Source organism: Zootoca vivipara, chromosome 15, assembly GCF_963506605.1.
Source record: "Zootoca vivipara chromosome 15, rZooViv1.1, whole genome shotgun sequence".
Classification (NCBI taxonomy): domain Eukaryota; kingdom Metazoa; phylum Chordata; class Lepidosauria; order Squamata; family Lacertidae; genus Zootoca; species Zootoca vivipara.
The window spans coordinates 11,585,964-11,721,378 of record NC_083290.1 but is presented as its reverse complement, the minus strand read 5'-3'; the positions used below and the strand labels follow the sequence as shown (position 1 = coordinate 11,721,378).

The following is a 135,415-nucleotide window of genomic DNA, read 5'->3' as shown; positions in this document are numbered from 1 at the left end:
AAACGTGTTCTAATTGTTGCAACCAAGAAAGCTTTAAACTACCAAGACTGATTGTTAGTTTATCATTCATTCATTCTCAGTTTTCTTCACAGAACCGTTGACTTCAAACTGAAAGTAATACCAGTATTTCTATGTCACATTTCCTTCCATGGCAAATGAAAGTGGTTAGATTAAGGAGAATGCTGTGAAAATTTTTAAGATGGGGAAGGGAGGTTAAAGTTCTTAAGAAGGAGACTGTGAAGATCTTATGGTGGAGACTGAACCGTTAATAAGACAAAGAACATTCAGTATGGCATACGTTGCTGGGCATTCCATTGACAGTTGACATCTTACAGCAATTATTGGATGAGCAATTTAAAAAGATTAACACTGAGATGGATGCAATGGTGAATGAAAACGAGTCAAAGAAGGATGAAAAGTAAAATGGAATTGAAGAGGACAGACTTCGGAGAACATTTGTAGAGTGCCCCTCTCATTGTTAACATTCTGGAAAAAATATACAACATTCTTGTTTGCTCAGGCACGTGAACTTTCTGACGGTAAGAACTGTTTTACAGTGGAACAGACTCCCTCGGAAGGTGGTAGATTCTCCTTCATTGGAGGCTTTTAAGCAGATTTAATGATCATCTGTAAAGGGATTCTTTAGTTGTGATTCCTGCATTGCAGGGGGTTGGACTAGATGATCCTTGGGGTTAGCTTCCAGCTACCAAATCTGTGTGCTTTCCCACATAGCATTCAGAAAAAGTTGCACTGATAGTAGTAAAACTTAGCAGTTACAGGGGCGAAAGTTCCTAAATTGTTGGCACCACGCCCTGATAAGAGACTAGAAAGAAGAAGAAAAGGTTGCAGTGTGTGTTGGCTGTGCAGCGGTGTGCAGTGTGTGGTGTGTCTGCTTTGCAAATATGCTCATGGGTCTCAGAAGGTGGGCAGCCAAGGCTTATATGGTAAAATCGACCAGCTAGATCAGGGTGAGAGGAGGCAGACAAAGGCAAGTCTTCATATCTATTATATATTTAAAGCACACTCACTAAGGGCATGGGAACTGTAGTTCATCCCTCACAGAACTCCCAGGAGTCGTGTGCTTGAAATGTGTTGGTTCAAGTTGATTGAAAAATGGGATCTGCTGGTTTTGTAGTGGAATAGCACAACACAAGACTTAATAGACCCATATTTGGTAGTATAGACTTCATGCAAAGCTATATATTTCTTTTTTTTAAAAAAAAATGAGATACCTAATAACAGCACATTCAAGTTTATCAGAAACCCTGTGTCATTAATAGTTTATATTTCTTGATACCGCAACATTTCCTTCACTGAAAACCTACATTTATATTTAAGATGATGCTTAAAACTCTCTTAAAGATTCCCCCCCCCCTTCAGAAGCTGTTCTTCGCAAAAGCTTCTGAATCGACAGTAAGAGCTGTTCGGCAGTGGAATTTGCTACCAAGGAGTGGTAGAGTCTCCTTCTTTGGAGGTCTTTAAGCAGAGGCTTGACAGCCATATGTCAATAATGCTTTGATGGTGTTTCCTGCTTGGCAGGGGGTTGGACTGGATGGCCCTCGTGGTCTCTTCCAACTCTATGATTCTATGATCTAAAAGACCCATTCTTACCCAACTTCCACATTTCTGACAAAGACAAAAGTCCCTAAAATACCTATAGACATTTGCACTTGGAAGAGGGCAGGTTTTAGAAATTCCCAGCGGTGAGGAGATTGGATTCTCCTTCCCCCAGGCCCCATCCTAGTTATTTGATTTTCCAATCTTAACATCCCTCCTTTCTGTACCTGCCCTGTGCAGCTCACATAAGCAGCTGAGAGGGAGACCCACCTGGGTGGCTTTAAAAAAGGATGAGGTCAAATCACGGAGGGTATAAATGCAGCCGTAGCTTAATAACCCTGGTGGCTAGGCTCCACCTTCACTTTCAGAGGGACTTTGCGTCTGAAAGCCACTTCTTGGAAACTGCAGGAGGGGTGAAGGCTGTCGTGCTCAGGTCCTGATTGCAGGCTTGCCACTGAAATCTCTCTGAAGGACCACTATGAGAGCAGAACGCTGGACTAGATGGGACACGGGCCTGATCCCGCAGACTTGCCTTTTGTTCTCCGTTGGGAAACTGAGCAGAACCGCTTCATGAGTCTTCCTAAGGCTCATTCGCCAGCTCCTGCCTGCTTAATTCTCCCCCTCCCATCTTTCCACTCTGAAACTTAAATTATCCCCACACTCGCTTTCTCTCGCTCCCCTATCTACAGACTTCCCAGTCTAGAATCTTTAAGAGAATCTTAAAGATAAGATAAAGATAAGGGAATCTTTAAGAGAGTTTTAAGCATAATCTTAAATATAAATGTAGGTTTTCAGTGAAGGAGCTGGGCATGTTTAGCCTGGAGAAGAGAAGGTTAAGGGGTGATATGATAGCCATGTTCAAATATATAAAAGGATGTCATATAGAGGAGGGAGAAAGGTTGTTTTCTGCTGCTCCAGAGAAGCGGACACGGAGCAATGGATTCAAACTACAAGAAAGAAGATTCCACCTAAACATTAGGAAGAACTTCCTGACAGTAAGAGCTGTTCGGCAGTGGAATCTGCTACCAAGGAGTGTGGTGGAGTCTCCTCCTTTGGAGGTCTTTAAGCAGAGGCTTGACAGGCATATGTCAAGAATGCTTTGATGGTGATTCCTGCTTGGCAGGGGGTTGGACTGGATGGCCCTCGTGGTCTCTTCCAACTCTAGGATTCTATGATTCTGTGATTCTAGATAAACTTGGAAGTTCCCGGCAGGTGCATCAAAACACAAAAAGCTTGCATTGTTTCCACTTGCAGAATATCCGGCAAACGTGTGCTTCCTGAATGAGAACCAGCTGCTTTCATTTCTCATGCCGAGGCTGAGAAATAATAGGAAACGAGAAAAGATGTGCTTAAAATATTTTGGATTTCCCATCAAGCAAAGCCAAATCTTTGGTGAGGCTTGGTACACCTTCCTGGATGGGTTTTACAACCAAAAAGTTCTGTGCGGGGTGGAGAAGCTTTTACTTCTTCAAGGCTGGGTTCCACTCAGTTTTTAAGTCTAGCTGGTGTTGAGAGGCTTAACCTGTGTATAGATTACCATTTCCTCTTGCTCCAGTGCACTTCCGTTGCTGGTGTTTGAAGCCATGGACATGTGACATTAATAATAATAATAATAATAATTTATACCCCGCCCATCTGGCTGGGTTTCCCCAGCCACTCTGGGCAGCTCCCAACAGAATAATAACAATAATAATAAAGCGATAAAACGTTAAAAACTTTCCTAAACAGGGCTGCCTTCAGATGTCTTCTAAAAGTCAGGTAGTTGTTTTATTTCCTTGACATCTGATGGGAGGGTGTTCCACAGGGCGGGTGGGTGCCACTACCGAGAAGACACAACTCGCGTCTATTCTGTCGTTCCTTGAGAAATATGGCTGTTTGATGCATTTTCTCTCAGACCGGCTCATTTGGACATATGATCAGACAGATTGCTGACTGGTGTAAGAGCATTTTACACCAATCCTGGTCCAACTGCACCGGTTACCAGTTAATTTCTGGGCCTAATTCAGTGCTGGTTTTGATCTGTAAAGCCTTATGTTGCTCAGGACCCTACTACCTCAAGGACTATCCCTATCTCCACATGAGCCAACCCAGACCCTGCATTCATCATCTGAGGTCCTCTCTCTGTTCGCTCTGAGGGCTACCCAGAAGGTGGCAACACAAGGCAGGACCTTTTCTGTGGTGGCTCCCCGCTTACAGAATGCTCTCCAGGGAGGCATGCCTGGTACCATCACTAGCTACTTTTTGGCACTGGGCCGAAAACGGCCCTTTTCAGCTACGCTTGGGGGATTTAACTTGGAGAGTTTAAAATATTGTGGTGTCTTTTAGTGGGTGGGTATGTGGTTACACCGCTTTTTCCGTATGTGTTAATGCTTTCAGCTCTTATTTTGTTTTAACTTTGCATTGGTTTTACATTTGTATTATAAGTTACATTTTATTTAATAATAATAAAAAGGGTGACCAGTAAGTTCAAATAATAATATTAGTTAATTAATCAAACAATAGTAGAATTGTAGGGTTGGAAGGAACTCTCAGGGTCTTCTAATTCCACCCCCTACAACTCAGGAATTGCAGCTAATGCAACGCCTTTGCACTTGGCATGTTTTCCACCAGAAGCTGCTGCATGATGGCCACATGATTACAGAGAAGAGTTATTTCCAAGTTCACACCGCCCTTAGATCAACATGTGTGACACATGTTCAGAGAGACCGCAGTCGTGAGACTGCTTCTTTGGAAGTAAGTTCCACAATATTCAATTGGACTCATCTTGAGTCTCCGTGCTTCAGATCATGTTCCAGAGTGACTACAGGATTCATTAATCATGGTTTCCCTTCTGTGGTGCAATGGCTCTCTATCTTGGTGGGGCAATAGATCCCCTTGGGCCTGGAACGGAAGAACTTCCTCTCCCCCTCTCTTGCACATATGCAGGTTATTTGCAGGTGAAACTCGGAAAATTAAAATATCGTCGGAAAGTGCATTTATTTCAGTAGTGCAACTTTTTAATTTTTCTTTTTCTTTTAATTTCTACAAATGCTTTCTTTTGGAAATTCCACAGTAATAAAACAAATAGTCACAATACTGCAAAAATAAACATCGCTATTACATTTCATTAATTACATTCCATTTATAATTGACCCACCTAATGACAAATAATTACAACTACAACAAATAAAGGCTTGACATATCCTGCTTTGCACGTCATCCGTCTCATATATTGGTTTCCCCTTTTAAATTGCGTTACTGAAATAAGTGCACTTTTCGACGATACAGTGGTACCTCGCAAGACGAATGCCCTGCAAGATGAATTTTTTACAAGACGAATGCATCTTGTGATCTGATGGTGACTCGCAATACAAATTCGTTTTGTGAAAAATTCGTCTTGCGAATCACGGTTTCCCATAGGAATGCATTGAAATTTAATAAATGTGTTCCTATGGGCAAAAATACTTTGGCCACCTCATGAGAAGAGAAGAATCCTTGGAAAAGACCCTGATGTTGGGAAAGATTGGGGGCACTAGGAGAAGGGGATGACAGAGGATGAGATGATTGGACAGTGTTCTCGAAGCTACGAACTTGAGTTTGACCAAACTGCGGGAGGCAGTGCAAGACAGGAGTGCCTGGCGTGCTATAGTCCATGGGGTCACAAAGAGTCGGACATGACTAAACGACTAAACAACAACATGGGCAAAAAAAGAAATTTCAGTGCATTCCTATGGGAAACTGCGATTCGCAAAATGAATTTTTCGCAAAACGAGTTGACTCGCGGAACGAATTGAATTCGTCTTGCGAGGCACCACTGTATTCTAATTTTCCAAGTTTCACGTGTATTACTGCACCGTTTCTGTGTTCAGCAACACACAACCCACAGGTTCTAATTTCTCACCATTTTGACACTGAAGACGAGAAGTACTAGACAGGACAGTGCTTTTTTCCTAGAAGTTATTTATTACCACACCGGTACAACCATGAAGTTGTTACAGTACGTTTACAGTAACTTTTTAACAACAACAACAGTGCCCTTGAGTACTCCCTGAAAAGAACAATGAGAAGAGCTACAAAATGCTTTTTTAAAAATCATTGTATCTGTTTTTAAATCTGTTTTTATTGATTAAATGCTTCATCAGAACATTCACATACAAGCAACACTAGGAAAGAAAAAGGAACTGAAAAGGAAAGGAAATCAAGAGATGATGCATGCTTGTTGCGCACGACTTCCATGAAAATGAGAAAATATCATTTCCCATCAGTTTGAAGTACTAATGCTTTAAATGCCAGACAACTAAGTATCGTTGTGAATATATAAATGGAAAATAAATCCAGTGCGTAAATCTATTTCCTGGATAAACTAGCAATAAAGCTAGCTGCTTAACAAACACAACTACGGTATATAACAGATCTGTACCATTCGCCCAGTAAGAAATGTATGTGATATCTGTTCTTTTCAGCTTTTGCTCTGAATATATGCATCAAACTAAACTCCACCTGTAAGTATTATTAGTCACAAGCAAAATATAAACTGGGCCAATTCAAAATACATAAACTAAATGAACAAAGTAGGTGAATATTGAGAGATTTGTTGTTGTTGTTTGCCCCATATTAGCCCCATATTCAAAACCATGAGGACTAGAGTCCTTACCGGGTATTTGTAGCAAAGGGACCGCCGTGAGTTTTGGTCGTCAGTGGTTCTTTGTTGTTGTTGTTGTTTAGTTGTTTAGTCGTGTCCGACTCTTCATGACCCCATGGACCAGAGCACGCCAGGCACTCCTGTCTTCCACTGCCTCCCGCAGTTTGGTCAAACTCATGTTGGTGGCTTCGAGAACACTGTCCAACCATCTCATCCTCTGTCGTCCCCTTCTCCTTGTGCCCTCAATCTTTCCCAACATCAGGGTCTTTTCCAGGGAGTCTTCTCTTCTCATGAGGTGGCCAAAGTATTGGAGCCTCAGCTTCAGGATCTGTCCTTCCAGTGAGCACTCAGGGCTGATTTCCTTCAGAATGGATAGGTTTGATCTTCTCTCAGTCCATGGGACTCTCAAGAGTCTCCTCCAGCACCATAATTTAAAAGCATCAATTCTTCGGCAATCAGCCTTCTTTATGCTCCAGCTCTCACTTCCATACATCACTACTGGGAAAACCATAGCTTTAACTATACAGACCTTTGTCGGCAAGGTGATGTCTCTGCTTTTTAAGATGCTGTCTCGGTTTGTCATTGCTTTTCTCCCAAGAAGCAGGCGTCTTTTAATTTCGTGACTGCTGTAACCATCTGCAGTGATCAAGGAGCCCAAGAAAGTAAAATCTCTCACTGCAAGATTTACCCTTCTCCAGATTTACCCATCTCCATAACTGACTTCTCCCACATCACCAAGATTTTAGCTGGGAGCAAACATATCCAAGCAGCAACTGCTTGGAGACATCAGCTTCTGCTCAGAGTATTGTCCTGCAAGCATCATGGTGACCTGATGCGGTATTCCTTTTAAATGTCTGTGCTGCTACAACAGCCCAGAAGTCGTCTTACACAAGCCAATTCTTCAAAATCAAAGGTCCGGTGCCGGGGTGACCTGAGCCGATAATCACACCAGAGTAGATAGATAAGGGAAAGATTCATTCAGATTGCAGGAAGGAGATGCAGAGGAATCAAATCTCAAATCTTGTACGCCTTTTACGGTGCGCTCAAACATGTTACACAATTTACCGTATTTTTTGCTCCATAAGACACACTTTTTTTCTCCTAAAAAATAAGAGGAAATGTCTGTGCGTCTTATGGAGCGAATGCATGGTCCCTGGAGCCGAATTGCCCAGGGGTGAAAAGCAGATCGTGCTTGTTTGTTTGTTTGTTTGTTTGTTTGTTTGTTTGTTTTAGAAAGAGCTAAAGGCTAACGAGGGAAGGAGGGTGTTTAAAGGAACCAGCTCAGCAGCTGATTGCAAGAGATTGGGGAGGGAGATAAGGGAGCTAGCTCTCTTCCCGGCCCCGGCCCCTTGCCCAGGCCTCCACTGTTGTGTTTCCCCAGCTGACATGTGACTGGCTGATTAGATTATCTGTCTGAAAAACTGTAGAAATGGCTCCCTTTCCTTTCCTAAAGAAGCTGCCGAACTGTGAGTTGAACCCATAAAAACAGGATTTTTTTCCCTTTGCAAGGTAAGCTCAACAACCTTGAGCTGATCCTCAAAAATAGAGCTTTCCCCCTTTGCAAAAACAAAACAAAACTGCACAACTGTGAGCTGAGGCTCTAAAGGGGGGGGGGCTTTTCCCATTTGCAAAAGAAGCTGCACAACTTTGAGCTGATCCCCCAAAAAACCCAGGGCTTTCCCCCTTTCCTCCTCTAAAAATGAGGTGCGTCTTTTGGTCAGGTGCGTCTTATGGCGCGAAAAATACGGTAACTCCGTACATTAATGCTTCCTATGATTCCAATTACTACTGGCATTAGCATAAACATAGAACAACCTACTTCTTTTGTCTTATCTTGAAAAGCCAGCTGTTAACAGCGTCATGGTCAACAAGATGGAAGGGGAGATGGGATGTCCAGTAGTTCGGCTTAGTTTGCTAACCAGTACAGGGGTTTTCCCCGGTGTGGGTGGGAAGTAGAAGTGAAAAGAGCAAGAACAACTTCATAATCTTCAGGGCAACCATGGGTCTCTCTCAGATGGTAGGTGGTCCAGCTCACTGGGCATGTCACACTCTTGACGTGATATTTGTACCCAGTGAAATGAGTGGACTGAAGATACAGGAAGGGCTATGCACTTGCTTGCCAGGGTCAGATCATAGGAGCCAACTCCAAGGGGTCGAGGGAGCTTCAGCCACCCCTAAAATATCTGAGGGGGTCAGGACCCCCCAAAGTCAATGAGCATTGCTGTTCAAATGGTGTGCCTGCATAGGATCATGTGATTGGGGGTGGGGCTTGCCTGGATCCCCCCAATATTTTATTCAAGGCGGCACCCCTGGGTCAGACAATCCTCTGGTTATGTATGGACTGACGGTGGGAGTCCCTTCCAGCCCCGGCCCCCATTGTCCTCTATTTGTCCGGTTTAAATACTTTTTAAAAGAAACACAAGAAGGGAGAGCAGGAGGAGCATTGAAGCTGCCCATCAACAATTGGCACGTTATACAAAATGTAGTGTAGGGACACAGGTGGCGCTGTGGGTTAAACCACTGAGCCTAGGGCTTGCCAATTAGAAGGTCGGCGGTTCGAATCCCCGTGACAGGGTGAGCTCTCGTTGCTCGGTCCCTGCTCCTGCCCACCTAGCAGTTCAAAAGCACAAAGTTCAAGTAGATAAATAGGTAGTGCTCTGGCGGGAAGGTAAACGGTGTTTCTGTGCGCTACTCTGGTTTGCCAGAAGCGGCTTAGTCATGCTGGCCACACGACCCGGAACCTGTACGCTGGCTCCCTCGGCCAGTAAAGCGAGATGAGCGCCGCAACCCCAGAGTCGGTCACGACTGGACCTAACGGTCAGGGGTCCCTTTACCTTTACCTTACCTATTAATGTTCACATATGTATTAGGATGATAATATCAAACTTTAAAAAGAATGTATGGGTTAGGGTATTCAAGGGATGCGGGTGGCGCTGTGGTCTAAACCACTGAGCCTCTTGGGCTTGCCAATCAGAAGGCCGGCAGTTCGAATCCCCGCAATGGAGTCAGCGCCCGTTGCTCAGCCCCAGCTCCTGCCAACCTAGCAGTTTGAAAGCACGCCAGTGCAAGTAGATAAATAGGTACCACTGTGGCGGGAAGGTAAACTGTGTCTCCATGCGCTCTGGTTTCCGTCACGGTGCTCCATTGTGAAGTGGTTTAGTCATGCTGCCCACATGACCCGGAAAGCTGTCTGTGGACAAACGCCGGCTCCCTCGGCCTGAAAGTGAGATGAGCGCCACAACCCCATAGTCGCCTTTGACTGGACTTAACAGTCCAGGGGTCCTTTACCCTTTACCTTTACCTATATATTCACACACATATATATATATTTCTCTACACATTTTTGTGTCTTTTTGTTTTTTCTTTGCATCACTTTACAGTGTGGTGTAGTGGTTAAGAGTGGTAGACTCGTAATCTGGGGAACCGGGTTCGCTTCTCCGCTTCTCCACATGCAGCTGCTGGGTGACCTTGGGCTAGTCACACTTCTCTGAAGTCTCTCAGCCCCACTCATCTCACAGAGTGTCTGTTGTGGGGGAGGAAGGGAAAGGAGAATGTTAGCCGCTTTGAGACTCCTTCGGGTAGTGATAAAGCGGGATATCAAATCCAAACTTCTTCTTCTTCTTCTTCTTCTTCTTCTTCTTCTTCTTCTTCTTCTTCTTCTTCTTCTTCTTCTTCTTCTTCTTCTTCTTCTTCTTCTTCTTCTTCTTCTTCTTCTTCTTCTTCTTCTTCTTCTTGCAAACTTTTCAATAGAATATTAATATCAAAAGAAGAAGAAGAAAAGAAATAATAAGAACGAGGATGATAATAACGGCAGCAAATGAAGCAGGCCAACAGGTAACCTGGCTGCCATCCCCCCCCCCAAAGGTGGTGAGATACATTTATATTCCAGCCTTGCACGTATACTTGTAAATTACCACATGCACCTGTTATGCAAATGTAAACTTTCTTTTGTCCTTGTTTCCGGTGATCCATTTCCTCTTTCTTTGCCCCCACCCTGCAATTCTGTCCTTGCAACAATCCTGTGAGTCAGATTAGGCAGAGCAAATTTCAACTGGCAACCCAGGGAGCCTCAGGCGCCCAGGCCATTCTTTGCCAGTGAATTTCAAACCCTGCACCGTGCTGCCTCAGTCTAGCGCATGCCTTCAGGAGCCAGGAGCCCACAGCACAGACATAACACACGGCAGGGCCAGGCAGCTTCCACTGTAGTGTTTGCTGTGCTCTGGAGACACACGGCAGGTGCAGAAAACTGAAACCCAGCACACAACATGCACACAACCCAGCACACAACACCCCCCCCCCCAAAAAAAAAAATCCACAATGTGCAATGTGGGGAAATGAGACTTCCCCTTTTTAACGAGGATAAAAGCTGCAGCCTACCGGCCGAGTCGTTTGACAGCGAGGGGGCACTATCTTAGCAAGAGCCAACAAGCATCAGGGCTGCAGGGATTTAGCAGCCGCCATGGGAGATACCTATATCCGACATATTGAACTGCTGGGCTACGAGAAGAGGTTTTTCCCAAGCCAGCACTATGTAAGTCTCTTTGTTGTTGTTACCTTGTTATCTTACCTTTCCTCCTCAAAGTGGAGCCTACAGTTCTCTTCCGCCTCATTTTCTCCTCACAACAACCCTTTGAGGTAGGTTAGGCAGGCTGAGAGTGAGCGACTGGCCCATGGCCACCCAGTCAGCTTCATGGCATTGTGTGTGGGGAGGGGGGTGGTATTGTTTTGCTGTTTCTGTTTTAACTAATTGTTTAGGGAAGTTTTTAATAACTGATATTTGTTTGTTTGTTTGCTTGTTTGTTTTCCATTATATTACAATACATTACCACACATTATATTTACAAATCTGTCAATTCCACCACCCATTTCCCCTCTCCCACTTCTCTTTCTATATTAGGCATCCCCAAACTTCGGCCCTCCAGATGTTTTGGACTACAATTCCCATCTTCCCCGACCACTGGTCCTGTTAGCTAGGGATCATGGGAGTTGTAGGCCAAAACATCTGGAGGGCCGCAGTTTGGGGATGCCTGTTCTATATCATCCGTCCCTCTTATTTGTTCTTTTCTCTATCCTCTAACTTCCCTCCGCCCCCACTCGATTTCCTTCCAATATATATGTTACATTATTCTTTGCAATCTATAATCTTCTCCATTCCCCCCCCCCTTTACCAAATTCTCTTCCACCGTACACTTCACATTTTAGTCTAGGCGTATTAGAATATCTTTTTCTGAGCAGTGCTTCACCATATATTCTTCAATATACCATATATAACTGATGTTTTAGTAAAAGGTGAAAGATTTATACGATCTGAGGTGAAACCAGAGTATATAACTGGTGTTTTAATGTACTTTTCATCTTCTGCTGGAAGCCGCCCAGAGTGGCTGGGAAAATCCAGCTAGATGGGCGTGGTATAAAAAAAATAATACAGTGGTACCTCGGTTTAAGTACACAATTGGTTCCGGAAGTCTGTACTTAACCTGAAGTGAACTTTCCCATTGAAAGCAATGGAAAGTGGATTGATCTGTTCCAGACGGTCCACGGAGTGCTCAACCTGAAGCGTACTTAACCCGAAGTATGAGTGTAATTGGTTCTGGAAGTCCGTACTTAACCTGAAGCGAACTTAACCTGAAGTGAACTTTCCCACTGAAAGTAATGGAAAGTGGATTAATCCGTTCCGACGGTCCGTGGAGTACTTAGACTGAAGCGTACTTAATCTGAAACAAACTTTCCCGTTGAAAGTAATGGAAAGTGGATTAATCCGTTTCAGACCGGCCCGCAGAGTACTTAAACTGAAAGTACTCAAACCGAAGCGTACTTAAACCAAGATATGACTGTATATTATTATTATTATTATTGCTTTTGTCTTATATATTTCTTCTTGTGAACTGCCCTGAGATATTGATGAAGGGCAGAATAATAATAATAATAATAATAATAATAATAATAATAATAATAATGGCTAATAATAATGGCTGAGTCGGGATTTGAACCCTGGTCTCTCTCAACTCTTCCTGGTCAGACACACTAACCACTGCACCACACTGCAGATGCACCACAGATGGATGTACGATTATTGGGAAGTACCTCATTCAGCCCATCTGGGGCTCCTGAGCAAAGGGGAAGGGAAAATATGCCAGTGAGAGACGTCCTTTCAGCTAAAGAGCTTTTCTATTCATCTCATTTTTGCTCCTCATTATGTGGAAGAGGCATCTCTTTATTTCTGCTTTTGGCCCTTGTGATGTATCGTTTTAGGAACCACCCTATTCTTAGGAGAGTAGTAATTTGTTTTCAATGCCCTGTTTTCAATTGTTGTGACCCACCCTATGGCCTTAGGCTGAAGTCCAGGTAAAATAATAATAATAATAATAATAATAATAATAATAATAATAATAATATGAAAAGTTGCAGTGGTGCCCACCCCAAAACCGCCCAGGCAACGCAGAGGCAAGCAAGCATCGCTCAGCTGGGATTTGTGTATTTTGTTTATTAACTTAAACAATATACAGTCATACCTTGGTTTAAGTACGCCTCGGTTTGAGTACTTTCAGTTAAAGTACTCCACGGACCGTCTGGAACGGATTAATCCACTTTCCATTACTTTCAGTGGGAAAGTTCACTTCAGGTTAAGTTCGCTTCAGGTTAAGTACGGACTTCCAGAACCAATTACACTCATACTTCGGGTTAAGTACGCTTCAGGTTGAGTACTCCGCGGACCTGTCTGGAACAGATTAATCCACTTTCCATTACTTTCAATGGGAAAGTTTGCTTCAGGTTAAGTACAGACTTCCGGAACCAATTGTGTACTTAAACCGAGGTACCACTGTACTATATACTATATACTACTTGTCGTCGTCTTCTTCTTCTTTGGCGATCACTCATAGCCGAGTAAGATTGTCTTCCATAAACACAATTTTAACAATGGGTCCATAAGTGACTGTGGAGGCCAATTCTGGATCCACACGTCCTTCCACAGTGGGGACATTGGTTTCCAGGCGGCAGTTGATCACGGTGTGGATTTGCCAAGCATGCCTTCCTCTTAGCACATTTCTCCCTTGCGTCCTGAGTTTGAGAGCCTTCAAAGCCCATGAAACCTTTGGGTAAAGGCTGTTCTCCAACTGGAGCGCTCGCAGGCCAGTGTTTCCCAGTTGTCTGTGTTTATACTACTTGTATATACTACTTGTATATGTGGAACGCCCTTCCATCAGATGTCAAGGAAATAAGCAGCTATCCTATTTTTAAAAGACATCTGAAGGCAGCCCTGTTTAGGGAAGCTTTTAATATTTAATGCTGTACTGTTTTAATACTCGATTGGGAGTGGCTGGGAAGACTCAGCCAGATGGGCGGGGTGTAAATAAATTATTATTATTATTATTATTATTATTATTATTATTATTATTATTATCTCTAAGTGGTTTACAAAGATCTAATAAAAAATAAAAAATAAGCATCAGTTAAAACTATAAAGTCAATCCTTGATCATTGGATGTTTCCAGTGTTATGGGAGGGGGAGAAAAACATTTTTTCTGTCCACTTTCTCCATGCTGTTCATCGTTTTATATACCTCTCCTGCTGGCCCTTTCTTTAATCTGAAAAGGCAGAGAGTGGAGGAGGGTCATGTGACTGGGAGATCCTGCTTAGATCTAGGGATGGGGGAAGACATAGCTTCAGTTTCCATTTCCTCCTTAGTCTGACAAATCTGTGCTTCGTACACCAGAATGCTTGGAAGTTTGCCCTTCTCTGAGGCTCCTAACATACCGTACATCTACCAACTGAGGAACTGGGACAAAAGATGCGTACATTGTTGCAAACGATATGCAAAGCCATGTGGAAATTAATGTACCAAAACGCATTCTAAATCCTTGCAAAAAAGTGTATTCTAGGCAACAAAAAGGAGCGTATTGTGCTCGTACGCATTTTTGTGTAGTTTTTTTTTTAAATAATTGCAATATTATGCAGAAATGGCAAGAACCAAGCTTAAGGTTGGAAGAATGAGAAACTGAGAGGATCTGAAATTGACAGGTGTGTCTATGGCTGGTTAGGACATGACTCCCTGACCTCCCCACTGTTGCTTGCGATCCATTCTGGACCCTGCTCTCTTTCGTTCCCTTTTTGCCTGTTAACTGCAAACCCTGAGCCACCCACTCAAGCCTCGGCAGGGATTTTCTTGGCCTGCCTTCTTTTAATAACACTCTTGCACCATGATGATCTGGAGGAGGAGGAGGAGGAGGAGATAAGTCATTCTGGATGAAGTACATGTGTGACACCCAGGGAAGAGAGGCAGAGAGAAGCCTGACGGGATGGCTTCAGCATTTAAGGGCTTGGCAATCAGCACTCCTGCAGATTCATAGTGGTGGGGTCTTCTGCAACCAAGAAGAGAGAGAGAGAGAGAGAGGAAGGAAGGAAGGAAGGAAGGAAGGAAGGAAGGAAGGAAGGAAGGAAGGAAGGAAGGAAGGAAGGGTGAAAGGTCTTAGTCAATCATCAACTCACTTTTCCATAGCTTGGCTTCCCCACACTGACCTCATTCCCAAACCGCAGAGGAGGAGGAGGATGCCAGAGGAAGGCTCAAGCCCCCCCCCCAAACCGTCTCACCATCACCCCCACAGCAACATTCCCTGCAACTCAGCTTGAAATTAACCTTTCCCCCCCCCCCAACCCATCCCCACCAGGACAAGAGGAAAAACGCACGGGCACAACCTGCTCTCCACCCCAAGACGCAAAGCATTTAAGGGCTTGGCAATCAGCACTGCTGCAGATTCATAGTGGTGGGGTCTTCTGCAACCAAGAAAAGAGAGAGAGAGAGAGAGGAAGGTCACCAGCCCTCTTTTCTGCTTAGGTTAAATGTGATCAGCCTCTGCTTGGAAGGAAATCCAGTGGTACCTTGGTTCTCAAACTTAATCCGTTCCGGGAGTCCATTTGACCCCCCCAAACCATTCGAAAACTAAAGCGCGGCTTCTGAATGGCTGCAGGAGCTTCCTGCATTCAAGTGGAAGCCGTGTCAAATGTCCAGCTTCCGGGGAAAAACGTCCGCAAACCGGAACACTCACTTCCAGGTTTGCGGCGTTCGGGAGCCGATTTGTTCGGTAACTAAGCCGTTTGAGAGCCAAGGTACGACTGTGGCTTAATTTGCAACCTCGCCGTTCTGAACTCACAGATGCCTGCAAGGAAATCCTCTCTGCTTTTGTCCTACGTTGATTTCCCCTCTCCTGCCATCCTTGTGAACAACCGGGAAAGAGCTAGGTAAGAGGCACTGGGCCTTATGTAGCTCAGGGATGGATGAGGAAACCTGTTGGACTACAATTCCCATCATTCCTGGCCATGCTGACTGGAGCTGATGGGAGCCTGACACCTCAAAAGCTCCAGTTTCTGTGTCCCCAGGATATGGAAAGGCCACAGCAAATATGTGAGTGGCGGCATGTTTTCTGGTGCCCCAGGTGCCAATGCTCATGCCATGATGCCAAATTTGGCCTCTTGGAAAAAGGCAGGCCAGAGCGGTGTTTTTAAAAAGCTGCATTTTCTTCAGCCTGAAAGAACAAAACAAAAAAAAGATGGAAGGAGCATGGTGGGGGGGGGGGCTCCCAGATGACTTGTTTACTGAGCATGCATCTGGATTTGTTTTCAGGGAGATAAGATGACATTGAACTTTCCCATCACTTTGTTCTTTGCACATGTCATCTTTTGAGGAAGCAGGTTTGTTGCACAACAGCTCAACTTCAATTGTGCAATTGGAATTGGGCAGTGCTTGATTGAAAGTCCCGCAGACCGCAACAATCTGGGAGTGCCCCAGGGGTGAAGCAACAACCGCCAGGCTTATGATTCGAGTGCTCTATCATGTGGCTTCCCCGTAGAAAAGGAAAAAAACAACAACAACCATGTGAACAAAGTCGGGAAATTCCACCCCATACACGTTGCTTGGGAGTACCCTCGCTTAGAGGAGACTGCGAGGGAACAGCCACCGTTCTAAAGCACAGCAAATGCTTTGTGTCCCCAAAACCCCAGGTTCATTCCCTGGGATTTCCAATCTATGGGCAGCATGGCAAGAGGAGATAATGGATAGCTCAGTTGGTAGAGCACGAGACTCTTAATATCGGGGTCATGAGTTCGAGCCCCACATTGGGTAACTGATCTGTTGAAAACACAACTTGAAAAAAGAGACAATACACATATTTTTGTAAATTAAGAAATCTTTATTATTGTGCATTGCAGGGGGTTGGACTAGATGACCCCCGAGGTCCCTTCCAACTCTACAATTTTGTGATTCTACGACTGTTTGATTCTTCTGTGCCTGCTGCCCCTCAACGCAAGGCTGTAACACACCCATGTCAACCCTGAATTTCACGACATAAAACACACACACATACACACACACACACACACCAGTCGTACAATGAAAAACCGCAAGTCCATTTCCAGATTCGGATATGACTCCAATAGTGAATATTTATGGATTGTTTTCAGGATGTCTACATTAGTTGCTTATTCTAGAACCGGGCAAACTGGCATTGTTTTGTGCTTAAAGCTTCAGTTTCTGATTAATGTTTCTGCAGGACCAGAAGCACTCTAGTATTCCAGCGTCAAAGCAGATAACACCTATTTTTAATGCATTTTTTAAAAAACATAATGGGTGTAACATTAATCATCTAAATTCAGGGCCCTCTTAAGAGCCTGGGATGAAGAGTAGGGTTGGCGGGGGGAGACCGTTTGAAAGCTTTTACCGATTCTGAACAACGGTCTGTTCTCCTTGTCAGGTCTACATGTTCCTGGTTAAATGGCAAGATCTCACCGAGAAAGTTGTGTATCGGAGGTTCACCGAGATCTACGACTTCCACGTAAGTAAACTGTTGCCTCTCTGGCGCCTTAGTTTCTTTGCCAGGATGGTGCATTCATTATATTGCCAAAGAAGATTTAAAAGGGGGACTTGCATAAAATGTGCATGGGCTAACCAACAACAACAACAACAACAACAACAACAACAATATATATATACCCCGCCCATCTGGCTGGGTTTCCCCAGCCACTCTGGGTGGCTTCCAACAGAAGAATAAAATAATCGATTAAAGATTAAAAGCCTCTCTAAACAGGGCTGCCTTCAGATGTCTTCTAAAAATCTGGTAGCTGTTTTTCTCTTTGACATCTGATGGGAGGGTGTTCCACAGGGCGGCACTACCGAGAAGGCCCTCTGCCTGGTTCCCTACAACTTGGCTTCTCGCAAAGAGGGAACCTCCAGAAGGCCCTCGGCCCTGGAACTCAGTGTCCGGGCAGAACGATGGGGGTGGAGACGCTCCTTCAGGTATACAATGGTACCTCTACTTATGAATTTAATGCGTTCCGAACGCACATTTGTAAGTCGAAAAAAATTGTAAGTCGAATCCCATAGGAATGTATTGGGAGAAAAAAATTGTAAGTAGAAGCAACCCTATCTAAAAATTCGTAAGTAGAAAAAATCCTATCTAAATCGCATCCAAGATGGCGGACGGAGCTCTATTCGTAAGTAGAAACATTCGTAAGTAGAGTTATTTGTAAGTAGAGGTACCACTGTACTATATGTACACCTGCAGATTTAGAAATAATTGCTGTTATTTCAGATAGGCCTCTTTCTCACAAGGAGTTAAATCATAGCAATCATTCCTGAATCCGCATCTACTGTATACATATAATGCCATGCAAACCTGTGGCCTCCTTTTTCTTTTTCTTTTTAGGGTGTGTACACTGCCCTAGGGCAGCTTTCTGTGGTTGCTCCTCTTTCTTAGAAAGACAGGATGTCATTTTGGGTACACTCTGAGTACCCCAGGGACTGTGGGGTAGAAGGCAGTGGGGATCAAGGGTAAGTGGAGCCAGAGCCATCACAGAATACGCACTCGCAAGCATTGTGGGCAAACCTTACAAATCTCACTAAAGCTGGAAGGAAGAGCAGCCGAGTAGGAGGCCAACAAAAGAGGGTGACTCCTGCATTGTTCTCTTTTTATTGCAGCTGGTTGGAATTTCTGAGCTGCCTGGTTTAAATATTATTTCATGAGATAGTCATATGATGAGAATTCAACATTTCAAGTCTTTCCCTTTTTTTTGCAAGCCGCAAAGGGGAAGTCTGTTGCTGCCTTTACCGCCAACCTTGTGCCTTGTTCTTTTGTTTTCTTGTTTTGGGAAGGCTGGGGTGGAAACCCAGGGGAGGGGCAGCCACTGGGTCATTCTGGGGCACTCAGACTTTGTGATTCCAGATGTCCTGCCATTCAGTCCCCATGAGACCAGTGGAGGCTGGCCCACTGCGACAAATCACTTGCTGTTGGGAGTGATCTGAGTCACTGTACATGAGACAACATCTAGATTAATGAAAATAAGGGACAGCAGGAAAACCACAGTAACGATAAAAATGCTTTCAGATATAACATCTCATAGGTAAAGGTAAAGGGACCCCCGACCGTTAGGTCCAGTCGCGGACGACTCTGGGGTTGCGGCGCTCATCTCGCTTTACTGGCCAAGGGAGCCGGCGTACAGCTTCTGGGTCATGTGGCCAGCATGACTAAGCCGCTTCTGGCGAACCAGAGCAGTGCACGGAAACGCCATTTATCTTCCCGCCGGAGCGGTACCTGTTTATCTACTTGCACTTTGACGTGCTTTCGAACTGCTAGGTTGGCAGGAGCTGGGACTGAACAACAGGAGCTCACCCCGTCGTGGGGATTTGAACCGCCGACCTTCTGATCGGCAAGCCCTAGGTCAGGCATAGGCAACCTTGGCTCTCCAGATATTTTGGAACTACAACTCCCATGATCCCTGACCACTGGCCCTGTTAGCTAGGGATCATGGGAGTTGTACAGTGGAACCTCGGTTTATGAACACCTCGGTTTACGAAATTTCGGTTTGCGAACGCCGCAGACCCATCTGGAACGGATTAATTCACTTTCCATTACTTTCAATGGGAAAGTTCGCTTCAGTTCATGGGTGTACCCAGCATGGGGTACAAGCAGGGCAGCTGGAGAGGACAGGCACGGATGCTGCCTGCTGTGCTCTGCCTTGGCCTGCTTGGCTGAAGCAAAACGGCAGCAGCGGCAGTGAAGCTGCCTCCGTTGAAGGAAACCTGGACCCGGACCTGGGCTAACTTCAGCCCACACTCTTTCAAGTCACAATGAGCACAGCACAGAAAGTGCTGCCCCACAATGCTCCACGGCACTTCATTTGACCCTGAAATACATGCAAATTAAGTGCCGTGGAGAATTGTGGGGCAGCACTTTTTGTGCTGTGCTCGCTGTGACTTGAAAGAGTGTGGGCTGAAGTTAGCCCAAGTCCAGGTCCAGGTTTCCTTCAACGGAGGCAGCTTTGCTGCTGCTGCCTCATTTTAGTCACCGCTGCCATTAAAGGAGCGGGTGAGGCAGGAGTGCAAGCGCGGGTGGCTCTGTGTGCTGCCTTGCAAATGGCCCCCTTTCCTCTGGGGGGTGTGGACGTTGACCATGCCTCCTGAGGAGATCCTGGCCATGTCATTGCCAGCTAGCCAATTGGGTGGCTGGGGGGCGTGGCTGGGGGGCGTGGCTGGGGTGTGTGGCTGGTGTGCCCCTCCTAGCTTTGATCCTGGGTAAGCCCATGGGTATGAACGCTTTCAGTTTAAGTACTCTGCGCACCGTCTGGAACAGATTAATCCACTTTCCATTACTTTCAATGGGAAAGTTCGCTTCAGTTTATGAATGCTTCAGTTTATGAACAGACTTCCGGAACCAATTGTGTTCATAAACTGAGGTACCACTGTAGTTCCAAAACATCTGGAGAGCCAAGGTTGCCTATGCCTGCCCTAGGCTCTGTGGTTTAACCCACAGTGCCACCCGCTGTCCGTCGGCCTTCTTACTTTCAACCAATCAGGGGGCAGCTCTGCCTGTCATCTGCTCTGGCGCCACTTATTGCCAGCCTCCTGCCTTCCACCCTACCAGTTACCACTTCGCAGGACAGTCCCTGCTTCTTGTTGCTGGTTCCTGTCAGATGGCTGTCCCACTGCCTCATCATGTCCGGCTCTTTGGCCACAGATTTAAGGCATTGCGACACAATGTAAAGCAGTTATGGCTTCTCTCCAATAATTCTGGGAGCTGTAGTTTGTTAAGGGTGCTGAGAGTTGCGAGGAGACCCCTGTTCCCCTCAGGGAGCTGCAGAGTGGTTTAACAATCAACCTCTCTCTTCAGGGGGCTCTGGGAATTGTAGTTCTGCACGGAGAATGCAGGGGGGGGGGAAAGCCTCCTAAAAACTCTCAGCACCCTTAACAAACTGCAGCTCCCGAAATTCTTTGGGGGGTGGGGAACTGTTTGAAGTGATATCACAGCACTTTAAATGTATGGTGTCAATGCAGCCATTGTTGAATGGGGATTTGCTTTTTAAAAAGTAAATTGTGGACACCCCCCCCCCCCACAATCTGAGTCAGAATCCAGTAGAAAAGGATGAAAGATTAAGGGACTCTTCTCTCCCCGCCCTGCATCAGGGTCCCAGTCCAGACTTCTGCTCCCCTGCCTGCAATTTACTTTTTAAAAGCAGGGGAAGCAATTGCTAATTGCCAAAGTGATGGGAATGGAAGTCCCTTATTAAATTACTGACTGGAAGTGACTAAACGGACCCAGTGAGATTTGTTTTCCGTCCATTCTTTCATCTAGAATTCTAACGCTGCTCTTGCTTTCTCTCCTTTCTCTAGAAAGCTTTAAAGGAGATGTTTCCTATTGAATCTGGGGACATTAGTATTGAGAACAGGATCATTCCTCACTTGCCTGGTAAGTAAGCCGGCACAACTGCTGCCAGTTCTGGGTTTTTGGCATTGCCCTGAGTCTGGAGCTATAAAGCCAGCCCTGATTTATAATCAGCGCTGTATTTTAAATTATCGTTGTGTCTGAAATTTCAAACTGCTGGCCTAAATGACTTTTTAGCTGCACACACCCCGTATGTTTAAATCACATTTCCCACCCACCCCCAAAGAATCATGGGAACTGTAGTTTGTTCATCACCGAGCCGCGATCTCCAGCAGCACCTTTAACAAACTCAAGTTTCTCGTAATTCTTTGCAGGTGTGTTTATGTAGGATTCTTCTTCCCAGCTATTCAGGGCTTTCCTTTGGTGGAGAGTGAAAGCAGTCTTCACATGCTCAAAAGAACACCTCCCCCCTCACCATATTACCATATTCTTCTGTGTATAACATGCCCCCATGTAGAAGACGACCCCTATTTTTTTGGACCGCAACAACAACAACAAAAATTGGGGGAAATAAAAAAATTCCTTCAGTAGCACCTTAAAGACCAACTAATTTTTTATTTTGGTATGAGCTTTCGTGTGCATGCACACTTCTTCAGATACAGTGAAATGGAAGTTTCCAGGCACTTATGTAGAGAAGGGGTGGGGAGGGGTGGGGATGGGGAGGGGGGATCACTCAGAAGGGTGGTGGAAATGGGTGATTGACTGACTGATACCCTGTTTCTCATATTTTAAGACATACCCATAAAATAAGACATAGCAGGATTTTTAAGCATTCAAGGAATATAAGCCATACCCCGAAAATAAGACATAGTGATAGGCGCAGCAGCAATGCTGGCCGCGGCAGGAGGAGGAAAAAAATAAGACATCCCTTGAAAATAAGCCATAGTGTGTTTTTTTGAGGAAAAAATAAATATAAGACATGTCTTATAATATGAGAAACACGGTAGCTGTTGATGACCGGAAACGACTGCAAATGGTTTTGCATGAAAAAGCAAGGGTGGAGATGGCTGAAGATCGCTTATCATGTATAATGAGATAAGAACCCGATATCTCTGTTCAAACCAGGTCCCTCCATGGTTTTGAGCTTGGTGATAAGTTGCAATTCAGCAACTTCTCTTTCCAGTCTATTTCTGAAATTCTTTTGTAGTAAGACAGCTACTTTGAGATCTTGTATAGAATGTCCTGGGAGATTGAAGTGTTCTCCTACTGGTTTTTCTGTCTTCTGGTTCCTGATGTCAGATTTATGTCCATTTATCCTTTGGCGTAGGGTTTGGCCTGTTTGTCCAATATAGAGAGCTGAAGGGCACTGTTGGCATTTGATGGCATACACAATGTTAGAGGATGAGCAATTAAATAGTCCTGAGATGGTATGTTGGATGTTGTTGGGGCCAGTAATGGTATTGTCTGGGTGTATGTGGCAGCAAAGTTGGCATCTGGGTTTATTGCAGGCTCTGGTACCAGTGTCCATGTTAAGTCTGGTGGTTGTATTATTGTGGGTGAGGAGTTGTTTAAGATTGGGTGGCTGTCTGTAGGCAATGAAATGGACATAAATCTGACATCAGGAACCAGAAGACAGAAAAACCAGTAGGAGAACACTTCAATCTCCCAGGACATTCTATACAAGATCTCAAAGTAGCTGTCTTACTACAAAAGAATTTCAGAAATAGACTGGAAAGAGAAGTTGCTGAATTGCAACTTATCACCAAGCTCAAAACCATGGAGGGACCTGGTTTGAACAGAGATATCGGGTTCTTATCTCATTATACATGATAAGCGATCTTCAGCCATCTCCACCCTTGCTTTTTCATGCAAAACCATTTGCAGTCGTTTCCGGTCATCAACAGCTATCAGTCAGTCAATCACCCATTTCCACCACCCTTCTGAGTGATCCCCCCTCCCCCTCCCCACCCCTCCCCACCCCTTCTCTACATAAGTGCCTGGAAACTTCCATTTCACTGTATCTGAAGAAGTGTGCATGCACACGAAAGCTCATACCAAAATAAAAACTTAGTTGGTCTTTAAGGTGCTACTGAAGGAATTTTTTTATTTTACTTCGATCCAGACCAACACGGCTACCTACCTGTAACCAAAAATTGGGGGGAAATTGCCCAAAGTTGTTGAGCTTCTTTTGAGGGTGGGCGGCGGGGGGGGAGTCACCGCCTCCAATCGCTCTACAGCCTGCCCACCAATGCAAATCACATACATCGCCACGGCCAAAAATCGTCTGCATGCTTGCCGCCAAAAGCCCACCTGCACACGCGACGCAACCACAGCCAATTGCACACACCACCTTGCCACTGCTGTAAATAGCACACCCATTTGCCACAGTGACAGCCAATCGTCACCAGGCCTTGCCGCAGCAGCCAATCACACACACAATCACCACTGCCAATCTCCTGCTGGCACCAATCGCCTGTCACCCCTCTGATATCCGTCTGAAACGACCTGCAATTTTCGCCTATTCATTCTAAGGAAAAGTTGTTGTGTATGGCACAGAAAAATGTGGTATATTATTTCACACGGTTTAAGACTGAGCGCCAGTACTTCAACATTTCACTGGCAGCACCCAAATGTGCTCTGGTTTCCAGGCAAACAAGGCAATGTAGAGATTTTGGTGTCTTTAGGATACATGGTTTCCTGACACATGTATACCACCTGAGCTTACGATGGAGGGGCTCACAGCATCAGCATCCCAAGAGGGTCTCATTTCTTTCAAAGGCTTGAATTCAAACAGAAATCAACCACTGTGCTCTGACCTTCTCTCCAACTTGCTGCTTTTCCTAGCCTGAGCCTGCAACCTTTCCCCCCCTCTAGGTCACATCACAGCCAACTCTCAGCTCTGGCTTTGTCTTCTAACTAACTCTGAATTGAGGGCATGGTCCCACCCATTTGCTGTCTGACCCAGATTCCACTCTCCTATTTACTTTCTTAATGGCCTATTCCGTCGTTCTCCTAATGGCCCATCTCCCAGGCAATCACCTGAACACAGGAAGCTTGGGTATAGGAATTAGCAGTTTAACTCCCCAAGGCTTGATTATATTCTAACACCTATTGGATTCAGGAATTTAGTGGTGCCTGGCACCTACAAACTCATAACAATGTCATTGCTCAAACGCTTACGTACTTTGTAGTAACCAGGAACACATTTAGATCTTTGGTTTGTCCAAATCAGTTGTCTTGCAAATGCAGTATTGTGGGTTTTGGGGAACTGAAATAACTGTTCCATTGCAGTTGATTGACCAAGCAGCCACATGTGGTTAAAAGAAAGAAGGTTCCTGTTCCCTTTTGGATTCTGTTTGCATAATGATGAGAAACAACCAAGTCTTGAACCAAGTCACCAACTGAGACACAAAAAACACTGTCTGTTTCAGTTTCTGTCAATATCTCATTTTCCCATGATTTTTTTTTGAAGTTGGCATTTGAATGTGAATTTCTCCCCAAATACAAATTTTTTTCTATGCAATTTTGGCCAGAATATACTTCTTTTTGTCAAGAATTTCTCCCTGAAGTAACACATTTTTGTATGTTGTTCTCACCAATCTTATGCATGTTTGTGCATCTTACTGGGCTGGAGAATTGCACTGGAATATTTGTAGAGGTGCAGCTTTAGAAAGGTAAAGGTAAAGGGACCCCTGACCATTAGGTCCAGTAGTGACCGACTCTGGGGTTGCGCACTTATCTCTCATTATTGGCCGAGGGAGCCGGCGTATAGCTTCCATGTCATGTGGCCAGCATGACAAAGCCGCTTCTGGCAAACCAGAGCAGCACATGGAAACGGCGTTTACCTTCCCGCTGTAGCGGTTCCTATTTATCTACTTGCATTTTGACGTGCTTTCGAACTGCTAGGTTGGCAGGAGCTGTGACCGAGCAACGGGAGCTCACTCTGTCACAGGGATTCGAACCGCCGACCTTCTGATCAGCAAGCCCTAGGCTCAGTGGTTTAACCACAGCGTCACCTGGGTCCCTTGTTTTAGAAAGGTAGCTTTGCCTATTGTTTCAGAATTAGGTAGTGTCACCTGAAATGCAAACTGAATTGACTGGAATAGGCATTGACCGGATGGGATGGGGTAGTCCTCTTGCATGATGAAATCCTGTTTCCCTTCCTACCCATCTATCTAGCGCCAAGGTGGTTTGACAGCCAGCGAATCACCGAAAATCGGCAGGACACGCTCTCCGAGTACACCATGGCCCTCATCAACCTGCCCCGCAAGATCTCCCGGTGTGGGCACGTCTTGACCTTCTTCAAAGTCAGACAGGATGACTTGAACCCACCTCTAGCAAGCCAGTGAGTATTGCCAGGACGCTGGGAGGCATCTATTGGGCTAAGACTGGCGGGAAGGGTCCATAGGGAGGAAGGGAACCGTGTCCATCTTGAACCCAGTGTCAGCGCCTGGTACTTTGGGCAGCTGTAAGAAGTCCAGTGTCACCCTCCCCTGGGGCTCATTGCCACCCCTTCTCACTGCTGCTCCTGGTAAATGGCTCTGAAAAGTGCCATTTACAGTATCTCAGTATAGCCCCTTCCCAGTGGCAGCTGCTCCCCAGCTGTGTCTCTCAAACTTGGGTCCCTGGCTGTTGTTGGACTAAAACTGCCACCACCCGTAACTAGCAGGAGCGGTGATGAGGGATGATGGCAGTTGTAGTCCAAAGACACATGTAAGTGAAACACCACTTGGGCCTGGTAGGGCAGAACACGGGGAGCCGACCAGTAGGGGGCGCCAGAGCTGACGACAGGCAGAGCCAACTCCTCCTAGTTTTGTCCCCATCTGCCTCCTCTCTGCTGAGTTCTACAAGGGCGACCCCAAAACTAAGGAGGAGGAAGCGGACAGTCAGGGCCACTCCTTGGACTGCTTGTGAGATATAAGGCAAGCAAGCTGACTGGAGGCAGGCTGAGACTGGTGGTCCAGCCTCCGTAATAATAATAATAATAATAATCATAATAATATATGTATACCCCGCCCATCTGGCTGGGTTTCCCCAGCCACTCTGGGCGGCTTCCAACCGAATATTATAAACAGTACAGCATCAAACATTAAAAACATCCCTAAACAGGGCTGCCTTCAGTTGTCTTCTAAAAGTGAAATAGTTGTTTATTGCCTTGACATCTGCTGGGAGGGCGTTCCACAGGGCGGGCGCCACTACCGAGAAGGCCCTCTGTCTGTTAGAGACACCTAACTTGACACTGCGTGGCAAGACAAGAGTGGATGGTTGTGGCCCACTCCACAAAAAAAGAGTCAGTGCTGGGCATGCTTAGAATCATAGAATCATAGAGTTGGAAGAGACCACAAGGGCCATCCAGTCCAACCCTCTGCCAAGCAGGAAACACCATCAAAGCATTCTTGACATATGCCTGTCAAGCCTCTGCTTAAAGACCTCCAAAGAAGGAGACTCCACCACACTCCTTATACACTCCTTATACACTCCTGCTTATATTCCATGTTTCAAATGCCCAAAGTGCATTACCTTCGTAATGCTTGCAACAGCCCTGCAAATCAGGCCAGTGTGATTATCCAACATGCTGTGAGTTCATGACTTGCTTGAGGCCGCCAGTTTGAGTCTGTGGCTGGGATGGAAGACTCGACACTTCCAACAGTGTTTGCCTTTGATTCTTTCCCCCTTAGCGTCAAGAAACCAGAAACCTTTTTTATACCAAAGGACTCCAAGAAGATTGCAGCAGGTAATTAAAAAGCAGAAGGGGTGAAATCCTTCCCGCTCGTCTTGCCTACCTCTTTCCCTACGGTGGCCGTATGTTACGGCCAGGATCACAGTCTGCCTTGCCCTCAGCAGCACTAAGGTCTAAGGCAGGCATCCCCAAACTGCGGCCCTCCAGATGTTTTGGCCTACAACTCCCATGATCCCTAGCTAACAGGACCAGTGGTCAGGGATGATGGGAATTGTAGTCCAAAACATCTGGGGGGGGGCGAAGTTTGGGGATGCCTGGTCTAAGGAGAGCTGTGGATGCCCTCATGTCCTGCATGCCGCTTCTCCAGAAACATCTGGCTGGGTAGTTTGTTAAGGGCGTAAGGAATCATAGCTCTGTGAAGCACAAACTGCAATGCTCGGGATTCTCTGGGAGTAGCCATGCGCTTTCATAGGTTCCTAGAGTTGGAAGGGGCCCCCAGGGGTCAACAAGTCCAACCCCCCCTGCAATGCAGGAATCTCAACTAAAGCACCCCAGACAGATGACCACTTAACCTCTATTTAAAAACCTCTAAGGAAGGAGAGTCCACCACCTTTCCTCTGTCAAACATCTCTTGCAGCCAGAAAGTTCTTCCTGCTCTCTTTAGTTGGAATCTCCTTTCTTGTAACTTGAAGCCATTGGTTCAAGTCCTACCGTACTTTAAATTTATAGTACAGTACTGTGTTGATGTGTCCTTCGCTGCCACCTCTGCTTTCTGGACTAAAAAAAAACACGGCAGCGCTCTCTCTTAACTAAAAGCGCTACTGGGAACTGTATGAAAGCAGTTCTGAAGTCTATTTTTCAGATTTCCCCAAACTCTGTGCCTTCTCTATCCCAGAACCATGTGTGCGGAGAGAATTAGCTCACTGTTATTTAGTGGGGAGGGAGATCCTCTGCGTGCCACAAAACGTACTGTATTAAGTTTGCACGTGGCGCTGGTCCCTCGCACTCCAGACAGGTCTGAGGGGCTCGGCTCTGGCCAATCCTGGCTCAAACGGGGCCCTTGAGAGTTCCCCTAATCACAGCCGCTTCTCCTCCAATAGATATCACGGGACCCATCATCTTACAGACGTATCGGGCAATTGGCGACTATGAGAAGAACTCCAGCACTGAGATGGGGGTCAAAATGGGGGACATGGTGGACGTCGTGGAGAAAAGCGAAAGCGGTAAGGGGAGAGAGCTGGTGTTTCTCTCTTGGAGAGGGGCTGGTTTTACAGCGGTGGCAGAGAAAGTAGGGAACATCCTATTCCAGGGGTTAGCAACCTTTTTCAGCCGTGGGGCCAGTCCACCGTCCCTCAGACCATGTGGGGGGCCAGACTATATTTTGAAAAATAATAATAATGAACGAATTCCTATGCCCCACAAATAACCCAGAGATGCATTTTAAATCAAAGCACACATTCTACTAATGTAAAAACACCAGGCAGGCCCCACAAATAACGCAGAGATGCATTTTGAATAAAAGGACACATTCTACTCATGTACAAACACGCTGATTTCCGGACTGTCCTTGGGCTGAATTGAGAAGGCGATTGGGCCGCATCCAGCCCCTGGGCCTTAGGTTGCCTACCCCTGTCCTATTCCATAGCCATAATTCTACTATTTATACCCCTGCCTGTCTAACTGTGTTGCCCCAGCCACTTTGGGCATCTTCCAACACATATAAAAGCATAATAAAACATTAAACATTTTTTAAAAAGAGCTTTCCTATACAGAGCTGCCTTCAGATGGCTCGAGAGTTGCACAACTCCATACCCTGCAACATTTCTGTGATGAGAATGAGGATGTCCTAAGGAAAAGCGAGACATTCCAGGATCAAAACAGAAACTGGGATGACTTCTGTAAATCCAGGATAATAGGGACACTTAGAGGGTCTGTACTTTGGCCGCAGCAGTAGGTAGCGTAGGCTGGCAAGGTGGCATCTCTGGGGCCATGGCGTCCCTTGGGGTCTTCTTCTGGTGCCTTTATGGAGAGCCTCTGATTCCCTCACTGCCTCCTGGGTCATGAGATGAGGGCAGCGGTTACCCTTTCCTCCCTCGAAACGTGCATAGAGTTGAAAGAGGAAGTTTGAAGAGCGGTGGCCTTTCCCCACTTCCTCTTCTGTCTCTGTACAGTATGTGCTTTCCAAGGCTCATATTATTTCTACTGCTTCTGACTTTTGCCCAGGTCCTTTGGAGAACTAAGTGTGTCCACTTTCTTTCTCTCTGTCTTTGATGGGGCAGATGAGCAGACGAGAGAATTGGTCTCCGAGGACAGATGAAACAAAGTCCTTCTTAGCACACAGTTAATGTGTGGAATATTATCTCATAGGAGGCAGCAATGCCCATCAATGGCAATGCTTCTGAATACCAGTTGCTGGAAACTGCAGGAGAGAACAGTGTGTTCTTGTCTTCAGGTCCTGCTTCCAGGTTTCCAGAAGATGCAGGACCAAATGGGTAATTGGTCTGATCCAGCAGGCTCTTTGGAAGACCTGGAGGGGTGGTACCCACACTGCTTCCTCAAAAAAAAAAACCCCGAATGTGCCCATAGGTCTAAAGATGTTGATGATCTGTGCAGGCATTAAGCATAGCCAGCTGCGCTTCTGATGTGTAAACCTTGGCGACAGATAACTTGGTCCAGGAGGACACTGATTTATTTATCTATTTGTCTCGCTCCAGGTTGGTGGTTCTGTCAGCAGAAGAACAAGCGGGGTTGGGTCCCCGCTGCCTACCTCGAACCTATGGATGGTCCAGATGAGTCTGAAGAACAGGATCCCAACTATGCAGGTAAATGATGCCCAGTTCCCAATTAACCCTGAGGTTAAATGGCAGCATTTGAAAGATAGCTATCTTTCAGCCTCTGTTTTCCTATCTGTAAAATGGGGACAATAGCGATCCCCACCACACATGGGTATCACAAAGGGGATTGCAGTTCAGATCGGAAAGTACGTTGCGTGTGATTTAACTGTGCAAACTGAAGGATGAATATCAATGAGATGATTATTGGGCCTTTTTGTTGCCGTGCAAACTCCTGAGTCCTTCTTGATGGCCCTCTGCTCTTTTGTTTTAAGGGGAACTCCACGTTGTCCGGAAAGGCTACACAGCCGCCCAGGAAGACGAGATCACTCTGAAGGAAGGGGAAACCATAGAAGTTATCCATAAACTGCTTGATGGATGGTGGGTTGTCAGGTGAGGAACCCAAGAGGGGCTGGTGGAAATAAACATCACCTAGTGTGTGGCAATTGGAGGTATCCTGCCTTTGAATGTGGAGGCTCCATTTCTGTCTACTGTGGCTAATGGGCATGGACTGTTCTGTCCTAGGGACTTGTTTGGACCTTTCAAAAATCCATTCAGCTAACCTGGGGCCCTCCAGATGTTTGGGGACTACAGCTCGCATCAGCCCCATGGTGGGGGTGATGGAATCAAGGCTGCACTGGTGAGGGCTGATGGGAGTTGTGGTCTAAAGGACTTGGAGGGCACCGGGGTGAAGGAAGAAGGACTCTGTTTAAGGCAGCTTACTGTGTCCCTTATTGGCCATCATTCAAAGTGTACATTTACTGGGTGGAGGGTGAAACAGGATCACACCTCTTGCTCCCATGTGAGGGTGTCTAGTGTGATATTTGAAAGGGGAGCCTGGGTGTGCGCACACATGTCTTTGTGTGCTGTTTTACCCACATAGGCTCTCCACACAACCAGGAAAACCCCCTTCAAATATTGTGCTGAATCTGTGAATGTCAAAAAAAGTGTGTTTATCAAAAGTGGGGGCAGCATTGCTCATGGTGTGGGAGATTGGGGTTACATCCTCCTTCATCCCCCTGGGATTAAGGCTCTCTGTCCGCTTGCCAGCCCCAGCGCTCCTTCCTCTTTTTATCTTGTGGGTAAATTGATGTTGTTTCCGAAATCTCAGGAAGGACGAAACTACAGGCTATTACCCGTCAATGTATCTGCAGAAATCTGGGGAGCTGAATAACCTAGAGAATAATCAGCTGAGGAACAAAGGAGCCCCACCTCGAAGGTAGCGTATTTGTGTGTTGGTGGAAGATGTTTTTGGCATTTTTTGGCATGGGAACAATAATTAAAAGGACTGGTGCAAGACCTTTTTCCACGAGTCAAATCAGACAATTGCAAACACTTCCTATTCCACATACAGAGGCTGATTGCACCACCATAAGCAAATTTATTAAATGATCCACTGGTTTTGACACCTTAAAAATATACTTTGGCAATTTCCTATACATGAACCAGTGTTTATTATTATTATTATTATTATTATTATTATTATTATTATTATACTCAAAGGTACGCAATACCAGCTCCTTTTTTTTCTAGAAGAAAAGCACTGATATGAACAGTTAGGTTAAAAAAAACATTAAAGAAGAAGTTAAAATAATCATAAAGCTTTTGACACAGTCGAATGAAACCTAATTTAAACTAAAGCGAAACTGAACACACTCTTAAATTTCTCAGATGTGATTCTACTAGCTCATTCTGCCTGGCGCTTCCTTGCAGCTGCAGCGCTGTCCCATATGTTACATGTGGGTCAAACATCTTCTTAGAGTGAACAGATGATTTCTTGATAAGAGTACCATAGGTGGTTAAACCAGACAAAGAACTTCTCATAAATCTTCCCCTTGGGTATCCTATAAAAGGATGCGTCACAGCAGATTACATTCTCTAGCCAAACAAACAAACAACATGTCTGTATCTGACTTCCTACATGTTGGAAAGCATAACTCTGAAGGCATTATGCCTATACAACTCTGAAGCATTGTATACGGGAAACATTATCAGTTCTTCTAGATAGCTAGACCTTTGATGAGCCTTTCGGAAAAAGACAATACATTGGGGAAATTTAGTTCATTGTAGCAAACCTATATATTCTCTAGCTTGAGCTTCATACACCTGTCCCTCTGTGTGTGTGTGTGTGTAAGGTGTAAATGAGGCCAAAACAATTACTTTGGTAATGGAATTTGCAGAATGTCACTGTGATTTCCCATATGACGTGAGGGAAGCCATGCTCTTTCTCCTTCTGACTTGGCAGATCCACCATCCGAAATATCAAGAGCATCCACAATCAAGGCCGCAAGCAGATCAGCCAGGAGACGTATCGGCGGAACAGCGTGAAATACTTAGTGAGCCGGAGGAAGATGAAGAACAACCTCCTCTACAAAGGCAGCACTATCAGTAAGTCCAAGGTGGGGCCTCCCCAATACTGTACCTCGTTTGGCTTCGTTTGAAAGCAGCTTTTCCAAAGGCGCCCTGTGGTGAGGAGGTAGCGAGTTGCTGTGGCCACTGTGAGAACAGGTTGCTGAAGCAGATGGGCCTTGGGCCTGATCCGGAATGTTCTTCTCATACTCATATGTTGCAAAGTAGGGCCGTTCTCAGCCACCTCAACCTCTGAGACAGAAATTTGCAGGTGGATTATTTATTTATTTGTGTGTGTTTTAATATAAGGGTGCCATATTGAAAACAACAGCACAAGGACTCTCTCCACAACCTTACAACCTAATGGGGACAATACAAAAGGAAAAGGGGATGAGGAGGGGAGAGGAAGATGGGCAAATTCGGGTACCGGCTCAAAATGATTGCAATGACCCATCCGAGGGAGTAAGTTCTGGAAAGGGTGGACCATTGATTGCCACCTGTGTCCCCCTCTCCATCTCAGAATGTGCCGAAGCAACTACTTTCCAGTTTACACTTCATCTTCACAAAGCAAACTAGTTCAGTTCACAGTTCAAGTTTTTATCCAAATGAGCCTTGGCAAAACAAACAAACAAAGAAACAAACAAATACAAAAACCAAGCCTTCGGGGCATTGCAAACTGCTAGGCTGAATAAAATATGTTTAACAAGACCAAGAAAACATTAAAACACACAACAATTATGCTCTTTAAAGCTTAAAGGCCCAAGAATTCTAAAGCAGGCATGAGGAATTTTGGGCCCTCCCGGTGTTGCTGAGCTACAGTAACTCACAACATCCCTGACTGTTGGCCACGCTTGCTAGGGCTGCTGGGAGCTGTAGTTCAGAGACACCTGGAGAGCTGCAGGTTCCCCATCCCTGGTCCAAATAGTTTTTTTTTTAAGTAAATGAAGACGAACAAGGAATAGTTTTGAGTTCACCCCAAAACAAACATAATTTACATTCATTTCACCCCAAAATGGTAAGAACTGCTTTCAGTTACAGTTCAGATATTTTCGAACCGATCCCGTGAGCTTTGTTAAATCGAACCAGTTCATTCCAAGCACCGCTTGAGATGAAAACAAAGAAATTTATTGTGTGCTTCTTTCATTTTGTAGCGGAGAAAGACGAGACAGAGAATAACCAGTCCAAGGCTCAACCTGCCATCCCTCCAAGACCCAGTAAAGACTTGATTGTGGCCCGCTGCTCGGAGACCACAAAAAGCAAAATCAAGTGAGGAGGAAGCTTGTTTCTGCCCATGGCAGCATCTCCGAGGGACTCGCTGGCCAGACTGGACTCCTGTGAAGTTCTGCTTTCCAGAACTCTGCGCCTGAATTTTTAGCAATGCGTATGCCCGTGTTTGTTGTAAAAATGTCGACAGTGCAATGTTTGATGCTGGTGGACTCTGTTCATTCTTCAGGATGTGCTTTTCCTCCTTCCCTCCCAATATTAAATCTTATGGACTAGTGACTTGTTTGGCTCCAGCAGGTTTAAATGCCTACACAGAGCAATTGAGGCATGAAAGGCTGTGGATGCCTTAAGTGTTGCCTGGTCAGTGGGGTAACTGGTGCTCCTAAGAAATAAAAAAATGCTGGCCATTAGCTTTTGCTAGCTACTAGACTAGAAATATTCCATCAATCATTTTTGTGATAGCAGGAGAAGGAAGAATGATATTAATGCTTGTCACCCATTATCCAACATATAGCACAGGCTCTTTTGTAAATTGTGTTTTTGGTTAATATGACCTTAGTCTATGCCCAAGTATATCTATATATGTATATGTTTAACTACACAAATGTTTGATAAATAAATAAGTGCATGTGAAGCCTGAGTTTCCCGTCATCTTGCGCAGGGAGTTCTGGATAGGAAACTCTTGCAAAAGAAAGGAAATCCTTGGTATATAACTTTCTGTTTTGCAGTCTCCGTTTTTTCGTAAAAAATCCTCTTACCTAAGCCCGGAGAGAGAGGAAGGAAGGAATTCACAATTCTCTACTGTCAGAGGGAGGATTGCAAATTATTTACAAGAAGTGGGATGTGCAACAAATGTTGCAGGGGTGTTCTTAGCAATCCTCCTGCCCAGGAAGTTCTTCAGGACACAAAACACGGAACTGACTGCCTGGCTTTTATTTCCAACTGGGGTCAGATCCGCACCACACATTTAAAACGCTGTGGTACCACTTTAAAAACAGCCGTGGCTTATCCCAAAGCATCCTGGGAACTATAGTTTGTTAAGGGTGCTGAGAGCTGTTAAGAGACACCCCCTATTCCCCTCAGAGAACTACAATTCCCAGAGTTCCCTGGGAAGAGGGATTGATTGTTAAACCACTCCGGGAACTGCAGCACTGGGAAGGGAATCAGGGTTCTCTTATCCCCTCTCATATACAGAGTTACCTCGGTTTAAGTACACAATTGGTTCCGGAAGTCTGTACTTAACCTGAAGCGTACTTAACCTGAAGCGAACTTTCCCATTGAAAGTAATGGAAAGTGGATTAATCCGTTCCAGACAGTCCGTGGAGTACAGTAGTGCCTCGACTTACGAATTTAATCCGTTCCGAAGGCACCTTCGTAGGTCGAAAAATTCGTAAGTTGAAAAACGCCATTGGAAACGCGATTTCCCATAGGAATGCATTGGAAACGGAAAAATCCATAAGTCGAAGCAACCCTATCTAAAAATTCGTAAGTAGAAAAATCCCTATCTAAAACCGCCGTGGTTTCCTTTCGGATGTCGAGACATCCGTAAGCGCGCGGCCATTAGCTCTATTCGTAAGTCGAAAAATCCGGTTGTCGAGTCGTTCATAAGTCGAGGTACCACTGCACTTAACCTGAAGCGTACTTAACCTGAAGCGAACTGTCCCATTGAAAGTAATGGAAAGTGGATTAATCCATTCCAGACGGGTCCGCGGAGTACTTAAACTGAAAGTACTCAAACCGAAGCGTACTTAAACAGTGGTATGACTGCATAGTTACTTATCTGCCTGGGACAGGGAGTCACATAACTCCATACCCTCTAACATTTCTAACATATGAAAATAGGCACATCCTAAGGAAAAGTGGGATGTTATGGGGTCAAATCACAAACCGGGGTGGCTTCTGTTTACTCAGAAGTAGTGGAGACTGGTCCATCAGGGCAAATGGGGCATTGCCCCACCAACACATGTGCAGCTTAAAATGCAACAAGCTCATCCTCTCCGCCTTGTGTTTCAAGTTGCATCTGCTTGCTGTTGAACATATCAAAGAGCGGGTGGGGATGTTTTTGCCCCATGCGCGTGACAGCTGTCTCAAACGTGTGCACCTGACTTCACTATGAAGTGAATGTGTCTGAAGTGTGGATATAAACAGGCTTGCAGAGGAGCCAGAAGCATAAAGATTCTAGTACTGTGCAGTGTGGTATAGTGGTTAGAGTGCCGGAGTCGGACCTGGGAGGCCAGGGTTAGGTCCTGCTTGGCCATGAAGCTCAGTGAGTGATTTGGGGGGTGGGGCAGTCATTGCCTCTCAGACAACCTCACAAGGTTGTCCTGTGAAAGTTATGGGAAGGAGGAGAACTCCACCTTGAGCTCCTTAGAGGAAATGTTGGAATATAAATGTAAATTTGCTCTGTAGTTAGTCCCACTGGGTTCAGTGGAGCTTACACAAGTGCACACAAGATTGCAGCCTTAATGGAATAAGAACTTCTAGTTCTTTTCCATGAATAGTTCAAAAGTATTTTTAATGGTTCTTTTTGGTATTTAATTGCATTAAATTTTTAAATTTTACTTCAATAAAGGGAAGCAACACTTATTGGTGCATTTTATGCTTTAAAAGGGTTGAACTACTGAACATGCTAAGAAAAAAAAACCTACTGTGGTCAGAGGAGCGAGGTGTGGTCATTGGTGGTGATAGAAGACATCTGAAGGCAGCCCTGTTTAGGGAGGCTTTTAATGTTTAATAGATTACTGTATTTTATTTTTATGTTGGAAGCCGCCCAGAGTGGCTGGGGAAACCCAGCCAGATGGGCGGGGTATAAATAATAAATAATAATAATAATTATTATTATTATTTTGGTATAAATTTGTTGTTTAGTCGTTTAGTCATGCCCGACTCTTCGTGACCCCATGGACCCCACGCCAGGCACGCCTGTCTTCCACTGCCTCCCGCAGTTGGTATAATTTATCCTCACATAAAACAGGCATTGCCTGTTTTAATTAGAACATCTGTTTTAAATGTGGATTTTTTTGTTTTTAGGAATGCAATTCTATACTAGTTCCCTCAGCTCCATTGGGCTTACTCCCAGTGCCTTTTTTCTGGGGGGGACGCAGGGGTATGCATACCTAAACATTTTGTGAATCTAAGTTTGGCCTCATACTTCAATATGAAAATGAGAGTACCCCTGAATATTTTTTGGGGGGAAAAAAGCACTGCTTACTCCCATGAGCACACGAAAGCTCATACCAAAATAAAAACTTAGTTGGTCTTTAAGGTGTTGCTGGAATGAATTTTTTAATTTTGTTTCGACTGTGTCAGACCAACACGGCTACCTACCTGTTCCCATAAAAATGAATGGGTAACCAATAAAAAACATCAGGGAAGTATGTGCCTTTAGTGTCATGGCCGCCGCCGCCAACCCAGACACGGGAGATTGGGCCACGTGACATCTCCTTGTGGAAGCTTGACGACAGCCTCTAGCCTATCGTGTCATGGTGTCCCTTAGGAAGTGGTCGTTGTGCACGCGCAGAGCGAAATGAAAGCTGAAAGGCGTGCAGCGCTCTCTAACGAAGGCTGACTAGGGGAGAGGGGGCGGGGGAGAAACCGAACTGCCTCTCCTATCATGGCTACTATTGGGATGAAGCTTCTGCGGCTGCGCAGAGCGTTCTGTCGTTATCGCGTTTTACGGGCGCTACCTCGGCGCTTGCGCGGACCAGGCACCTGCTTCATTGCCTGCCGTGTCGTGGCCGCGCTTCGACGGAGAGGCGCCGCGCATGCGCAAGGCGAGAGCCCGGGTGAAAGGCGAAAGGTGAGCAAGATGGCGCTGCCCATGCTGCAGGTGTTCCTGTCCCTGGACCAGATGCCGTAGACGCGGCCGCGGAGGAAGCGATGGGGCCTCATGGGGGGCTGCTGCAAGTGTGCAAGATTCGTGGCGCCCGTGGGGCTGCGCTGCTGTCCCCAGAGCTCCAGAGGAGGTCCAGGGGGGCGCTGCTGGGGCTCCATCGGGGAATATGGAGCTTTTCCCGGAGAACTTCTCCGGGGCTGCTTCTGAGGCCCTCAAGTGACGCCCTGGGGCCCCCTTGGACGCCCCCTTGGTCTCTGGGCCTCCGCGGAAATGGATTGGTGTCTCCCTGGGGCCTGGCCTTGTTCTGCACGAGGGGTCTTTTTCAAGGGCCTCTAACAAGGACGCAGCTCCCTCCCGGTCTCCCATCTCAAAATCCCCAGCAAGGCTCGCCACGCGGCCCCTGCAGGGCCTTTCTTGACCTCCCCCTGAGGCTTCCTTCTGAGGGGCTCTCCAGAGGCTTGGCAAAAGCAGCCGGGAAGAAGAGCATCAGGGACATCAAAGAAGCTGACGACGCTGCCCCCATTTTCCAGTACGTGGGGAAACAAGCCAAAAGGAAAGACCGGGTGTTTGTTTGTGGTTTCTGTTTCTCGGGGGCGTTGGGAATCCCCACCTTTGTCGTGCCTGACCGTGGGTTCAGGAGACGGAGGATCCAGCCCACTCCTTATCGCCTGGAGGTGGATGACAAGGTGAGTGGGGGGAGGGGAAATGAGGAAGCGGGGCCTCCTTTTTAATTTGGGATGCTCAAGAGGCATCGATGGGCTGATAAAAGCATCTTTCCTCCTTATACCAACTGCTGCCATGCATCAGGCAGAGCCAAGATTGCTTAGAGTGGTGGCTACAATGGTAAACCAGCAGTGAGTGTTGGAAGATTCAGGACAGACAAAAGGAAGTTCTCTTTCTTTCTCTGAATAGCAGTTGCTGGGAATTCCAGGTTGGGAGAGTGCTCTTGTGCTCAGGTCCTGCTTTTGGGCTCCCCATCTGGTTGGCCACTGTAAGAACAGGATGTTGACTAGCTGGGCCACCGGCCTGATCCAGCAGGCCAATTTGTATGTTCTTATGATCAGTTTGGTCTTTGCCAGGAGCAAGAGATCACTTTGGCTTGTGCCCTGTCTTCGTTTATGGAGATCTAGCGATGTTGCTGAGTCCTTTGTTTCTTTTATCAATATCAACATCTACAGGTGAAACTCGAAAAATTAGAATATCGTCGAAAAGTGCATTTATTTCAGCAACACAACTTAAAAGGTGAAACTAATATATGAGATACAGTGGTACCTCGACTTACGAAGACAATCTGTTCCGCGGTCGTCTTCGTAAGTCGAAGTCTTCGGTTCTCGAAGTGCCCGTTTATTTTTCTGAGTTTCACCTGTACTTGTATCTCATTTTGAAAGATTTCCTCTGCTGCCTGTGGCTATGGATTCACCCTCCTATCCTCCAGAACGACCGATGTCACCAAAGTCTGGGGCACGGGCCTCAACAAGGACTCCCAGATTGGGTTTCATCAGAGCAGGAGAGATCGCTGTAAGTCTGTGAATATTTGGCTGGTTTGAAGCTTTGTATGCCCTTGTACCTTTGGTCCTGTCATTTTTATTTGAGGATAAAATATCCAACTTATCTGTTGGGCTCCCTGCATCCTGCCCTTCCAGTCCTGATGGGCATCACCCAACCATTAGCCTCCCAAACCTTATCCCACAATTTTTAAGGTTCCACAACACCTGTTCTTGGTTTTGCCACAACAGAGTTGCATGGCTACCTCTGGGACAAGCAGTCATGTTTGTCTGCAATAATTCCTGTCCTTTCTTTCGTTGTATATTTTATAAAAGCTAAAGGTTACGAATATGTCTTGGAGCCGAGTCCTGTTGCACTGCCCCTGGACAAGCCGCAGCAGACCCGAGTTGTGCAGGTTTCCTGTGGGAGAGCACATTCCTTAGTGCTGACGGACTCTGAAGGAGGTATGGTGGAACTCCAATGAGGTTCTAAGGAGGGATGCTGTTTGTAGTGATCTCCCCCAGGTTTTTGATGGGGGGGGGCTTCAAAAACTTGCCCTACCTACTCCCGCTGCAAAACTATCCTCAATTCTAGAAATGATTCTAGAAATGACCACAGTTTAACCACAGTTAGTGGTTCAGGTGACCAGCCTAAAACAGAATTGGAAGCTTCTGATCTCTGTCTTGTGGCCACACTTGATGAAGGGAGGTAGGAGCCCAGTGTGAAGGCTAGACTCATTCTGTACTGCTACGCCATTGCTTAGCATTGTGTCCGAACTCAGCCTTGAGGGGTGGTACTTGATTATCCGTCTGATGGCATCTCATAACTTTGTTTCAGTCTTCAGCATGGGCAACAATTCCTATGGGCAGTGTGGCCGGAAAGTGGTTGAAGGTGAAATTTACAGGTGAGATGATCTGCTCTGTTCCAAGCATGTCTGCTTCTCCAAATGTATCCCCTAAGGCAGGTCTGTCACAATCTGAATGAGTTTTAGGGTGATTTGGGAAGCTCCGTTCTATCAGATGATTTCTCCATTGGGACCAGTATTGCCTGTTCTGACTGGTAGCAGTCCTCTAGGGTCTTGGGGGTGGGGAGGAATAGATTGTTCTCTCTCTCTTTTTAATTTTTTCTTTAAAGAATTTTCCAACTTTTCCCATGCATACACATTGTTATTACCTTGTTAGATAATAGGGTGTTAGAGGTAAGAGTGTTCTCATACCCTGCTTCCTGAGGTTTTTTTCCAGGGATCGAACCCTTCTGTGTACAGAGCGTGAGCTCTGCCCCTAAGGCCCAGAGTGATTTGACAATGAATCCCTCTTCCCAGGGAACTCTGGGAATTGTAGCTCTGTGAGGAAAATAAGCAGCCTCCTAACAACTCTCAGAACCCCTAATGAACTACAGCTCCCAGGATGCTTTGGGGAAAGTCATGACTTGTTAAAGTGGAACCATAGTACTTTAAATGTATAGTTCAGACGAGGCCTAACAAACTCCCTAACCCAGGAGTTGCTAAGGAGATGTCGCTGGACTCCATTTCCCGTCAGCTCCACTGAGCAAGATGGAGAGAATGGGGTGCCCGAATAACTTGAGGATGCCCTGCAGCCAAAATCATATTTTTCTACCCAACATGTTGGTTATATGAATTCTGCCTGAAATTAGGTCGAGCATCCCTGTCCTTGCTTGATGTTCTTATGCTAAAATCTTCATCCTGCCTTATAGGATGCAGATAGTAAGAGCCACTTAGAAGAACTGTATGGGAGACATCCCAAAACTTGAGATAGATAGGTCCCCCCCATCTAATCAATTAATTGAGTAAATCCTCAAGTAAGATTTATTTAATTTCATGACAGCCCCAATTCCAAGTCATTGTTAAATTGAAAATAACTCTGTGTGTTTGCCAGAAAGGTGGTGAATTTAAATGTGATTCTCTACAAAACACGGTTGAAAATTAGTATGGCATAAACCCTAATGTGGTTTAAAAATGATCCAACTGTGCAACTTCTTGCTGGCTTACTTCACTTTCTTTTGTTATGATCTCTTCCTGGCCACATACAGTGAGAGCCAGCTTATTAACCGCCTGCCGCAACTTGAAGATAGAGTTGTCCAAGTAAGTAGCCTGTTTGAATTTGTATACTATTCTTATCGCCATCATTATCTGCTGCTTTGCATCTACAGGCAACTCCCTATTTACACGGGGGTTACATTCTGGGCCCCTCGCGCATAAGTGAAATTGTCTAAGTGTCAGTTAGCCACCCTCTAAATACCCTTAAATGCCTCCCCTGCCACTCTCTCTGCAATCCAGACCCAAAATCCTGCACTAGAATTGAAGCTCTGGGGCAAGGATGCGTGGGAAAGAGGCATGGCAGCTGTTAGGCAGGGCTGCTGAGCAGTGTAAACAAAGACCCATTGCTCCTTTGGTCTTTTCGAGGCTTCCTCCACCCTCACTAACATCGTCTTTGGGCTCTGGGGAAGGTCTCCTCGTGAGCCACAAGGACTCTCCAGCTCTCCTGTCACTTCCGGGTATGAACTGAATTATTATTTCCTGGCGCTGCACATATGTGGTCACGTGTGAGTAGAACACGCATAAGATGAGGTGGGAGGGGATGACTACTTTTGTGTGCAAGTTAGTCCAAGTCAAACCATTGGTCTATCTAGCTCAGGGCACTGATGGAAGAGTAGTTTAACAGTGAATCCCTCTTCCCAGAGAACTCTGGGAATTGTAGTTCTATGAGAGGAAACAAGCAGCCTCTCGACAAACAGCCGTAACAAACTGCACTTCCCAGAATTCTACGAAATAAGCCATGAAAGGAGCATAAGACTGCTCTAAATGCATAGTGCAGAAGGGACCTGACCATTGAGAGGAGGAACGGAACACACTCTCCCTGGAACACTGAACAGCAGCCCGCGGTGCTGCAACATTTTGTTGCATGATTCCGCTTGCAGTGTTTTAATTCTAAACATTTTTTTTTGTCCAACTCTTCCCCTGCTGTTTTGTGTGTGCCTATAGGTTGCTTGTGGGCAGGACCACAGCCTCTTCAGGACGGAGAAAGGAGATGTCTATGCCTGTGGGTGGGGAGCGGACGGCCAAACAGGTAGGCTGTCCGAAGGGTCCTGCTGGGAAGATGGGGCATGAACCTAGTCTAGAGAGTTTGTTCTGCTCCCCGAGGCTCCCCAACACTTTCTACCTCTCGTGAAAGCAGCACGGTTGAGGCAGAAGGATGCTTGTTCATGGAAAATGGACGGACAATGTACAAAATGGAGGGTCCTGAGAGATCTACATTGGCTCCCAGTATGTTTCCGAGCACAATTCAAAGTGTTGTTGTTGACCTTTAAAGCCCTAAACGGCCTTGGTCCTGTACAGTATACCTGAAGGAGCGTCTTCACCCCCATCATTCAGCCCGGACACAGAGATCCAGCGCTGAGGGCCTTCTGGCGGTTCCCACCCTGCGAGAAGTGAGGTTATAGGGAACCAGACAGAGGGCCTTCTCGGTAGTGGCACCCGCCCTGTGGAACGCCCTCCCACCAGAGGTCAAAGAGAATAAGAATTACCAGACCTTTAGAAGGCATCTTAAGGCAGCCCTGTTTAGGGAAGCTTTTAATGTTTGATGGATTTCTGTATTTTAATATTCTGTTGGAAGCCGCACAGAGTGGCTGGGGGAACCCAGCCAGATGGGCGGGGTATAAATAATAATAATAATAATAATAATAATAATAATAATAATAATAATTCTTATCATTTATACCCCACCCATCTAACAGTCGCCCCAGGCACTCTGGGTGCCTTCCAACATATACTATACAGATGTCAAGGAAATAAGTAGCTATCCTATTTTTAAAAGACATCTGAAGGCAGCCCTGTTTAGGGAAGTTTTTAATATTTAATGCTGTATTGTTTTAATATTCGATTGGAAGCCGCCCAGAGTGGCTGGGGCGACTCAGCCAGATGGGCGGGGTACAAATAATAAATTATTATTAAAATAAGTGCATGGAAATGACTGCCTTAGGGATGCGGAACCTGCAGCTCCCTAGATGTTGCTGGACTATAACTCCCATCAGCTCCAGCCAGCATGGTCAATGGACAGGGATGATGGGAGCTGGAGTCCAGGGGCTTCTCTGAACTATACCCATTAAGAATCAGGGGTGGTGGGGAACACCTGGAGCAACTGAGAATGTTCTTGCAGTTTTGTATGCAGAGATCCTCAAACTGTCCCTGGCCCAGTCCTGGATTTATTTCTTTGGGTAATGGAGAAGGAGACTGTTCTGACCAGGGCAGGGTAACACAAACCTGGCCTTAACTTCTGTCGTTTCCAGAGCACAGCCTCGTCTGCTGATTTTCCCTTGCATGATTTGACTGGTTATAAGGCAAGGCAACAGGAATTAAAACGAGAGTTTTGTACAAGCTTTGAGTTGAACCATCCTGCCCATGACAGTTTATTAAGCTGTCCACTGAGACAAACCCCCCACAACCAAGCAACCTTCAGTGGTCTGTGCAGGGTAGGGAGATGGAAAACCACAGCACTTAATCCCAGACTGTGTATTCGTAGAATGGATTCCGCGAGTCAGGCACATTTGCATCCATCGCTTTCTTCCCCGTCCTTTGCCTTCTGGTATCTCCTTTCTGTAGAGCGTTTCCCAAACTTGGGTCTCCAGCTGTTGTCAGACTACAACTCCCATTATCCCTAGCTAGCAGGACCAGTGGTCAGGGATGATGGAAATGGTATAACATATACAAGGGATTTCCTCTGTTTCCGCACCAGGCCTCGGTCACTACGACATTGTCAGCACCCCTACAAAGCTGGGCGGGGACATCGCAGGTGTGCGCATCGCTCAGGTTTCTACTTACGGTGACTGTTGCCTTGCTGTGTCGGAGGATGGCGACGTATTCGGCTGGGGGAACTCGGAATACCTGCAGCTGTCTTCGGTTACAGAGTCGACGCAGGTGAGAGCAGTTCAGATGGGGTTTGTGCTCCCGTCTCTTGTGTTTGGCAGTAAGGGGGTGAGGATGGGTGTCTCCCCCCCCTGTGATTTTCACGAGGTGCTGGGGTCCTGCTGGAATGTTGAGGCTTTTTTGTGGGGGTTGGGGGGGGGGTTGGACAGCAGTAAGGGTTATGCTTCGGGTCTTGGGCATAGTGGAATTTATATCAGTCCAAGTTCAGGATAAGCAAATCTATCAGTCTCCGTTTCTTGTTTTTTGCGATCATAAATTTAGTTCTCCACATTTCCACATAAGCTTGCATTTTCTTTAAGCCCTTGTGAAAATTCACCAGCGTTTTAGAGTGCATTTTTTTCTAACATATACATTTTGGAGTACACAATTTTGCCCTAAAATGCACATTTTTGTCATTTCCCTTAATATTGTGCATCCTTAACGTGTTGCCTTGAGCTGATGGGAGTTGTAGTCCAGCACTGGAGGGCGTCAGTCTGAGAGAGACTGGGTTAGAACATAAGGGTCTGGTGGATTCTGTTTCAGTATATCTGACAAAGTGTGCATGCACACGAAAGCTCATACCAAAATAAAAACTTAGTTGGTCTTTAAGGTGCTACTGAAGGAATTTTTTTATTTTAAAAAAGGAGGTATTAAATTCTGGAACTATAAAATGCAGAGTATGGGTGGTGGTGGAGGATATTGGTTTTTTAGGCAAACATGCTTTCAATTGCTCTTCTGTTCTCGCATCCTCAAATGTCAGTGTGAAACTCTTGTCACTGAACCAAACTGTGGAAGACTTTTTTTAAGCCAGTGTGGTCTTCTGGGGCTCAGATCTGCAAGGCCAGGGTTCAAATCCCCACTCAGAGGTTTGAAGCCTACTGGGTAACTTTGGGTGGACTCCCAGTGACCGACTCAGCCTACCTCACAGGGTTGTTGTGAAGAAACAGTGAGGATAGGCAGTGTGTATGTCACCTTGAGGAACTTGGAGGAAAAGCGTGACATACATAAGAGAAGACTCCCTGGAAAAGACCCTGATGTTGGGAAAGATGGAGGGCACAAGGAGAAGGGGACGACAGAGGATGAGATGGTTGGACAGTGTTCTCGAAGCTGCGAACATGAGTCTGACCAAACTGCGGGAGGCAGTGGAAGACAGGAGTGCCTGGCGTGCTATGGTCCATGGGGTCACGAAGAGTCGGACACGACTAAACTACTAAACAACAACATAAATACACACACACACACACACACATATATACACACATATATATATGAAACCAAAACCACATCTGATCATTGTCTCAAACTTCCATGTTGCATAGGTTAATGTGCCCAGACATCTGCCCTTCAAGGTTGGGAAAGTGAAGGAAGCTGCTTGCGGAGGGACAGTCAATGCTCTCTTAAATGGTATGCCCAACACTTTAAAAAATCTGTGATTTAAAACATTTGCATGATACTTCGTGGGAGAAGGCAAGGAGGCCAACAGTAGGTGGCGCCAGAGGTAATGAAAGACAGAGATTCAGAAAATGCTCTAGAAGGGGGAGTGACTCCTGTATGAGGAAAGGTTGCATCATTTGGGACTTCATAGTTCAGAGAAAAAGGCAAGCAAAAGGTGGCATGATAGCAGTTTATAAAACTATTATGTGTGACCTGGAGGGAGTGGATATAGAAAAGTTTTTTCTCCTTCTCTCATAACACTGGAACGCATGGGATGGGGAGGGAATAGTTCAAATGAGGGGAGGAGGTGGAACAAGTTGACTCGGTTGGATAATGGATCTGATGGACATGGGGCGTTACAAAGGACTGAGCGTGTTAACACCGAGCCTCTCTTGAAACCCAACCCAGAGGAAGGCCATGTCTTTGTCTGGGGCTACGGGATACTTGGAAAAGGACCAAAGTTGATGGAAACGGGTACCCCCGAAATGATCCCACCCACCCTGTTTGGCGTCTCAGACTTCAACCCGGACGTCCGCGTGGCTCGGATCCGCTGTGGACTCAGCCAGTTTGCTGCTGTCACCAGTAAGTGGCTTCCAAAGCATTCCTGGGCATGGGGACTCACAAGTAAGTCTTAATGAGGTTTAGTTCTAGGATTTAGCAGTCTCGGGCCAGGGAATTTTCTGCCCCTGCCTTTTTCAAGTCTGAAGAGCAGTTTCTCTTTCCCCTCTTGCTTTTTCCTGTCAGTTTTCTTGCTTCCCACAGTTAATCCCACAGTTAATCCAGAGCAATTTTTGTAGTTTGCATCTGTTCCCTCTGCAAGTCCCATTAGTGCTGATTAATTAACACTAGAAATTGTGGACATCCAATGAAGCGGCTGTTTGAAGCCCTAAACGGCCTCAGCCCAGTATACCTGAAGGAACGTTTCCTCCCCCATTGTTCTGCCGAGGGCCTTCTGGCAGTTCTCTCACTGCGAGAAGCAAAGCTACAGGGAACCAGGCAGAGGGCCTTCTCGGTAGTGGCACCCACCCTGTGGAACGCCCTCCCATCAGATGTCAGGAAGATAAAGAATTACACAACTTCTAGCAGACATCTGAAGGCGGCCCTGTTCAGGGAAGTTTTTAATATGTGACATTTTAATGTATTTAAATTTTTTGTTGGAGGCTGCCCAGGGTGGCTGGGGAAACCCAGCCAGATGGGTGGGGTACAAATAATAAATTATTATTATATTATAACAGATAAAGTTTAAACTATGGAACTCCCTCCCACAGGAGGCAGGGATGGCTACCAAACTAGATGTCTTTAAAAGAGGATTGGACATACTCATAGAGGGCTGTCAATGGGTACTAGCCATTATGGTTATGCTCTGCTTCCACAGTTAGAAGCAGTAATGGAAGGAGAGAGGGCTCTTGTGCTTGAATCCCGCTTGCCAGTTTCCCACACGCTTCTGGTTGGCCATTGTGGGAACAGGATACTGGGCAAGAAGGGCTATTGGCCTGATCTAGCAAGACTCTTCTTACGTTTGTATTAGTTTGCATTCAGCCAAGTAAAAGCATTCAGGATTGGAGCTGCCTCGTTATAAACAGGCTTAACAACTGAATGCTTGTCCGTGAGTCCTCTCTGAGTACTTTATTGGCCGAGTTGCTGTGACATCATAGAATGTTCGCCAGCATTCCGACTACGGAAGGTGTTGGCAATAGAACTTCAAAAAACAGCGCACCACCTGAGAGGGAAGGGGACAGTAGTTAAGCAAGAGGAAAACGTAAGTTTGGGGTCTAAAGGCAGGACACGAACAAGGTGGTCAGTGGGCAGAGGCATGGGTTCTGGGCCAGTATGCAAGCCCAGCTGGTGTGTAGTGGGGATGAAGAATGAGGTAGTGAAAGGGAGATGGGGCTAAAGGAAGAGGGTCTGTGTTGGGTTGCTGAATAATAATAATAATAATAATAATAATAATAATAATAAATTTATATAGGACCGAGGTCGTTTAGGGCTTTAAAGGTCAGCACCAACACTTTGAATTGTGCTCGGAAACATACTGGGAGCCAATCCAGATCTCTCAGGACCGGTGTTATATGGTCTTGGTGGCCGTTCCCAATCACCTGGTAGAACACTTGCCACATTCTGGATTAATTGCAGTTTCCGAGTCACCTTCAAATGTAGCCCCACATAGAGCGCATTGCAGTAGTCCAAGCGGGAGATAACTAGAGCATGCACCACTCTGGCGAGACAGTCCGCCGGCAGGAAGGGTCTCAGCCTGTGTACCAGATGGAGCTGATAGACAGCTGCCCTGGATACAGAATTGACCTGTGCCTCCACGGACAGCTGTGAGTCCAAAATGACTCCCACACCTGGTCCTTCAGGGGCACAATTACCCCATTCAGGACCAGGGAGTCCTCCACACCAGCCCGCCCCCTGTCCCCCAAGAACAGTACTTCTGTCTTGTCAGGATTCAACCTCAATCCATTAGCTGCCATCCAGCCGCTGAAAATCCTGATGGAAGGAGGGTTGTATTGGAAATAGTGCTAAGTAATTCAATTTCCCTTGCGCAATGGGGCCTGGCAGCATGACTTCACACACCTGCCTCCCCCCTGCAACGTGTCCTGCTCCTCCCCAAATCTTTTCCAGAGGGTTGAGGAGGGGAGGCAGGTGTGTGAAGTCATGCTGCCAGGACACAATGGTTGGATATTGCCCAGTGTCTGGTCCTGGGCACAAGGCACTTTTATGGTCATGGAGCCCATTCATGGCCCTGCGGCAATGCCACTTGAAAATGTGGTCCAGTTACAATTAAAAACGAAAGCGAGGCAGGCGGACATAATTCCCTGGATATGCTGTTGAATTTGTGTGTGTTGTCTTCCATTAAGAGGGAATTGCAGAAATGGCTTGGCACCAAATGAATCCTGCAGGGGGCAGCTGCTCAATAAACTGCGCTAGTTAGTTACACGGAGAGAGATTAGCCAAAGGAAGATTGGCTCTATTAAAAAAAAGCAGCAGCAGCAGCAAAATAATTATGATTATGGCAGTTTGTCTTTCCTCATCTCCCATCAGAAATATCTACGAGTAACTAAGATGTGTTCCATCCTTTCATTTAAAATAAATAAATAGGTGGAGGAATACCTGTAGTGGCCAATTAAGGAAGTGGATTTAAAATGAATCTTTCTGCCAACAAATAAGCAAACGTCCACCAAGGCCAACTTGTCATCATCACTTGGTATATTGTGTTGCTTTGCAGACCGAGGAGAGCTCTTCGTATGGGGAAAAAATGTCAGAGGATGTTTGGGGATCGGCAGAATGGAAGACCAGTACTTCCCATGGAGGGTAAGGAAGCTCCTCTTTGTCTTTTTTATTTTTTTTTAAAAAAGATTGATCTGCAAGAATTGGGCAGCCATGTTGGGCTAAGGTCCCACATGTGGCTGAAAATGCTCGTGGTTTTCAGGAACCAGAGTCAGGAATAGGTCAGCAATTTTTCAAAACCCCACGGTGTCAGGTGCTGTTAGCTCTTTATTCAAAGAAGCCTAAACAGTGCAGGCCTAGTGGTCAGCGCAACTCTTCCCAGTAAGTCTTGCCCCAAGGAGGCAGTTGTGAGGACTGAAGTTCCCTTCCTTCCAACTGCTCTCTAAGATCTCTCCTCTTCTGCGAGGGGAGACTTTGCGGGCGGGACACGCTCCTCGTGGCAAGCAGGGGGGCGTGTATCGGCCCCCTGCTGCAGCCAATCCCTGCTGCCGCGCCAAGCCTCTGGCTGGCCAATAGGGCTGGCCTGGGGGCGGGGTTTACAGACATTTAAAGTGGCGCGGCAGCAGTGGAATCCTCCTTTTCTCCTGTTGCAGTCCGTGGTGGCATGCAAACTGTGTAACATGGATGGCCATGTTGTTGAGCACCCTGAAATTCGGTTCAGCGAGGCAGCTCTCTTCCGTGATGATGGCGTGCATCTTTCCAATCAAGGAAATGACATCTGGCTAGCTGATATCACAAGAAGCATTAGGGCTTGGTTACAGCGGTGAGGGTATTGGCGGCGAGCCTCTTGGCTCGGGTGGCGGTTAGGCATTGGAATATGGAGTTGTCTGGTGTGTTTGAGGACTGGTTGTGGCCATCATCCAACCCTCCTCTTATAGGGGTATCCCCTTAAGGGATCCGGCGGTCGTGGATCCCGTCCGATGCCCTGCTGAGGCTAGGGCTATGGCACGACGCCCAGTGACACCAGAGGGAGCTTTCAGTTGTATTTGCATCAACAGGCTCCTCCCTCGGGGTGTTAACCTTATATGACCCCCCGCTGAGCGGGGTGGAGTCATGCTTGCTAAAGTGTCCAATGCCTAAGCCAATACCTCTCACTTGCTCTTAACCAATAAAGTTGTGGCCTTATTTTACCCCTTTAACTCAAATCCAGGTGTCACTGTGTCTTCATTTCCCGCGGGGGGCGGGTCCTCGAACCGCAAGGCTCTTCTCCAGAGTTTCTTTCCCCCAAGCAGTCGTAGACTGCGTCTGTGCACAATCAATCTCTGCTCTGCCCTTTTCATTTCTCTGCATGTTCTAGGAGACCAGGGTGGGAGAGGGGAGTTGGCTGTAGCAGGAGGGGGAGACCCCCTGGCTTCTTCAGCAGCCTGGCTCATTTCTGTCTCCTGGCCCCCCTCCTCTTCGGCCTCTGATTCTGGACTGGTCTCTGCCCCAGCGATCATTGCCCTCACTGTGGGCTCCCTGGAGGTCTCCAGCTGGTCACTGTGGGAAATGGGTTGTGTTAGAGTTAGATAGGCCTCTGGCCTGGTGGAACAACACTACATGGCTGGTTGCCGTGTAGCCACTCAGCGATGGCTATGCAGCAATGTCAGCCTAAGCCAGGCACCCCCAAACTGCGGCCCTCCAGATGTTTTGGCCTACGACTCCCATGATCCCTAGCTAACAGGACCAGTGCTCAGGGAAGATGGGAATTGTAGTCCAAAACATCTGGAGGGCCGAAGTTTGGGGGTGCCTGGCCTAAGCCATTTCAGTGTGACGGCAGGAGGCGCTGCCTTCCCTCTGGACCTGAAAGATCACAAAGAGGGTGCTTTTCAAAAGGGCGGGGTATGGAAATTCCTCTCCCCCCCCCACTGTTTCTCTTTGGCTTGGCCTGAATTGGGACAGCTTGGAGAATGTTGGCAACCGACTCTAGGAAGTTCCAGAGACATATGCATTCCTGCAGGAAGTCTGCTTCTTTCTCTACCAGAATCCATGATCGCGAAATCTACAGGGCACCTGCTGCTCTGTCACGTGGCGGCGTTGCCATTCCTGGCCTGGATTTGAAGGGCAGCAGCAACAGACGGTGTGCATGTGTAGGTGGTTCTCCTCGACCGACATTCCCACCTCCACCCTCTCTTTCCAAGAAACAGCTCAGGTGGCTGCCAAATTATGCAGCGTTTTGGCATGGAAGGTGGCAAGAGCTGGCTTCCGCTCTGATGGGAGCAGTAACAGAGTTCCTTTTTCATATATCCCAAAATGCGCTGCGAGGCACCTTCCTTCGCTGATGTTTCCTTGTGATGAGGGCTGGCTTTATTGGTCACAGCTGGGGACTTATCCACACTCGCCTTCCCTCTGCTGTTTCTAGGCAAGGACCACACTTTAAAAGCTCAATGAATGAGTGCCCCCTTCTTCCTTTTTTTTCCTTTTTGCTCTATAGCTTTCCCCGCGAGAACTTGCTATTTAAAGTCAAATTGGAGCAAACAGAATGGAAAAGCCAAATTGGCGTTTGCTTCGAAAGAGCCCTAAAGAGCTGGCTTTTGTGGGGAAAGCTGGGGGGGGGGAAGGGGGGACTGCTTTGATTCAGAGCTTTAAAACACAAGACCCTTTCCTGGAAAGAGCAGGGCAAAAGGTAAGAGCAGATAAGGCCCAAGAGACAGACATTTAAAGCAGTGTGATACAATTTCAAGCAATCATGGATCCTGGGAACTGTAGCTTGTTAAGGGTGTTGGGAGCTCTTAGGAGAACCCTATTCCCTCTGCAGAGCTACAGTTCCTGTAGCGCAGGCATCCCCAAACTCGGCCCTCCAGATGTTTTGGGACTACAACTCCCATCATCCCTAGCTAACAGGACCAGTGGTCAGGGGTGATGGGAATTGTAGTCCCAAAACATCTGGAGGGCCGAGTTTGGGGACGCCTGCTGTAGCGGCTTGATAGCAAGCTGTCTCTCTTCCTGGGGAACGCATTCTGTGCCATTCATTGCTTTAAATAATTCTGGTTTCAATTTGCTTTTGTGTTTCTTCTTGCGAAGTTGCTCTGGGACCTTCCTTCCCCCGTGCAAAGTGACAGGCGAATGTGATCGGTAGTACAGGGTAAAATAGGGGGTTGCCAACCTTTGGGGGCATGTGGGCATATTTGGGATCTTCAGATTGTGCCATGGGCGCTGCCCCAAAGTAACTGCCATGGGAGAGGGGGTCGCCTATTCACACATTGCCATGAAAGAACCGTTTCACAGCCTCTCTCTCTCTGTCGCAGAATGCAATATCCCTCTCTGTCACAAACACACACACACAGACACAGTGCTGTTCCCCACAGGCTTCTGCCTGCCTTTTAAAAACCATTCTGCTGGGCTGGTTTCCCAATTGGGTGCTCATGTGTCACCGAGTGTGACGAATGAGCCGAGTGTGATGGATGGGACATGTTGTGCAAAGCAACCAGAGGGCACCAGGTTGGCAAAGCTGGCCAAGGTGCCCTTCCTATGTTGCAGCGCTTTTTCTGATAGCTTACATTTGGGGTGGGCTTGTTGTTGTATCACCACCCAGAACAAAGAGATGTGTTTTATTTTAGCCAACGATCTCTCTTCTTTTCTCACTGCCCCTGCCTCCCTCCCTGCCAAAAATATTTAGGTGATCGTGCCAGGTGAGGTGGTGGATGTCGCCTGCGGTGTGGACCACATGGTTACGCTGGTTAAATCCTTTGTGTAGCAATGCCTGATTGGACAATGCCTGATGACTTGGAACACAACTAGAAATGTATCAACTTTTCCCCGACAACTGGTCTTGGCTTTGGGACTGATGCCTGAATTCCTTGTGAGAGAACTTAACGGAAGTGTACACCATGGCAGCAGGCTTCAGAGGAACGAGGATATGCTTTCAGAGGGACCCTGCGCAAATTTCGGGAGCTGTTCACTCAGGACAATCCTTGGCTGCTCGGCCGTCTTCGTAATGTTGAACTTCCGAAGTGGTTGCTGAGGACTTGGGAGTGCTGCGAGAAAGCCCGCACTGCTGTGCAGTCAGAGCAAAAGGGTTTGTTTACAGCGGGATTGTAGAACACGCTGCTGGTTTTGAAAGATGCTCTTATGAGATGATTGAATGTCTTGCCTTTTTCCTTTCCTTCTAGCGCCCAGCTCTTTAGTGTCCCAGAGCAGGGCTAGGGAAGCTGTGGCTCTCCAGCTGTGGTTGAACTCCAACTCCCATCAGCCCCCAGCCAGTATGGTCAGTGGCAAGGGATGCTGGGAGTTGGGAGCCCAAGCACGGCTGGAGCGCTGCAGGATCCCTACCTCGGTGGAAAGCAACCGCTGAAGCTTTTGATGAAAAGTTTCATCGTATCCCTGGCTCCTTCCTTTCACAGATCTTAGCTCTCACTATGCACTACACCCAGATACAGAACATATTCTATCGTGCCATTGAACATGGGCTTGTCGATTCTCCTGGCAAATTGCGGTTTAGCAATGTGTCAGAACCTGTGTAAACCGTGGGTAGCCGTAACTATGGTTTAGTGAAACCAGCCCACATAAACCATGATTTTTGAAAATGTCTTGTTTTAACAGAACCAGAGCTTAGGGATTCATGCACGATGCTGAAACTGCAGTTAGTTGAAAAGAGAAGTGCAAGGTACCGATCTCCTTGCAGCCGGGGCAGCAGGAGAGGAAACGCGTGAATTACATACATGTCAGTGTTGCCCATGCCTTCAGCACTGATCTACATCAGGCTTCAAGCCTCCTACCCTTCTATTCCGCCCCTCTCCTACCCATGTACTCCCAGAGCTTTTGATGGAGAGGAATGAGCCAAGGGTACTCCATCTGACCAGCTCTTTAGTTTGAGAGAAACAGCTCCTTGGCGTAAGAGAGAGAAAGAGTGGTGTGCATTTATTGTAGTAGTAGTGGCCGTTGTAAAGTGTACCTGGCTACTTCCTTCCTTCTCCCCTGCCTCACGTTTTCAGCCCTCAAAGACACGCCCCCCCCCCCGGTCTGAGTAGATCTTAAACAATACATTTGACTATTGGAGAGAAAGAAGCGATCAGAACTATTGTTCAGGCATTGCAGGGATAAGCCATGGGCAATGAAAACCCATCGCTGCCTTCTGATAAATGGCCACATGACGGCACTGCACAGAGGGCCTGGCAGCATTTGGCTGCTAGGCGAGGAGACTATCAAATCTCGCCGCGGTTGCTTCTGTCTCGGGAGCTCTTTAGCTGAGCTGCGGTACTGCCGACTCCGTAATTAGCTGGAGATAGAATTCTAAAATGTGCTTCCCTGTACCTCTTGGGCATTGGTTAATAAGACAACACTTACCGCTGTGGCCAATATCCTTCTAGAGCGAGAGCTGCATTTTCATCTGCGGGACATGCTTGCAGGGTTGTGATTTTTTTGGGGGGGGGAGGGGGAGGTACGTGGCAGTGGCTGCGAAGGACCAGATGCAAAACATGGGCAGAGCCATTGGTGTGAATCTTAGCTTTTTATCCAGTAAGGCCATGATTCTAACCATGTAGAAGTTAGCGGTTTGTGTGCATAGTTCTCTCCTCCCCCAGCCAGCTAGTCTTCTAAGCAAGAGGCGTAAGCACTCTTCCAAGGACACATCCCAACAAGGCAAAAGCCCCAGAGAAGGAGGGCACAGAAGTGGGTGAGTGAAAGGTGGGGTAGAGTCATAAAGTCCAGATAGAGAGGCTTCTCAGCCCTGATCGTCCCCATGTATGTTTTAGAATGCTTATTCACAGCGGAGCTCTGCTCACACATAGAGCCTGAGCAACTTTAATTAGAAGCTTCCTTCGTTCAGCTTCTGTTCTTTTTATTGCTTCGTGTTTAGTGCGACTTCCAACATTATTTGTGACTTTGCGGACTTCCATTCATGGTGGAGGGGGTGGCTTGATATCTTGATTTCCACTTAATATACTGGATGCTGCTGTTTATATAGTATGAAAGATACCTTAGATCCTTTTGAATTATGGTGCTGGAGGAGACTCTTGAGAGTCCCATGGACTGCAAGAAGATCAAACCTATCCATTCTGAAGGAAATCAGCCCTGAGTGCTCACTGGAAGGACAGATCCTGAAGCTGAGGCTCCAATACTTTGGCCACCTCATGAGAAGAGAAGACTCCCTGGAAAAGACCCTGATGTTGGGCAAGATTGAGGGCACAAGGAGAAGGGGACGACAGAGGACGAGATGGTTGGACAGTGTTCTCGAAGCTACGAACATGAGTTTGACCAAACTGCGGGAGGTAGTGGAAGACAGGAGTGCCTGGCGTGTTCTGGACCATGGGGTCACGAAGAGTCGGACACGACTAAACAACAACACAACAACCACCTTAGAAAACGAGAAGGTATTTGTAAATAAAGCCTCTTCCTCCACACACGGAACAGGAACTGACTAATGAAGGGAGTAATTCGTCATTAAACGCCCCGTCATCCTGGAGGCATAAGCTGCAAAGAGAAATTTGCCAATTTATGTCACCATTGCCTTGAAGAAGCCCCAGGAAGAAGTGGGTGGTACCATTTTGGCTACATTAGCAATGGCAGTCACCGCCTGGACATCAGGAACGGAAGGAAGGGGGATTACTAGACACCTGGAGAAAATTAGCAAGATGGCATTAAGAGAAAGAAAGAGACAGAGGCAGAGTGAAACTTGCTTAGATTGGAAAACTTTTCAGCAGAGATGTACCAGGAGACTGCAGGGGGCTCTCTTAAAGGCGTATAATTGCAGCGACGCAGAGAAGTTATTTTAAGTACAAATGTTCCAAAAACAACATTTCAGTCCCCCCCCCCCAAAAAAAAATCAGCAGTGCATCCCAGCAGGGCTCACTCACAATTCTGAATGGAGGAACTAAGCAAACAAAATCCCATTTTGCGTCTGACCAAGATCCAAGTCAGTTTCTAGAACAGAGGGCACAAGCACCATGTCCCACTCATTTCAAAGGGCTATGCCCAAGAGAACGCATTCAAATTGCGCCCATCGGCTTCTACAGGGAAATGACTATAATTCCCAAATGGGGAAGAGCTCAGTAGGAGAGCAGTTGTGTTGCATGCACAAGGTCCCAGGTTCAATCCCCGGCCTCCAGGAAGGGCTGAGTCTGAAACCCTGGAGAGCGGCTGCCAGTCAGTGTGGACAATACTGAGCTAGAGCAGTGTTTCTCAACCAGTGTGCCTCCAGATGTTTTGGGACTACAACTCCCATCATCCCTAGCTAGCAAGACCAGTGGTCGGGAATGATGGGAGTTGTAGTCCCAAAACATCTGGAGGCACACTGGTTGAGAAACACTGAGCTAGAGCAACCAATGGCCTGACAATAGAAAGCTGCTTCCTGTGTTGCTATCTATGCCCCACCCTCACCTCTCTGCTCCAACCTGCTGAAAATGAGATAATGCAGAGCGGTCCGGGTCTTCCACAAACCTTAACATTGGATTGATAAAAATTTGCACTGGAAAAAATCTCAAGTTTGTATCAGGCAATTTTCTGATACCTTAGGGCAGTGGTGGTGCTCCTCCAGCTGCTGTGGACCACAGCTTCCATCGTCCCTGACAACTGGCTGACCCGGGCAGGGCTGATGGGAACTGGAGTCCATAACAGCCGGTGGCTGCCACTCCTGCCCTAGAGAGCGATCTAGCACAGTATGTTTATTTAAATTGCATTTTGTTAGCAGAGCTATAAAAGTGGAAAGTGCCAAACCTGCTCAATATTTGCAGTTGGCATCCATTGGCTGTTCCTCACGAACTTATAACAAGGAACATTTTCCACGGGGGGGAAAGCAACAAGCCCTGGAAAAATTTCCACCCCACGTCATTGAAAACACCTAGAAAACTACCCTGCTAGGTTTGGAGCAGCCACATCTCCTAGTCTTGCCTGCCGAGAAAGGCTGAGAATATGCAACCCAATCAACCCATTGACACTGGTCCAGGCATGGCCAAACTTAGCCCTCCAGATGTTTTGGGACTACGGAGCCCCATTATCCCTGACCACTGGTGCTGTTTGCTAGGGATGATGGGAGTTGTAGTCCCAAAACATCTGGAGGGCCAGGTTTGGCTATGCCGGCTGACTGGTTGGAAGGCAGGGAGCCTACCAGTAGGTGGCGCCAGAGCCAACAACAAACAGCAGAGTGAACTCGTTCTAGTTTTGTCTTCCCTGCTGAGTTCTACAAGGGGCAAACTGAGAGGGAGGAGGAGGAGGAAGCAGATGGGGGCAATGCCACCCTCTGGACCAGCTCTTCATCAGGAAGGCAGGCAGGTGGGGGCTGGCTGAGGGCAGGCGGAGGCTGGTGGGGCAGTGCCCCATTTGCCCATATGGACTCAGCCTCCATTGAGAGGACGCTGTGTCAGTTGAGTCCAGCATTGCCTGGCATCAACCTTCCAGGGTCTCAGGCCTTTCCCGTCGCCTTTTTATTGGGAGATATCGTGGCTTGACCATTGGGAACTTGTGGCTCTTCCATTGAAGTCCTTTTCCTGGTGAAAAAATTCCCTGCCAAACAGCACAGCAATGTCGTTTTAGGTGCTTCCACAGAGCATCAGACCAGTTCACATGTCTCTCCTGAGAGGTGTTCTCCAAACAGAGCAAACCAGGACCAGTATTGCACCCAAGCAGGGAAGGCCTCTCATCGTAATGCATGCTGCTGGTTTCTAGAAGCATCTGGTTGGCCACTATGGGGAAGCAGGGCTGTAGGTGTAGTGGTTAGAGCACCTAGGTTCAATCCCCAATGGCATCTCTGGGTAGGGCTGGGAATGGCTCCGTGTCTGAAATCACGCAGAGCCACAGACCAACACCTGGGGTCCCCGGCTGTTGTTGGACTACAACCCCCATCATCCATGACCACTGGTCCTGATAGCTGGGGATGATGGGAATTGTAGTCCAACAGCAACCCAAGGTTGAGAAAGGATGGTGCTGGTGATACAGAGCTAAAATGGAGCCATCATCTGCTTTCTGTTTCTAAACAAAATGCTGAAACAGATGGTCTGAGACAGGACGTCTCCCTTTCTGTCCTCATAGCATGGCGATGCTTCCATGCAACAATTGACCCTCTTGGCCTGACACATTTAATGACCGGCCTGTTGTTCACAGAAGAGGTGACAGAGTCCAAAATTGCATTTTATTTCCCCTTCTCACTGATCTTCTGCAAATGCGTTCTACATTTGTGCTCTTCCATCCTCGCAAATGTGCTCCATCCCAGCTCCTCCCTCACTCGAAGTACGCAGTCTCTCTTATTTCGAACCTCAGATAACGGTGCATTTCTGTCACACCGGCAAATAAAAATGGAAAAGGAGAGGGTGGGTGGGTTGAAAGAGAAAACGGCAGAATTGGTACATTTTGAACTTCAGAAACCCTCCACAGTTTTTTTTTTTAACCCCGAACATTTTTTCCTTCTTGCTCCTCACCCTTTGAAGATTTTATTTTCAAAATTGCTATTTTTCAAAAAGCTATCAGGAGTTATTTATGCTTCTCAAGCAGTCTTTTGTTTCTTGTACTCTTCACACGTGGCAACAGCTTCTATTCCCAGGCTCTCTTTGGAGTAAAAAAACCACACAAACCAACCACTTTTTTTTCTCTCTCTCTCTCTCCTTGCTCCAAGAAAATACTGAGAACTTTTGACAGAAAATGCACCCTTAGTCCCGCTCCAAAGGATTCCTAGTGCTTTTCAGCTTGACTCACTTGAAGTGCATTGATAACACCGTTGATATTTTCTTCTGGTACCTGTAGTGGGGGGAGGGGGAGAGAAACAACAACCACCTCTGAAAACCAGGATGCTACATTCTGATAGAAATTCAGACTTCTAGATATGATAAATTATAGGCCAACTGTCATAAATGCAACATTGCAGGGTGCCCAGAATAGATGGGACAGAATGTTAAGATGATATCTAGCATTAGCATTACTGAGTCAGGTTCACTTGTTTGTTTCTAGTCCTTGGGCCATGACAAAACAAAGTTTTAACAATACACTGGTACCTTGGTTCTCAAACGCCTTGGTACTCAAACAAATTGCAACCCCAAAACTGCAAACCTGGAAGTAAGTGTTCCGGTTTGCGAACTCTTTTTGGAAGCCGAACGTGCTCCGTTTTGAGTGTTACACTTCCGTTTTGAGTGTCACACTTCCGTTTCGAGTGTTACGCTGAGGTCTGTCTGTTTATGCTATTTATTTTGTGGTTTTGTTTTTGTGGCTCTTTTGTTATTGTTATTGTTTTTGTGACTGTGTGGAACCCGGTTCAGCTACTGAATGATTGATTGTGTGAGACTGCAGTACATCGTGTGTTGCTTTCATTTTATGGATCAATGGTCTCATTAGATAGTAAAATTCATGTTAAATTGCTGTTTTAGGGGTTGTTTTTAAAAGTCTGGAATGGATCAATCCATTTTGCATTACTTTTTTGCGCGCCTTGGTTTTGGAACGCTTTGGTTTTGGAACGGACTTCAGAACGGATTAAGTTTGAGAACCAAGGTGACACTGTATTAAAGTAAAGCTGAACACGAATGACAACATGAACACTCAAGTTTGCTTGGGAAAGCACACCTTGCCCCCTTGAAAAAAAAAAGATGTCCATTTCAAAATGACTAAAAAGAAAGAAAATACAAGTTACACACTGGGGAAATGCAGCAATCTCTTTTAACTTTCTTTTGTCAATCACTGCTGAAAGAGAATGTGCAGTTCTCGCATGTATCCCCAGCCACCCTAAAACCTGTCCCAGATGTTGCTCTCTCAAATCTCAATCAAGAGTAGACCCAACTAAATCAGTCTACCCTACTTCAATGGCTTCTTTGGGTTATCACCCATAATTTTTAATCGATAATGTGTGCAATCCTATGGTCCCTGGGAGGACATCTTAAGGGCCTTCAAGGGTACAGGTAAAGGGACCCCTGACCATTAGGTCCAGTCGCGGACGACTCTGGGGTTGCGGCGCTCATCTTGCGTTATTGGCCGAGGGAGCCGGCGTACAGCTTCCAGGTCATGTGGCCAGCACGACTAAGCCGCTTCTGCCGAACCAGAGCAACGCACAGAAACGCCGTTTACCTTCCCGCTGGAGCGGTACCTATTTACTTGCACTTTGACGTGCTTTCGAACTGCTAGGTTGGCAGGAGCTGGGACCAAGGAACGGGAGCTCACCCCGTCGTGGGGATTCGAACCACCGGCCTTCTAATCAGCAAACCCTAGGCTCTGTGGTTTAACGCACAGGGCCACCCGCGTTCCCACTGCGACACCCGCCTTAGGAGACGGCATAGAAGCACTTTGAAGGCTTTCCCTTGGCTAGTACCAGAAAGTCCTGGTGTTCTGTGAGTGGCAAGGTGTAACACCCTCCCCCCAAAAAAACCAACACTCTAATAATGCTGAAATATAGAGTGCCAAGGAGAAAAGGAAGCCGACTTCTGTCCGTCCACCTTAATATTGCCTACACAGACTGGCAGCATCTACTGTATATTCTTGTGTATAAGACTACTTTTTAACCCAGGAAAATATTCTCAAAGGTCGGGGGTCGTCTTATACGCCAGGTTGTATTTCTTATACAGCGAGTGTATCCCAAACTCTATATTTTAACTGGAAAAGTTGGGGGCCATCTTATACGCCCAGTCGTCTTATACACTGGAATATACAGTATGTAGGGTTTCAGAGAACCTCCCCAGTCCTCTCTATTAATCTCGAGGACTCCGCTTGGGACTATACATTCAAAGCAAGCGCTCTGCCACTGAGATCTATGGCTGGATGCTGCTCTATTTCTCCTCCCTGAGCTGCTAGTTTTCTAGGTGAAAGAAATACTTTTTGGACTCTGGTGTCAGGCACACCCCCTCCCCGCCACCTCCGAAGTGGCACAGCCCAGACGCAGGCTTATCACCCCCAGTGCAAAATAAGCCTGTGTGTTAGCTTTAGGAAGGCTCTTATGGGCTTATCTTATCAGCGTGGTTAATGTTTAAGGAAATAAACCAAGTGGATCTAACCATTTGACCTTCGCTATCTGAGATGGTGTTGACTTTTTTTTTCTTTTTCTCTTTTTTACAGAGTACACATTGGAGTTTCCAGGCTAGGAAAGAGGCTGGTGCCAAAAATATATAAACAAAACACCAAAAAAATCTGACCCGGGGAGGAGAAAAGCTGGGATTTGCTGCCTGAGCTTTTAATGGGTTAGAAGGTCAGGGCTCTCTCCCAAAGAGGCTTAATGTAGGAAAAGTAATGTGCAGCATCATGGGGATAGTTATTGGGGGGGGCAGTGAGGGGGGAGACTCTCAAACACAGCATGCGACTTGGCACAAGCATTAAGGCACATTAGAACAAAAGACCCTAAGAGCGTCACTAGGTTAAGTCTGCTGCCAAAGCCGGCCTAAGATATTTTATCGCTGGCGGGTGGGTGGGTGGGATGTCCAAAATGGACCTTCTCTTTCTCCACGGGGAAGAGCCTCAGCTCAGCGGCAGAAGGTCTGCTTTGCATGTGGAAATAAGGAGCCAAGTTCGATCCCTGGTGTCTGCAGGTGAAGCTGGGAAAGAGATTTCCTACCTGGAACCCTGGAGAGCCACTGCCAGCCAGGGTGGTGGTATTATTATTATTAAAGGTAAAGGGACCCCTGACCATTAGGTCCAGTCGTGACCGACTCGGGGGTTGTGGCGCTCATCTCGTGTTTTGGCCGAGGGAGCCGGCGTACAGCTTCCAGGTCATGTGGCCAGCATAACAAAGCCACTTCTGGTGAACCAGAGCAGCGCACGGAAATGCTGTTTACCTTCCCGCTGTAGCGGTTCCTATTTATCTACTTGCATTTTTTTAATATATAAAAAAGAATCTTTATTTAAAATTAATTGAACAGCACACTCACAACAAAAAGAATAATACTGGACAACAAAAGAATAATAATAATAGTAGTAGTAGTAAAAAATTAACAAAAACTATCAACAAAAATCGAAAAAAGGAAAAGGGCCAAATATATCGAAAGTAAAGCATAGACCAAATAATAATAATAAATATAGCTCTTAACCATAAGACATAATATAAGGTAAACGATAATAAACATAAATAAAAATACTATAATAAGGTAATAATTATTATATTTACATACCACCCTTTATCAAAAGACCCCAGGGTGATGTAGATCATGAAGAACACATTTTATGGAGTATGATAATAAAAACAATCTGAAGCATAATAAAAAACAGCAAATAAAACAGCAGCAGCAGCAGCAGCAGCCCCCCCCATAAAGGCCATAGATTATTTAATGGCCAAGACCTGGGTAAATCTTTAGGTGACAAGAGAAACTTTCCTCTTTTCCCAAGGTCTTTGGCTAATTAAACAATCTATGGCCTTTTTAAACTGCAGGGAGAGTTATTTGTTTCTATGTGATTCTTGGATGAAGGGCAGTACAAAATTTTTAACAACAACAACAATAATAATACAGTGCCCTGGTAAAGCTTGCCTGAAAGCCTGAGCAGCCTATGTATTAAGATTCAGTTAAGTGTTATTATTGCATTGATTATTAAGATTTAATTGGAATAGAATTGGTTTTTTTTAGTAAACTATAAGAGATCTATAGGACTGATAAGTTATTAAGAGTATTAATAGGTCTAGATAAGTATTAAAAAGATTGGAACCAAGATCTGGAAAGTACTAATGAAGTAATATAAAGAAAGGCAGTTGGAAGGGAATGGAGGAAGTCGCTAAAGATTGGTGATATAAGATTGATATATATATATATATATATATATATATATATATATATATATATATATATATATACAGTGGTACCTCGGTTTACGAACTTAATTCATTCCGGAAGTCCGTTCTTAAACCGAAACCGTTCTTAAACCAAGGCACGCTTTCTCCAATGAACCGCCGGTGCGATTCCACCTTTCGGGTTCCGTTCTTAAACAGAGGTAAAGTTCTCAAACCGGGACACTATTTCCGGTTTTGCGGAGTTTGTAAACCAAATCGTTCTTAAACCGGACTGTTCTTAAACCGAGGTACCACTGTATATATATATATATTTGTTTTGTTTTATTGTAATGTTGGTATTATGTTATGTTGTGTATATTTTGTGTCCCCCCCCCTGTTTTTTTCTGTTGTGTATATATATATTGCCCAGGCATCCCCAAACTGCGGCCCTCCAGATGTTTTGGCCTACAACTCCCATGATACCTAGCTAACAGGACCAGTGGTCAGGGATGGTGGGAACTGTAGTCCAAAACATCTGGAGGGCCGAAGTTTGGGGATGCCTGTATATAGCCTGAGCAGCCTCTGCAAATTCCTCTCGATGGACCAATGGTCTTGGTTTAAAGGCAGCATCCTGGGACTTACCAGTGCATGATCAAACTTAAACGTACTGATGTAATAGGCTGGGATGTCAGCTGCTGCCAACGGTTCAGAAATCTGTGCCACGATTCCACATTCATCTAGGGGAGAGAGGAGGAGAAAACAACAGCTCAATACAACCCCCGTGTTGACAGAGGAAAGATGCAACAGGGCCACAGACATTCCGGGCTTTGGGAACCAGGATTAGATTACTATAATCTTTCTGCAGGGCTACCCAGGGTGACTAGTCTGGAAAGCTTCAACTTGTTCCGAACGCAGAGGGGCCTAGGCGCCAGCTTCTCTACAGAGGATTGAGGGGGATCGGAGCGACGTCGCGCAATGTCCTGATGTCACGAGTGTGACGTTGCAAGGAGCCAGGGGGGTGGAGCTGAACGCCCTCTGAACATTGAGGGGGTCTCAATACATGGGGAGGGGGGGGCACAAAACTGCCTTGCCCCAGGCATGGCCAGATTTAGGTAATGAGGTCCTTTATAAGTCCAGCTGTCCTTTGTCAACAACAAATTGTCCCTTTTTTGTGTTGAATATACTGTATGCTATATGGCAATTTATGGACCTAAAGCCATTTGCACATAACAAAATATGTATTTTTCAAAGTAATTGTTGAACTGAAATACTGTATATTAAGTACTGTATATTAATGGTGAAATAATTATTAAGCTCTAACTTAAAATGATTGGGGGCCCTTTACTTACATCGTAGGAGCCTACACAACACAAAACACTGTTGCTGTATGTAGGTTTTAGCTTATATTTTGGAAATATACATCCAGGTTTTTCCCCTTTAAATTTTTTTGGGGGCCCCAAGAGAGTGTGACCCTAAGCCAGTGTTTCCCAACCTTGTGCCTCCAGCTGTTTTCGGACTACAATTCCCATCATTCCTGACCACTGGTCTTACTAGCTAGGGATGATGGGAATTGTAGTCTCAAAACATCTGGAGGCACAAGGTCGGGAAACACTGCCCTAAGCTATAGCTTGTTTAGCTTATACATAAATCTAGCACCGCCTTGGCCCCTAGGAGTTTGTGTCTACGCCGAGGAGGGCACCCTGTTGGCTCTTGCAGTCACAGGTCCTTCAACTGGCAGTGAAGGGAGCATCAGGAATGAGTTCATCTCTGTTAAGTTTATCTCAACAGAGGCTTTGAGAAGGTCCTCTGTTTAGGGCAGGGATTTGCTTGCTCTCTGCTCTTGGCATTTCCTGTTGCGCAGAGCGAACTGTGAAGTGCATAATCTTTATGGCGAGGATCATGAGAGGGGAGGCCAGGGGGTATACAGCCTGTTGACTTGCTGAGGTGGGAAGGAGGGGAAATGGAACGGAGTACCCATCCCTGCCAAGTTCTCGCGGAGAAATCCGGGATCAGCAGCCGCAACTTCCGGTGTCACTTTGCCCATCTATTGGCACCGAAAATGGCCGGCGCTGGAAGTCGCGTCTACTCATGTCCGGAAGTGCGTAGACGCAACTTCTGGTGTCGCTTTGCCAATCTATGGGCACCAGAAAATGGCCAGCGCCGGAAGTCGCATCTACGCATGTCCGGAAGTGCGTAGACGCCCCATTCGGTGTTGGCCATTTTCTAGTGCCCATAGATGGGCAAAGCGGCACCAGAAAAATGGCCACCAACAGGAACAAAAATAAGGGAAATTAACGGGAGAGGAGCTGGAACGGGAGACCTCCGGGAAACGGTAAGGAAAAACGGGGGTTTCCCGGGAAATACGGGGTACTTGGCAGAGTACCATGGCTGGACTAGAAACAATGGAGTATCGTGGGAATGGGCATTGTGTTGCTCGTCCCCCTGGTAATGATCCGCACCGCTTGGATGAATGGGACCTCCCATGTTGAGGGAGAGGTGCCCTGTATCCTAATGAGAAGAAGAGAAGTATTGCAGCCCTACTCCTGCCTCACCCTGTATACCCCATGTTCCCTGAAGGATATATGGACAGGGAAACGACGGGCAAATCCATTAGCTTCTCAGTAAATCCAACCTCAGCAAGTCAGCAGCCAGCCTCTATGGCACAACCTACCGAATCCAAGAGGCTGCCCTCCAATCCGGACCATCTTCCAGAGTTCTCCCGATGCACTTGTAAACAACAAATTATTAGGAAACCTTTGAGAGAGAGAGAGAGAGAGAGAGAGAGAGAGAGAGAGAGAGAGAGAGAGAGAGAGAACATGAAAATAAGGTTGCACTCCGCCCTGCTGTACTAAAAAGAACTTGAGAAACCCACCACCCGTTTATGCACCCAGGGGTACCTATGATATGTTTGACGCAGGATTTTTAGATTTAGGGTTGTCACCAACTAAAGTTTACTATGTGCACCATCTTGAACTCCTTGAAGAAAAAGGTGGCCTATAAATGCAATCAATCCATCTACCAGCCAAAACAACCAATAAACTGTTTTGCCACCCCTGCCTCCTTGAAGAGGAAGGGCGGGATATAAATTTAACAAACAAACAAACAAACATATAAATAATGCAATGACACTCAAAGTGCCTTGCAAGGCATAGCCAATATAAAATTCTAAAGCGACATATATTCCGGAGTAAAAGATCCCACCTGGTGCTCTTTCTTCTGTTCCGTAGAAGAATTCGAACCCAGATCCCACAAAAGACCACCCCAAACTGCTGTCTTCCCTGGAATGTCCTCGAAGGCAGCTCCTCTCCCAGGCACCCATCCCTCACATGTAACTCCCTTACACCGTTGGTGTAACTCCTGTACACCGTTCTGGTGTTTCCTGCTTGGCAGGGGGTTGGACTGGATGGCCCTTGTGGTCTCTTCCAACTCTATGATTCTATGGGTCACTTTTTGATGATGGCTTCCATGGTCATATGTATTCTGGGCCTCTTGTAAGTTATTTCAGGAGCCAGCTGGATTTTTGGCATTCACGTGGGTGCTGTGTGTTTGCATGGGGGCACAAGCGAGGTCTCCTAATAAATGCTCGAGGGCCAGTGAATAGGATTTAGGATTTAGGAAGCCAGTTCTCACCTTTTCTGCGTCTGTACATCCATCACCAAAGAAATGTAACCCTCAATGAGGGAGAATGAGAAAAAGCGAATGTGTCCCGAGTCTTCATTGCCCACCATAAAATCTTTTACTCTGTGGAGGAAGGGAGAACCAAATTTGGGAACAATTTACATGCTGCTTGATTGTGCTGAAAGCAGTTTACAAAAAGAATAAAGCGTCAAACCAATAATTTAATGCACTTTAAAACAACTAAAAACCAAACTGAAACCAATGACAAGTTAAAAGCCAAATTAAAACACATGCCATCATTCTACATATCTTGCCTAAACAAAAAAATATTTTTTTGCTGGCGGCAGGAAGAATACAGAGGCAGGGAGTTCTAAAGTGCACCCTAAAAGATGTCAACACCTGTGGAACGGGTATCATGTGGCACCCCTTCTTTCAAGAAACTTGCACCAGCGTTCCTAGCAAGCCCAGGGCATCATGAAGGGAAATTGTCTCAAGCGGGTTAAGTCCAAAGGCATTTCTTGCTCCCCGCCCCAAATAATATTTATTCATTTTCAAACACTACAAAATACACAAGATCACAAAAAGACAAAAAGCAAAAATAATACATAGAAAACAACAAACAAATATCAATTCTAACATTTTTTTACCTAACATTGTAGACTTCCTCAGTCCCCCCCCCCACTGGGTCCATATTTAAATCCAAATTAAGCAATTTTCATATTATGTCTTATTTCACACATTTTTATCATTACCCCTCAATTATTTTTATTCTGAAAATATCAACTATCCTAAACCTAAAATACGCCAATTAATCCAAATCTAACTTTATTTTTCCAATCATCTATCTTCTTATTCCCCCCTTAGCCTAAAATTTATTCCCAAAAATTCTCCATAAATTCAAATATTACTTCTTCTAACCTAGTAACATTTAAACACTAAAATCTAATTCAGCCCGTCCCCCGGACTCAGGGTCTCCCCAGATGAATCAGCCAGCTCCATAAGTCGATCCAGTTTCGGACCATCTTATTCAGTCAAAAAATAACACCCATTATTACTTGTCACCCCACTCCCCCTCTGTCACGCCTTATCCACCACTCTTCCTTCTTCATCCCCTGCTGCCTACTCACTTCTCTAACTCTTACACAAAGTCCAAAGGCATTTCTTGTGAGGTTTAAGGAAGCTTCCTTCTCCCTTGTGTCTGTTTTCCCCTCCCCAATTCCCTGGTTTGAACTTACCCATTGGAGTAAAACATGACATCCATAAGGAGTGTAGCGACCGAGGGGAGAGTATCTGGGTCCAGGCTGGTGACACAGAACATGTTACTTGGGCTGGAAAGCGGGTGGATGACAGGCCTCTGAACTGAAAGAGAGGACGAGACACACAGATGTAAAAGGCAGAGGGCTCTGTCCTGCAGGAATGATGATGATAATAATAATAATAATAATAATAATAATAATAATAATAATAATAATAATAATAATAATTTATTTATACCCCGCCCATCTGGCTGGGTTTCCCCAGCCACTCTGGGCGGCTTCCAACAGAAGAATAAAATAACCGATTAAAGATTAAAAGCCTCCCTAAACAGGGCTGCCTTCAGATGTCTTCTAAAAATCTGGTAGCTGTTTTTGACATCTGATAGAAGGGCGTTCCACAGGGTGGGTGCCACTACCGAGAAGGCCCTCTGCCTGGTTCCCTGCAACTTGGCTTCTCGCAACAAGGGAACCGCCAGAAGGCCTTCGGCACTGGACTTCAGTGTCCGGGCAGAACGATGGAGGTGGAGACACTCCTTCAGGTATACTGGACCGAGGCCATTTAAGGCTTTAAAGGTCAGCACCAACACTTTGAATTGTGCTCGGAAACATACTGGTAGCCAATGTAGATCTTTCAAGACCGGTGTTATGTGGTCTTGGCGGCCATTCCCAGTCACCAGTCCAGCTGCCACATTCTGGATTAGTTGTAGCTTCTGGGTCACCTTCAAAGGTAGCCCCACGTAGAGCGCATTGCAGTAGTCCAAGCGGGAGATAACTAGAGCATGCACCACTCTGGCGAGACAGTCTGCAGGCAGGTAGGGTCTCAGCCTGCGTACCAGATGGAGCTGATAGACAGCTGTCCTGGACACAGATGGAGCTGATGGACAGCTGTGAGTCCAAAATGACTCCCAGGCTGCGCACCTGGTCCTTCAGGGGCACAGTTACCCCATTCAGGACCAGGGAGTCCTCCACACCTGCCCGCCTCCTGTCCCCCACAAACAGTACTTCTGTCTTGTCAGGATTCAACCTCAATCTATTAGCCGCCATCCATCCTCCAACTGCCTCCAGGCACTTCACACAGGACCTTCACTGCCTTCACAATGATGAAAAGTTATTTCTGCTGTGGCAGCTTGCGCTCGTTGGGACTGGTAGGGCAGGAGGCAGGGAGCCTAGCACATCAGTAGATGGTGCAATAGATGGTGCAGTTCTTCACACAACAGTTACCAGCAACATGCTGAGGCATTCTCTTCTGCAACCAAACATTTTGCTGCAGCAAAACATTGGGAAGAAGGGTACTGCTCCATCGTAGCACGATGTTGGATGGTGCCCCCCCCCAAGGGAAACTGGCACACACCATTCAAAGGGGTCTTGGTTTGCAATGGGCTGTGGCTAGAAAGATAACTCTGATCCCTGTAAAACTGGGGGCAGGTGGCAAACTGGAGGGGAACCGTACCCAGTTTCGGTTTCATAAATCCGTTTGTTATCCCGAGGCTGTCGGCCGCCACCGCCTCCCCGTTCACGACCCTGAGGATGGTGAATTCAGAAGCCAGCGTGTGCGTCACAAAGGGCAGTTCCCGCTCACGTATCTGAGCATGGGAAGAAGAAGAAGAAGAGGAGGAGGAGGAGGAGGAGGAGGAGGAGGAGGAGGAGGAGGAAGAAGAAATCGGCTCATGAGAAAAAACCAAGACCCTGTTGCTATTATTTTAATTCATTCCCTGCCCTTCGATCTAAGCTCCCAGGCTGGGGTTACTGTGGGACAATCAGCCTCCTATAACCAACATGCTTAAGTCTAATTCATGCATGAAGCCCCTCACCAGGAGTGCCAGTTTGGCCCTGCGACCGTGGGTGCCATGCAGCACGCATGACCCTGGCACCGAAATCTGTGGGTGCCCAGCCCCTTCATGGGGAATTTTGTGGGTGCTTGGGGCCCCAGGGCCCCAAGGAGCCGGCACTTATGCCCCTCACCAAACAGGACCACGGACAGAGATTGCTTGGATGGGAGTAAGGGCATGTATATTTAAGCAGGGCTGGCCCAATACAGTTTGATACCTGAGGTGAACCACAGAATGGTGTGCCCTCCCTCCCAGGGGAGAGATATCTACATCAGGAACAAGGGGAATAAAGTTCTACACTGGAATCTGCTGGTCTGTGGATCTCGCTGCCTGAGGCAGATGCCTCCCCTTGCCTTATGGGTGTGCAAGCCATGTATGTGTCTTTGTGTCCCGCCTAGGAAGACACTGGAGCTCCAATCTTCCTGGCTCCTAGACAAGCCCTGATCCAGGCAGGTGCTTCCATTAGCTTCCCCACTCATGCACAGTTTAGCTGGATACTTCCCTGGTTCATTGTCTACTCTGCTCCTGGGGAAACCACCCCCCCACCTTACATTTTTCTTAACATCCAGCCTGATAAAAGAGCACAAAAGCTTCCTCAGAGCATTGTGCATTTGTGTTCATCCTAAAAAAAGAAGGTATTGCCTTGTTGTGGAATACTTCTTAAGGACCAAAAGAGCTTCCTTTCCTCTCCCCCATTTTTGTTTTGCAAAACAACCGGTTATCAGTGGTTCAAAAGCAGCTGAAGTGTAAAGCTGTAACATTTCTGACGCCTCAGCACTCACACACATGATTTTACAGGCATGTGCGCTACGGCCAAGAGGGGTCCAGCCACCTACTAAGGACAGACAGAAGTTCAAAAAACTCTGGGGTGCTGAGTGCTTCAGGAAGGACAAGAGAGAGCGTTTGCACTAAACATTTTAACAAGGTACCCCCGAAGGCAAAACACAGGGGCCACGGGATCAGGGCTATCACTGATTAGGGGCGGAGGGAGTGCCCTGTTTTCTGAGTAAAGTGCAAGCTAGAGTAATTGGGTGTGCAGGCCTGATGCCATGCCACGGTCAAATCCAGAGGCTCCCCATTGCCAACCAATACATGCTAGAAACTGCTGCAGTCAGTGCCACTTCTGACACCATGTTGCATGTTGGTTACCTGTTATCAAAATTTATAAAATTCAGAAGTCACCCAGAAGGTAATTAGGAAATAATTGGGGATCATTCCCTTAAAGTCATAGTCTCAGGGGAGGCCACCCACCCTATCAGGTCTTCTGTAGATGGAGCCTGACTTCTGTCATTTATCGGCTTACGTTGTGTTTCCTTACCAGGATGAAGTCTGTCTGATAAGTGGAGAGCATGAATACTGAGATGTTCTGATCAGCCAACGGAGCTATCACTGATTTGGCAATCTTGGTCACGCCGATGGGCTGGGAGCTGGAGAAACTGCCTCCTCCGGAAACCACGTTGAGCGCCAACCACGTCGCATCCGCCACACTCAGGTGTTCTGAGGAAGGGAGCTCTGAGTGTTGGGAGGGAAAAAACCCCCACAACGATTACCTTCATTGGTTCATCGGTGAATATTAATTCAGCTGAGAGCTAAGAAGGGAGGTCTGAAGTGTGATTGACAGGTATGGAACGTTCCAGAACCAATGTAAGATCAAAGAACATGGTGCCTATTTGTCCCTTGCACAGCAAGCACTTCTTGATAATGTTCTGAGAGTCTGTTTATTCTGGCAAATTCAGACAAATATGAATGACATGAAAGCAGTTTACTGTGAAACTATTTCGAGGGCAGCAGCTATGTTTCTCTGGCATTTATCTCTTTTATTATATACATTATATTTCTATACTGTCCATCATCTGAGGATCGCAGGGTGGTTTAAATATAAAAACACAAAAATGTATAGCACAGTATTATAAGAAAAATACCGCTTCAGGGTTATTCTCCTGTACTATTTCAGACACATGGTTTATATACTTATGTATGTGTTTGCCTTGTACATTTATGAACATTTATTTTATATATATATATATAAGACCTTAGAATTCCTATAACAACAATAAGAAACAAAACAATACCCACAGTTTAAAAAGCCATAGGTTGTTTAGTTAGCTAATAACTGGGAAGAAGAGGAATGGTTTTGCCTGGTGCCTAAAGATATACAGGTGAAACTCGGAAAATTAGAATATCGTCAAAAGGTGCATTTATTTCAGTAATGCAACTTAAAAGGTGAAACCAATATATGAGATAGATGCATGACATGCAAAGCAAGATATGTCAAGCCTTTATTTGTTGTAATTGTAATTATTTGTCGTTAGGCCGGTCAATTATAAATGGAATGTAATTAATGAAATGTAATAGCGATGCTTATTTTTGTATTATTGTAACTATTTGTTTTATTACTGTGGGATTTCCAAAAGAAAGCATTTGTAAAAATTTAAAGAAAAATAAAAAAATAAGAAGTTGCATTACTGAAATAAATGCGCTTTTCGACGATATTCTAATCTTCCGAGTTTCACCTGTAGAATCGTAGAGTTGGAAGGGACCCCAAGGGTCATCTAGTCAAACCCCCTGCAATGCAGAAATCTTACCTAAAGCATCCATGACAGATGGCCATCCAACCTCTGCTGAAAAACCTCCCTAGGGCGCCAACCTGACAAAGGGACCAGGCAAGTCTTCCCGGGGAGAGCATTCCACAAATGGGGAGCTACCACTGAAAAGCCCATCCTCATGTTGCCCCCTCTAGATCTCTTGTGGAGGCGGCACATGAATAAGGGCCTCATTTGTTTTTCTTACAGCAGTAACAAGATACATACCCACGTGCACAGTGCTTTTTTTTCTGGGGGGGGGGGAGGGACGCATGCCCCTAAACATTTTGCGACTCTAAGTTTGGCCTCATTGAGGGGCAGTATTTCAACACGAGTAGGAAAATGAGAGCACCCCTAAACATTTTTAAAAAAGAAAAAAAAAGCACCGTGTGTGCATATTTATTATACCTGTCACCTGATAAAGTGGGCTCATTAATTACACAGCCACAATCAAGGCATTAGTCTTCAGGAGCTACGGGTCTGAAAATATATATTAGGACATAAGCGTTTGTGGAGAAGAGTCCACTTTATTAGATATAGTCAGTTGACATCTATCCACCCACCTAGTTATGTGCATGTGTGTACACACACACACACACACACACACACACACACACACACACACAAAGGTGTCGAGGAAAAAGATACTGAAAAAAGGTAGAGTTAAATGGCAACGATATGCAAAAAGTACAGGCGTTGGCATTTTAATTAGAACAAAATAAGAGCAGGGAACAGCACAATAAATAACCTTAAGCACTAATAAGTAAGTTAAGACCTTTGACAGGACAGGAAACAGCTGACTCATTTCTCTTATCTAGTGGATTATTTGAAATGGGTTGTTGCATAGGCTTGAAGACGCAGGTAGCGAAAAACGTTGAACTGGATGCCAATTAGCTACCAGGCTTCATTCAAGGGGCTAGTTTTGGTGTATAAAGCCTGACATGTCTGGGATCCATCCGACTTCCTAGAGGAAGTGGTGAGTGGTCTCACCCCTCAAATACCTCGCGACTGCTGAACTCTGCAGTTGAGAGCTTCCTGCAGACACCATCTAATTAGGAGAAAATGATCAAGTAATATCTGGTTTTGAAGATTTAAAAAATATTGGTTTATAAAAGATAGAATAAGAATGGACATCATCTACAGCTGAAGGAAAGAGGGGGCAGAAGTCCTTTAAATTTTCTCCTCTTCTTCTTCTTCTTCTTCTTCTTCCTCTTCTTCTTCTTCTTCTTCTTCTTCTTCTTCTTCTTCTTCTTCTTCTTCTTCTTCTTCTTCTTCTTCTTCTTCTTCTTCTCTCGCTTTCTTTTTCTTTAGGTTTCTCCTTCCCTTGTCTTTTCTTCCCTCTGACTTTGTTCCCTTTTTAGACTAAGTAGCTGTTTTATCTCTGTATATAAAAACTTTTGTAACGGGCATGTATTTTTGTATATCTTTGAATGAGTATCAATAACTAAATTTCAAAAAGTAAAAATTAGGAGGCCCATTCGACACAATGGAAGAATTTAGTGTTATGGCATTTAACGCTTGGTGGTTCCAGCACAATCTCTCTCATTGCATTTCACCTTCTCTATGCCAGTTATGATTTCTGTTATGACTTTTAAAAATTGATATATACTGGTATGTTAAGCAAGGCATTTCAGGATGCCAATTACTTAAATTCCATGTTTAATTGGTGCAACAGTGTAATTGAATGAAGGCCTACAAGTACGGTATTGGTGAGGTTTTGTTTCACAGCCCCGTGAGACAAATCCCCCACTCAAGGCACCAAACAGTCACCTCTGCCTCCACTTCATTACTCTCAAGAGGAACAATGGCCTGTAGCGTTTAAATAATCCTGAACAAACAGCCCAGAAGCTGAGGCTTTGATGTTGAAGACTTTTCATTCATTTACATAACAGAGACACCTCTCTCTCTCTCTCTCTCTCTCTCTCTCTCTCTCTCTCTCTCTCTCTCTCTCTCTCTCTCTCTCATATTTTCATTTCCCAAAAATCTTAGGATTCCTGTAGCAGGCTCCTTGGCCATAGAATGAGATGGTAATTACTTAATTCCTGAGAAAATGGGAAGGTTTCTTTCACCTCCTCCCTCCTTACAGAGAAACACTTGGTCAGTTTGGGAGTCAAAATGGTTTCAGGACTGTCTTCCTGTACTGTTTCAGACGTGGTTTATATATTTATGTACATGTTTGCCTTGTACTTTTATGAACATTTATTTTACATCTAAGACCTTAACATTCTCATAACAGAGCCTTTGAAATACAGAAAAACTCATAACAGAGCCTTTGAAATACAGAAAAACCAGCGGCGGAGTGATTTTGTCACTTGTAAGAGCTGGATGTTAGGAAAGCAACAGCAAACATTGCCACCACCTGCCAAATATGTGCCTTAACGTACAAATAAAAAACAGATTGTTGTTGTTTTATATATAAAAAGTTAAAAACAACACAGAACATAACAGCGGATACATTTACAATTTTTAAAAATCAAATCCACCCTGTAACAAACCAAGCCAAACCAAACCAGGTTAAAAAGGGGCAGAAAGATATGGAAGAATTCACAATAGCTTCATCTTAAATAAGACACAGCTTCCTTGCTCGGGGAGCTGTGAAATGTGATGCAGCAGCTAAAAAAGCCAATGCAATTCTGGGCTGCATCAATAGGAGTATAGCATCTAGATCAAGGGAAGTAATAGTACCACTGTATTCTGCTCTGGTCAGACCTCACCTGGAATACTATGTCCAGTTCTGGGCACCACAGTTCAAGAAGGATACCGACAAGCTGGAATGTGTCCAGAAGAGGGCAACCAAAATGGTCAAAGGCCTGGAAACGATGCCTTATGAGGAACGGCTTAGGGAGCTGGGTATGTTTGGCCTGGAGAAGAGAAGGTTAAGGGGTGATATGATAGCCATGTTCAAATATATAAAAGGATGTCATATAGAGGAGGGAGAAAGGTTGTTTTCTGCTGCTCCAGAGAAGCGGACACGGAGCAATGGATTCAAGCTACAAGAAAGAAGATTCCACCTAAACATTAGGAAGAACTTCCTGACAGTAAGAGCTGTTCGGCAGTGGAATTTGCTACCAAGGAGTGTGGTGGGGTCTCCTTCTTTGGAAGTCTTTAAGCAGAGGCTTGACAGGCATATGTCAAGAATGTTTTGATGGTGTTTCCTGCTTGGCAGGGGGTTGGACTAGATGGCCCTTGTGGTCTCTTCCAACGCTATGATTCTATGAAATGTAGGGTGCAAGCAGTCCTGGGAAGCCCAAATGTAACATTAATTCTGTCTCAACGAGGCAGATGACTATTAAATAAAAATAAACAACCAACCAGCATGCTTTCTTCAGCTCATTCTTCCTCACATGCCCCCACCCAACTATTGCCGGTGAATGAGAATGAGCTGATTTTTTTGGCTCCTCCCTTGATGCAGAAGACCCCACAGAGGGCTGACTCGAGGGGTGCTACAAGGCACTGTGGGAGACCCCTGTGTGTATCTTCATTACTCCAAGAATACAGGTTATGTGCTTTTGTATAGAGACCTTATGTTGCTTAAAGAAAGAATCCCGACCTTTTTGGAAATTCAAATGCTTTCGCCCCCACCCCCAATATTCTCGCTTGCACATTTTCTAGCTGGAACAATTGCAATGCCAAAAATATTTGCTTTCACGTTCCTGCTAATTGATGCCAAAGCCAACACAGCGAAGCTTGTTTCTCAGAATTCATCCAAGAAATACCCCAGTCTACCTTCTGCCAACCACTGGTGGAGAACATCTTGCAAACATATATGGATTTCTGAGCAGTATTTTTTACTTTCACCGAAAGACTGCGAGGTCTCAAAGCTCCTTTTCTTAGGCAAACAAAATGGTTTTGAGCCGCAGCACTCAAGGATAGATAGGGAAACACACAGAGGCACATGAGATGCTTTCTTTGCCCCCATGATACTCCCCCCGCCCAGTTTGTAAAAAGTCAAAACAAATTCCAAAGTCTCCTGTATGCTTCATCTGTTCTGAGCATACAAAAGGCAAAACAAAACCCAGAAGAAAGCAAATAACATCAACCTCACCTCACAGCTTTAAATTTCAAAATGCAATTGCACCTCAAAATTGCATGCATGCAATTGCAAAATGCATCTCCCCCCCCAACACAGAACATAAATTTCCCTCTCTACTGAGACACAGTGGTGGAGCTTCATGCTCTGGCACGGGGGGGGGGGGCAGAGATCAGGCAGGGGCGTGGCTGGTGCACATCCCGGGGGCGTGGCACCCAGTGTTGGGGGGGGGCAGCCGCGATGGCACCCCACTGGGATCATGCGCTCCCCCCACCCCGCTCTTCCTCTGCCAGTGCTGAGACATTTCCTTTCTACCCTTGATTTTTATTAAGTGAGCCTCCGTCCCTCAACTACTGATGACACTGATATTTCTTGCCCTGGAGCACAATTGGATGCTGTTAAAGCTATGGTTTTCCCAGTAGTGATGTATGGAAGTGAGAGCTGGACCATAAAGAAGGCTGATCGCCGAAGAATTGATGCTTTTGAATTATGGTGCTGGAGGAGACTCTTGAGAGTCCCATGGACTGCAAGAAGATCAAACCTATCCATTCTTAAGGAAATCAGCCCTGAGTGCTCCCTGGAAGGACAGATCGTGAAGCTGAGGCTCCAATACTTTGGCCACCTCATGAGAAGAGAAGACTCCCTGGGAAAGACCCTTGATGCTGGGAAAGATTGAGGGCACAAGGAGAAGGGGACGACAGAGGATGAGATGGCTGGACAGTGTTCTCGAAGCTACCAATGTGAGTCTGACCAAACTGTGGGAGGCAGTGCAAGACAGGAGTGCCTGGCGTGCTCTGGTCCATGGGGTCACAAAGAGTCGGACACGACTAAACGACTAAACAACAACAAATCGTAGGGGTGGGGGATGGGAAAAGGTGCGGTGAATTAAATATTACCATTTCATCCCAGGGCAGGGAGTGAGGATAGTCCAGATCTATCCTGGACCTTAGCAGTTGGGGTTCATGCTTTCCTCACCAGAGGGAGAGGCTAAAAAATAAAATAAAAAATGTAGGTGAACTCTGAGGGTCTGGCTGGTGGTAAAGATGCTAACCTATGAAAGCAAGCCTTGTGTTGACAACACGGGCTTGGTCATTCGCTGAACTGCCTACATTCTGCAATGACATGGGTCACTAGGTGTTGGCCTCCCACAAGAGAGATGGAATTGCCGCCTGATTTTGCAGTTTGCCGGTGACTCCTGCTGTTCTGTCCTCCGCGGAATCCTGACACTTAACAATCTAAGCAAGATGCCGGAACAGAAAGGAAGAGAGAGAGATGCAGCCTCCCATTATTTTGGGACGCTTGGCTTGCTCTGTCAACTCTCGCATCTTCTCCCTAAGTGGTTGGGAGAGAGGTGGTGCATTGGAAAGAGAGATCACACCTGATTGCTGTGAAGGTTGACACCAGAGGCCACCCTTCCCGAAACACTGCAATAGAAACACCTTTAATAACACATTTCTGCAATAGTTCCAGCCGCTCTGGTTTCACAAACAGCCACATGAGGATGTGGCTGATGGCAGCGGCTTGTAAAATAAGTATGTGGTAACTCAGACATGGAAAAACTGCATTCTGTACACATGCATCATCTATCATCTATCTATCTATCTATCTATCTATCTATCTATCTATCTATCTATCTATCTATGATCCTCATCTGCACCTTTCATTTAAACTCTGGGAATTGTAGCTCCATGAAGGGCTTGCCGATCAGAAGGTCAGCGGTTCGAATCCCCGCGACGGGGTGAGCTCCCGTTGCTGGGCCCCAGCTCCTGCCAACCTAGCAGTTTGAAAGCACGTCAAAGTGCAAGTAGATAAATGCAGCGGGAAGGTAAACGGCATTTCCGTGCGCTGCTCTGGTTCGCCAGAAGCGGCTTTGTAATGTTGACCACATGACCTGGAAGCTGTCCGCTGGATCCCTCGGCCAATAATGCGAGATGAGCGCCGCTACCCCAGAGTCGGTCACGACTGGACCTAATGGTCAGGGGTCCCTTTATCTTTGCCTTTAACACCTCTCAGCACCTTTAACCAATGCTTTTTTCCATTTTGTGAATCTTTGTACTTTTGTCCATTTACTGTATTTATTTCCCCCAATTTGAACTATAAAATGGTGATTTTCTTGAGTCAAATGAGAGTACCCCTAAACATTCAGTTCCCAGGATTCTTTGGAGGAAAGCCATGGGCTGTCTAAAGTGGCATGGTACTGATTTAAATGTACAGAGCAGAGGGGGTCCAACCTAGTTGACCCTTGAGCCACCATCTCAGCCTGGCCAACTTGGCAGGGCTGTTGTACAAATGAACTGGGAAGGAGAAAACTACCATAATTCTCTCAATGCGCTCTACGTGGGGCTACCTTTGAAGGTGACCCAGAAACTACAATTAATCCAGAATGCGGCAGCTAGACTTGTGACTGGGAGCGGCCAAGACCACATAACGCCGGTCTTGAAAGACCTACATTGGCTCCCAGTACGTTTCCAAGTACAAATCAAAGTGTTGGTGCTGACCTTTAAAGCCCTAAATGGCTTCGGTCCAGTATACCTGAAGGAGCGTCTCCATCGTTCTGCCCGGACACTGAGGTCCAGTGCCGAAGGCCTTCTGGCAGTTCCCTCGCTGCGAGAAGCCAAGTTACAGGGAACCAGGCAGAGGGCCTTCTCGGTAGTGGCACCCGCCCTGTGGAATGCCCTCCCGAAAAACAACTACCTGTACCAGACTTTTAGAAGACATCTGAAGGCAGCCCTGTTTAGGGAAGCTTTTAATGTTTAATAAATTATTGTATTTTAATATTTCTGTTGGAAGCCGCCCAGAGTGGCTGGGGAATAAATAATAAATTTATTATTATTATTATTATTATTATTATTATTATTCAGAGAAACATAAAACAATATACATTTACATGCATAAACACACATGCTCCCTACAGCACCAGTTATGACTGCATAGCTGAAACAAACCCAAGTTTCTGACAGCACCTTTCCTTGGAAAATGGGGTTTGCAAAAAACTGGGTGTAAATAAACAGCATCAGTTTTCCCCTCTCTTCCTCCTTAAACCCTCCTTCCATGGAAGTAAGGTCAAAGATCCAAAATTACTTTCCATGAGTTTATAGTAATTCATTTTCTTTTTTCTTTCCTTCTTCTTTTTGTTATTTCCCCTTTTCATCTTTATTTAGACTAATCTGTTTTCCATTGCAGGCCCCTCTTCCCCACAGGCCTGCCTCCAGCCATCCTCCCCTTGGCTAGCTGACTTTAACCGGAAGAGAATTAACCCTTAAGGTACACACAGGATGATCTCTGCTGTTGCGCTTCCAACTCTTCGCATCCTCGAGGTCACAGGAGGTCCAGATCCTGGGCGTGAGCAACTCCCCCACAGCCCTCCTGAATGTCTGGCCCAGGGACAGGATGCACCACGATTTGCCAAAGTAGCCACAAAACCCGTCACACAGGTCCTAGCGCCTCTATAATTAGGCCACAAGGCAGGTCTCACGTTTGGCGGGGCACTCACTTCCGCGTTATCAAGAATGTGTTTACATCAAAATCTGAGCCCGCAGAAGCCAACAGGGCAGCTGGATGCCAGCCAAGTGCAAGCATTCTTTCCGAGCACAGATGCCGCTCCGCATTTCGAAGTCCTGCTAATCTGATAAGGTGCCCAGGGAATTATGTGGGTAAACAATGCCAAAATGGGCTGGTAGGGAGAGAGCAAGAAAAGGTGGAATACAGCTGGCTGCCAGGGAGGGAGAAAACTACCAGGGTGCACGCTGTTCCCTTGTGCCAGCTACATACTTTCAACCAGGGGGAACACAACCTGGACCTAATGGCCAGGGGTCCCTTTACCTTTAACCTGTTCGGTCACCCTGGGTCCGGAGCCTTGAGGGCGCTGCAGCTATGATTTAGGACGGAGCGCAAGAGGCAGAGGGGGCTGGATTTTGGCGTCGCGCAGGGTGCCACTGAAATCCGATAAAATGACAGCCGCTATTAGGAACACCCCCAAACAAAAAGTACAAAAAGAGTGGAAATTAGTAGAGGATTACCCAAGGAAAGAGGGTATGAAATCTGATTTGGTGATCTGTTTGAATTAAGTAACGTGTAAAGAAAGTTATTTTGGTAGACGATGGAAGAAGTATACCCGAACAAGGTAGATTGATTAAAGGAAACTAAGAATGTGGGTAAAGGGAAAGGATTATATAGAAATCGATACGTTAAAAGTCGGAAGCTTTTTATATTTTTTTCTTTTAATAATTTTTTTCTTTTTTCCCTTCTTTTGGTAATATTTTCTTTTTTGTATGTGTGTATTTTTCTTTTTTCGTTTCTTTTTCTTTTTTCTCTCTGTTAATTTGTATTATATATTTTGTAATGCTTTTAAAGAATGGAAATAAATAAAGATTTTAAACTAAAAAGAAAAGTAAAGAAATCCGAGGTCCCAAAGTCCGCCACTGCTGTTGAGTCGCAGCCACATTGGTACATGGGGGAAATGTCAAAACTGAGGGACAAGCTGCGGTAGAGAGAGGCGCGAGAATGGGGGCCAGAGAGAAAACCGAGGAGCCGGATCGGAACCAAGAGTTGCCTCTGGCTAAAAATCCCATTCGAAGTAGACCTACTGAAGGTCACTGTCGCTACTGTTACTTGTCCTTCCAGCTGATGGAAACTGAGGGAAGGGAGAAGGTTCTTGAGCTTCCTTTCTGTTTCTGTGATTCCCACAGACATTTGGTTGGCTACTGTGAGAATAGGATACTGGACTCAGTTGGCCACTGGCCTGATCCAGCTTGTTAAGCATTGCTCACATCTCTGAAAGGCATTGCAGCTCCTCAGCCCCAGAGACCCTGAGGAAGGAATAAAAAAACTTTGAACTGGTGCATCAGAATTCCAACAGGGGGGGAATTGTAACATACACATCTACCCATAGCAACTGATGGTATATATACAGTGGTACCTCGGGTTACAAATGCTTCAGGTTACAGACTCCGCTAACCCGGAAGTAGTACCTCGGGTTGAGAACTTTGCCCCAGGATGAGGACAGAAATCGTGTGCCGGCGGCAGCGGGAGGCCCCATTAGCTAAAGTGGTACCTCAGGTTAAGAACGGTTTCGGGTTAAGAACAGACCTCCGGAACGAATTAAATTCGTAACCTGAGGTCCCACCGTATATTTGTCTTCTCCAATCTGGTGCCCTCCAGGTGTTTCAAACAACAAGTTCACCAGGCTGAGGATGACAGGAGTTTTTAGACCAAAAGATCTGGGGTTCACAAAATTGATATATAATATATTGACCCTCTGCAAGACATAAACAGACACAAAGAGAGAGATTCATTTCCTCCTTGAAGTGGAATCATCTATTCATGCCTCACTGCATTAGAAGTTAAACCAGAGTATATTTTTAGTTGCCACTCGATTATGTAAGCTCCGTTATATAACAAACCCTAGTTATGGGCATTCTGTTTGGCTCGCTTAAAGCATAGCAACGTTATGTCCAAACTGCTTTCCTTTGCTTCAGCCAAGAAAAATAAATTAAACAGGCCATACATTGAAATCCTGGCAAGGCTTTATTTTTATTTTTTTCGAAGGATGGGCTGAGATCATTCTCTCTTTTCCGGGGTGATGGTGTTGTTGTTGCATAAAGGTAAAGGTAAAGGGACCATTAGGTCCAGTCGTGACCGACTCTGGGGTGGCGCCCTCATCTCGCATTATTGGCCGAGGGAGCCGGCGTATAGCTTCCAGGTCATGTGGCCAGCATGACAAAGCCACTTCTGGCGAACCAGAGCAGCACACGGAAACACTGTTTACCTTCCTGCTGTAGCGGTTCCTATTTATCTACTTGCATTTTGACGTGCTTTCGAACTGCTAGGTTGGCAGGAGCTGGGACCAAGCAATGGGAGCTCACTCCGTCACAGGGATTCGAACCGCCGACCTTCTGATCAGCAAGCCCTAGGCTCAGTGGTTTAACCTGGGTCCCAGATATGTTGTTGCATATCTTCTACAAAACAAGTTATCTCTCACATGAACACATGCAGGCGCTTGATATTTAGCCAGACAGTGGGCTGATCTAACCCAGGGCTCCCAGGCTCTGACTGGCAGCCATTCCCTAGAGCAGGGGTTCCCAACAAAATTTTCTCGAGGACCCCTCATCGAGCCGCTATTGTGACAAGGACCCCCATTAATTCCTAATCCTAGAATTAAAAAGTGAGAGCCAAATTAAGAGTCTTTTTATATTTTATATTTATATTTTTTTACAGTTACAACAGAGTACTCCATCAGTATACAGTTAGTTTTAATTTTCAGTTCTTAATGAGATGAGTTAAATCTGTCCTTTGAGTCCATTATTTCTGAAATATTAGGTTCCAAACTTGAAACTTTCACTCTGAAATCCGACCCCATGTCGAGCCGATTCCTATATTTGTTTTTCATGAAACACATGGAAGAAAATGCTTGCTCACACCGATATGTGGTTGAAAATGCTTGCTCACACCGATATGTGGTTGCAAATCTTTTTCATTGTCTTATCTCCAAGTTTCTTGTAGTCCTTGCGGCATACAGCAGAACTACTGCCTCTATCTAATTCTAGTTTTGCGCTAGACTCTGCTCATGCAGGAAGCGACCAAAACAAAAAATCTGTTATCATACAAAATATATTTAATATTTTTTTTTATTCTAATAGCATCTTGCGGACCCCTCTGGCATAGCTCGCGGACCCCTGGGGGTCCCTGGACCACCTGTTGGGAACCACTGCCCTAGAGTCTGGGGCAAGACTTTGTTGAGCAAGCTGGCTTCCCTAGGTCGTTCTGACTAGAGGTGCCAGGGTCGAATCTGTGATTCTGCACAGTTTGGTGGATCTAGCACTGAGCTATATGTCGTCTAGTGCAACATTTCATCCTTACAACAGCCCTGTGAGGTAGGCTTTGGCGGAGAGGCAGCAAATGGCTTAAAAGCAGCTGAATGGGGGACCTGAGGGCTCTCCTAGTCAAAGGCTGACATCAGGGGAGTTCAGACACTCAGCAAAAGGACACACAAAGGGGAAGGGGTGTCATTTAAACCCCCTCTTCTCTGCCCACCACACCATACTGGAAATTCAGGAGTGTAACAAAATAAGAACAGATTGTTCCGGGATAGGTCCAGGATTGGCGGGGGGGGGGGGTCTTGGCAACAAGCCTTCAAGCAAAATGTGTGTGTGAGTGTCCCTCATGTTTTGGTGGAGCCTCAGTCAAAGACTTATCTAGCTGCTGCATCAAGAACTTAATCCCTCTCCTTGCACCAGAGTGTCAGGTGTATGGTGTGACTCAGGGCATTGTGGGAAATTAAAATAGCTGTGCCAGAGTTCCTTGCTCTTTATCCAAGGTTGTAATCACAGTAAGATGGGATGGGGGCTTTGAAGCTCAGCCACCCCAGCTCCCTTCTTGAAGGTTTTATTATCTTTTTAAATAAAAAAAATCCAGTTATATGTTCCTTTTCATTCAAGATCACAGAGCAGTTTGCAGGTAAAATACAGGGTATCTAAAGAACCACTGGTCATGGCCACTGGTCCCATCACCTCCTGGCAAATAGAAGGGGAAGAAATGGAGGCAGTGAGAGATTTTACTTTCTTGGGCTCCTTGATCACTGCAGATGGTGACAGCAGTCACGAAATTAAAAGGTGCCTGCTTCTTGGGAGAAAAGCAATGACAAACCTAGACAGCATCTTAAAAAGCAGAGACATCACCTTGCCGACAAAGGTCCATATAGTTAAAGCTATGGTTTTCCCAGTAGTGATGTATGGAAGTGAGAGCTGGACCATAAAAAGGCTGATCGCTGAAGAATTGATGCTTTTGAATTATGGTGCTGGAGGAGACTCTCGAGAGTCCCATGGACTGCAAGAAGATCAAACCTATCCATTCTAAAGGAAATCAGCCCTGAGTGCTCACTGGAAGGACAGATCCTGAAGCTGAGGCTCCAATACTTTGGCCACCTCATGAGAAGAGAAGACTCCCTGGAAAAGACCCTGATGTTGGAAAAGATTGAGGGCACAAGGAGAAGGGGACGACAGAGGACGAGATGGTTGGACAGTGTTCTCAAAGCTATGAAGATGAGTTTGACCAAACTGCGGGAGGCAGTGGAAGACAGGAGTACCTGGCGTGCTCTGGTCCATGGGGTCACAAAGAGTCGGACACGACTAAACAACTACAACAACAACAACAACAACAACAACAACAACAACAATGAACCACTGACGACCAAAACTCACGGCGGTCCCTTTGCTACAAATAAGGACTCCAGTCCTCATGGTTTTGAATATGGGGCTAATTTAAAGAGGATCACAGGAAGTTGTCTTAGACTGGGTGAGATCACTGGTTTATCTAGCCCATTGTTGTTTGCACTGACTGGCAGAGTTTCCCCCTATCTGACCCGGAGGCGCTGGGAATGGAACCCGGAACCTTTTCCACCGAGCTGCATCCCTTCCTCAAACTGGAACATCACTTTATTACCGCACTGATGAGATCACACCACCGTGGCTGTTGTTGATAACCGTTTGGCTACACCGGCTTCACAGCTCAAGTACAGCACTGTGACTAAGCATGACTTTTTATAACTCTTCTTAACAAGAGGGTCAGTTCTATTTCCGACATAGGTGCCAGTTCCAAAGCGGGGCGGGGGATGCAGAAAAAAGGCAGTGGCAGAGGCGCCAGGAAAGCAGGGGGGGGGGACGTATCATATGAGAAGCAGCAGACTTTCCCTCCCTTTGTCAGGGAGCATAAAAAAAATAGACAGACTTCCTTTTACATGCACAAGCCTGCCCTACCCTGCCAGCAGCTTTGTGCCCTGTTGGGATATAGATGCACCCAGCAGGCCAGCGACCACAGAGGAAAGGACATGCAAGCTTGCTAGTAACATGGAGCTATTTGTCAGGGAGAACAGGGAAAGCAGAACCACAGAATTCTGGCACAGGAGTCAGGTGCGAGCCTGGTGGGAAAAATAGATGGGCAGTAGCCTCCGGAAAAAAACAGGACGACACAGAGCTGCCAACCATTTTTCAACAAGGGCATGAAACTGGTGAACCAGCACTTTGCACAGAAGTTTGGTTCTCTCCATTTCACCCTCCTTTGCCTCCCGTGACAGATGGATGCCAACCATCAGGTCTAAATAAAGGGATCTCCCTCCTTCCCTCCCTGTACAAAAATTAAAACAGAAGGTTCACATGTAATATATTTAAGATCCACTTCCAAGGTTCCTTTCCCAGGGACTAATCCAGGTTAAGCGGATGGCAACTGGAAAGACGCCGCCTTTTCAGTGGTGGCTCCTTATTTATGAAGCATGCTTCCCAGACCAATGCTAGAAGATCAAAATTGCGTTTAGATTTTAGGCAGGCTTATCTGGGATATTGAACAAGCGGGATGCACTCCTAAGTACATCTGCACAGGCTTGGTTAGAGAAGGCTTTTTCCTCTCCAAGACTTTAAAATTGCTCAAAGGGTGAATCTGCTCTCAATCTAAATGATTTGCAGAGGCCCACTCCAATATGGTGCCCTTTGGAAGTTGCCGGCTCCCAGCTCTCATCCTCATCAACCATTAAGGCATGTTGGCTAGGGCTGATGGGAATTGTAGTTCAGCAACACCTGGCAGGCACCAGATTGCGGAAGATCCATTTACTGATCATAAACTGCTCCTTCTGCTGTTTTTTATGCTTCTTTTATTTCTTTTCACTTTCTATTGCTTTATTTGGGCAGCTTTCACGGTAAGCTGCTTTGGAGATTAAAAAAGAGAGAGAGAGAGAGAGAGAGAGAGAGAGAGAGAGAGAGAGAAAAGCATTTTGTTCAAAGAACAGTTCAGGTTTTTCTGGGTTTCTATCCACATTTGGTTCGACATGGGAGTCAAACGGAGGCTGATCTTGAAAATGGAACAAGCTAATTTTCTCTCCCCCCCCACTCCCTTGGAAGCTTGAACTGGAACCGGTTTGACTTCTTGATTGCTATACTTTGATGTTTCATCTGCTTCAGGGCGTCCTTAATTAGCAAAATTAACAAATAAGCCCTAATTGCAGGAAGAGAGTCCAGCGCTCTACGCTTTAAGCAGACAAATATCCTGCAATATCCTGCCTCGCTGTCCCCTTTATTAATGCACCCCAAATAAATGATAAGGCAAGTCCCCTTCAGATACCAGCAGCTTAGCACGCTGCTTGGCTGTTGTTTATAAAACAAGATATAGCATTTGGAACAGCAAGATCTCTGTTTGCATTCACAGCAAACAAAGTCATCTGGCAAACAAACAGGCTGTAGCTGAGGGAGGTGGTTTGGGGTGTGTGTGTGTGTGTGTGTCCATCACTCTCCCCACTTCAGGCCTGCTACTTGGGGGGCAGAAGACCGAGAGACAGAAATAAACAGAATCCGTGCTAAATGTAATTTCTTAACGTCAAGAGGAACCTGAAGGTCACCGGCCCTGAATAACAGTCATTGTGGATGCGAGCAAAGGAAAAGGGCTGGAAAATATTCCTCACCGTGATAAAAATAGGGGGAGTGGGGAGGAGGAAGAGAACTTCCTTCTTGCACTATAATTCTCCGCTTAGAACATTTCCCTCAGGTTCTCTGGGCATCCCTTAACATGGGGTGGCAGGAAATTCTAGACCAATGTTCCACGTTTGGATGGCCAGATCTCAAAATCTGGACTGCCGTGGTCTCTGCAGGCTGCCCTGACTTCCCCGGACCACACGCCCTGATGGCAAACAAGCTGCTATTGTGCCATGGCCCGAGTTCCTGAGCTGCTACTGATGACTGCCGAATAAATGCCTCTCTCTAAAGCCTCCCTTCTTCCTCATCCGCCTGCAGAAATGAAGAGAACAACAAGAGAGGCTGCAGCCAGGCGGGCAAGGGCTAGAAGGGCCATAGCTCAGTGGAATGAAGGAGGTCTTAGGTTCAACCCCCAGCTTCTCCAGGTAGGGCTATGGGACTATCCTGTGCCTGAAACCACCGAGAAGTGCTGCCAGTCTGTTTAGACTGAGCAAGGTGGACCAGAGCTCCGACTGAGGGTAAGGTACCTTAGAGCCACCACCCACCCACCCTGCCTGCCTGCCTGCCTACCAACCAGCCTAGCATTTAAATCAAGATGGGGAATCTCATGGGCCAAACTTAGACCACCAGCCCATATGGGGGAAGCCATGCCCATACGCCAGGGGTCAGCAAACTTTTTCAGCCGGGGGGGGGGGTGCGGTCCACTGTCCCTCAGACCTTGTGGGGGGCTGGACTATATTTTTTTTAAAAAGAAGAACAACGAATTCCTATGCCCCACAAATAACCCATTTTCAATAAAAGCACACATTCTACTCGTGTTAAAAACACCAGGCAGGCCCCACAAATAACCCAGAGATGCATTTTAAATAAAAGGGCACAATCTACTCATGATTCCTGGACCGTCCGCGGGCCGGGTTTAGAAGGCGATTGGGCCGGATCCGGCCCCCCGGGCCATAGTTTGCCTACCCATGCCATATGCAAGACACATCAGGTGTGATTGAAGTGGGTAAGGTCGGAACAACGAGGAGCCAAAAGTGATTCCCCAGTGGTCCCTTTGCTGGAGCAAGGCGTGTACCCACCTGCCCACCAGCTGATGGGTGCTCCTAAAAGGGGGGGGGAACGTGGTTTCCATTCAAAGCCACTTCTCTCAGCATTGCTCTCTGAAGCCACCTTGCAGGAGATTGGGAATTTTAAAAAATGTTTAATTGTGTTTTTATATATCTTGGAAGCTACCCAGAGTGGCTGGGGTAACCCAGTTGGATGGGTGGGGTATAAATAAAACAACATCTACAACAACAGAATAATAGAATCGTAGAGTTGGAAGGGACCCTGAGGATCATCTAGTCCAATCCCCTGCAATGCAGGAATATGCAGCTGTCTCACATGGGGATCAAACCTGTAACCTTGGCATTATAAGCATCACACTCTAACCAACTGAGCTATCCAGGTTTAGTGCCTTGCAGGAGATTGGGCGCTTGCCCACAGCGCTTCATCAAGTGGACCACTCCATTTTATTATGCAACGAAAAGTATTGTTACTGTATACCGTGGATGCTGTGCCACTAATTTGCAATATGTGCAAAGATAGGTATACATCATTGTTTTTTTTGCTGTAACTGTTAATGTTTCTTATGGAACAAAATATAAACAAGCTGTGTAACCAGAAGAGTTATGCATGAAAGGAACTGGGCAGTTAGTGATGGGAGCTCTCTTTGGAACACCTTTCCAATGCACAGCTGCAATTTCTTTTGCCTTTTCGCCATCAAATGAAGACCTTCCTTTAAAAGCAGATCTCTTTTCCCCGGTCTGTGGTTTTTGGTTGGCTCTGAAATGCTTTTTCCACATAGGAAATGGTTTTTAATTTTTTTATACACATGGAATTGTATCTCCCCATTTTTATTTATGATTTTCAGGTTTATACATTTCAATAATTTTGCAGTTTTTAACATTTCGAAACTTGGCTTCCTTCCCCCTCTTTCTGTGGTTCCTTAAATTTATTTTCAGTATCTTCTGCATAACCAAATTAACTTAATTTGTTCATTCATTCACCTACTTTAAATATATACTCTTATTGAAACTGCAGGTTATTACAATAATCCAGCCAATGTTCTTATCTGTTTACAATTTATCTGTAAATACTCAATAAACCATTTCCATTCCACGGAACTGTATTTCATTGATCGTACATATGGAATGGTTTTTATATAAGAAAAAGTTCATGTTGCTGATGTTTTTCCTTTTGTTTTAGGATGTTTTAATGGCAGGTGCTTCAGAAACGGAACTTTTTCGCCTATTTGTCTCTCCCTCCTTTTTGGCTTCATTAAATGACCCTGCATTCTAGGAGGAAGAAATATTCATTCTCCACAATTAAACGTTAGCTACTAACCTTGTACCCCTGTGTGCTCATTGCCCTGAGCAAATTCACTAGTTTCGTGGCGGTTAATATATGCAATTTACAACCCCCTCAACAACTTCTTTTTTTTCAATACCCCCACAAGGACTGCCCTCCACAATCTACAAAAGCATGCTATTAGTCAACTAGACACTAGCCAAGCCATGAAATTTCTGAATGATTAACTACTGGCTCCCAGCTAAGGTGAGGAAAAATGTATCTTTTTAAGGTGGCCCTAGCCATCAAAGTTCCCTCTAATTATCCCCTTGGCGTGCAGAAGTAGATTTTCACCGGTGTGCACATTTTTCAAACCCTAGAGGGAAGGGCAATTTTACATTTCAGTAGCATATGTGGAAAGCTACCATGAATAAAGTTCTTAGCTTGGCCCTCTAGGGCATTTGATGCAGCAATTCTTGCTGAAGCTAACAAGCTCTGAGCCGGGTCAGTTTTCACTACATGGGCGACTGCTTGGGAGCCCCATGGCAGGAGAGAAATGCCTTTTATCTATATATGTTCTTACAAAACGCACTTTCGTAAAGGAAAACTTTTTAAATGTCAGTTGAAGTTGGTTAGCAAACTAAGTTGATGGATTACGTCGAAATGGCAAAATTGACCGGAAAGCTCAAGAACTTCAAAAAAGAATGGGGGAAAATTATAATTTATTTAGGAGACCACTGCAAGCAGAAGAAAACATTAGCAGGGTTTTAATCTCACTTGTAATGTATAGGGAATGTTTTAATCTCACTTGTAATGTTTAGAGAAGCTTTTAATGTTTGATGAACTTCTGTATTTTAATATTTTGTTGGAAGCCGCCCAGAGTAGCTGGGGGAACCCGGCCAGATGGGTGGGGTATAAATAAATTATTATTATTATTATTATTATTATTATTATTATTATTATTATTATTACTACTACTACTACAAATACTAAGGACAATATGGAGTGATGCAAAATATAGACTATGAAATAATAGGCAGTTCTAAATGTTGACAATAGGACCCATCTAAGTCTCGAGATTTAGAGTAATCTCTACATATGGATATGCATTTGGGCTGTTGTAATGTTATATTTGTAAAATCAAATAAAAATGTTTCCAAAAAAATAAATAAAAATAAAGGTGGACCTATGTAACTTGGCCTGTTGTCTTTGTCCATGGAGTTTTCTTGGCAGGGATACTGGAGTGGCTTGCCAGTTCCTTCTCCAGGTGCGGGACGCAGTGCAAGACAGGCGTGCCTGGTGTGCTATGGTCCATGGGGTCACGAAGAGTCGAACACGACTAAACGACTCAACAACAACAACAAATGTAACTTGGGGCGGGGGGAAGCTGGTTAGCAAACAATCTCAAGCTTGAAAGGCCTACGTTTTTTAGAAGGTGTCTGAAAACCACCAGCGACGACTCCTGCTGGGCCTCTAGTGGCAAGGAGTTCCAAAGGGCAGGGCCTACCGTACTACAGGGCTCGGTCCCTGGTATGGGCCAGCTGAAACTCAGGGTTGTGTGGGACCACTAGAGGCACCCTATCAGACAGGGCTGGTCCAGGACGTTTTGCTGTGTTTTTCTGGCCCGTGCATTCAATGGCGGTGCTGTGAGTACCGCTGGTTACTGCCCCTAGCCTCTGCACCGCCACCGTGGAAACCCACCGAGTTCCTTCCTGCAAGGCAACCGGTCGATCACCAGCATCTCCTCCTCTTCCTCCCGACTTAATGCTGATACAGTTCATTATCTCATGAAACAAATTGCTTCAAGTGAAGTGTGACATTAGCATGTGTGTGATTCTCCACTTGCCGGCGCTATTAAAGTTTAAGATGCAATTAGAACAGAGGGTAGAAAATAGCTTTTGCCGAATATTTCGCAGGCCATTAGTTTGAAGGATTTTCCACACAATTTATCCCTGACATTTAAAAGTAGGAGGGCTGGGGGGGGGGGGAGAAATCCACGTGAGGGACCTTTGCCGTTTTGATAAATGCAGTGTATGTCAAATCAGGAGCAGCCGCGGCCAGCAATTTAATATGCTCCATCGGTTGATGCTCCTGTTCAAAACCTGACTGTGCCCAATACAGTGGTACCTCTACTTACAAATAACTCTACTTACGAATTTTTCTACTTACAAATGGAGCTCCGTCCGCCATCTTGGATGCGGTTTAGATAGGATTTTTTCTACTTACAAATTTTTAGATAGGGTTGCTTCGACTTACGAATTTTTTCTCCCAATGCATTCCTATGGGATTCGACTTACAAATTTTTTCGGCTTACGAATGTGTGTTCGGAACGCATTAAATTCGTAAGTAGAGGTACCACTGTAAGTGCAAATCATCCCGTTAGTAGAGGAGTTTGTCTTGCGTTATTATGCACATGCAGAATGTCAAGATGCTAGCCCTCATTGAGGAAGGCCTCCTAACTTTCCAGGCTGGAGCAGTTAAATACCAAACATTCCTCATCTTTTCCTCCCCGCCCCCTAATCAGTCGAAGTTCTGGCATAGGCATAGGCAAACTCGGCCCTCTAGATGTTTTGGGACTACAACTCCCATCATCCCTAGATTAACAGAACCGGTGGTCAGGAATGATGGGAGTTGTAGTCCCAAAACACCTGTTCTGGCATGTCTTCCAAGAGAACTGCAGGCCCTCGAAGTGTCCCTATTTTCCAGGGACATTCCCGGATTTACAGAAGCCGATTTGATCCTAGAATGCCCCGCTTTTCCTTAGGACACCCCCCATTTTCATCGGAGAAATGTTGGAGGGTATGGAGTTATCCAACCCCCAAACCGTCTGAAGGCAACCCTGTATAGGGATTTTTTTAAATGTTTAATTGTATTTTTATATCTCTTGGAAGCTACCCAGAGTGGCTGGGGCAACCCAGTTGGATGGGTGGGGTATAAATAAAACAACAACTACAACAATAAAACAATAGAATTGTAGAGTTGGAAGGGACCCTGAGGATCATCTAGTCCAACCCCCTGCAATGAAGGAATATGCAGTTGTCCCACATGGGGATCGAACCTATAACCTTGGCATTATAAGCACCACACTCTAACCAACTGAGCTATCCAGGTTTATAATAATTATTATTGCATAGGAATCCCTATTTTCATTGGAAAAATGTTGGAGCATATGGAACTGGAGGTTGCTGAAAAGCTAACCATCCCACAGGAGAGTCCAGCCATGACCGCCTGACAAACTTGGCCCATGATGGGAGGGGGAGGTAGCAATCTGGTCCGCCGAGCAGATCTCCTCACCACTGTCATACAATAATTTGGGACTGTAACAAAATGTTGCTGCGTGCAGTGATTCAAATCGGTGCACCAACCGGCCATCCTATCTTTCAACTACTGTACTTCATTCCATTCCATTTCCCATCAATGAGCATTCGGGTCCCACTGAGCATGCTCGGTCCTTACTGGGCTGGGGTGGTTTTATGTGTTTGGGTGGTGGTTGGGGAGACTCAAAAAAGATTTGCTGCATTGGTCCCCACCCCCCAATTTTTCAAGAAAAATTATTTGTGCAATCTATACAAAAATAGCACAACAGGGACAAAATGAGCCAGTGTGCAGGTTTCTTGGTGTAGGAGGGGAAACATGGCTGTTTGCAATGTGTCAGGATCCTTCTTTAAATGTATTGCGCAGGTGGGATCCAATAGGTAAAAGGTAAAGGTAAAGGACCCCTGGACTGTTAAGTCCAGTCAAAGGCGGCTATGGGGTTGTGGCGATCATCTCGCTTTCAGGCTGAGGGAGCCGGCGTTTGTCCACAGAGAGTCATGTGGCCAGCAGGACTAAACCACTTCTGGCGCAATGGGACACTGTGATGAGCACCAGACCGCATGGAAATGCCGTTTACCTTCCTGCCACAGCGGTACCTATTTATCTACTTGCACTGGCGTGCTTTCAAACTGCTAGGTTGGCAGGAGCTGGGACAGAGCAACAGGAGCTCACTCCGTTGTGGGGATTCGAACTGCCGACCTTCCGATCGGCAAGCCCAAGAGGCTCAGTGGTTTAGACCACAGCGCCACCAGTGTCCAATAAACACTGAATTGAACTGATAAAGGAAGTAACAGGAGGTGACCGATGTTGTGCTCACCTAGAAAGCCTTCTTCATCCACTATGATTGTATAGTCCTCTGGCGTCTCTGTTAAACTGAAGAACTTGCACCTGAAATAGAGAAGAGGAGGAAAAAAAAACTACTTTCAGCTACTGAACCACGAAACCCTAAGCATCCTTATGGAACACACCTAAGATGGCACACAACAACATCTCTTTGAGTGACAAAGCTGGAAGCCGCAGAGAGACACATGCCTTGCTCTGTGCCAAACCTAATCTAGACTTTGGGGATTCTCTGGAAACGAATGTAGAAGCAAGATCTGTTGAGGTGCTTATGGTGTGGCACCCTCTAACCCAGGCACCCCCAAACTGCGGCCCTCTAGATGTTTTGGCCTACAACTCCCATGATCCCTAGCTAGCAGGACCAGTGGTCAGGGAAGATGGGAATTGTAGTCCAAAACATCTGGAGGGCCGAAGTTTGGGGGTGCCTGCTTTAACCTATGCTCAGGTTGTATATGCTGTATTTTTCCGTCTATAAAACACCCCCATGTATAAGGCGCCCCCTATTTTGGGGGACTCTGATTTAAGAAAATGGGGGAGATGTATCCGTGTATAAGACACCGCTTAATTTTTGACATCATTTTTTAGGGAAAAAACCTAGTCTTATACATGGAAAAATACGCTATACAGGTGAAACTCAGAAAATTATGATATCGTTGAAAAGTGCATTTATTTCAGTAACGCAACTTAAAAGGTGAAACCAATAGATGAGATAGATGCATGACATGCAAAGCAAGATATGTCAAGCCTTTATTTGTTGTAATTGTAATTATTTGTCGTTAGGTGGGTCAATTATAAATGGAATGTAATTAATGAAATGTAATAGCGATGTTTATTTTTGTATTATTTTAACTAGTTGTGGAATTTCCAAAAGAAAGCATTTGTAAAAATTAAAAGAAAAAGAAGTTGCATTACTGAAATAAATGCACTTTTCGACGATATTCTAATTTTCCGAGTTTCGCCTGTATAGTTTGTTACGGCTGCTGAGAGCAGTTAAGAGACACCCCCGATTCCCCTCAGAAAAATAAAAAAATATTAAGTTGCACTACTGAAATAAATGCACTTTTCGACGATATTCTAATTTTCCGAGTTTCACCTGTATATATGTAAATAACTCCTAAAGACACCATACTCTCCATTGGCCTTCATTCTAAGGAAATCCAACTCTGGAAGAAGGTTTGGAACCCCTGGAGTCTCCCACCCCTCGGGGATTGGGGTGGCGTGTAACACAGAGTTTTAACCTTTTTTCCTCTTACATGACCTGGGCACCCAGAAAAGAGGCCTTTGAAGATGATCTCAAGGTCAAGAATGGGAAGAGGCCATTCTTCAGGGAACCCAATCTCCAATCTCCTAAAGGCATTAAAAATGTCAAATCCAGCCAGCTAACAGGCAAGGAACCAACACAGATGATGTTGCCCTGACATGCAGCATGCATTCAGATATGAGGAATCGTGTGTTCCCTTTTATCCTGCTAGTGCTTCTGTCCATTTTCTAGTGTACTTTTCATGCTGCGGCATTTGTTGCATTGTGGAACAGGGGCTTTTGGTCCGATACTCTGGCATGTTGCGCTAAATGGCAGTGGGGGCACCAGAGGGCATGGTGAGATACAACAACAAACGACATTGGGCAGAGCCCAGAACTAGGCTGAAGCTGGTGCAGTCGCTTAAAACATTGGCAAGATTTGGTTCCAACCTCCTGGTCCCAAACGGCAAGTCCCCTGCTACATTTCGAACTGCTACATTCGCTGCAGTCAGTGAATGGCTTTCATTTCTTTCTATTTTTTAAGGCTTTGCACACAACACATTTGGAACAGTCTAATCTGGAGTTTACCAGAGCATGGATAAATATTAGCTCAGAGAAGCTCAGCTAAGAGTTAGCAGGGTTAGGGAATCTGCTGACAAACCACATAGATGCTGTTCAGGCGTTCTGCCGGAAAGGGGATTTCCCAACACAAGTAGAGAGCAGAGATGGCGCAGGGGTGTGTGCCATAGCTGCCAAGTCTCCCGTTTTCCCCGGGAAATCCCCGTTTTTCCAGCTGTTCCTAGCTGAAAAAAACGGATTTTTTTGTTTTTGCCCGGTTTATTCTGGCGCGGCGGCCATTTTGGAACTGGGCAGAGCATGCTCAGAAGCGACTTTTGATGCTGCTCTGCCCAGTTCCAAAATGGCTGCAGTGCGACTTCTGGCACGGTGGCCATTTTGGAACTGGGCAAAGCAGCATCAAAAGTCACTGCTGAGCATGCTCCGCCCAGTTCCAAAATGGCAGCAGCGCTACTTCCGGTCTGCTATATCTGGCACGGTCTTTTATTCCTCTGACAGCAACTTGGTAGGTATGTCGTGTGCCTCACTCCCACCCCAATGTCCCCACATGAGCCGGCCCTGACCAGACCATGCTCAGCCTTCCTGCATTTAGTAGGAAGGTCTGAACTAGCCACCTCGATGTGGTCATGCTGTTGCCAAATGCAGAAAAAGTGGCTGGGCTCATGCCTTTAAAGCCCTATAATGCCACTTTAAACTGAAGGAGCGTCTCCACCCCCATCATTCAGCACTGAGATCCAGCGCCGAGGGCCTTCTGGCGGTTCCCTCGCTGCGAGAAGCAAAGCTACAGGGAACCAGGCAGAGGGCCTTCTCGGTAGTGGCATTTTAAATAAAAGCACACATTCTACTCATGTAAAAAAACCGCTGATTCCCGGACCGTCTGCAGGCCGGATTTAGAAGGCGATTGGGCCAGATCCGGCCCCCGGGCCTTAGTTTGCCTACCCAGGGTCTAGATGACCCTTCCAGTTCTACAATTCTACGATTATTATTATCCCAAGGGTCATCTAGTCCAACCCCCTGCAATGTGGCACCAGCAGAGGTATTGCCAGGGAAAGATTTTTTGTTTGTTTAAGTCCTGCCCCAAAGCACGATCTCCAGGGACAGAGTTGCATTCACCCTGGCACGTGTGCTTCGGTTTCCCTGCAATTCACCCATGGAAACAGAAAATTACTGCATGTTGGGACCCCCCCCCCCAAAAAAATTTGTCACCTGGGGTGAACCATGAAAACAGAAGGGAAATTATGGCGCAAAACTCCTGCCATTTTACAGGTAAATTTTAAATGGAATTATAACAGCAACAAAATCACTTCATGTTTCTGGGTTAATGGGATTTCTGTGTTGCTTTAAACTAAGCTGTGTTTATTTAATCTTGTTCGTTGCCTTTTTGTGTGTGTGTGTGTGTGTGTGTGTGTGTGTGTGTGTGTGTGTGTGTGTATATGTGGAAGGTTATAGGAAAAGAATGTACTGCTTGAGAGGTGGAAAGGTCTGCTCCTTTCCTCCCAATTGCAGGATTTGGGACTCCGCATGACATAGTGAGAAGCCACAATGCCCAGCTACACCATTGGACGTATCCTGGGAAAAGGCGCTGGCCAGAGCCGAGACTGGGAACACACCACACAGGAACAGGTCTTACTTTTGTATCCTTAGCCACAGACCTAAGTTAACTGCACCCCAAGAATAGCAGACCTTTGCAGTAGTACAGTGGTACCTCGGCTTGCGACCGCAATCCATTCCGCAGAGGCGTTGCTCGCTGAAGTGGATGCTCACCGAAGGCACGCTTCTGCGCGTGCACGAAGCGCTGATAGAGTGCTTCTGCGCATGCGCATCCGATGCCGTGGAACCCGGATGTAAACACTTCCGGGTCCGCGGCGGTCGCTCGCCGAAGTGGTCGCTTGCCGAGGTAGGTGTAAACCGAGGTTTGACTGTACTGAAGCCCATCAAAGGAGAAGCGAGACAAGCCTCACTTGGCAGGGATTTCTACAACCTAGGGGCGGCCACAGAAAAGGCACCTGCACCTACCACTCTTCCAACAGCTTGCTTCCTTTGTGTTGCAGGTGCAATTGAGACACATATTTTGGGTATTGTTTGGCTTTGTTTTTATATACAGTCGTACCTCGGAAGTCGACCACCTTGCGAGTCAAACGTTTTGGCTCCTAAACGCCGCAAAAACCTGGAAGTGAGTGATCCGGTTTGCGAACATTCTTTGGAACCTGAACATCCGATGCAGGTTCCGATTGGCTGCAGGAGCTTCTTGCAGCCAATCGGAAGCCGTGCCTTGGTTTTCGGAACAATTTGGAAGTCGAACGGGCTTCCGGAACGGATTCTGTTCAACTTCCGAGGTACGACTGTACCAAAACAGCCACCCACTTTGGAAAGCCATTTTACGGTGGGCGGGCCAAGGAAAATGGCACACAAACCATTCTTCAAATCACATGAATATTCCTGTGTCAACAAGAAATCTCTCCAGGAAAAACCCACTCTGGGCTAGATGATCATCCTGACAAGTGTTTCCAAGCAAATTCCAAACTTCCCTAGAAGTTACTGGACGCGGGAGATGTTTGGACTGGCTGGCGTGGAAGAGCAGGCATGTAATTAATACCGCGGCAGAGGAAACAGATCTGTATCTTGGAACAGCTGGGCGGCTCGCTTTTTGCAAACTTGGCACATTGAGGGGGAGGCGAGGCAGCCAACTTACTTAGCAATAAAAGAGAGAAGCCCCCCACCCCACCATGCCATCCGCAGAGGAGCCTGTAACCCGGTAGGCTGTGAATTCTCCCGAACGCACATCTCCCCTTCTAAACTTACCCTTCCCTTCTGGAATTTTGCACGCAAGCCAGCCATGTGGTGGACGAGTGTGTGGAGATCCTCACGCACAGTGTGAGGTCTCCTGTTGACAGTCCTCCACAGCGACCTGCCGTCTGGACTGAGATGCATGAGGGGCTGCCCTTGGAGGCTGCAGCTGGTGCATGCATAATGCAGCTGCCAGGGTGGTAAACGGGGCATTCGATGGGACCATCATGGACCATCAGTCCTGGAAGCCCTGCGCTGGCTGCCAGTGAGTTACAATTTCCAGAGTTACAATTTCCACCTTCCAAAGGAACTCTGGGAACTGATGTCCAGGGAGGGGAATAGAAGGGTTTCCAAACAACTGTCAGCACCCTTAACAAACTACAGTTCCCAGGATTCTTTGCTGGAGGGGCCCTGACTGTTTAAAGTGGCATAATAGTGCTTTAAATGTACAGTATATCCAAAGCACTAGCAGTCATGATTTCCCTGAAGGAATCCTGAGCATGCTAAGAGTTGTTAGGAGTTGCCTATTTCCCCTCACAGAACTAGAGTTCCCAGAATTCCCTGGGCAGAGGGCTTGATTGTTTAAATCCCTTTGGAAACTGTAGCTCTTTGTGGGAAACAGGGCTTAAACAATCTACAGTGGCTTTCCAACTCTGGCTTGGGTCAACCAGAGTGCCTGAGCTGTGCACACCAGCACACAGCTTGAGCAAGCAAGGTTTTTCTTAAGTCAGTGTTCTTGGTTTATTGCTACAAGCGAAGGTGGCCAAGAAGTGGCTGCTTCCATAGGCAGTAGAATCTTACTTAATTAAGCCCCAGGGCTTGGAAGACACACAGATCCTACAGAGCAAAACTAAAAAGGAGAACAGTCCTGCGCATGTTTCACATAGCTCAGAGGCGATGTCGAGGGCAGCTCGAAACCAATGAACAAAACCAACCACCATTCCAAGCCTCACTATTTGTATTTGAGAAGGTTCCAGCCTCTAAGCAACGTCCAAACCACCACACGGTTCACAGGAAGTTAAGCAGGGCATGCAAGTATGTATTACGGACTACATGGAAATGGTGCGCAGCCGTGTGGGAGGCTGGGAAGTCCGATGGCCTGCAGGCTAATTTCAAAAATTCTCTGGAACCCATCGCTCTGGCAAGAACGACCTGTCATTTCCCGTTCTGGTTGCTGGGTGGGCGGGAAGAGGGAGGAAGGCAGAGAAAGGAGGAGGGAGAGCAGGAGGGGAAGCGACTGATAGGGCAGAAGACAGGGAGATCAAACTCTGGGATAGATTACCGCACCCCATTATACGTGGGGCTGCCTCTGAAGACTGTTCGCATACTTCAGCTGGTGGAGAATTTAGCGGCCAGGTCGCTCACTGAGGAAAGACTGTTTGAGTATATAAAACCAATCCTGCCCTGACTGCCATTTTGGGCCCATTTCAAAGTACCGGTTTTGACCTCTAAAGCCATAATAATAATAAGTTGGCTGGAAGCAACTGGGCAGCTCTGCCAATCCCATAAACAAACATAGTCCCTCCAGCAGCAAAACTTGGGGGGGAAAGCTTCCCACCCCCAACACAATGGCACAGCCAGCAATATTAGACTAAATAATATAAAGGTAAAGGGACCCCTGACCATTAGGTCCAGTCGTGACCAACTCTGGGGTTGTGGCGCTCATCTCGAGTTATTGGCCGAGGGAGTCGGCATACAGCTTCCGGGTCATGTGGCCAGCATGACAAAGCCGCTTCTGGCAAACCAGAGCAGCGCATGGAAACGCTGTTTACCTTCCCACTGTAGCAGTACCTATTTATCTACTTGCACTTTGACATGCTTTCGAACTGCTAGGTTGGCAGGAGCTGGGACCAAGCAACGGGAGCTCACCCCGTCACGGGGATTCGAACCGCCGACCTTCTGATCAGCAAGCCCTAGGCTCTGTGGTTTAACCCACAGCGCCACCCGCGTCGCTATTAAATAATATAGTATCAATCAAATTACAACTCTTCTTAGAATCATAAAACTGAAGAGTTTGGAAGGGATCCTAGTACAGTATTACCTAGGCCAACCCCCTGCAATGCAGGAATACGCAGCTGTCCCATATGGGGATCGAACCTGCAAGCTTGGCGTTATCAGCACCATGCTCTAACCAACCGAGCCACCTCAATTTCCATGCATACCCTAAGCACAGAAATGCAAGGGGTCCTCATGCTCTACCTGTAGGCAGCCACGTCAACCACAACACGAGTGGTAGGAAGGGTCAGTTGAGCTGTTTAATGGAGATTTACCAATCCACGGTGAGAAGCAACCCCTGTGAAGCAAAGTGCCCCCAAGGGTGGGGCTTGGAGGGAGGGAGAGTTGTGGGGGGGGCAATGTTTGAGGGGGTGAGCGAGGTGCAAAGGAAAGGGGGGTTGGTCAGGTGTGTGACAAGGGCAAAGGAGTTTGTGGGGTTGATAAGTGAACAGGGTGATAAAGGTAAAGGGACCCCTGACTGTTAGGTCCAGTCGCGGATGACTCTGGGGTTGCACGCTCATCTCGCTCTATAGGCTGAGGGAGCCGGCGTTTGTCCGCAGTTTCCGGGTCATGTGGCCCGCATGACTAAGCCGCTCCTAGCGAACCAGAGCAGCGCATGGAAACACTTCCCACCGGAGCGGTACCTATTTATCTACTTGCACTTTGACGTGCTTTCGAACTGCTAGGTGGGCAGGAGCTGGGACAGAACAACGGGAGTTCACCCTGTTGCGGGGATTCGAACTGCCGACCTTCCAATCGGCAAGCCCTAGGCTCTGTGGTTTAGACCACAGCGCCACCTGCGTCCCGAACAGGGTGATAGCCCTTAGTATTATGCAGTTTCTAAGTGCCTCACCATTAATAAAAATTATTATAATAATACTCCGCACTCCCACCTGTTGTTGCCAATATTTTTTTCTTGACTCCTTTTATATATTTAATTCATTTGTAACCGAAGATCAATAAAACACAAAATCAAGTGATAATAATGTCAAAGCGATCACAGATGCTTTAGCTGAGGTTCCTGCTTTGCAGGGTGTTGGACTAGATGACCCTGGGGGTGTCCCTTCCAACTCTACGGTTCCATGATTACGGCTGAGTTTCTTTACCCAGTTCCAGTCTCCTTCCACAGCCTGCTGGCAATCTGGGACTTTGGAAGCTCTTCAGATATTACCTTTATGTGACCCACCACCCCGCCCCCCCCCCAATCCCAGTATGTCTTGGCCCTTTGACTCTCTCTTAATGGCCCTGTTTTTCAAGGGGAAGCAAGAACAGGCTGTGCAAAACGATGTTTGTGTCTCTCTCGTTCTTAGCTCGAGAGTCCAGAGTAAACTTATTTGTGGCACAGCTTCTCGGGTCAATATGTGCAAAGTCTTGTGTAAAAGGAGTATTCGGCGCAGGTTAAGTGTGGGTTAGAGAGCAGAGGCAGGAAAGGTGGGAGGAGGTCATCGCAAAAGCTGGTCAAATATGTACTTTGCTTTATGCGCAGAAGAACCCCACAAAAAGGCATTTCAAGTCAGGAAAGCCGCAACCTTTGGCAGGAGACACACTTGAGTGTTGTCAGCAATCCTGCTGGACACTTGAGGCAGTTTACTGCCTCCCCCCCACCCCCCAATCAGCCGCCTTGTTTTCCCATTTTCAATGTGATGTTGAAATCCTAGCATAGCTCGGAGATAAAAACTGACTCGATTTGTTATTTTTGACCTGCTTTCCTTTCAGGAGACGTACAGAGCAGCTTTCAATACTAAAAATGATAACATATTAAAGTGGAGATACAGGGCCGGCTCTAGGGGTAGTCTGGGTGGCACAGGGCCTGGTAGGGGGGAGCTGCGCGGAAGCCATGCTGCGCGCTGCACCCGCCCACCAGCCGCGGCAAGAAACGGAGCGGGGGCGCTGGAGTGATCTCCGCACCACGGCGCCCGGGCGCCCGACGTGCTTGAGATGGCCCTGTGGAGATAGACTGTTGTCACAAAAAGAATCCCTCACAGGCCACCTCCATGCCATGCATTTTAAAGTCATGGTCTCTCATGAAGAATCTTGGGAAGTGCAGTGTGTTAAGGGTGCTGAGGGCGTTGGGTTTTGTTTTCTTTAGACCCATTCTCCTCGCAGAGCTACAATTCCCAGAGTGGTAAACTATCACTCTGCCTTCCAACGGAACTCTGGGAACTGAAGTTCTGTGAGGGGAATAGAGGGGTTTCCAAACAACTGTCAGCCCCCCTTAACAAACTACAGTTCCCAGGATTCTTTGCTTTTAGAAGATATCTGAAGGCAGCCCTGTTTAGGGAAGCTTTTAATGTTTAATAGATTATTGCATTTTAATGTTCTGTTGGAAGCCGCCCAGAGTGGCTGGGAAAACTCAGCCAGATGGGCGGGGTGGATATAAATAAATAAATAAAATAATAATAATTATTACAGTCATACCTTGGTTTAAGTACGCCTCGGTTTGAGTATTTTCAGTTTAAGTACTCCGCGGACCTGTCTGGAACGGATTAATGCACTTTCCATTACTTTCAATGGGAAAGTTCGCTTCAGGTTAAGTACAGACTTCCGGAACCAACTGTGTTTGTAAACCAAGGTACCACTGTACTATGGGAGGCCGTGACTGTTTAAAGCGGCATAACAGTGTTTTAAATGTGCTTTAAATGCAAGGTATGGATGTGACCAAAGGCAGCCAGTGACCAACCTGTGACCTCCCATCTAAGCCACTTTGAGGGCTGGTGGAAGCTTCATCTTGCTTGGCAAAGCCCAAGGGCTTCCCGCGTCAATGATTTTCTGATTGAGAAGCGTGAATAAAAGTTGAATGGAAAAGGGGCCAGTAAGCAACCCTGCCTAATGCTTCCTCGAGTATTTTGCCTGAAAGACCACCTACGCACACTCTTAAAGCGGTAAGACACGATGATGAGTTGAATGTTATGGACGGGCTGGACAACGAGGAATGGCGGGAGGAACCAGCTGGGGAACCCCCAAGGGAAGAAGTCTCAGAGCCTGGGGAGTGGTGGTGGGACAACGATGAGTGGTCGGAGGGAGAAGACTGGGAAGAGGAGGTGTTGGGAGATGGAGAGGTAACAGGGCTTAGTGAGCAGGGAGAGTATGTGGCAGAGAGAAGTCCAGAATCAGAGGCAGAAGTGGAAGCTGGAGAAGAGGAGGGCAAGAAGCAGAGATGAGTCAGGCTGCTGAAGAAGCCAGGGAGTCTCCCCCTGCTGCTACCCTCTCCCATGGTCTGCCAGGACCAGGAGAGGTATGAAGATGGAGGAGCAAAGGCAGGCAAGGCAAAGAAGTCTCAGATTTCAAGGGAAGGATCCAGGGGAGGAAGATACTTAGGGAGCAGTGGGAAGGCAGGGACCTGCATTGGGGCAAGTCCTACTGGGAAGAGTTGCTGTGCTCACTAGGCCTGAGCTGTTCAGTTTCTTTGAATAAACAGTTAACTTCGTTGACACAATGTGAGTTACTGCTGGCCTGCTCCCAACTCCCACCTTGACAGAAGACAATACTGAGCTAGATGGACCCAGTGGTCTGACTCAGTGGAAGGCCACTTCCAACCCGACGACTAAGAGATTTGTTGTGGCCATTGTAATTTAAAGAAGCATTTCCGCCCCACCTCGTGGCTCACAAAGGGCCGTCCGAGGATTCAGACAGATTTCACTGCACGTAATAGTTCCTCCTGGGGAAGAGCAACAGTACTGTAGAAGCTAAAACATTAACTGATATAAACTCCTTGGAAGTTCAGTTCTTGGTAGCTAATGAGTCACTTGTTTCGGCGAGATGCATTTGTGGCAGGAAGCGCAATGAGGCTGTCAGAATATTATGACATCTCTGCACATCAGACAGTTGAGTGGCTAACATTTTACAGCTACGTTTTCCTTGGGTCCAGAGGAAACCCATTGAACTTAATGATGAACTTAAATGATGAACATGATGATTGTAGGTCCATTAATTTCAACAGGTCTACTCTTGAGGCAACACCCACACCATTCATTTAAAGCATTTTATGATACCACTTTAAACAAGCATGGCTTCCCCTAAAGCAGGGTTCCCCAAACTAAGGCCCGGGGGGGGGGGCTGGATGCGGCCCAATCGCCTTCTAAATCCGGCCTGCGGATGGTCCGGGAATCAGCATGTTTTTACATGAGTAGAATGTGTCCTTTTATTTAAAATGACCAAAGGGCCCCTGACCATCAGGTCCAGTTGTGTCCGACTCTGGGGTTGCGGCGCTCATCTCACTCCATAGGCCGAGGGAGCCGGCGTTTGTCTGCAGACAGCTTCCGGGTCATGTGGCCAGCATGGCAAAGCTGCTTCTGGCGAACCAGAGCAGTGCACGGAAACGAAACGCCGTTTACCTTCCTGCCGGAGTGGTCCCTATTTATCTACTTGCACTTTGATGTGCTTTCGAACTGCAGGAGCTGGGACTGAGCAACAGGAGCTCACCCTGTTGCAGGGATTCAAACCGCCGACCTTCTGATCAGCAAGCCCTAGACTCTGTGGTTTAACCCACAGCGCCACCTGGGTCCCTTATTTAAAATGCATCTCTGGGTTATTTGTTGGGCATAGGAATTCGTTCTTTTTTTCTTTTCTTTTCAAAATATAGTCCAGCCCCCCACAAGGTCTGAGGGACAGTGGACTGGCCCCTTGCTGAAAAAGTTTTCTGACCCCTGCCCTAAAGCATCCTGGGGACTTCTGCTTGTTACGGGGGCTGAGAGTTATTAGGAGGCCCTTGATTCTCTCAGAGTCCTAATATTCTCAGAGCTTTTTAACCATCAATCCCTCTTTGGGGAGTTGTAGCTCTGGGAAGGGAACACGCGTCTCCCGACACCTGTTAGCACCGTCAACAAACTACACCTCCCAGGATTCTTTTGAGGGAGCCCATACCGTTTAAAGTGGAATAATAGTGTTTTAAATATATAGTGCAGATCATCCCTACTTTCGTCGGAGAAATGTGGAAGGGTATGCAAGCCCCGTGAGGGGGGAGAGCTGAACCCCAAAGTAGGAGAGCTTCAGCAACGGAGGCTGCACCCCGACACCACATGTTTAATTGCATGCTGTGGATGTAACCAGATAAGTAAAAATGGAGAGGAAAAGGAACAATAAAGGACAACAAGGAGAGGAAGAATACTGACAGGAGGGGGGTCCAAAATGTATCGCTGCAATATCTCCTCATCTGCCACCTCCCTTTTTATTGTGCAAATTCTCAGAATTCCAAGCCAGGATAAACCAAAGTCGTTAGCCTGGATTATACAGATTAAGGAAATGCACTTGGTGGGTTTTGCTTCTGCTATTTTTTGGGGTGTGTGTGAGAAAGAACTCTCAGAATACTCAAGCCTTTTCCCCGCTAGAATCTGTGTTCTCGTGGTTTCCAGCATTTCCCCACAGCGAAAGGGGCTAGCAAAAGACAGGAAGCTATTATAGAATCGTAGAGTTGGAAGAAGGGACCCCGAGGGTCATCCAGTCCAACCCCCTGCGATGCAGGAATTGCAACTAGAGCATCCTTCTGCTTATAAACCTCCAAGGAAGGAAGAGTCCAACACCTCTGGTGGGAGTCTGTTCCACTGTCAAACAGCTCTTACCCTCAGAAAATTCTTACTGAGCTCCTTTCTTGGAATTTGAAGCCACTAGTTTGAGTCCTACCCCCTCCAGATTAGGAGAAAACAAGCTTGCTCCATCTTCCATGTGATGGCCCTTCAGATATTTGAAGATGGCTATCCTATCTCCTCTCTTCCAGGCTAAACATACCCAGCTCTGCTCCTTAGGGCTTAGTTTCCAGACCCTTGATCATCTTAGTCACCCTCCTCTGCACACATTTCAGCTTGTCAACATCCTTCTTAAAACAGTGAAGGCCAGAAATGGACTCAGCACTCTAGGTGTGTTCTGACCAAGGCAGAATAGAGTGGGATTATTACTTCCCTTGATCTAGATAGACACTGTACTTCTGTTGATTCAGCCTAGAATAGCATTAACCAAGAATAACATTAGCAGTCATGGATTCCCAGGGCATCCTGGAGCTTTGTGAGGGGAATGGTGGTCCCCTAACAACACCCTTTACAAACGACAGTTCCCAGGACTCTTTTGGGGGGTAAGCAGTATCATAGTGCTTTAAATTCATAGTGCAGAAGGTACTACGTTGCAAAGGTGCTGCGGAATAGTGTAACTTGCCTGTAACTTTTAAAAAACACATTGGATTTATAGTTAAGAGTTTTGCTATTCCCTACTGACTTACTTCAGCTAAAGTAACTTCTCAGCTAAAAATGGGGAGATTGTGGATTGGAGTGAGAAACATTAAAAAATGGAGACAGGGCTTAGGAGATTTTTATTTTTTAATATAAAACGGATCTTTTCTTTAAAGGTAAAGGTAAAGGTAAAGGGACCCCTGACCATTAGGTCCAGTCGTGACCGACTCTGGGGTTGCGCGCTCATCTCGAATTATTGGCCAAGGGAGCCGGCGTACAGCTTCTGGGTCATGTGGCCAGCATGACAATGACGCTTCTGGCAAACCAGAGCAGCACATGGAAATGCCGTTTACCTTCCCGCTGTAGCAGTTCCTATTTATCTACTTGCACTTTGATGTGCTTTCGAACTGCTAGGTTGGCAGGAGCTGGGACTGAGCAACGGGAGCTCACCCTGTCGCGGGGATTCGAACCGCCGAACTTCTGATCGGTAAGCCCTAGGCTCTGTGGTTTAACCCACAACGCCACCCGCGTTCCAATATCTTTTCTTTGGTTTGCTCCAAAGTGTGCCACAACAGTCACCACTTTCTCTGCCTCTGGGATGGCAAATGGGAAGGAGGGAAAGCAGCTGATTATAGCTTGGAGCAGGCAGGTCTTACCGCTTGGGCGACATAGTTGCCGATCTCCATTCTGCAAAAATGAATTTCCACATCTTAATCCTAAAGCTACTTGTTTGCAAGTATGCAGACTGAGCTGAAAAAGTTTGCTGACCCCTGTCTTGATGCTTAAGCAGCGCTCAAGTGAAACAGGAAGTCCCCTTCTGCACTCCTTCCTCTCTTCAAGAGAATCCAATGGCCAGTCTGGGCGGGCGGAGTCAATCTAGGGCGAGAAGCCGCTGCCTGCAATTCAGTGGCTTGCCACATGGGGCAGACATACGTGGATCCTGCAACTCTCTTCAGTAATAGCACCCACACTCTCCAACAAGGGCAGGCCAACACCAGGTATTCAAAGCACACTCTGTGCACATTTGAAGAACATGGTTTCCCCCCAAAGGACCCTGGGAGCTGCAGCTTGTTGAGGAATTACATCTTTGGGAGCGGGATTCTTTGGGGGTGCTTCAAATGTATGGTATGACTCTGCCTATCAATGTCTTACTCAGCCACACAGGCTCACTGAAGGACTTGGACCTTTTCTTAAGGCCAAACCACACGTGTGCATGTTTATTCAACACACACACTTGCCAATTGAGCAATAAATTGGGGGTAGTATATTTTTTTGGGGGGGAGGGAGCAAATGGCAGCATCTGATACCAGGAGTGAATAGTCAGAGAAAAAGCACCTTAAAGTAGTCGGAGTGTTGGGGAGGCAAGGTAGGAGTTAAGGGGCAAGCTTTGCAGCCATCTTGGCTGTCAGTCCTGGAAGACCTGCTCCCTGCCATAATAATAATAATAATAATAATAATAATAATAATAATAATAATAATTTATACCCCGCCCATCTAGCTGGGTTTCCCCAGCCACTCTGGGCGGCTTCCAACAGAAAAATGAAATAAAATAATCTATTAAACATTAAAAGCCTCCCTAAACAGGGCTGCCTTCAGATGTCTTCTAAAAATCTGGTAGCTGTTTTTCTCTTTGACATCTGATGGGAGGGTATTCCACAGGGCGGGCGCCACCACCGAGAAGGCCCTCTGCCTGGTTCCCTGCAACTTGGCTTCTCGCAACGAGGGAACCGCCAGAAGGCCCTCGGCACTGGACCTCAGTGTCCAGTCAGAATGATGGAGGTGGAGACGCTCCTTCAGGTATACTGGACCGAGGCCATTTAGGGCTTTAAAGGTCAGCACCAACACTTTGAATTGTGCTCGGAAACATACTGGGAGCCAATGTAGATCTTTCAAGACCGGTGTTATGAGGTCTCGGTGGCCGCTCCCAGTCACCAGTCTAGCTGCTGCATTCTGGATTAGTTGTAGTTTCCGGGTCACCTTCAAGGGTAGCCCCACATAGAGCACATTGCAGTCCTTTCTTGCCCCACCTGGGAGGGTAGGACCCTGGACTGACTCCAACTACAGAAGCTGAGGTTACTGAACGGACTCTTGGGCTGAGGTGTCATTTGTTTCGCTATTGTTGCTGTTGGTTTTTTTTGCATCTATATTTGTGATGTGTATGGAAACTGTCCAGTTAGGTTGTGTATTTTTTTAGGTTGTGTATTTTTTTTAAAGAAACGTTTTATTTATTGTTCATGACTACTTTCACATTGCAGTTATGTCTCCCCCCCCCCCCTGCTGTAAGCTGCTTTGAGCATGGTTTGAACTGTGGAAAGGCGGCACACACATAAAACCAGGCATCCCCAAACTGCGGCCCTCCAGATGTTTTGGCCTACAACTCCCATGATCCCTAGCTAACAGGACCAGTGGTCAGGGATGATGGGAATTGTAGTCCAAAACATCTGGAGGGCCAAAGTTTGGGGGTGCCTGCATAAAATTATGCATGCATGTATGTATGCTCCTGCTTCCACACTTCTCTGTTGAAAGTTAACATTTGCCCCAATCCAGAATTGTGTTCAAACAAGGGAACATGCATTCCCAGGGGCGGGGAACCCTTCACCCTCCAGATGTTGCTGAACTGCATCTCCCATCAGGCCTAGCAAGGATGGCCAATGGCCAGGGATGATGGGAGTTGGAGTTCAGCAGCATTTGGAGAGCCAATGGTTCTGCTCGCCTGCCTTAACCCCAAAGGATTGTGGTAAGGATTGAAGAGTCTGGATTGAAGAAATGTAAGAGTCTGGATTGAAGAAATGTAACACAATTTATTAGCAGTTTCCCTGGGCCCCAGGAGGGCTTGGTTATTAAAACTGGTTTCTGAAGTGGATTCCAAGTAGCAATGCAAAAACACTTAATTCCAAGCCGAGAGTGGAGTTTAGGAATTATTTGTCTTAACCCCCATCTCTGCTCTATCTGCAATGGGGGGGGGGGGCGGCGGGAGGAGGCAGCACTCAACCCTCTATTTACAATATATTTGCAATTCAATCCACAAAACAACTCAAAAGATTGCTAGTCAGTCTAAATGAAGAGTGGAATCTGTCCCCCAATGTCAATATATGAAACCATTAAGGATTAGCACCTTCCAACAACCAGGGTTTATCACAGTACTGTGTAAAAATTTCCTAGGAGCTTGCAAACGAGTTGTGAACTCTGTACTACTTATCCTTAATCAGCAATAATACTTAATATGTACGATTCTTTTTTTAAAAAAAACCCAAGAAAACAAAGGAGAGCATTCAAAAAGGAGGAAACACACCCACCCGCCAACAAACTGAAATGGTACGTCCCAAAATACTACTGGCCAATTTATGCATCCAGCAGAATCCAAGTGGCGAAGCAGCAGTTCCTGGCTGTACCACATCAGGCTGCAGGTGGGTTTCCCCCTCCCCCCATTTTGGAGGGGGAGGGAATCTCCCTGCACAGAGAGAAGTAGCATGTCAGGAAAAAGCTTTCAGCTTTGCCTTTTATGATATATATATATATATATATATATATATATATATATATATATATGGAACAGGCAACCTCCACTGGAAGTGGTGTAGCCCAGGAAGTACTTTAAACACTTGGTTTTGCTCACTGAACTTTCGGCAATAGGTCCAATGCTGCTGAGAGCATCACCGGCTGTGGCGAGAGTGGTACATGGCTCCTGTCGTGTAAGTAACATGCCATTTTGTGGCAGGTGGTAACAAAGAGGCTGGTCACGGCATAAGAATCCAACTCTTTTTTTTTTTTAAGGGAAGCTTTTTCAGGATTTCTGCAATGTGTTAATCACAGATACAATAGAACTTTGTGCTCCGGTGTAAACCCCACATTTTAAGACAAGGAGGAATTAAAGGTTACTGGTGTGACATCTCAAAAGCCTTTGGGATTCCTCCCAAAAGTGCCACAATTAACAACGCAACAAAAGGGAAACTGTCACCATCCATTGGGGGGGGGGGGGAGAGAAAGGAATGGAACCAAATGTTTAAAAATAATTGTGTTGCATTTTAAGTTGGCTACCCTGTTGCGTTATCCAAGGGAAGCTGTAAACAAGGTAAGGCGGATAACGTTACACAGCAAACAATGCCAACTGCCAAGCCACAAATCAGGGGGAAATTTCAAAGCAATGAAGTTTAAGCTTGAGATAAGGGATAGTAATCAAATTTAATGGCAGACGTGCCCATTCATTCATCCACATTATTAAGGTGGGGTGGGGGGTAGGGCAACATGTCCCCCCCTCCTGCATTTTCAATCTGCAATTCAATTTTAAAACACACACACACAATTTATTAGCACTTTCCCCTGGGCCCCAGGAGTGCTTGGTTATTAAAACTGGTTTCCAAGTAGCAATGCAAAAACACTTAATTCCAAGCCGAGAGTGGAGTTTAGGAATTATTTCTCTTAGCCCCCATCTCTGCTCTATCTGCAATGGGGGGGGGGGGGCGGCGGGAGGAAGCAGCACTTAACCCTCTATTTACAATATATTTGCAATTCAAATTATGTCCATCCAAGAAGCAATGGCATTGGGTGTGTGTGGTGAAGAAAGGGGGGGGGTGGCTATTCACTTTACTTCTCGGTAAAAATAATAATAAAGTCTTTTTAAAAAACCACACACCAGCAACTCGATATATCCACGGATCTAATAAGGCGAACCTTTGACTTCATTTCGCCCCCGCCTTCAATATCCAAAAAGACAGGAAGGAAAAAAATATATTAACAACATGATGTTGCAGGAAACCCATGAAAGTCGCCTCTTGCATACTTAGCAATAAACATACCTTTTGACTAAACGCTACATGGTCTTAACTGCTAGCACAATTCTGTGCACAGGAAACACAACACACACATACACACCAATACAGTCCTCCTCTGCCCCCCCCTCCCCTCTTCACGGCTGCTCTTTGTTGTTCTGACCGAGTCCTTAGTTTTTCTTTGGGGGTGGGGTGGGGAACCCCCCCCCCCACTTAACCCTCGTTTATTCACTTTTTCTAAAACACCCACCGCCGCCTAAACTTAGCAAGGCACGCAAAGAAAACCCCGCCGGCAGCTGTTTAAATTCATCAGCATCTTTTTAAAGCAGATTTGGGTTTTTTATTTAAAAAAAGACTATATGGGGGGAGGGGAAGAAGGGGGCGTGTTTGTGCAGAAACTCACCAAAAACAAAATAAAAATAAAACGAAAAGCTATCACTGGGCAGGCGAAACCATTTAAGGATAGCAATGGGAAAAGAAGTGGGTGGGTGGGGGTTTGACCCATTAACCCTCCCCCTCCCCCAACCTTGACTCCTGTATGGGAATTAAGTCAAGCCGGTGCCCCCTCCCTTTACAGCAGTGCTTCGTCTCGTTGGCCTCCTGTTAAAGCTGGCAAGGCTGCTGAGCGCCCCCCCCCGCCCCCAAAAGGGGGTCCCCCGTTACCTGGTCTTGGAGGAGAGAAAAGCTAGCTTGATCAGCCCGTAGGTAAACAACTGGATTCTCTCCTTGGCGACACTAGCTACTTTTAGTCGGTGCTCTAAAATGTGCAATTCCATCTTTTCCTCTTTTTCATTTGTAGTTCATCAGTTTTGGGAGCCTCTGTTTGTTGCGTGTGAGGTTTCGGGGGGTGGGGAGGAGCAGGAGGAGGAGGGGGGTGTCTTCCTCTTTGTCCGAAAGGGGTATTTTCCCACCCTCTTCCTTTTACGTCTCCAACGCAGGCAGAGAGTGGAGGAGGAGGAGGAGGAGGAAAATAATGACTTTGAAAAAGGGATGGAAGAAGAAGAAGAAGATATTATTTGTCATGGAATTAACAAGGCGGTGGGTTGCAGGGGTGGGTGCGGGGGGGGGGGAGGAGAGAGGGGAGATGTTGCTAACTAAAGAAGAAGTGGCGGTGATGGAGGGAGAGAAAAGAAAGAAGCAAAGCCAACCAAAAAGAGGAGGGGAGAAAAGAACAGCTGAAGCTGGAAGGAGAGTGGAGAGCTTCAGAGCGCAGAAAAAGCGGCTGCTGTTTCAATGTAACAAACAACTTGCCAGTCAAACGGGCCCGCAAGTGGGCATGCGCAGGAGCGCAGAGCATTCTGGGAACTGTAGTCCAGAGGGCGGAGCACGGATCAGGAGTTGGGGTTTTGCCTTGTTTATTTTTTAAGGACTCCCCCCCCCCCCGCCCCGAGGTGCTTCCAAAATGAAGGAGTCCTTGACGAGGCGTCCGGGTGCCTTGCAAACAGAGCTAATTCTTTTAGCTGATCTTAGGCTACTGGCTTTTATGGGTACGAAGCGTTTCAAATGACACCACGATTTAGAATGGAATATGATCAGCAAAGGTCCGTATAGTTAAAGCTATGGTTTTCCCAGTATCTGAAGAAGTGTGCATGCACACGAAAAGCTCATACCAATGATAAACTTAGTTGGTCTCTAAAGTGCTACTGGAAGGAATTTTTTAATTTTGTTTTCCCTGTAGTCATGTATGGAAGTGAGAGCTGGACCATAAAGAAGGCTGATCACCGAACAATTGATGCTTTTGAATTATGGTGCTGGAGGAGACTCTTGAGAGTCCCGTGGACTGCAAGAAGATCAAACCTATCCATTCTGAAGGAAATCAGCCCTGAATGCTCACTGGAAGGACAGATCCTGAAGCTGAGGTTCCAATACTTTGGCCACCTCATGAGAAGAGAAGACTCCCTGGAAAAGACCCTGATGTTGGGAAAGATGGAGGGCACAAGGAGAAGGGGACGACAGAGGACGAGATGTTTGGACAGTGTTCTCGAAGCTACGAACATGAGTCTGACCAAACTGTGGGAGGCAGTGGAAGACAGGAAGAAGAAGAAGAAGAAGAGTTTGGATTTGATATCCCACTTTATCACTACCCAAAGGAGTCTCAAAGCGGCTAACAATCTCCTTTCCCTTCCTCCCCCACAACAGACACTCTGTGAGGTGAGTGGGGCTGAGAGACTTCAGAGAAGTGTGACTAGCCCAAGGTCACCCAGCAGCTGCATGTGAAAAGAGAAGATTCCCTGGAAAAGACCATGATGTTGGGCAAGATTGAGGGCACTAGGAGAAGGGGACGACAGAGAACGAGATGGTTGGACAGTGTTCTCGAAACCACCAACATGAGTCTGACCACACTGTGGGAGGCAGTGGAAGGCAGGAGTGCCTGGCGTGCTCTGGTCCATGAGGTCACGAAGAGTCGGACAAGATTAAACAACAATGATCCGCAAAACACATTTTTATGAAGTGATGGCCATGGAGGAGAGGGGAAGGTGGGGCTCGTCCACCCAGGAAGGTAGCCCGTCTTCTAGGAGAAGGAAAACTCTGATCTTAACTGACCCTCCTCTGCCTTGCAGCTCTAGTCATTGGTGAGAATGGCTTCAAGAGGAAACCCTGAGGAGCAAACTGTACCCTCTGCCTTGCGGAACATCTTCAGGAGAAGAAAGGCTAAGGAGTAAACCCTACACAAATCTGGAGTGGAGTCCCTAAGACGGTTGGATGGTGCCTTGTACGCCTCCTTCCAGCAACTCCTGCAGCCAAGCTGGTGCCAGACGTATTGCTCTGCTTTCCTTTGAACTACATCAGCAAGGTTGAGAGATGGGTATTGTCATCTGGGCAGCCCAGGACCTCCATACACACTGCCCAGGTTTGCGTTCTGGATAAGTCACTTTGGTGTCTCTAGCGCACCAAAAACAATGTGGGAGGCAGCAGTTATGAGCCACCAGTCTTTGCAGCCACAGCTGGCGCTGTGATTGCCTAGAGCAGAGCTTTCCAAACTGTGTGTTGCGATATGTTAGTGTGTCAGCTGCAGTGTTGCACAAATGCTTGCCGTGCTCATCCCGGGGCAGGAAAGGGGTTAGTTTAACCTCTGGTTTGCTAGTAAGACTGAATTACTGTGTCACAAAATTATCCATGTCTAAAAAAGCATGTCAGTGACATGAAAAGTTGGGAAAGCTCTGCCTGGCGGTTTGACCTTCGGAGGTGCACTCCATTGTCTTTCGAGACAGATGGATGTCATAATAGAAGGGATATTTTTTTCACATGTGGTGGGATTGTAAAATTATAAAGAAATATTGGGAAATGATCTATAATGAAATGAAGAAGGTGTTTAAAATAACCTTTGTCAAAAAACCAGAAGCTTTCCTACCAGGTATTACGGGAGTGGACTTACCAAAACCACAAAATAATTTGTTTATGTATGCAACTATGGCCGCACGGACTTTTTTTAGCACAACATTGGAAAGAAGAAGGTGTCCCAGCTAAAGAAGATGGGCAAGTAAAATTAATGGAATATGCTGAAATGGCAAAATTGACAATGAAGCTAAGATGAAGAGACGACAACGAATTTAAGGAAGAATGGAAGATGTTTATTGCATATATACAGAAGCATTGTACATGGGTTAATACTGTACATTAGCAGAGTTTTAAAACTACTTGTAATTTTGTTATGAATGGATAATGGGTAATTTAAATAGGTTCTAAATTTAATAATGGACATGCAGTATGTTGATAAATAATAGAACCAAGGAAGGGATTAGAGGGAAGTCAATTTGTTTTGTTTTGTTGTTTTGTTTTGGAAAATTAATAAAATGTTATCAAAAAAGAAAAGAGAAAAAGAGACAGATGGATGCCAACCACATGGAGGAGAGGGCTACCGATAACTATGAACCACCATGGCTAGGCTCTGCCACCGCAGCTGGGGGCAGCAATGCTTCTGAATACCAGTTGTGGAAAACCACAAGAGGGGCGTGTGCTCCTGTGTTCGAATCCTGCTCTCTGGTTTCCCACAAGCATCTGTTCGACCACTGCGAGAACAAGATGCTGGGCTAGATGGGTCACTGGCCTGATCCAGAAGGTTCTTCTTATGTCTTTAAGTTAGTATAAAGCTTTGGAATGGGTCTTTGGGGTTGTTGTTTTTTTGGAGAATTTGTGAACGGAATGATGCTCCACCATTCCCCTGAGCTATGCCTCAGTCCAAGCCATGGGGAACCACTAACAGTGACTCCCGCAAAGACCTTGGGGTGCAGGCAGGGATATAAGTCATCAGGTGGTGCTGGACCCAAGTTTTGTTCTGATTTGTTTGTGGGGTGGTTATATAGCCATGATTGTTCACCCTGCCCTCATCCTGATTTGCTTCTTTGGTGTTTTTACACCTGTCAGGGGGTCTCTCTACAGAGAGCCCCCACCAAACATCCTCACCAGCTCCTCACCCAGCGTCTGCACAAGCAGCGAGTCAGGAGAAAGGAATGAGGAAGCTAGCTGAGTGGAGAGAGGGCTGTCTCATGTAACAGAGCCCCAGCACCGCTCAGAGGGAAGGATAGGGGAGGAGGAGCATGGAGGGCTTTCGGACACAGGGCAGCCAGAAAGGCAGCCCTTCCCTCTGATGCCCGAATTGAGGCGCTCGCCCACCCGTAGGCGCTTTGGGGTGCCGAGGCTTTTATGCTGGCCATTGTGGGGTTCTTTTCTTTTTTAGAATAAATTTTTATTAAATTTTCACTTACAAACCAATCATATCATATCAATTATTCCAAATTATACAAATACATATCTATTAAACCAAATATTATACCAAATCATGAAATTTTTGACTTCCCATGCTTCAAAATCTGAGGATTCTGAATAAAGATACTAGCTGCCATTCTAATCCAAATTCCAAGTTCTTTCCAATCATTATAAGGTAAAGGGACCCCTGACCATTAGGTCCAGTCTTGACCGACTTTGGGGTTGCGCGCTCATCTCGCATTATTGGCCGAGGGAGCCGGCGTATAGCTTCCAGGTCATGTGGCCAGCATGACAAAGCCGCTTCTGGCAAACCAGAGCAGCACATGGAAACGCCATCTACCTTCCCTCTGTAGCGGTTCCTGTTTATCTACTTGCATTTTGACGTGCTTTCGAACTGCTAGGTTGGCAGGAGCTGGGACCAAGCAACGGGAGCTCACCCCGTCACAGGGATTCGAACCACTGATGTTCTGATCAGCAAGCCCTAGGCTCAGTGGTTTAACCCACAGCACCACCTGGGTCCCTTTCCAGTCATTATAGTCCAATATAATCCCGATCTCCTCACAGCTTCTGAGATGTTGTCAAGCGAGATTTAACACAAAAATCACTGTTTCTTTGAGGATTTTCTGTCCGGGCTCCCCATAAATCCGTGCATTCCTTTTTCAAACTGAGATGTTTCCCAAGCTGCGCCTACAGTCCAACACGGGCAGCCGCCATCTTAAAGATCCCATATAAATCATGTCCGGCTTCTGCTCAATAAATCCACCGATTCACCATTGCTGGTTTCTGACACGGACTGAGCAGTCATGTTTGCTGATGTTCTTGCACAATAAAACGCTGGAAGACAAGACGGCGTGGAGCGTCTTTACTCAAGAGTAGCCGCAGCCATCTCTGACAACGCCTTTCCTGTAAGGGCCGTGTTAAACCCATCCAGCGCCGTGCTGCAAAGGTCCCTCCAGTGCCCCTTTCTGAAAGCGCAGCACCAAAGCGATCATGCTGAGGCAGCTGCCCTTCTATGAGCTGGTGGGCTACAGGCAGCCCCCTCCCGCCTTGCTGGCCAAACGAGCTCCTGAGTGGCCAGACTTTGCTCCAGAGCCTCTCCAAGGATCCAGGAGTGCCAAGGCGACCGTGGCAGCAGCGGGAGGCCACCTCCGAGGCCACCTCCGAAGACTCCGTGCCGCGCCTCCTTCTCCTTTCCCCAGTGCTGGGTTCCGCTCAGTCGAGCTTCGCTACCAGCGCGCGCACTGCGGGACCAGCAAGAGCCGCTTGGGCGCTGTGCGCGCGCTGGTGGCGAAGCTCGCCTGAGCGGAGCCCAGCGCGGGGGGAAGGAGAAGGAGGCGCAGCACGGAGTCCTCGGAGAAGGAGAGAGAGCCTCTCAGCCTCTCAGCTCGTGGAGAGCAGTCCTAGCCAGACCGCCGGAACCCCGCACTCACTTGGTGCCCTCCAGCACCTGGCACCTTGGTTCACCGCGCCACTAGCCCCTATGGCTAGGGCGGGCCTGTTTCCTGTTATTCATTTGTTCATCCAACAGTTCACTTTTTTAAAAATGATATTTTTTTAAAAAAAGTTTTTACACATATTTTCCAGCATAACATCCTTTTAAACGTCATTCCGAATCACAGCCTAAGACTTCCTTCGACCTTGACTGATGGTTTTCTAAAGTCTTTCTAATTATGCATTTTGTTACTATAATTATTGCTATAAACTCAAATTTCCAATACATCTATTCTTAATTCTTTTCACAATAATTTATAAATTGCTCCTTACAAAACTTATTTTACAATTGCTTTCCAAATATATCGAAAACTTCTTCCGTTCCTTTAGGAAAGTCTGGACCTGCTGGTTCTGAATCATCCAACACTTTCCAATGCATTTTCCTGTCGCTTTCCAAACAGCAATAAGTCATTTTTAAAAATAAATAAATAAAAAAGTAGATTTGTTGCACTAGAGCGGAGCTTTCCAAACTGTGTGTTGACACACATTAGTGTGTCGGCTGCAGTGTGCAAGTGTGTTGCGCAAATGCTCCCCACGCTCCACCGAGGACTGGAAAGGGGTTAGTTTAACCTCCAGTTTGCTAGCAAAACTGAATTACAGTGTCATGAAATGATGCATGTCTAAAAAGTGTGCCACCCAACAGGAAAAGTTTGGAAAACTTTGCACTAGAGTGACAGAGACATGCTATACTTTTAAAGCAGGTTTGAAACACATTCTTTCCCTCAAAGAATTCTGGGCACTGTGGTTCACGAAGGGTGGCAGGGAATTGTAACTCTCTGAGGGGTGAACTACAGTGCCCAGAAACAATGTGCTTTCAAGTCTGCACACAGCCTCATTTTGGAAACCTAAAGTTGGGCCACGATCCTATGCACACTTTCCTGGCAGCCGGTCCCAAAGAACTTACTGAGAAGTAGATTGTCACTTCCTGTGGGTCAGCCCCACAACGTAACACACAAACACCCACATCTGACATTTTGGTTTGGGGCTCGGGACAGGACGGGGTGTGTGTGACAGCAGGCACAGGCCGTGCCTTTTAGACACAAATGGCTGTCATTGCAATGTTTACACCCCCCTCCTCTGCCTTTTTGTAAAGGACTTTTGTGGAAAGATCTTTCAGCTGGCCAAGTGGAAGACGAAACACGACACTTTGTTCGAATACCACCGGCAATGAAGTTGGGAGGTGGGTGGAGAAAGCATTTTATTTATTTGTTTTCGCCTCAGGTCCGTGCCAGCTTCTCTCGCCTGCTCTTGAAATTTTAGCTGTGCTGAGTTAGGTGTGTTCCTGGAAAGAAAGCTACTTCTCTGTGGTCAACATCACTTGAGCTCACACAGCCCAACAAGATAATGACAAAAATTTACCACCAGCATACAAATCAGTATGGCTAACCTGACCCAAAAATACCCACCCACCCCACTCACACATGAAAACAAAGACCATCATAAAGGTAAAGGGACCCCTGACCATTAGGTCCAGTTGTGACCGACTCTGGGGTTGCGGCGCTCATCTCGTGTTATTGGCCAAGGGAGCCGGTGTATAGTTCCAGGTCATGTGGCCAGCATGACAAAGCCGCTTCTGGCGAACCAGAGCAGCACACAGAAATGCCATTTACCTTCCCGCTGTAGCGGTACCTATTTATCTATTTGCACTTTGACGTTCTTTCAAACTGCTAGGTTGGCAGGAGCTGGGACCGAGCAACAGGAGCTCACCCCGTCGCAGGGATTTGAACCGCCGACCTTCTGATCGGCAAGCTCTAGGCTCTGCGGTTTAACCCACAGCGCCACCTGTGTCCCACTAAGACCATCATAGCCAATCACAAATGAACAACCACACCCTTGGCCAACCCCAATCTCTCTCAGCATCAAAAGAACACAAGCGATTAAAGGAGTACCAACACAAACAAAGTTGACATCAAGCCCTACATATATTAAGCAAAACAGAAACATCGTCACCTACTCCCACCCCCATCCACCCTCCCACCCCCTATCTACCTCGTTTTCTCTCTCTCTTCTTAGTGTCTTAACAAACGAAACTGATTTGCAAAAAACACCACTTGAGTTTCTGTACTGGGGGGGTGGGGGTGACAGCAGACTCCCACACGGTACATTTAAAGCACACACCCCCAAGAACAAACTTACCTGTCACAGAGCTACAATTCCCAGCACCCTTACCAAACTACAGTTCCCAGGATTCCTTGAGGAGGAGTGTGCATTATATATGTGGTGTGTGTACAACTTTGGAGGTGTGTTGCATTCAGTATTGTGGCACCAGTTTTATGCAGGGAAAGATTTAGGTTTGATGAGGCCCTAAGCTACTGAAGGCAATGGGGCCCTTTCTAGGTATGTCCAGCTATCCTTTGTCAACAACAAATTGTAACTTTTGTGTGTGTTGAATATATGCTATATGGTAATTTATGGACCTAATAAGTATCTAAAGCCATTTACACATAACAAAATAGAGTGGTGCCTAGACGTACGAATTTAATCCGTTCCGAAGGCACCTTCGTAAGTCGAAAAACACCATTGGATTTCCCATAGGAATGCATTGGAAATGGAAAAATCCGTAAGTCGAAGCAACCCTATCTTAAAATTTGTAAGTCGAAAAATCCCTATCTAAAACCGCTGCGGTTTTTTTCCGGATGTCGAGACATTTGTAAGTCGAAAAATTAGGTTGTCGAGTCATCTGTAAATCGAGGTACCACTGTATGTATTTTATCAAAGTAATTGATACAGAAATGAGCAAACCAGTGATGTTTTAGGGAGCGGGCTAGCAGGCAGGGTCCATTACTTACATCATAGGAGCCTACACAAAACAAAACACTGTTACTGTATGGTTTTATTTTATTTGTTTTTTACCTCATATTTTGGAAACGTACATCCAGTTTTTCCCCCCTTTAAATTTTTTTGGGGCCCCTAAGAGAGTGGCGCCCTAAGCTATAGCTCGTTTAGCTTATACGTAAATCCGGCACTGGTTTTATGCAACTCCCTCCCAGCTGAAATCAGACAAGCCTCCTCTCTGTTGGATATCCAGCACCTACTGAAAACTTTGTAAACAAACAAACAAACCAGCAGTCATTTTAACTGAATTCCGATTTCATAATTTTATTTTCACCGTATTGAGTTTTCCGTACACCACTTAGAGGCGGTGTAACAAACTGCGCGACACGCAACGATCGTCCCATAGCTTCCGACTTTTCTAGAAAGAGCAAAAAACTGTTCTGTGGTTGCACCTGGCAGCCGCCACCCTTCAAACTGGAAGCCAAATGCATTGTGGGTTCAACTTCCATGGCTGTGTCTTTTCACCTTTCATGCGATGCTGTAATTCCTTTCAATGAACTTCGTTTCGCTCTTGTCACTTCAGTCACGCCTTGGGAGTCTTTTGGAACGATCGCAGCCTGCGTGTTTTGAAGGAATTATGTACCGATCGTTTGCAATGGAGGAAGGACAAATAATATATAATCATGTTTAGGAAGCTGAAAAGTGAGATTTTGGTTTTGGTTTGTCTTTTTTTTAAAAAAACACCCCTAGTACAGTGGTACTTTGGGTTACAGATGCTTCAGGTTACAAGCGCTTCAGGTTACAGACTCCGCTAACCCAGAAATAGTACCTTGGTTTAAGAACTTTGCTTCAGGATGAGAACAGAAATCGCGCATCACAGCGGCAGCAGGAGGCCCCATTAGCTAAAGTGGTACCTCAGGTTAAGAACAGTTTCAGGTTAAGAACGGACCTCCAGAAAGAATTAAGTTCTTAACCCAAGGTAAGGTAAAGGTAAAAGGACCCCTGACCATTAGGTCCAGTCATGACCGACTCTGGGGTTGCGGCGCTCATCTTGCTTTACTGGCCGAAGGAGCCGGCGTGCAGCTTCTGGGTCATGTGGCCAGCATGACAAAGCCGCTCCTGGTGAACCAGAGCAGCACACGGAGATGCCGTTTACCTTCCCGCCGTAGCTGTACCTATTTATCTACTTGCACTTTGACGTGCTTTCAAACTGTAGGAGCTGGGACCGAGCAACCCTATTTAGAAAGGAAATGCCTCTGGCTAAACCCCCTGATTCCAAACGAGCATTCATGACAACTGAGCTTAAGTTGCATAGAAAATGAACCGATTAAAAGCCAGTTTAAAAGCAGGCCGGGTGCCAAAGAAGCCCATCTAAGAATAATGGAACAGGACTCCAGTTTTTGACTGCCAGAACAAAGGCCAAGTCTAACTGCAGGGCAGGGTTACTGTTTCTATTGTTCCTCTAGGATAACATTCTTGGAATGGTGCGAAGCAAAACGGTTTCCCAAAAACATTTCTATGGATCAAGAACAGAAGCCAGAGGTTGGAAAACTGTATCAGACTCGGTCGTGGCCGAAGGTTGGAAAAGACATTTTGACATCTGAGGTGAATCGCAAAATGGTGTGTCCCCCCCCCTGCCAGGGAAGTAGGGGTAAGTCAAGATCTACATCAGGAATGGGGGGGGGGATAAAGTTCTGTATCGGGAACAAGGAGTGTCAGGAGCTGGAATCAGGCTCAGTTCAGCAATAACACAATATATGACCCGAGGCCAGTGAACTCAACTCTATTCAAGGAAGGCAACCACAACTCTGGCCTAGTGATCTCAGCAACTACCCTCTGTTCTGCCCATTTCATTTCTCTGTGAGTTCTAGGAGACCAAGGTGGGGGGCAGCTGGTCGCAGCAGAAGGGGAAGACTCCCTGGATTCTTCAGCAGCTTGCCTCTCTGTTTCCTGGCTCCACCCCCTCCACCCCCCCCGCTTCTGTCTGTCAGGGGACCACCAGGGGTCAGCAGAGAGCCCAGCTGGGTGGTGCCGGGGCTCGAAGATGTTCCCAGTTCAGAGCAGTGCTCAGTGAGTGGTGCGGAGCCTGGGGGGGTGGAGGAAGGGGCCAGGGACGCTGACAGCTCAGAACTCCACCAGGAAAGGTCCAGAACACCTGAGCAGAGAGGAAGAAGAAGAAGAGTTTGGATTTGATATCCCGCTTTATCACTACCCGAAGGAGTCTCAAAGCGACTAACAATCTCCTTTCTCCTCTCCCCCACAACAGACACCCTGTGAGGTGGGTGGGGCTGAGAGACTTCAGAGAAGTGTGACTAGCCCAAGGTCACCCAGCAGCTGCATGTGGAGGAGCGGAGACGCGAACCCGGTTCCCCAGATTACAAGTCTACCGCTCCTAACCACTACACCACACTGGCGCTGAGGAAGGGGAGGCGTCAGTGCCCAAGGAGCCTGGTCAACAGTTGAGCAGTTCAGGAGGGGAGGGGAGGGGGCGACCGCAGGGGGGAGAAGCAACGGGAGGAGAGGAGGAGACTCAAGGCGCCAAGGCTACTCTGCTGGAGGCGGTCCCGAAAACAGCCACTTCCGGATTCTGACTTGGACTGAACAATCATGATCATTTTTGCTCTGACTTGTACATAGTTGTAAAATAAAGCCTTGTAGATATTACTCAAGGTGATCCTGTGTCGTGACTCGTGGGAAGCATCCTCAGCACCCTTACAGAGTCTGAACTGTTCTCTGTCGCAGCTTCTTCCCGTCCGCTAAATCCTGCCACCACTTCTGCTTCTGACACCTCCTCCTCCTCCTCCTCCTCCTCCTCCTCCTCCTCCTCCTCCTCCTCCTCCTCCTCCTCAGTCTCCTCCCTCTTCTCTCTCTTACCACTCATTGTTGTCCCACCACCAGTCCCTGAGCTTAAAGCCTTATTCCCCGGCTGGTGCCTCCCACCATCCCTCTGTGTCCAGCCAGTCCACGACAATGGGGGAATTCAAATCAACCTTACTCAACGGTTGAAGTGAGTTGGGGTGGGGGAAACGGCCTTTTCTGAATCGGGCAGAAGCCCCGGAGCAGTGGTAGACTTTGGGCTCTCAAATTTCAGCAGCACCCTGTGCGACTCTAAAATTCAGCGTGCCCCTGCCTTTCACTCTCTGTCCATGCTACCTTAAAACCACCTCTGCCAGGAGACAGTCCCTGCCATTTCTCCTCTAGGGGTGGGAGGAGACCAGCAACTACCAAGAGGGTCCCTTTTCTGTTCTTAACCCCAGGGAAAGAGACCGTCTTTCAGATATTGGGGCTGCCAGGAGGAGCTGCTCCACTTCAAAATTTACAATGACTACTTGGTGTCCCTTTTCTCGTGTCCTTACAGGCTCATCTCCGCTCAGCCAGAATGGGACAAGAAATCACACAGCGTTTTCCTTTAGCCCCCCCACCCCCCCACAATGGCTCTATTTGCATGAATCATGGAATAACAGAGTTGGAAAAGAACCCAAGAGTCAACTAGTTTGCAGGAATCTCTTCTCTTTTTTTATAAAGCAATTTATTAAATTTTCCAAATAAACACATTAAAGACAGTAAACAAAACAAACATTCAGAAACAAATACAACACACACAATTATCTTTTTAACAATTCTTTCCAAATTTCTCAATCCCAATGCTCTGCCAAGCTTGACTTCCCTCCCTCCCCTCATTTGGTTTTCTATTCAACTCTTATCTCGCAGTTCCTTTGTTCCATCTATTTAAAGTCAATTCGTAGGATTTATTTCAGTCCTGCAAGTGTCTTTAAACTTCTACAGTTCTTTTCCATATAGTCCACAAATTTACTCCAATCTTTTTGGAACCTTGTTTCCCCCTGGTTCCGGATTCTGCTAGTCAGTCTTGCTAGTTCTGCATAGTCTATCATGTTTGTCTGCCACTCTTCAATCGTCGGTAAATCCTGAGTTTTCCATTTTGGGGCTAACAAAGTCCTAGCCGTGGTTGTCGCATACAAAAATATTATATAGTCCTCCTTTGCAATCTCTTGTCCATAGTCTGCAGGAATCTCAGCTAAAGCATCTATGGCAGATGGCCATGCAACCTCTGCTTAAAAACCTTCAAGGAAGGAGAGTCCACCACCTTTTGAAGGAGTCTGTTCCACTGCTGAACAGCTCTTGCTGTCAGAAAGTGTTTCCTAATGTTTAGTTGGAATATCCTTTCTTGTAACTTGAGTCCATTGGTTCAGGTCCTACCCTCCAGAGCAGGAGAAAACAAGCTTGCTCTGTCTTCCATGTGGCAACCCTTTAGATATTTAAAAGATGGCTATCATATCTCCTCTCAGTCTCCTCTTTTCCAGGCTAAAGATACCCACCTCCTTCAATTGTTCTTCATAAGGTTTGAATTTCTAACCCTTGATCACCTTGATTACCCTCCTCTGCACATATTCCAGCTTGTCAACGTCCTTCTTAAATTGTGGCACCCAGAACTGGACACAATATGCCTAGGGCTGGTATACGTCCAGGATTTCCTGGACGCATCTAGGAATTGGGCTGAAAAAATGGCGTCTGGGCGGATTTTTGCTGAATCGGCAAAATGCCTAGGAAAACCTGGACGTATGGCAAGTAGGGCAATTTTTTAAAATTAAAAGAAAATGCTTTAAAAATCCAAGAAAAGCCCAAATGTGATCTGACCAAGGCAGAATAGAGCGGAGCATGAAGAGGCCCCTTTCTGCATTTCATTTCAACAAACCTACAGATGCTGTATGCTCTCTCTCTCTCTCTCTCTCTCTCTCTCTCTCTCTCTCTCTCTCTCTCTCTGTAATTCTTTTTTGCTAAGCCAATCTGTTTTTGGAAATTCTCTCCCCTGCCCTTCTTTTGCTAGCATCAGTGCTAAGCCTTCTGTGCCAGTTTAATTTCCCATTAGTCTGCAGATTAAATCTAAATACTTCGGAGCTTCCTGCAAAGCTGCAGTTTGGTCTTGTGGTTGGTGAAAAAGATGGAGTTCCGGGATATTAATAATCCTGTTGTACTCCATTTTTGTCCTTGGCAACCTTGCAAGTCTGTTTATAGAAAGAGATTGCTTGTTGGGTTCCCCCCCCCCACTCCACAGACACTCAGATTTGTGGCTTCGTGTAATACTGACATATGCTCTGCAACAAGTAATAGATGGCTGGGTTGGATTAATTGATGGGAAATATTTTCAGTGTAATCCATGTCGATTTAGAAACAAGTCCCATTAAATTCAACAAGGCTCACTCCCAGGTAACTGGGGATAGGATGCTAATTCTACAATGCTCTTTTTCTCAGAGTTGGTCCACTGAAAATAATGGGCAAGCAGTGCAGGCTACTCTATTAGGACAAACGGGGCATTGCCCCACCAACCTCTACCCTCAGCCAGCCCCCCCCCACTCCTCTGCTTCCTTTTAACTTACAATGTCTCACTTTCCTCCTCAGTGTTGCTTTTCTAGCAACAACAACAACAACCACCACCACTGCCACAACAATTTATTTATACCCCGCCCATCTGGCTGGGTTTCCCCAGCCACTCTGGGCGGCTCCCAAAAGTCAGAGAGTTGTTTATTTCCTTGACATCTAGTGAAGGGCGTTCCACAGGGCGGGCGCCACTACCGAGAAGGCCCTCTGCCTGGTTCCCTGTAACCTCACATTTCACAGTGAGGGAACCACCACAAGGCCCTCAGTGCTGGACCTCAGTGTCCGGGCCTGAACGATGGGGGTGGAAAAGCTCCTTCAGGCATACTGGGCCGATGCCGTTTAGGGCTTTAAAGGTCAGCACCAACACTTTTTTTTTGTAAATCATTTTTATTAGTTTTCCAATAAGAACACCCAATTAACAAATCCATCAAATCATAACCATAATCACAATCCAATAAAAAATAAAAAAATAAAATAAAATAACAGCGAAATTACAATCCAAATTATTAATTTTTTTCCCCCGGGCTTCCCATACTCTGGACCTCTGAAGTATATATCTCAAATATTTTCATTTCTGCCTTCTTGTTGTTCTCATATTTTCCACATTTCAATCTTAACGCTTTAAAGTTCCCAGTCCCTGGCTGTGTGATTCTCAATCATGTTACAAATCATATATCTGAGAGATTAGAGAAAAATTGAAAACCTGGAGCAAGGGTTAGCTGTCATGGTTGGGCCGAATCGCCACTATAAACAGGATGGTGCTGCTGTGCCACCTCAATCTCATTAGAGTCTTACCAATAGCCATAGAAGACAAAAAATTACAAAATTGGCAAAACGTGCTTCTACACCAGCCAAGGATACCATATAAAGCGTTGTATCAACCATAGCTGCCAAGTCTCCCGCTGAAAAATGCGGGATCAGCAGTGGCGCGGCACCGGAAGTTGCTTCTACGCATGTCTGGACATGCGTAGAAGCAACTTCCGGTGCCGGCGCTGCCCGATTTCCGGTGCCCAGGCATGGGCAGAGCGGCACCCGTAATGGAGCCTCCCTGGCAGGTAGGAAATCCGGGGGATTTCCGGGATTTTTTTTTCTATTCGGGATAACAGCGGGAAACGGATTAAATCCGGGGGTTTCCCATGAAAAATGGGAGACTTGGCAGCTATGGTATCAACCAGCCAAAGGAGGTGGTGCGGCAGTATCTAACACAGGGGTCAGCAAACTTTTTCAGCAGGGGGCCGGTCCACTGTCCCTCAGACCTTGTGGGGGCCAGACTATATTTGGGGGGGGGGGGAAATGAACGGATTCCTATGCCCCACAAATAACCCAGAGATGCATTTTAAATAAAAGGACACATTCTACTCATGTAAAAACATGCTGATTCCGGGACCATCTGCGGGCCGGATTTAGAAGGCGATTGGGCCGCATCCGGCCCCCGGGCCTTAGTTTGGGACCCCTGATCTAACATCATGTGGTACTATGCAGCGGCCCATCTACATAGCATTTTCCTGGTAATTCAAGGATCTCAACAAATCATAGAATCATACAGTTGGAAGAGACCACAAGGGCCATCCAGTCCAACCCCCTGCCAAGCAGGAAACACCATCAAAGCATTCTTGACATATGCCTGTCAAGCCTCTGCTTAAAAACCTCCAAAGAAGGAGACTCCACCACACTCCTTGGTAGCAAATTCCACTGCCGAACAGCTCTTACTGTCAGGAAGTTCTTCCTAATGTTTAGGTGGAATCTTCTTAGGTGGAATCAAACAAATAGCTTGGCTAAATATGGAAAACCCAAATGAACAGAATTCAATAAGAGGGGTCCCATTTTGGCGAATTAATAAAAAGAATTTTATTGAGATAGAAACCCCCTTTTTTAAATCTAAAAATTTGGAAGAAATGTTTCCCACGGATGGCCTCTCAGCCTTCTCTTGTAATACCATTGGCATTCCACCCTACTTTCTATAATAGAGACAGAACATTCCCCTTTGAAAAATGGGAAAATGTGTGCCTGTTTTGGCTTCAAGACTTTTACAAAGAAACACCCCTTTGTCTGGATTAATACTACAAGAAATGGTTCAAAACTTTCCCCACGGGTGGTAATTCATCAAGCCATCCACTTCATAAGTAGCACAGAAATACGCAAACAAGGGATGATGTCACTAACTGCATTTGAAAATATTTTATATACCACAGACCCTAGAGGTAAAGGTCTAATTGCTTTAATCCAGGCATCCCCAAACTGCGGCCCTCCAGATGTTTTGGCCTACAACTCCCATGATCCCTAGATAACAGGACCAGTGATTGGAGAAGATGGGAATTGTAGTCCAAAAGATCTGGAGGGCCGAAATTTGGGGATGCCTGCTTTAATCTATAAAGCGATTGTAAATTTCTCGACCTCAAAACCCTCCATGTTGAGGACTACATGGGAAAGAGACTTGGGAAAAGGGATTGATGATGGTTTGTGGCAGGCATCCCCAAACTTCGGTCCTCCAGGTATTTTGGACTACAATTCCCATCTTCCCCAACCACTGGTCCTGTTAGCTAGGGATCATGGGAGTTGTAGGCCAAAACATATGGAAGGCCACAGTTTGGGGATGCCTGGTTTGTGGGAAGGAATGTGGAAAAAGCCCGCTTTAGAGCTATTTCTGCCCAAATAAGAGAAAACTAACCCACAGATGGTAACCCACAGAAAGCTAACCCACAGATGGTACTTGCATCCCACATTGCTAAGCAAAAATAGACAAAAATATTTCTCCACAATGTTGGAGATATTGTGGGAATGAAGGAACATTTATACACATGTGGTGGAAATGCCTATCGATTAAAAACTTCTGGTTAAAAATATTTCAGGAAATGGAACAAATTACATCTCAGTGAATGAATTTAGATCCCAAAATAGCACTGCTTTCTATATTTGCAGATGAAGCACAAAATCTTAGAGACAAAGACTTAATTGTGAATCTTTTAACTGCAGTACGTCTTGCTGTTGCTAGACACTGGAGGACATTAAATGTGAACCTATATGAAAGTTTGGTATGCTTATGTCTGGGAATTAATTTTGATGGAAAAGTTAACAGAAAGGGTACGTGAAAGAAAACAACGTCAGAAACTATATAACTTTTACATAACATGTTCCTCCTTTATTACATACGCATCAAAGAAAGAACATGCATTTAAACCACCAAAGACACATGGGAGCATGTGGAATGATGTTTTTTAAACCAGCAACTATAGAAATAATTTTTTTATTTGACTATATTACAAATGTAATTACCTGAGCGTAGTTGGGGCTGGTTTTTTTGGGGGGGGGAGTTAGGGGAAAACCGTATTTGATTGCTTGTACTTGATTATATGTTGTTCTTATATTCAACTAATAAAGTATTAAATAAATAAAAAATAAAAAAGGAATCATATATCCTTTTATCCACTGGGTACAGTTTTATTTGTGTGTGTGTATATATATATATATATATATATATATATATATATATATATATATATTCAACTGTCAATTTGTCAGTGCAGCTTTTCCTGACTTCATTCCAATCTTCCAGTCCGGGCTGTTGTCCAAGCCTGTCATCTGAAGTTTAATGACGCAGTAACTCCCAAGTTTTTAAATTGTTACTGTTTATGTTAAGTTCCCAATATTAAGTTATTAAGCATACTGTTTGCAATATTGCAATATAAATAAACTGTATTCCACAGATGTAGATCATTTGGCATTTGATCAGCTTTTCTGGAGACCACACAACCCCCCCTCTGGGCCCTAGAAGGGGGGTTGCTAGACATCCACTTAGCCTTCTCTCACACTCATAATGAAGAAAATTCAGCAAACAGATGTACTGTATGTTGTCTCAAATTGTTATCTCAAGTCGTTATAAAGTCAGCTAGCAAATATTTCCCACTTCCCTCAGAAAAGGGAGGAATTCTCATTTTTTCTTGCTGCGTCATACTAACAAGCGCCATCTTGTTTCTTCTTTTATCTTTATCAAGTCCAAGTAAATACTTAATTATAAACAGAAGTCCATCTGTACTCCGTTTAAAAAATAAATAAAATTGGTTTCTTAATGAGGCTTGGCATAGAAAAACAATTGTAGGTATGGAGGAGGAGGAGAAGACAAAAACGTACCAATCACCTCCGTAAATCCAAACACCATGATGAGAATCTCTTTGAAGTCCAAGCTTAAACACCAGGGACTGTGCAGTTCTGCAGATTTTTTTTTTCAATCTTCTTCGGCCCAGACTATGTCTGCTTATTGTCCAAATCTAATTATTTTATTAAACAGATATTTCCGGCTTGTGAGAGTGACTTTGGAGAGTGCCAGCCATGCCGTGCTCTAGGAACCAGCATCCTTGCCACTTGCACCTTGATGCAAGCTGACAAATCTTGGACGATCTGCGGGTCTACGAGACAGTCCTCCCCCACCCTGGGGAGTCTGCCAGGGCTAATTATCCCCATATCAGCCCTGAATTACCAGCATGGCTGAAGTCTGATCGTGTGGGAGTCAGCCATTTCTCACCACCGGAAACCGGAAGCCTCAGCACCAACACTTTGAATTATGCCCAGAAACATACAAGTGAAACTCGGAAAATTAGAATATCGTCGAAAAGTGCATTTATTTAAGTAATGCAACTTAAAAAGGAGAAACCAATATATGAGATCGATGCATGACATGCAAAGCAAGATATGTCAAGCCTTTATTTGTTGGAATTGTAATTATTTGTCATTAGGCGGGTCAATTATAAATGGAATGTAATTAATGAAATGTAATAGCGATGTTTATTTTTGTATTATTGTAACTATTTGTTTTATTACTGTGGAATTTCCAAAAGAAAGCATTTGTAAAAAATAAAATAAAATATATATAATAAGTTGCATTACTGAAATAAATGCACTTTTTGAAAATATTCTAATTTTCCGAGTTTCACCTGTACTGGAAGCCAATGAAGATCCTTTAGGTCTCGGCAGCCTCTCCCAGTCACCAGTCTAGCTGCTGCATTCTGGATTAGTTGGAGTTTCCAGGTCACCTTCAAAGGTAGCCCCATGTAGAGCGCAATGCAGTAGTACAAGTGGGAGATAACTGAACAAGGAGGAGAATGAGAACGAAACTTGAATTTGGTTCTACTTGCCATTGGCTTTGGCTTACTGCCTTTCATCCTACCATTTCTAATGGGCACCAACTGTAGATTTGGTTAATTTGGGTCCAATAATTTCAATGGGTCTACTGTGAGTAAAACCAAGGCCCCATCTGCACTGCACATTTAACGCAGTATCATGCCACTTTAAACAGTCATGGCTTCCCCCAAAGAACCCTGCGAACTGTACATGCAAGTCCCACTTACCAACACAATGCGTTCCCTGGAAAGTGTTGATTGGGCAAGTGTTGGCAAAACGAGTCCACGATTCCCATTGATTCCTATGGGAACATTTATAATCCGGGATTTGTCTGGTTGCTGCCTCCCTGTTTTCAATGGTTTCTTTCTAAAATGGCTGCAGCCAACCAGCAAAAGAGAGGCAAAGGAAAAACAGGTTGGTCTGATCTCTCCTGCTCTCTGTTTTGTCCAGTATCCATCCTTCCCTGCCTGCATGGTTTCTGCCTGAAAATGGCTGTCGCTGACCAGCAAGGCACAAACAAGCAAGGAAGTAAGGAAGTGGGCAAACTCCAACTATTTGGATATCTGAATTTTTGGAGTGTATGTCAAGGTTTGGGCAGAATTCTTCACATTCGGATAAGTGAATTTTCGCATAACAAGCAAGTGGCTAGTGGGAGCTGTGTGTACTTTGTTAAGGGTGCTGAGAGATATTAGGAGACCTCTGATCCTCACATTCGGCAGCATTTTAAGGTAGATTCCGATTTTTATAGTTTGCTTTTTACTGATTTGGTCTCTGTATTGTTAGTTTTCCACTAATTTTATCTCTGTTTGTTAAGCTCACTCTATGCTGCTTAGCGAAGATTGCAATTAAGTGGTTTATATAAATCATCAAAATAAAGAGTGATAAATAAGTGGCAAGGCATTATAAGGCTTGCCCCTGTTGTTATTTATGTGTTTTCATGAACTTGAATGTTACCTGTGTGTTGACAGAAGCGCAGTTGGGGGGATCTTTAATTGGGAGACAGTTGCACAAGAAGGAAGGTGGCATTTTATCACCCCCATTTTACCAAGCATAGTATACTCTTGCTTACTCAGAGGAAGTTGCAAAACCCAATAAATTTGCTGCTACAACTGACCTGTGGTCCTAGCGGTGGGTGTATGGTTTGAATAGGGACGCGGGTGGCGCTATGTCTAAACCGCTGAGCCTCTTGGGCTTGCCGATCGGAAGGTTGGCAGTTCGAATCCCCGTGACGGGGTGAGCTCCCATTGCTCTGTCCCAGTTCCTGCCAACCTAGCAGTTCAGAAGCACACCAGTGCAAGTAGATAAATAGGCACCGCTGTGGCAGGAAGGTAAATGGCCTTTCGGTGTTCTCTGGCACTCATCATGGATCTCCGTGCGGCAGCAGCTGTTTAGTTATGCTGGCCACATGACCTGGAAAGCTGTCTGTGGACAAATGCCAGCTCCCTTAGCCTGAAAAGCGAGATGAGTGCTGCATCCCATAGTCGCCTTTGACTGGACTTAACCGTCCAGGGGTCCTTTACCTTCTGCCTTTTATGGTTTGTAAAGCAAGAAGCGATTTCTAAGATACTCACCTCCCAGACTGCTTAAAATCTCAAAACCATTCCGAATTACAGCTATACAAGTTAGACATGGTGTATCCTTTCGTGTGACGGTTCCCAACATTCGTCCAGAGCAATTAGAAGCTTTAAGTTTGAGCATTTGGCTGTCGGAAGTCCTGTTATTTATGGGATGAACATTGATACACCCAGAGTCCACTTCTATCACCACCTGTGAAGTTGACTGAAGCAGGGCATTTTGAGCATAGATGCAACACTAATGTACTGCAAACACAACATGCTTGCAATACCACCTGCCCATAGTCAGGAGGCCTTCCTGACTCAGACTAATCGGTCTCTGCCGCTACATTGCCTGCCTTTAGATATGGAAGGGGATTTTCAGAAGGACAAAGCCAGCCATTTGACTGCTCTTAGGTTACTGCTGATAAGATGATAACGCTCTTGATGGTGTGTTTGCAGAGCAGCCAATTAGGTTGTCTGGGTTTCAAGGTGTCATCTTTTCAGCTGTGCAGAAGGTGAGCACACACAGGTCTCCAGGTCCTAGTGCTGGAGGTTCCCCTCTAAAACTGGGGTGAACCTGCTGCACACACTCTTCTTCATTTTGGGAATGGCAAATCTGTCTATTTTGGTTTCACTCCGTTTCTCATTTCCATCTTACATTCAGTTCTCTACATCGTCACATCAGTTTTCAAATGCCTTTAAAAAAGTCTTTGTGAAGATTCACCAGCATTTTAGTGCAAATTTCTCTCAGTATGCACATTTTTGCATGCAATTCCGCCAGCTATAGTGTGTGTGTGTGTGTGTGTGTGTGTGTGTGTGTGTGAGTGTGTGCACAAAGCAATTTATGCTAGTTTCACTCATATAGGCATTTTAATGCAAAAGTTGCCCTAGCATATGCATTTTTAATCTGTGTTGCAAAATTCGGAGAAGAGAAAAGTTTCGATTGACCACTGTCTTTCTGTATGTGTACTGTTTGAGAAATATATGCCTGTGTTTGCATCCATCCACGCACCTCTGCCTCCATCCACAGTTTTCTAGTGCAGAGTTTTCTTGTGTTTTGCTATTCTATGGCCACCAGATGTCTCTGTAGCTTCACCAGAACACAACTTCATCTCAACAAGGCGACTTCTTTTTGTCTGCGAACCTGGCCGGCTCTGACTGTCCCTCATTACATTTGGGTGCTATTATTTAAAGAAGAGCTTTGAACAACAGGAGCTTCTAATGATTAGCTGTTAAATTAAATGTTCCTCTGGATAGGCAAGACATTCGAATTAACAGCTATTAAACACCCAGAACCTGGAATTCAGGTTATTGAAATTGATTTTTGCACAGGTCATTTTTAAGGAGGGAATGACCCAAAACTCTACAAAGACTGTAAATTTAAAGTAAGTCCATGGCTTTAATTTCAGTTAATGTAGTATGTCCACAAAAAGCTGCCCCAGAAGGCCATGTTAAGTAGCCTGTGAGCATATATATTAACCAGTCTCCAGTCTCCTTGTGACAGCTTTCAAAACAAGAGAACCATGTTACTAGAGCTCAATAAATTTTACAGAGTTCCTCAGTCCTGCAGAGCAGCAGCTGTAGGATTTCACAAAATGACAACAGAGACATAACTGATACATTCTTAGGCTGCAATCCTATACTCATTTACCTGGAAGCAAACGTCATTGAACACAGCAGGATTTATTTCTTCTGATTAAGATTGTGCAGCTGAAGTGTCAACTTGAATAAAATATTGGGGTGGGTGGGAGGTAAGCCCCGCCTCACATAATCGATCACATGACACGGTGCATGAACATCATTTGAATGGCAATGCCCATCAACTTTGGGATCCCTTGTCCCCCTCTAATATTTTAGAGTGGGGAGGCGAAGACCCCTTGGCCCATAGGAGCTGGCTCCTATGCTGTGCAGGACTGTCGGGCAATCCCATAGCAGGGACCAATGGCTGGGCCAGGCCTTGGGAGACCCTGTACACCAGAAAACCTCCTCAGAGAGAGGAAAGGAGCCACATCTTAAAGTTGAAGGAAGGAGCCTTCTCCAAGGAGGTAGGGAGTGCAGCATTAGATTAGATTAGGGAGTGCAATACTTGCCTTGCCCTGGGCTCTGGCAACCCATGCTACGCCACTGGCACTGAAGTATGTTTTGACTTGGGACTTAATTGTTTTATGGGGTCCTTCTCTTTAGAACGGGGTGGGGTGGGGAACCCTTTTCAATCCAAAGGCCCCAATTTCTCACAGGCAACTTTCTACTTGTTGGTTTCAGAGCCGGCAAGAGAGTATGCCGCGGTGGTAACCGCAGGATGTGTCATTTTCCAAGTGCGGCATCCGTCAATGTTGTCAAAAACTTCGCCTGCCTAGCAGCAGGTGAACTCTACTTTTATATTTTATATTTTAAAATCCCTCTCCTGTGACAACTTGCTTTCTGGCTAAGTCTGAGCCTGAGCTCGCTTGACAAGCCCTGTAACACAGAGTTCAACATTTGACTTGGGGAGAATGACACATCAGCTCGGCTCATTGTAATTGCTTCCTGCACTGGAAATCTCCAGCCGTCGACGAGGTAGGAACATGATGCGACTGTGACAGTCCTCGAGGCCCCAGGCTCCTGACTCTGAGAACAGAACCTGGTAAATCAAGTCGGAGGGAGAAAATAGATTTTATGACTTAAAAATAAATAAATATAGAGATGGAGATCCACCTCTAAGACCTCTTGCAAACATCTAAGACCTGACTGCGGAGCAAACCTCGCCCTTTGGGAACCAGTGCCCTTCCCAATTATTTTCAAGATCCTGGGAAGGTTATTGAGCAGAAATCGGCTGCCTGTTTCGACAGCCCAATGTCTGGGCTCGGCCATTAGCGCTCTTTGCAAAATGAGAGCGTGTGCACAAATAACTATGCATGAGACAATGCTGGTTTGGACAACAACCTGCGTCCATAAAGAAACCCCTAGCTGCTCCAAGCCCCTTCATGGATCAATGCCTTGCCGTGGCGAAGGGGCTTGAATAACTCAGAGAAGCTATGAGCTATGCCATGCAGGGCCACCCAAGATGAACAGGTCATAGCGGAGAGTTTTGACTAAACGTGATCCACCTGGAGAAGGAACTGGCAAGCCACTCCAGTATCCCTGCCAAGAAAACTCCATGGACAAGCAAGACAGGAGTGCCTGGCATGCTATGGTCCATGGGGTCACGAAGAGTTGGACATGACTAAACGACTAAACAACAGCTGCTCCAAGAGAGGTGGGGTATGATTCATTTCCATCAATGAATGGGCCCTCGACCCGCATATCAGTTCCTGCCCCCTAGTGCGCCGTAAAACAGGACAAAGAATACAGCTCATCAATTTTTAACGCATATAATGGAGTTTTGATTGTTTGCATTTTTTAAAAATGTTGCAACTCTCGGAAGGTACCTCTCTAATTGACGGATGCCCAAGGCGCTTCAGTGGTCCGAACGCTAATGAAAGTCAGTCGCCAAGTTGGAGAGGAAGCAGCTACAGAGAGCAAGACACAAGGTCAAGTGTGAATCCTACACACACACTTAAGCTTTTGCAGCTCCATTAGCAGGTCACAAAAGGGAGCCATTTTGTGTCTTTGTGGTCATGGGGTGAATTTTGAGGGTGGGAGGACTCCTCTCTGTTCCTCCTCCTGGCTCCCTCTTGGGCATTTCGTTCCGTGTCATTTATTATAGTTCTGTGTCGCTTTTTACTCACAGGAGCCACAAAGCGGCTCATATAAAATAAATAATAACATAGTAGAACATCACACAATTACAACATAAATCATATAAAATAATTAACAAGCCATCAGTATTATTATTTTTTTGCAAATAAACATCCACCTTCTATAAAAACTATTAAAGCCGTCCTGGTTTCTGATTTGATCCCAGAATGTTCCGCTTTTCCTTAGGTAAAGGTAAAGGGACCCCTGACCGTTAGGTCCAGTCACGGACGACTCTGGGGTTGCGGCGCTCATCTCGCTTTATTGGCCGAGGGAGCCAGCGTACAGCTTCCGGGTCATGAGGCCAGCATGACTAAGCCGCTTCTGGCGAACCAGAGCAGCGCACGGAAACACCATTTACCTTCCCGCCGGAGCGGTATCTATTTATCGACTTGCGCTTTGACGTGCTTTCGAACAGCTAGGTTGGCAGGAGCTGGGACCGAGCAACGGGAGCTCACCCCGTCGCGGGGATTCGAACCGCCGACCTTCTGATCGGCAAGCCCTAGGCTCTGTGGTTTAGACCACAGCGCCACCCACATCCCTCCACTTTTCCTTACGATGTCCCTATTTTCATTGGAGAAATATTGGAGGGTATGGAGCTTTCAGGACCCCCCCCCCAGCCATCTGAAGGCAGCCCTGTATAGGGAAGGTATTTTTTAAAAAAATGTTTAATGTTTTCTTATGTTTTTATATATGTTGGAAGCCGCCCACAGTGGCTGGAGCAACCCAGTCAGACAGGCATGGTATTATTATTATTATTATTGATAGGATGTCTGTATTTCCATTGGAGAAATGTTGGAGGCTATACTGTTCTCAAAGGACAATTTCCCCATCTGTATTACTGGATGCCAAAATGCCCATTTTCCTAATACTACCGTGTTTCTCATATTATAAGACACGTCTTATATTTATTTTTTCCTGAAAAAAACACACCATGGCTTATTTTCAAGGGATGTCTTATTTTTCAATTAAGTACCGGTACCTGTACAGACCACAGACCTGCTCCCACCGGGTCTTCACGCGCGGCAGGCAAAGGCTGCAGCCGGTTCCTGGGGCTGCGCGCGCTGAGGCTGCAGCCAGGTCCCGGGTGTCCACGCGCAAAGGCTGCAGCCGGGTCCTGGGGCTGCACGCTGAGGCTACAGCCAGGTCCCGGGTGTCTGCGCGCGGTGCGCAAAGGCTGCAGCCAGGTCCCGGGGGTTAACGCAGCAGCAGCAACCCTTCTTTGCCACAGACCTGCTCCCACCACCCGGTATGGCTTATTTTCGAGGTATGCCTTATATTTTTCCACCTCAGGAAAATCCTGCCATGCCTTATTTTGTAGGGATGCCTTATGAGAAACCCGGTATCCCCCCACTAGAAAACAACAACCTCATTTCACTGGGATTCATTCATTCATTCATTCATTCATTCATTCATTCATTTATTTTCTGTATTCCCTATGGGGGATGATAATTGTTACCACCCAATTAACAAACACCTCCTCCCCGGGCGGCAT

The 135,415-nt window shown here is 46.1% G+C and overlaps 3 protein-coding genes across 3 annotated transcripts; 2 read left to right on the top strand and 1 right to left on the bottom strand.

The window, feature by feature from the left end:
* Window positions 1–10,570: 10,570 nt before the first annotated feature.
* Window positions 10,571–33,560, top strand: NCF1 (neutrophil cytosolic factor 1). The gene is made up of 11 exons (XM_035140113.2): window positions 10,571–10,709; window positions 16,924–17,004; window positions 20,835–20,910; window positions 25,006–25,171; window positions 26,505–26,560; window positions 27,607–27,729; window positions 29,221–29,328; window positions 29,613–29,730; window positions 30,449–30,556; window positions 31,583–31,725; window positions 32,838–33,560. Exons 1-11 carry the CDS (start codon window positions 10,638–10,640, stop codon window positions 32,954–32,956), a joined length of 1,170 nt encoding a protein of 389 aa, XP_034996004.2. The 5' UTR covers window positions 10,571–10,637; the 3' UTR covers window positions 32,957–33,560.
* Window positions 33,561–36,702: 3,142 nt separating this feature from the next.
* Window positions 36,703–51,872, top strand: RCC1L (RCC1 like). Its single transcript, XM_035139927.2, has 11 exons — window positions 36,703–37,431; window positions 38,134–38,263; window positions 38,566–38,694; window positions 39,068–39,134; window positions 40,280–40,331; window positions 41,232–41,316; window positions 42,982–43,163; window positions 44,471–44,555; window positions 44,994–45,167; window positions 47,812–47,897; window positions 51,412–51,872. Exons 1-11 carry the CDS (start codon window positions 36,790–36,792, stop codon window positions 51,487–51,489), a joined length of 1,710 nt encoding a protein of 569 aa, XP_034995818.2. The 5' UTR covers window positions 36,703–36,789; the 3' UTR covers window positions 51,490–51,872.
* Window positions 51,873–56,945: 5,073 nt separating this feature from the next.
* On the bottom strand, window positions 56,946–110,401 carry CASTOR2 (cytosolic arginine sensor for mTORC1 subunit 2). Its single transcript, XM_035139441.2, has 9 exons — window positions 109,829–110,401; window positions 91,619–91,689; window positions 69,411–69,604; window positions 67,714–67,846; window positions 66,243–66,366; window positions 65,020–65,130; window positions 64,061–64,143; window positions 62,032–62,126; window positions 56,946–57,458 (listed from the first exon to the last, which is right to left on the bottom strand). The coding sequence occupies exons 1-9, from the start codon at window positions 109,939–109,941 to the stop codon at window positions 57,393–57,395; spliced, it is 990 nt and encodes a 329-aa protein (XP_034995332.2). The 5' UTR covers window positions 109,942–110,401; the 3' UTR covers window positions 56,946–57,392.
* Window positions 110,402–135,415: the final 25,014 nt, after the last annotated feature.

What these genes read in the sequence shown, in the direction of transcription:
- RCC1L (XM_035139927.2), top strand. Translation starts at nt 36,790, where the DNA reads ATGGGGCCTCATGGGGGGCTGCTGCAAGTGTGCAAGATTCGTGGCGCC. An exon ending in GCCTGGAGGTGGATGACAAG is followed by an intron (nt 37,432 to 38,133) that starts GTGAGTGGGGGG and finishes TCATTTTGAAAG; the next exon opens with ATTTCCTCTGCTGCCTGTGG. An exon ending in ACCAGTACTTCCCATGGAGG is followed by an intron (nt 47,898 to 51,411) that starts GTAAGGAAGCTC and finishes AAAAATATTTAG; the next exon opens with GTGATCGTGCCAGGTGAGGT.
- CASTOR2 (XM_035139441.2), bottom strand. Translation starts at nt 109,941, where the DNA reads ATGGAATTGCACATTTTAGAGCACCGACTAAAAGTAGCTAGTGTCGCC. An exon ending in TTTCTCTCCTCCAAGACCAG is followed by an intron (nt 91,690 to 109,828) that starts GTAACGGGGGAC and finishes TCTCTATTTCAG; the next exon opens with GTGCAAGTTCTTCAGTTTAA. An exon ending in ATCAGACAGACTTCATCCTG is followed by an intron (nt 67,847 to 69,410) that starts GTAAGGAAACAC and finishes TCCCATGCTCAG; the next exon opens with ATACGTGAGCGGGAACTGCC.
- NCF1 (XM_035140113.2), top strand. Translation starts at nt 10,638, where the DNA reads ATGGGAGATACCTATATCCGACATATTGAACTGCTGGGCTACGAGAAG. An exon ending in GATCATTCCTCACTTGCCTG is followed by an intron (nt 20,911 to 25,005) that starts GTAAGTAAGCCG and finishes CCATCTATCTAG; the next exon opens with CGCCAAGGTGGTTTGACAGC. An exon ending in CTCCAAGAAGATTGCAGCAG is followed by an intron (nt 26,561 to 27,606) that starts GTAATTAAAAAG and finishes CTCCTCCAATAG; the next exon opens with ATATCACGGGACCCATCATC.